Source organism: Jaculus jaculus, chromosome 14 (assembly GCF_020740685.1).
Source record: "Jaculus jaculus isolate mJacJac1 chromosome 14, mJacJac1.mat.Y.cur, whole genome shotgun sequence".
NCBI lineage: Eukaryota > Metazoa > Chordata > Mammalia > Rodentia > Dipodidae > Jaculus > Jaculus jaculus.
The window spans coordinates 2012066-2126339 of NC_059115.1; the positions used below are offsets into that span (position 1 = coordinate 2012066).

Consider the following 114274-nt stretch of genomic DNA (forward strand, 5'->3'; position numbering starts at 1 on the left):
TTTCTGTGTATTTATTTTGTATCCTGCTGCATGGCTGTAGGTTTTTATCAGCTCTAACAGTTTGCTGGTAGCGTCTTTAGGGTCCTTTATATGTAGAATCATGTCATCTGCAAATGATGATAACTTGATATCTTCCTTTCCAATTTGTATCCCTTTTATGTATGTCTCTTGCCTTATTGCTATGGCTAAGACTTCCAGTACTATATTAAATAAAAGTGGGGATAGTGGACATCCTTGTCTTGTTCCTGATTTTAGTGGAAAAGCTTCCAGTTTTTCCCCATTTAGTAATATGTTGGCTGTAGGCTTGTCATAAATAGCCTTTATTATATTAAGATATGTTCCTTCTATTCCAAGTCTCTGTAGGACTTTTATCATGAAGGAATGTTGGATTTTGTCAAATGCTTTTTCTGCATCTAATGAGATGATCATGTGAGTTTTGTCCCTCAGTCCATTTATATAATGTATTACATTTTTCGATTTGTGAATGTTGAACCATCCCTGAATCTCTGGGATAAAGCCTATTGGTCAGGGTGAATGATATTTCTGCTATATTCTTGTATTCTGTTTGCCAATGTTTTGTTGAGAATTTTTGCATCTATGTTCATGACGGAGATTGGTCTGCAATTTTCTTTTTTTGTTCTATCTTTTGCTGGTTTTGGTATCAGGGTGATGCTGGCTTCATAGAAGGAGTTTGGTAGCATTCCTTCGTTTTCTATTTTATGGAAAACCTTAAGAAGCAATGGTGTTAGTTCTTCTCTGAAGGTCTGGTAAAATTCAGCAGTGAATCCATCTGGGCCTGGGCTTTTTTTAGTTGGGAGAGTTTTTATAACTGCCTGGATCTCCATACTTGTTATAGGTCTATTTAAGTGACTAATCTCAACTTGATTTAATTTAGGCAGGTCATATAAATCAAGGAAGTCATCCATTTCTTTCAGATTTTCATACTGCATGGAGTATATGCTTTTATAGTATGTCCCTATGATTTTTTGAATTTTCTGGCATCTGTTATGATGTTACCTTTTCAATCTATAATTTTATTAATTTGTGTCTCTTTTCTCTTTCTTTTGGTCAGATTTGCTAAGGGTTTATCCATCTTGTTTATCCTTTCAAAGAACCAACTCTTTGCTTCCTTGATTGTTTGGATCGTTTTTTGGTTTCTATTTCATTAATTTCTGCCCTAATCTTTATTATTTCTTCCCTCTACTGATTTTCAGTTTGCCTTGTTCTTCGTTTTCCAAAGCTTTAAGATGAAGCATTAGGTCATTTACTTGCAAACTTTCTAATTTCTTAATATATTTATATTAATATTTATAGCACTTAAAGCTATAAATTTATCTCTTAGTACTGCCTTCATTGTGTCCCAGAGATTTTGGTATGTTGTGTTCCCATTATTGTTTGACTCTATAAATTTTTTGATTTCCTTCTTGATTTCTTCATTGACCCATTCATCATCTAGTAGTGTGTTGTTTAATTTCCATGATTTTGAGTATGCTCTATAGCCTTTCTTGCTATTGATTTGTAGTTTGATTCCATTGTGGTCAGATAGAATGCAAGGAATTATTTCAGCTTTCCTGTATTTGTTAAGATTTGCTTTGTGTCCTAATATATGGTCTATTTTAGAGAATGTGCCATGTGCTGCTGAAAAGAATGTGTATTCTGCAGCATTTGGATAAAAGTCATGAGGTCATGGATATCCAGGCCATTTTATGTCTGGAGGGAGCACATTGTAAGGAGTCCTACCCTTCCTTTGGCTCTTACATTCTTTCTGCCACCTCTTTTGCATTAGACCCTGAGCCTTGGAAGGTGTGATTGAGATGGTACTCAGTACTGCAGTCACTTCTTTCCAGCATCATGATACCTTCTGGGTCATCCCAAAGTCACTGCCATTTGAAAAGAGAAGATTCTCTACCCAAAGGGAGAGTAGCATTAATATAAGGGTGTGAATATTAACAGAAGTGCTTACTGGGCAGTTTGATAAGCATAGTCTATACATTTATCCAGACATCAGCAGATGTTACGCCCCTAGGGCTCATGACAACCCCTGCTTTAAGTTTTCAGTATGAGGGATGTATTCCCTCCCATGGAGTAGGCCTCCAGTCCAATTGGAGGGCAGTTGGTTTCCACCATGACTGAGGTGCCACTATTGCACCCATTGGCTCATTTGGCCTAGCTGGCCAAATGTAAGGCTTGCAGTGTCCACTGTTGAGTATCTTCACTGGTGGTATCTCTTTCTCCCATTGAACTTCATATACAATGGCTTCTTCCAGCTTTCTGTCAGCTGGTCTCCATGGAGGAGGTTATCAGCTCAGTTCCAGCAGGATTTCTCAGTGGCCTTGCAGCCCAAGTATGTGGAGTCTTCAGCAATAGGGTCTTATCATCTACTCCTGGTGAGAAACCAACAGCCTTGGCAATGGCCTATAGTGTTTTGGGAGCATCAAGGACCTCCCTGGCCAACAAGTCACTGGAAGGTATCCCATCCCTGGCACTGAAATGAGGCACATTTTTAGTGCTCCAAACAGGTGAGGAAGTTGAGCAGGAGGATCTAGGAAAGAAGATACTCATAATGTCCCTTGGGTGAGTTGCCTGCTATGTAGCAAATCATGGTCCTACAGCTGTAGCTAAATGCGCAGAAAGCCCACTGTTATTTGTGAAGAATTACTTGTTCAGACCTAGCCATTCATTGTGTTTCTCTCGAACTACAATGGGTATCTCTTTAAAACTAAGCAAAATGTAATCCTGAGACTAGATCATGTAAATTTCATTTAAAAAATAATTAGCCAGGGCTAGAGAAACAGCTTACAGGTTAAGGTGCTTAATGTGAAGTAAGAACTCATGTTTGACTCTCCAGGTCCCAAGTAAGCCACACGCACAAGGTGATGCAAGATTCCAGGTGTGCACAAGATGGCGCACCTCTGGAATTTGATAACAGTGGCTGGAGGCCGAGGTGTGCCAATTCTTTCACTCTTGCTTTGTCGCAAAAAAAAAAAAAAATTAAATAGAAAAAGATAAATAAATGATAATGAGCCAGGTTGTGGCGGTGCCCACCCTGAAACCTCAGCAATTGGGAGGCAGGGGCAGGAGGATCGTCTGAGCTCAGGGCCAGTTTGAGACTACAGCGTGAATTCCAGGTCAGCCTGGATAAGAGCGAAACCCGACCTCGAAAATCCAGAAACACGAGGAGAAAAAGAAGCAAGCAGCCCTGGACCGCGCCTCGCCACCTGCCCGCGCCCACGGCCCCTGGTTCGAGTCCCCGGGCCCCCCGCGCTGACGTCACCACATCCGGGCAGCTGCTGCTCGCGGGCTCAGCGGGAGGAGCCTAGAGGCTCCAGCACCGGAAGCGGGTTTCCGGACTTCCGGCCTCGCCACGTGGTCGTGGCGCTTCTAGGCCGGCCCAGCCCGGGCTTCTTCCCCGCCGCCCCGGCACAGGACTACGCGCAGACGGGCAAAGCCGAGGCCCCGGGCTCCAGCGGGACCTTCTCCTGCTCCCAAGCCGGTGCTGAGCCGCTGGTCCCGACGACGAGAGGAGAACGAGGCTCCGTCAGTCCATCCATCCTCAGGGAGGGCAGTCCTGTCAGCAGGTCCGCTCTGCGCATGTCACGTGACCTCCGCGGCCGTGACCCGCGCGGGGCCGCCTGCCAATCACGTGCCCGCGTGTCTCACCGTGTGTGCCGCGCACGCGCAGGCGCATTTGCGCGCGATTCTCCCAGAGCTGTGCGCCCAAGGCGGCAGAGCTGGGGTCGTCCCCAGAGCCTGACGTCCGCAGGCCTGGGACTCTGTTCGTGGAGATACTGTGTGCGGCTGGACAGATGGCTTCGGGGTGAAGGCGCTTGCCTGTGAAGCATGCTGGACCCGGGTTCGATTCCCCAGGACCCGCTTAGGCCAGAAACACTAAGGTGAGGCAAGAGCAAGGTCGCCCATGGCCACTAGGTGCTGCAAGTGTCTGGAGTTAGATTGCAAAGGCTGAGGCCCTGGCCCGCCAATTCTCTCTCTCTCCTCTAAAATAAAATAAAATAATAAAATAAAATAAAAACTTGTGAGGCAGAGGTAGGAGGATCACTGTGAGTTTGAGGCTATCCTGAGACTATATAAATGTGTTCTAGGTCAACCTGGTCTAATGTGAGACCCTACCTCAAAAACAAGGAAAAAAAAAACCTCATCTTGAGATTATGTAGTAAATACCAAGCCAGCCTGGAATCAGCCTGGACTAGAGTGAAACCCTACTTTGAAAACCCCCAAAAAATAAATAAATGAAACCCTACCTCAGAAAACCAAAAACATAAATAAATAAGTAGGGCTTTCTTCTGGGCACAGTGGTGCATACCTTTAATCCCCGCCAGTAAATGGGAGGCTGAAGTAGCATTCCAGGTCAGCCTGATACTACAGGTTAGCCTGGGCTATAGTGAGACCCTGCTTTGAAAAACCAAGATGAAAAAAGAAAAAAAAAAAGACTTAAAAGACTCAGACCCAAATGGGCATGGTGATGCACATCTTTAATCCCAGCATTTGGGAAGCACAGGTAGAAGGATTGCTGTGAGTTCGAGGCCACACTGAGACTCCATAGAGAATACCACGAAAAAACAAAAAAAAAAAAAAAAAAAGGCTTAGGCCCAGTAACCACATAGCGCCAGATGAGCAAAGTTCACACGTGTCTGGAGTCTCATGTGCAGTGGCTGGAGGCCCTGGCGTTCCAATTCTCTTTGTCTCTTTTATTTCTCTATATGTATTTATTTCTCATTCACTCAAATATATAAAATATTTTTACAAAAGAAGAGGAGGACAAATTCGCCTGGAAATAAAACACTAGAAATCTGTGAAGGGTGTGGTGGAAAAATGATGTTTGAACTATATGGCATCTTGGACGCAGAGAATTTTACATTCTGGGAGTCTACTGCTAAAGTTTTAAAAAGGAAATGTTCCGCGGTGCGTGGTGTCGCACACCTTGAATTCCAGCACTTGGGAGGCTGAGTAGGAGGATGGCTGTGAAATCGAGGCCACCCTGAGACTCCATAGTGAATTCCAGATCAGCCTGGGCAAGAGTGAGACCATACCTCAATAGAAATAAAAATAAAATAAAGTGTTCCGGACTGGAGACATGGCTTAGCAGTTAAGGCGCATGCCTAGAGAGCCAGACAGACAGGTTCAATTCCCGAAGGCCACATAAGCCAGATGCACAAGGGGATGCAGGCAATCAAAGCTCATTTAGAACAGCTGGAGCTGGTGCACCCAATCTCTCTCATAAAAAAGAAATAAAATATAAAGTTCCAAAGTTTAATGGGGGCCTCTCCTTTGTTCTCTCATTCTCTTCTTCTCTGTCTGCAAGATACAGAAGAAAGCACTAAGGGTCTTTGCTTCTTCCTCTCCTCCTGCTCTTCTCTGTCTGTGGTACTGAAGGAGCGGTGAGGGCCTCTGCTTCTTCCTCTCTTTCTGCTCTTCTCTGTCTGTGGTACTGAAGGAGCAGTGAGGGCCTCTGCTTCTTCCTCTCCTCCTGCTCTTCTCTGTCTGTGGTACTGAAGGAGCAGTGAGGACCTCTGCCTCTTCCTCTCCTTCTGCTCTTCTCTGTCTGTGGTACTGAAGGAGCAGTGAGGACCTCTGCCTCTTCCTCTCCTTCTGCTCTTCTCTGTCTGTGGTACTGAAGGAGCAGTGAGGACCTCTGCCTCTTCCTCTCCTTCTGCTCTTCTCTGTCTGTGGTACTGAAGGAGCAGTGAGGACCTCTGCCTCTTCCTCTCCTTCTGCTCTTCTCTGCCTGTGGTACTGAAGGAGCAGTGAGGACCTCTGCCTCTTCCTCTCCTTCTGCTCTTCTCTGTCTGTGGTACTGAAGGAGCAGTGAGGGCCTCTGCTTCTTCCTCTCCTCCTGCTCTTCTCTGTCTGTGGTACTGAAGGAGCAGTGAGGACCTCTGCTTCTTCCTCTCCTCCTGCTCTTCTCTGTCTGTGGTACTGAAGGAGCAGTGAGGACCTCTGCCTCTTCCCCTCCTTCTGCTCTTCTTTGTCTGTGGTACTGAAGGAGCAGTGAGGACCTCTGCTTCTTCCCCTCCTCCTGCTCTTCTCTGTCTGTGGTACTGAAGGAGCAGTGAGGACCTCTGCCTCTTCCTCTCCTTCTGCTCTTCTCTGTCTGTGGTACTGAAGGAGCAGTGAGGACCTCTGCTTCTTCCCCTCCTTCTGCTCTTCTCTGTCTGTGGTACTGAAGGAGCAGTGAGGGCCTCTGCTTCTTCCCCTCCTTCTGCTCTTCTCTGTCTGTGGTACTGAAGGAGCAGTGAGGACCTCTGCTTCTTCCTCTCCTCCTGCTCTTCTCTGTCTGTGGTACTGAAGGAGCAGTGAGGACCTCTGCCTCTTCCCCTCCTTCTGCTCTTCTTTGTCTGTGGTACTGAAGGAGCAGTGAGGACCTCTGCTTCTTCCCCTCCTCCTGCTCTTCTCTGTCTGTGGTACTGAAGGAGCAGTGAGGACCTCTGCCTCTTCCTCTCCTTCTGCTCTTCTCTGTCTGTGGTACTGAAGGAGCAGTGAGGACCTCTGCTTCTTCCCCTCCTTCTGCTCTTCTCTGTCTGTGGTACTGAAGGAGCAGTGAGGACCTCTGCTTCTTCCTCTCCTTCTGCTCTTCTCTGTCTGTGGTACTGAAGCTATAGCACTCCTAGGCATATATCCAAAGGACTCATCTCATTTCCTTACAAGTACATGCTCAACCATGTTTATTGCTGCTCAATTTATAATAGCTGGGAAATGGAACCAGCCTAGATGTCCCTCAACAGATGAGTGGATAATGAAGATGTGGTACATTTATACAATGGAGTTCTACTCAGCGGTAAAGAAAAATGAAGTTATGAAATTTGCAGAAAAATGGATGGACCTGGAAAGTATTATACTAAGTCAGGTAACCCAGGCCCAGAAAGCCAAGCGCCACATGTTCTCTCTCATATGTGGATCCTAGCTACAGATGACTGGGCTTCTGTGTGAGAATGAAAATACTTAGTAGCAGAGGCCAGTAAGTTGAAAAGGAGACATAAAGGGTGGAGAAAGGAAGGGAGGAGGATACTTAATAGGTTGATATTGTATATATGTAATTACAATGATTGTAATGGGGAGGTAATATGATGGAGAATGGAATTTCAAATGGGAAAGTGTAGGGGTGGGGAGGGAGGGAATTACCAGGGGATATATTTTATAATCATGGAAAATGTTAATAAAAATTTTTTAAAAAATAAAAAATAAATCCCATGGTAATTCCCTCTCTCCCCACCCCCACCCCCCACTTTCCCCTTTGAAATTCCATTCTCCATCATATTAACTCCCCATCACAATCATTGTACTTACATATATACAATATCAACCTATTAAGTACCCTCCTCCCTTCCTTCTTTAAAAAAAAATTATTTATTTATTTGCAAGCAGAGAGAGAGAGAATGGGCGTTCCAGGGCCTCCCACCACTGCAAACGAACTCCAGATGCATGCATCTATTTCATGCATCTGGCTTTACTTGGGTCCTGGGGAATCCAACCCAGGTTGTTACATTCGATAGGGTTTGCAGGCAAACACCTTAACCACTGAACCATCTCTCTAGCCCTGGACTTCTTTTTAAAATGTTGCTATTCAAGCCGGGCGTGGTGGCTCATGCCTTTAATCCCAGCACTCTGGAGGTAGAGGTAGGAGGATCGCCGTGAGTTTAAGGCCACCCTGAGACTACATAGTGAATTCCAGGTCAGCCTGGGCTAGAGTAAGACGCTACCTCGAAAAAACAAAAAAATAAATAAAATTAAGTAAATAAATAAATAAAATGTCACTATTCTTCAGTTACACCAAGAGCTGGAGCTCCTCCTCGGGAAGCAGTTTCAAAATCTCTCGGTCTGTCTCACTCCTCAAAGAGTTTGCAGAAGGCCTGGCCATTTCTAGAGAAAGGACAGGGGCAGGACCATAGGCTCAGCGAGCTGGTGTCCAATAAGACACAAGGTTTTTGCATAGCGCCCCAGTACCCCGGGCTCCCTCCCTCCTCTCCCTGGCCTGAGTTGTCCCGGGATGCCCTAACCTACTGTGATACAAGGCCCCAAGGAAGTGGCAGCGCAAGCTCCTGCCCAGTGCCTGAATGACCATGTAGTGCCCATAAAAGTCCTTTGCGTAGGCGTGTCCCCAGCCTGACATTCCTCAAGGTCTGGCCAGGCCAGGGAGCCATGGAACTTGCTTGAATGTCCTCCTGGGTAACCCATTGGCACTCAACTCTGCCGTTTTATATTATTTTATTTTATTTTTAATTTTTATTTATTTAGTTTTTCGAGGTAGGGTATCACTGTAGCCCAGACTGACCTGGAATTCATTATGTAGTCTCAGGGTGACCAGGAACTCACGGCGATCCTCCTATCTCTGCCTCCAGAGTGCTGGGATTAAAGGCATGTGCATATTTTTTTAAATTTATGTATGTATTTTATTTATTTTCAAAGGGAAAGAGAGAGAGAGAGAAGAAATAGGCACATCAGGGCACTCCAGATGCATGTGCCACCTTGGGGAGTAGAACCCCTGTGATTAGGCTTTACAGGCAGGAACCTTCACTGCTGAGCCCTCTCTAGCCTGACTCTGCCATTTTCTAGTTATGTGACCACAGATGAGTCAGGTCATCTTTCTGAGTCTCCCTGCCCTCGTCTATAAAGGGAAGAAGTTCTTGAGATTAAATAAAATATTCAATGGGAAATGTTTAAAATAGTTTTTAAAAAATAAAATATTTTTATTTATTTGATAGAGAAAGAGGGGGAGAGAGAGAGAGAGAACGGGCATGCCAGGGCCTCCAGCTACTGCAGACGAACTCCAGACGTGTGCATCCCCTTGTGTGTCTGGCTAACATGGGTATTGGGGAATCAAACCTGGGTCCTTTGGCTTTGCAGGCAAACGCCTTAACCGCTAAGCCATCAGGAAGTGCTTAAAATTAGATCATTGAATGCTTATTTTTTTGTTTGTTTGTTTGTTTGTGTTTTTTGAAGTAAGGTCTTCCTCTAGCCCAGGCTGACCTGGAATTCACTGTGTAGTTTCAGGGTGGTCTCAACCTCATGGCAATCCTCCTACTTCTACCTCCCAAGTGCTGGAATTAAAGGTGTGCACCACTTGTCTGGCTGGTTGAATGATTTTTTTTCTAATTTTTATTTGTTTACTTGAGGAAAAGAGGCATGGAGAGAGAGAGAGAAAAGACAGGCACGTCAGGGCCTCCAGATGCATGTGCCACCTTGTCCTGGGGAATAGAACTTGGGTCCTTAGGCTTCCCAAGCAAGTGCCTGAACTACTAAGCCATCTCCCCAGCATTGTGCATTTAATTAGGCCCACTGGGGTCAAGTTGTCCCAGGAACAGTGAGTGAGTGTGCCTGAAGGTAGGAAGGACCATGGTTGTGATTAGGGGATCTTTTTTAAAAAATATTTCATTTTTATTTATTTTTTAGAGAAAGAGGAGAGAGAGAATGGGTATGTCAGGGCCTCTAGATACTTGTAACAACTCCAGATGCATGCACCACCATGTGCAACTGGCTTACATGGGTTCTGGGGAATTGAGCCTGGGTCCTTAGGCTTCCCAGGCAATCCGCTAAGCCATCTCTCCAGCTCTAAGAAATCTTTTCAACCATATCTTGCCATGGTCTTCCATTTGGTTTCTTTATTTTTTTTCCCCTAGGTAGGGTCTCACTCTAGCCTAGGTTGACCTGGAATTCAGTACGTAGTCTCAGGGTGGCCTTGAACTCACAGTAATCCTCCTACCTCTGCCTCCCAAGTGCTGGGATGAAAAGCATGCACCACCACTCCTGGCTCTTTTTTGATCTGTATAAATATAAATAAATAAGTAAATTATATATATATTTACATAATGCATATATAATTTATTTATTGGTAAGAGAAAGAAGCAGATGAAGAGACATAATGGGTACTCCAGGGCCTCTGGCACGAGCCGCACTGCCCATCTGACTTTGTGTGGGTACTAGGAAATCGAAGCCTGTGGGCGGAGGGGGCATCATGCTTTGCAAGCCAGTGCCTTGAATAAACTGAGCCATGTCTCTAGTCTTCCATCTAGTCCGTGGGCATGTTAGGGCCAGTCTTAATGCGGGCCCTGGGCACTAGCTTTTTCTTCTTTCTCCAAAGTTTTTCTTCCATGTCTTTGCCCGCCTCATGACCTTCCCTCAGATCTATGCTCAAATGTTCCCACAGATGGTTCCCTGACCATCCTTCCTTCCACCCCATCTCCTGTACCCTATCACGATGTAGCAAGTCCCAGACCGAAAATGAACACCACCCAAATGAAAATTAAAAAGGTGGGGGGAGGGCTGGAGAGATGGCTTAGTGGTTAATGCACTTGCCTGCAAAGCCAAAGGGCCCAGGTTCTATTCCCCAGGACCCACATTAGCCAGATGCACAACACACATCTGGAGTTTGTTTGCAGTGGCTGGAGGCCCTGGCATGCCTATTCTTTCTCTCTCTCTCTCTCTCTCTCTCTCTCTCTCTCTCTCTCTCTCGGCCTCTTTCCCTTTCAAGTAAATAAAAATAAAATAAAATATATATTTAAAAAAATTTAAAAGCCGGGCGTGGTGGCGCACGCCTTTAATCCCAGCACTCGGGAGGCAGAGGTAGGAAGATTGCCTTGAGTTCGAGGCCACCCTGAGACTCCACAGTAAATTCCAGGTCAGCCTGGGCTACACTGAGACCCTACCTCGAAAAAAAAAAAAAAAATTGGCTCCCGCTGGGGAAAGAGGTGGGAGGGAGCTCCGGTTCCTATAAGGTGCAGCTCTGTCGGGCCTGGCTGTCTGGCTCTTGTGCTCCTATGGGGTCTTCTGCAAGGGGCTCACCCACACGCTGCTCATCTTCTGCGACCTGGCTTGGAGGCTGCACATCAACTTACCCTCCCTGTACATCGTGGCTTCCAGGATGCTCAATGTGCGCCTGTAGGTTTGTATTTAAATCCACTGAAAGTCATTCCTTGACTGGCAGGCATCACCCCCAGCTCATGGCATGGGGGGCCAGAAGAGGGACCCTGGGCACCTGCCTGGCAAACATGAAGTGCTCTGGAGGAGGTGACCTGGACAAACTCTTTTTTTATATAAATTATTATTTATTTTTAGTTTTTTGGTTTTTTGAGGCAGGGTCTGTAGCTCAGGCTGACCTGAAATTCACTATGTAGTCTCAGGGTGGCCTTGAACTCACAGCGATCCTCCTACCCCTGCCTAACAAGTGCTAGAATTAAAGGCGTGGCCACCACGCCTGCCTTAATTTTGTTTATTTATTTATTTATTTGAAAGCAACAGACACAGAGAAAGAGGCAGGTAGAGACAGAGAGAGAATGGGCACCCCAGGGCCTCCAGCCACTGCAAACGAACAGATGCATGCACCCCTTTGTGCATCTGGCTAACATGGGTCCTGGGGAATCGAGCCTCGAACCGGGGTCCTTAGGCTTCACAGGCAAGCACTTAACTGCTAAGCCATCTCTCCAGCCCTGGCTATTCTTTTTCTATCTGCCTCTCTCTCTCTTTCTCTCTCTGAAATAAACAAAATACAAAATACACACACACACCAAAAAAAAAAAAAAAAAAAAACAGTAGGAGGGGTGGAGGAACAACTGTAAAAGAATAAAAGTAAAATTTTTTTTTTAAAGATGGCTTTTATGTCTTGATTGTCTGTCCCTAGAATCAAGAACAGGGCCTGGCGTGGTGGCTCACGCCTTTAATCCCAGCACTGGGGAGGCAGAGGTAGGAGGATCGCCTTGAGTTCAAGGCCAGTCTGGAAGTATAGAGTGAATTCGAGGTCAGTTTTGGGCTTGAGTGAGTTTGAGGCCAGCCTGGCACCACAGGGTGAGTTCCAGGTCAGACAAACAGCAGTGCTTCACACGTAGCATGCAGACATTCACCAAACCTGCAGTGAAGGAATACCTGAGACCTTGAAGCGCGGCAGCTTTCTGTGCTCCAAAGAAAAATGGTGGGGAGAAGCCACTCTCTCCCTCCCTCCCTCTGCTTGCAAGTAAATAAATGAAACAAGCACCAAGTGGGTCTGGGTGTATGGCACAGTGGTAGAGGGCTTTCCTGGCTTGTATGAGGTTCAGGACCCTATCACCACAAAGAAGAATTAGTGAGTCCGATAAACACAGGAAGTGTTGTGGACTGGTTCTTACGTTTTGTTTTTCTGTAGGTAGGTCTTGCCGTAGCCCAAGCTGATCTAGAGCTCACTCTGTTGCTTCAGGGTAGCCTCGACCCTCCTATCTCAGCCTCCCAGATGCTCCAAAGTGGGGGTCAAAGGCGTGTGCCACCATGCTAGGCTTAACTTTTTAAAAATATATATCTTTTATTTATTGTTTGTTTGTTTGTTTTGTTTGCCGAGGTAGGGTCTCACTCTGGCCCAGGCTGACCTGGAATTCACTATGGAGTCTCAGGGTGGCCTCAAAGTCACTTCACTCCTCCTATCTCTGCCTCCTGAGTGCTGGGATTAAAGGCATGTGCCACCATGCCCAGCTTAATATTTATTTGTTTATTTATTTGAGAGAGGGAGAAGGGGGATCACTGTGAGTTCGAGGCAACTATATAGTGAATTCCAGGCCAGCCTGGGCTAAAGAGAAATCCTACTCCAAAAAATTTAAAAAATAAAAATAAACCGGGCATGGTGGCACACGCCTTTAATCCCAGCACTGGGGAGGCAGAGGTAGGAGGATCATACGATTTCGAGGCCACCCTGAGACCACAGAGTGAATTCCAGGTCAGCCTGGGCTAGAGTGAAACCTTACCTCAAAAAACCAAAATAAATAAATAAATAAAAGCCTGGCACTGAGGAGGCAGAGGCAGGAGGACCACCATGAGTTTCAGCCAATGGTAATTTGGGAGATGGAGCCTTGCTGGGGTGGAACTGGAAGTTTCTTAGTGTCTTGCCTGTCAGAGTTAGTTCACCTCACTCTTCTGCTGCTACTGTCCACCTGATTTTGTCAAAGAGGCGATGCCCAGCTTCTGTCTACCATCTTTTCCCTGCCATCATGGGGCTTCCCTTGAGATTATAAACCAAAATTAATCCTTTCTTCCTATAAAATGCTTGGCAAGTGCTTTGCGCCAGCACTGAGGTGACTACAATGCTTTCTCAAAAATGGGGGAGGCTGGAGGGATTGCTCAGTGGTTAAGGCACTTGCCTTCAAAGCCTAAGGACCCAGGTTCAACTCCCCAGTACCCACGTAAGCCACATGTGCAAGGTGGCTCATGCATCTGGAGTTTGTTTACAGTGGCTAGAGAACCTGGTGCACCCATTCTCTCTCTCTCTTTCAAATAAATAAATAAATATTTTTGAAAGTTAAAAATTGGGGCTGGAGAGATGGCTTAGTGGTTAAGGCACATGCCTACAAAGCCTAAGGAGCCCAGTTCAATTCTCCAGGTCCCACATAAGCCAGATGCACAAGGTGGCACTTGTGTCTGGAGTTTGTTTGCAGTGGCTGAAGGCCCTGGCATGCCCATTTTCTCTCTGTTTCTGTCAATAAATCAATCAATCTTTTTTTTTAAAGAAAAATAACTGGGTACTGGGTGTGGTGGTGCACACCTTTAATCCCAGCATTCAGGGAGGCAAAGTTAGGAGGATCGCCATGAGTTCAAGGCCAGCCTGAGACTACATAGTGAATTCCAGGTCAGCCTGAGATAGAGCAAGATCCTACCTTAAAAAAAAAAATATTATTGGGCTGGAGAAATGGCTTAGCGGTTAATCACTTGCCTGTGAAGCCTAAGGACCCCGGTTCGAGGCTTGGTTCCCCAGGTCCCACATTAGCCAGATGCACAAGGGGGTGCACGCATCTGGAGTTCGTTTGCAGAGGCTGGAAGCCCTGGCGCGCCCATTCTCTCTCTCTCCCTCTATCTGTCTTTCTCTCTGTGTCTGTCGCTCTCAAATAAATAAATAAAAAATGAACAAAAAAAATTTTAAAAAATTGTCAAAATCATGCTTAGCTACACTGCAAGTTTGAGACCAGCCTGAACTACATAAGGAGGGAAGGAAGGAAGGGAAGAAGGAAGGAAAAGGGGTGGAGAGATGGCTTAGCAGTTAAGGCACTGGCCTGCAAATCCTAAGAACCTAGGTTCAATTCCCCAGGACCCATGTAAGCCAGATGCACAAAGTGGCGCATGTGTCTGGAGTTCATTTGCATTGGCTAGAGGCACTTGCGTGCCCATCCTCTATCTGCCTCTTTCTCTCTCCCTTAAGTAAATAAATAAATAACATTAAAAACAAAACAAAACAAAAACCCAGGAAAGTAGAATAATCCCTGTGCCCGTCAATGAGAGATTTGGCCAGAAATGGTCTGGGTGAGCACGTGGCCCGGCAGCAGAGTGATTTCCTGGCTGCATAGAGAATTCCAAGTCAGCCTGGGCTAGAGTGAGACCCTACCTGGAAAAACAACAACAACAAAAAAAAAAAAAAAAAAAGTAAAGAAGATCTGTAGACAGGATACGGCCAACAAATATTATTTTATTTATTTTTTTGACATGGAGAGAGAATGGGCATGCCAGGGCCTCCAGCCACTACAAACTTCAGATGCGCTCACCCCCTTGTGTATCTGGCTTTAAGTGGGTACTGGGGAAATCAAAGCCTGGGTCCTTTGGCTTTGCAAGCAAGCGATTTAACCATTAAGCCATCTCTCTGGCCCTGCAGATCACTTGTTGGGGAAAAAAACTGACCAAAAGCAGCATACAGAAGACAGGTTTTATGGTGGCACACAGTCTCGAGGTAAAGTTCCATCGTGTCATGGCAGAGCAGAGGCGGCCCTCACATCTGGCCACACTAGCTGGGAGGAAGCAGCGGGAGAGTGAGCTGGTCCTGCCCAGTGAAGGTTTGGGTTATAGCACCCCAAGACCTGCCCCGAGTGACACAGCTCCTCCTGCAAGAGTCCATGCCTTTAATCCCAGCACTCGGGAGGCAGAGGTAGGAGGATCGCCAGGAGTTCGAGGCCACCCTGGGACTACATAGTGAATTCCAGGTCAGCCTGGGCTAGCGTGAGACCCTACCTGGGGAAAAAAAAAAAAATCCACTTCAAATTGCCACCACTTGGGAACTGACTATGAGGGTTACTCATAAACACAGGAGGATATGGGGACATTTCACATTCAAACCACCACAGAGGGCTGAAGAGATGGTTCAGTGGCTAAAGGCACTTGCTTGCAAAGTCTAACAGTCCCAGGTTCAATTTCTCAGTTTGCATCTCGAGTTCATTTACAGTGGCAGGAAGCCCTGGTGTGTACACACACACAGACACACACACTTCTCTCTCATTTCTCTCTCTGCCAAATAAATAAATACATAATAAAAAATGAAAGTTGGACGTGGTGGTGCATGCCTTTAATCCCAGCACTAGGGAGGCGGGGGTAGGAGGGTCACTGTGAGTTTGAGGCCACCCTAAAACTACATAGTGAACTCCAGGTCCACCAGGTCTAGAGCAAGACCTTACTTATAAAAACAAACAAACAAACAAAAAAAAGAAACAAAGCCAGGCATGGTGTTGCATACCTTTAATCCCAGCACTCAGGAGGCAGAAGTAGGAGGATCACCTTGAGTTTGACGCCTGCCTGAGATTACAAAGGGACTTCCAGGTCACCCCGGGCTAGAGCGAGAGTCTACCTGGGGGGGGGGGGGGCAGCAAAAACAAAAACAATACAGGGGGCTGGAGAAATGGCTCAGCAGTTAAGCCACTTGCCCGCAAAGCCTAAAGGCCAGGGCTTAATTCCTCAGTACCTATGTAAAGCCAGCTGTACGAAGTGGGGCACGTGTCTGGAGTTCCTTTGCAGTGGCTGGAGGCCCTGGCGCACCCATTCTCTCTGTCTGTCTCACTTCTATCTCTCTCTGCTAGCAAATAAATAAATAAAGACACAGACGATGGAATACTGTTGTTATTGGAGACCTGCCATAGAAACTTGGCACCTGGGCTGTCGGTCTGGACTGCTTCTCTGGTGGCAAAGGGCAAAGTGCAAAGTGACTTAGGTCCACCAGAATGGAATTTTCCCCTCCCCTTGGGGCGAGGGTGGGGATGGAACCCAGTGCCTACTGCATACTAAGTAAGTGCTCTACCACTAAGCCTCAATTTCTTTTTTTTACATTGTGTGTGTGTGTGTGTGTGCACTCCTGCGTGCGCACACGTGCAGGGTGGGGGTGCACACGTCATGGGTCGTGAGAGGAGGTCGGAGAGCTACTGTGAGACGGCTGGGATCCACCTTCTTTGAAATGAGAGTATCTTGCCTCTCCAAACAGACTGCCAACAAATGCTGGATTAGCTCCCAAGAACTTCTGGTTCTCCTGACTGCCTCCCCACAGGTGCGCTGGATCACAGATACCTGCTCCTCTTTGTACCTGGTTTCACATGAATACTGGCAATTGCGCCTCGGGCCATCAGGTTTGCAAGCAAGCACCTTTGATCACCGAGCCATCCTCAGCCCAAGAACGTAACTTCTCTCTTTCTTGGGTTTTTTAAATTTTTTTATTTTTTTTGAGGTAGGGTCTTGCTCTAGCCCGGGCCGACCTGGAATTCACTGTGTAGTCTCAGGCTGGCCTCGAACTTTTGGCAATCCTCCTACCTCTGCTTCCCAAGCATGGACCACCATATTCAGCTCCCAAGAACGCAATTTTGGATGGTTCATCCACTGAGACAACCGTTTCTGAGCCCTGAGTCTCTTTCTTCCTCCCTTCTTCCCTCCCCCCCCTTTTTCTATCGTTTTAATTTTTTCAAAGCAGGAACTCTTTCTGTAGCCCCAGGCTGTCCTAAACTCACAGTGATCCTCCTACCCCTGTTTCCTGAATGTTGGCACTAAAGGTGTGCCCCACTATGCCTGGTAAGGCCTCTCTCTAGCCCAGGTTGATAGAACTCACTATGTAGTCTCAGGCTGGCTTCCAAGTCACAGTGAAGCCTCCAGAGTGCTGGGATTAAAGGCGTTTGCCAGCACACCTGGCTTTCTTTCTCTTTCTCTTTCTTTCTCTCTCTCTCTTTTTCAAGGTAGGGTCTCACTCTATCCCAGGCTGACCTGGAATTCACTCTGTAGTCTCAGGCTGGCCTCGAACTCACAGCGATCCTCCTACCTCTGCCTACCGAGTACTAGGATTAAAGGTGTGCACCACCATGCTTGGCCCCCTCCCTCCCCCCTCTTTTTAAAAAAAATCTTATTTTATTTTTTCTCAATTTAAAAAAAAAACATTTTCCATGACTATAAAACATATCCCATGGTAATACCCTCCCTCCCCCCACTTTGCCCTTTGAAATTCCATTCTCCACCATATCCCCTCCCCATCTCAATAAGTCTTTTATTTTGATGTCCTGATCTTTCCCTCCTGTTGGTCTTGTGTAGGTAGTGTCAGGCACTGTGAGGTCATGAATATCCAGGCCGTTTTATGTCTGGAGGGAGCACATTGTAAGCGCCCCCTCCTTTTTTTAAGTTTAACTAAATTTTATTTTATTTTGTTCTTTTCGAAGTAGGGTCTCACTCTAGCCCCGGCTGATCTGGAAGTCAGTAACACCAAGGAGTCTCAGGGCGGCCTGTAGCTCACACGGCGATCCTCCCACCTCTGCAGGCGTGGGCGACCATCTCCCCCAGGTTCCCCAGCTCTGCGCCCCTGCGGCCCCTTTAAGACAGGCCCCGCCCCGCCGCGCCGCGGCCCCGCCCCCGTGCCGGCCCCGCCCTCCCCCGGGGTCAGCCCGGGCGCGCGCCGAGCCTGCGCTCAGTGCCTGGCGGGCGGCGGGCGATGGCGAGAGCGGCGCTGGGCCTGTGCAGGCGGCAGCTGAGCGGGGGCTGCGGCCCGGGAGCCCCGGTCCTCCTGCGGCAGGTGCGGACGCGGCGGGGCGGGAAGCCGATCGCTGGGCGGCGGCCCGGGGCGGAACTAACATCTGGGAAGAGGGCGGGCGGAGGGGGTGGTCCTTGGAGCCTGGATGCTGCTGAACTGCCGCCTCTCCGGGGTGGGGGTCTCCTCTGCATCATTTGTTTATTTGGGCTTTTTTTTTTTTTTGGTACTTTTCGAGGTCTCGAGGGTCTCACTCTACCCCAGGCTGACCTGAGGTTCACTATGGAGTCTCAGGCTGGCTTCGAACTCACGGCGATGCTCCTACCTCTGCCTCCCGAGTGCTGGGATTAAACGCCGCCGGGCTCCCTGCATCCTTCGGATGGGGAGCGATCTGGAAGGACCTCGGGCTTGGGGCCAAATTACTAGAGAAATGTGCAGGAACTTCGCGGATTTTAGGGATGTTGCAAAGTTGGAATTTCTTGGGTTTGTGTGTGTGTGTGTGTGTGTGTGTGTGTGTGTGTGTGTGTGTAGGAAGGTGGGGATCCTGATTCCTAACTGTAAAGCTGGGGGGGGGGGGGCGGCGGGGAAAGGCCAGGGTGTCTGCTTTAGGGTCTTAGGAAGAGGATGGAGTGGAGGGGGCTAGGCGTCCCGGACTCTCACCTGCGCTCCACCCGCCCCTCGCAGTTGTTTGAGCCCAACAGCTGCACATACACGTACCTGTTGGGTGACAGAGAGTCTCGAGAGGCCGTTCTGATCGACCCGGTTCTGGAGACAGCACCTCGGGATGCCCAGCTGGTTAAAGAGCTTGGGCTGCGGCTGCTGTATGCCGGTTAGTCTGGGGGCCAACTTTGGGTGAGAGAGAGGCGGGGCCCCTAGGAGAAAGTGGGGATCTTGGGACCATAGATGTCCTAGGAGTCTGAGGGAGGAGGACTGGGCCTGGACCCCTGGGTCTGAGGGAGGAGGGCTGGGCCTGGACCCCCGGGTCTGAGGGAGGAGGGCTGGGCCTGGACCCCCGGGTCTGAGGGAGGAGGGCTGGGTCTGGACCCCTGGGTCTGAGGGAGGAGGGCTGGGCCTGGACCCCCGGGTCTGATGGAGGAGGGCTGGTTCTGGACCCCCGGGTCTGAGGGAGGAGGGCTGGTTCTGAACCCCTGGGTCTGAGGGAGGAGGGCTGGGCCTGGACCCCCGGGTCTGAGGGAGGAGGGCTGGGACTGGACCCCCGGGTCTGAGGGAGGAGGGCTGGTTCTGGACCCCCCGGGTCTGAGGGGGGAGGGCTGGGACTGGACCCCCGGGTCTGATGGAGGAGGGCTGGTTCTGGACCCCCGGGTCTGAGGGAGGAGGGCTGGTTCTGGACCCCTGGGTCTGAGGGAGGAGGGCTGGGCCTGGACCTCCGGGTCTGAGGGAGGAGGGCTGGTTCTGGACCCCCAGGTCTGAGGGAGGAGGGCTGGTTCTGGACCCCCGGGTCTGAGGGAGGAGGGCTGGGTCTGGACCCCCGGGTCTGAGGGAGGAGGGCTGGGACTGGAGCCCCGGGTCTGAGGGAGGAGGGCTGGGACTGGACCCCCGGGTCTGAGGGAGGAGGGCTGGGCCTGGAGCCCCGGGTCTGAGGGAGGAGGGCTGGGACTGGACCCCCGGGTCTGAGGGAGGAGGGCTGGGTCTGGACCCCCGGGTCTGAGGGAGGAGGGCTGGGCCTGGAGCCCCGGGTCTGAGGGAGGAGGGCTGGGCCTGGAGCCCCGGGTCTGCGGGAGGAGGGCGGGGCCTGGATCCCCGGGTCTGAGGGAGGAGGGCGGGGCCTGGAGCCCCGGGTCTGAGGGAGGAGGGCGGGGCCTGGAGCCCCGGGTCTGAGGGAGGAGGGCTGGGCCTGGAGCCCCGGGTCTGAGGGAGGAGGGCTGGGCCTGGACCCCCGGGTCTGAGGGAGGAGGGCTGGGCCTGGACCCCCGGGTCTGAGGGAGGAGGGCTGGGAGTGGCGAATGCTTAGCTCTCTGCCCTCTTCCAGTGAACACGCACTGCCACGCCGACCACATCACGGGCTCCGGGGCGCTCCGCTCCCTATTCCCTGGCTGCAAGTCTGTCATTTCCCGCCTAAGTGAGGCCCAAGCAGATTGGCACATTGAGGATGGTGACTCTATCCGCTTCGGACGCTTTGTGAGTTGGACATTGGGTCCTGAAGAAGAGGGTGGTGGTGGTTTGAACTCCTTGGACTGAGGTGGGGGGGGGGGCGGCACTGCAGTTCCTTGATGGGACAGGGGTCAGGGGACTTGAGCTGTGAACTCAGGCTTCTGGAAGGACGGCCATAAACTCAGGTGGGGCACTGGGGCAGAAGCCTCTAGGCAGGTGTGTCATTGGCCAAGCCCCCTAAGTCAACAGTTTATAGTTTCCTAAGGCCTTGGCACAGCTGCTTGGGCCTGGCATCTCCATAAAAGTTGATTGGGGATTAGCATTCCAAGGCCTGGGCTCAGGGAGGCACCCAGTCCTGTCTCCTGCCAGAGAAGCACTTAAAAAAAAAAAAAAAAAACTTTAGTATTATTTATTTGAGCGAGAGGTGGAGAGACAATGGAGATGCCAAGGCCTCCAGCCACTGCAAACGCACTGGCACTCCAGACGCATGTGCCCACTTGCGCATCTGGGATCCTTTGGCTTTGCAGGCAAAATCCTTAACCGCTAAGCCATCTATCTCTCCAGCCCCGGAGAAGCACTCTCTACCAAAGGAGTCTCTTGTTGCCCAGGACCAGTATTGGGTTGATCCCAGTGAGATACTGGGTTTGATATTTAAGGTAGCATTCACTGGTAGGATGGTGGTATCCATGCAGGGTCATCGCCTGTGAGTGGATGCCTCCTTAAACGTTAGCCCCAGCCCTGCTTTCTCAGGCAGCAAAGATCTGAAGGTCCTTCCTCTTGAGTCTTTGCCACTGGCTGAATCAGCTGATTTGCAACCCTGGCCAGTATGGGGGTGGGGCTGAGGGCTGTACCTAGAGGGAGGAAACAGGTGATCAGAATTGCCAAAGATGTAGCTTGGCTGACATTCGGGAACAGAACGGAACAGAACGCGTGCTGACAGGGTGAGGTCCTGGCCTCTACGTTCAGGGTTTTGCTGAATGAGGACAGTTTACTTATTTTTTGGTTTTTCAGGTGGAGTCTCACTGTGGCCCAGGCTGACTTGGAATTCACTCTGTGGTGTCAGACTCACCTCAAACTCACAGTGATCCTCCTACCTCTCCCTCCCGAGTGCTGGGACTAAAGGTGTGCACCATCATGTTTGTTTTGATAAGGATATTTACCAGAAATGAGCAATGCGTGTGTTGGGTTGAGAGGGTTTATCTGGAACCATTACATCCTCAATTCAAGGCTTTTGTTTGAGAGCAGGTTAAACAAAAAATGCCGTTTACACTTACGTGTGCAAGTTGCAGGTGCCAACAAGTTTCTTGGGTTTGAGAGTAGCCTTAGCAGGATTAGAAATGACTGGGGTTTGCCACGCATGGTGGCACACACCTTTAATCCCAGCACTCAGGAGGCAGAGGTAGGAGGATCGCTGTGAGTTTGAGGCCACCCTGAGACTACAGAGTGAATTCCAGGTCAGCCTGGGCTAGAGTGAGACCTCACCACCCCCCAAATAAGTTAAAAGATCTGTAGACTGGATATGGCCATAGTTTATATATGAGCGTCAGGAGAGTATCAAGTTTAAGACCATCCTGGGCTACTAATACAGAAAACAAATACCAGGCCAACCTGGGCTACAGAGTGAGACCCTGTCTCCAAAAATCAAACTGGGCCGGGCGTGGTGGTGCACGTCTTTCATCCCAGCACTCGGGAGGTAGAGGTAGGAGGATCGCTGTGAGTTCGAGGCCACCCTGAGACTACATAGTGAATTCCAGGTCAGCCTGAGCTAGAGTGAGACCCTACCTCAAAAAAACAAAAACATAAGATAAAATTTGAAAAGGCTTGGAGATACTGCATATGTAAGTACAGTTTTTGAGATGGGAGGGGATATGATGGAGAATGGAATTTCAAAGGGGAAAGTAGGGGGGTATTACCATGGGATATTTTTTATAATCATGGAAAATGTTAATAAAAATCGAGTAAAAATGTAGCTGGGCGTGGTGGTGCATGCCTTTAATTCCAGCACTTGGGAAGCAGAGGTAGGAGGATTGCTGTGAGTTCGAGGCCACCCTGAGAATACAGAGTGAATTCCAGGTCAGCGTGGGCTAGAGTGAGACCCTACCTTGAAAAACCAAAAAATAAAAATAAAAAAAATTGAGTAAAAAAAATAAAAAAATAAAGGTCATCATTGTTAATGAGGTAATTTATCAATGTCAAATTCTAAATATGAATGTACTTAATAAAAAAATAAATCACACAAAATGAAAACTGATAAGAACTAAAAAGAAAAATAAATAAGTCCCTAACTATACATAAATTTTTTTTTTAAAAAGGCCTGGAGAGATGGCTCAGTGGTTAAGGCACTTGACTGCAAACCAAGCAACCCTGGTTCAGTTCCCCACATAAAGCTACATGCTCAAACTGGTGCGCGTGCATCTGGAGTTCTTTTGCAGCAGCTTGAGGCCCTGGTGCACCCATTCTCTCTGTCTCTTTCTTTCCCTTCTATCTCTCTCTGCTTGCAAATAAATAAATAAAATATTTAAAGGTAGTAATAATAGAAAGCCAAGCAAGACTGAAAATGAAGAGGACTTAGAATTCCACAAGGTGTTTGCACGTCTGTGTCTGGCTTTTGTCCTTCCACTTCATGTTTGCGCTGGTAATTCTTTCCTTGTCACTGTTACATAGTTGGATTAACAAACTTTTTCTGCCATAGGCCAGACAGGAAACATTTTCAGCTTTCTGGGAGGCATGGGGTTCTAGCAACTCGGCTGTCCCTGTCCACTGTGAAGCAGCCTTTGGTGCAGACACAGCTGCTAAAATGTGCTCCGATATAACTTGACTTCTGGCTTCGGAAATTTGAATTTCATATGGCTGCCGCCTTTACTTTCTGTATGTTTTTTGTTTGTTTTTGTGGGTTTTTTTTTTTTTCGAGGTAGGGTTTCTCTCTAACCCAGGCTGACCTGGAATTCACTATGTCGTCTCAGAGTGGCCTCAGCTCACGGCGATCCTCCTACCTCTGCCTCTGGAGTGCTGGGATTAAAGGTGTGCGCCACCACACCTGGCAAACCCCAATCATTTCTAATCCTGCTAAGGCTACTCTCAAACCCAAGAAACTTGGTTGCATCTCCTACTTTTTTTTTTTTTTTTGAAAGCTTATTTATTGATGTGTGTGTGTGTGTACACATGTGCCACATCAGGCTCTCTTACCTCTACAAACAAATGCCAATCTAGCTTTAGGTGGGTGACTGGGGAGGCTTTGTAAACAAGTGCTTTTAATCACTGAAGCATATCCCCAGCCTCAGAAGTGGATTCTTTTTTCTTTTATTAACAATTTCCATGGTTGTAAACAATATCCCATGGTAATACCCTCCCTCTGCCCACTTTCTCCTTTGAAACTCCACTCTCCATCATATCCCCTCCCTCTCTCAATCAGTCTGTCTTTTATTTTGATGTCATGATCTTTTTCTCCTATTATGATGACCTTATGTAGGTAGTGTCAGGTGCTGTGAGGTCATGGATATCCAGGCCATTTTGTGTCTTGGGGGAGCATGTTGTAAGGAGTCCTACCCTTCCTTTGGCTCTTATATTCTTTCTGCCACCTCTTCTGCAATAGACCCTGAGCCCTGGAAGGTGTGATAGAGATCCCGCAGTACCGAGAACTCCTGTCACTTCTTTCCAGCACCATGATGTCTTCTGAGTCATCCCAAGGTCACTGCCGTCTGAAAAGAGAAGGTTCTCTACTCAAAGTGAGAGTAGCATTAATATAAGGGTATGAACATGAAGAGAAGTGCTTGCTGGTTAGTTTGATAAGCATAGTATATACATTTAGCCAGACAGCAGCAGACGTTACACCTCTAGGGCTCATGACTACCCCTGTTTTAAGTTTTCAGTACCAGGGATGTATTCCCTCCCATGGAGTGGGCCTCTAGTCCAATTAGAAGGCAGTTGGTTTCCACCATGACAGACGTGCAACTCTTTGCACCCGTTGGCTCCTTTAGCCTAGCTGGCAAAATTTAAGACTTGCAGTGTCCACTGTTGAATATCTTCACTGGTGATTTCTCTCTCTCCCATTGAACTGCATGCACAATGGCTTCTTCCAGCTTTTTGTCAGCTGGTCTACATGGAGGAGGTTATCAGCTCAGTTCCAGCAGGATTTCTCAGTGGCCTTGCAGCCCAAGTATATGGAGTCTTCAGCAATAGGGTCTTGCCATCTATTCCTGGTGGGGAAACCAAGGGCCTCGGCAATGGCCTATAATGTTTTGGGGGCATCAGGGACCTCACTGGAAGGTATACCATCCCTGACACTGAAAATTTTCTAGCAACAATCTACAGTTTCTGACTGTTCCATTGTCCAGAAAAGTAGGTTTCCATATGACTTATTTATATCCTCTTAGATTTTGATTAGCCCTCTCTCCACCTTTCCTTTACTCAATCTCTTCCTCTGACCTCACTTGGGCCTTTTCACCCCCATTAATCTATTCTTCTACTTACATATATACAATACCATCCTATTAAATACCCCCTCCCTTCCTTTCTCTTCCCTTTATATCTTCTCTAGCTTACTGGCCTTTGCTACTGAGTTTTCTTCCTACTCACACAGAAGTCCGATCATCTGTAGCTAGGATCCAGATAGGGGAGAGAACATGTGACGCTTAGCCTTCTGGGCCTTGGTTGCCTCACTTAGTATAATCCTTTCCAGATCCATGCATTTTCCTGCAAATTTCACAACTTCATTTTTCTTTCTGTTGAGTAGAACTCCATTGTGCAAATGTGCCATATCTTCATTATCCACTCATCAGTTGAGGGACATCTAGGCTGGTTCCATATCCCAGCTATTGTGAATTGAGCGGCAATAAACATAGTTGCTCAAGATTCAAGTTGGGATCTGAACAATGGCTTCTGCTTCCTGGGTCTTATTCAAGCCATCATTGTTTGCAAATTGTTTATACAGTGAATCTCTTCTTATTTATTCATTTGACAGAGAAAGAGGAAGAGACAGAGAGAGAGAGAGAGAGAGAGAGAGAGAATGGGTGCACCAGGGCCTCCAGCCACTGCAGACAAACTCCAGATGCATGTGCCCCCCTTGTGTATCTGGCTAATGTGGGTCCTGGGGAATTGAACCTGGGCCCTTTGGCTTTGGAGGCAAACACCTTAACTGCTAAGCCATGCTTCCAGTCCGTGAATCTCTTCTTGAGCCTTCCCATGAGAAGACTTGCGATCATTCAGGTTACATTGTCAAGATGTTTCAAGGCAGCATAGTTTGTTATGGAAGGGGAAGACATAGCAGGCCAGCTTGACACCTTGCATCCAGTCAGGGTTATTTTTGTTTGTTTGAAGCAAAGTGTTACCCTAGCCCAGGTTGACCTGGAACTCACTCTATAGCCCAGGCTGGCTTCAAACTCATGGTGATCCTCCTACTTCAGTCTCCTGAGTGCTGGGTTTAAAAGTATGGACCACCATGTCTGGCCTCAGAGTCTTATTTTTGCAGAAAGGGTCTCTCTACTGAACCTTGTGCTCACCCATTCAGCTAGACTAGATAGCCTGCAAGCTCCAGGGGTCCTCCTGACTCTGTCTCCTAGCCCTGGGGTCACAGGAGGCATGCTGCTATGCCCAGCTTTTATGTGGGTACTGAGGAACTGAGCTCAGATTCTCATGTTTGCGGGAGCACTTTACCCACTGAATCATCTCCTGAGTCCCAAGTTATTTTATTTATTTTTAGGGGATCAAACCCAGTGCCTGGTGCATGCCAGGAAACCATATCCCCAGCCCCCTTCCTTATTTTTGGATTTATCACCATGTTAAAAATGCCATCATGCAGCCTGGCATGGTGGTGCATGCCTTAAATCCCGGCACTTGGGAGGCCATGATAGGAGGATTGCTATGAGTTTGAGGCCACCTTGAGACTACAGAGTGAATTCCAGGTCAGCCTGGGATAGAGTGAGACCCTACCTTGTAAAACAATAACAACAACAAAAAAATGTAAGCATGGGGCTAGAGAGATTTCTTAGTGGATAAGGAGCTTGCCTGCAAAGCCCAAGGACCCAGGTTCTATTCCCAGGACCCACGTAAGCCAGATGCACAAGGTGGCGTAGCATCTGGAGTTTGTTTGCAGCGGCTGCAGGCTCTGGCACTCCCATTGTCTCTCTCTGCTTGCAAATAAATAAAAATGTACTTTTTAGGAAATCAGCATGAAGCCAGGTGTTCTGGCACGTGCTTCTAATTACAACACTCTGGAGGCAGAGGTGGGAGGATCGTTGAGTTCGAGGCCACCCTGAAACAACATAGTGAATTCCAGGTCAGCCTGGGCTAGACAGAGACCCCCATCTCGAAAAAACAAAGTCATCTGGCTGTCCCCGTTAACCATAACAATTAGTTTTGTTTATCCTGCACAAAATAAGGGAAGCGGGTTTAGCTTTGGGAGGTAGCATTCAGCTGCAATGGGAAATGAGTTTTGGGGTTTGATGCTTGGAGGTCACCTGTGGGGACCCCAGTAGAGGGCGCCAACACGACTTGCGGATAGCGGAAGGAGGACTCGGTGGGGTGGGACGGAGAGCTTGCTCGCCACCAGGGGGCAGTGCAGGCCGCGGGGACGCAGTGTTGGCCTTGACCGAGCCTTTCTGGGGTAAGCGAAGGGACAGTTTGGGGAGGTTTAGCTTTTGCAGGAAGTAAGCCAGAGCCCAGCTGTGGAGATAATGTCTTCCATGTGTTGCATCATGGGAAAAGACAATGACGCTGCAGAAGAGTGCAGGGCAGGCTGGGCCCAGCTGTTGGCAAGGCCCGGCTGGAATATTCTGCAGCTGAGCAAATTCATCATCAGTCAACAAGTTTTTTAACACTGGAGGCTTGCACAATGTTAGCACGCCCCGCTTCCGCTCTCCCTACAACTTTTTTTTTTTTGGTGGGGGGGGTTTCGAGGTAGGGTTTCACTCTAGCCCAGGCTGACCTGGAATTCACTATGGAATCTCAGGGTGGCCTTGAACTCACAGCGATCCTCCTACGTCTGCCTCCCGAGTGCTGGGATTAAAGGCGTGTGCCACCACGCCCGGCTTTCCTACAATTTATTTTTTTATTTATTAATGTTTTTTTTTCAATTAAAAAATAATTTTTTAATTGATTTGAGAGAGAGAGAGAGCGCACAGCAGCACCTCCAGCCACTACAAATGAACTCCAGACGCAGACGCATGTGCCCTCTTGTGTATTTGGCTTATGTGGGTCTGGATAATAGAACCTGGATCCTTTGGCTTTGCAGGCAAACGCCTTAACCACTAAGCCCCGTATTTTTATCTTTATTTTTTTGAAGTAGGGACTTGCTGTAGCCCAGGCTGACCTGAAACTCACTCTGTAGTCTCAGGCTGGCCCTGAACTCACAGTGATCCTTTTACCTGTGCCCCCACGGTGATGGGATTAAAGGCACGTATCACTACGTCCAGCAAGCACCTCTTTTGTGAGCCTTGGAGGACATGATAGGGATGTCTCAGTGATGAACGCGCTACGGTCACTTCCTCTCAGCACTTTGATGAGTGTTGAGTCACCCCACTGGTCATCGCCATGTGAAAAGAGAAGCTTCTGTAGCCAAAAGTGAGAGTACGTTTAATACATGAGCACAGGGCTGGGGAAATGGCTCAGCAGTTAAGGCGTTTGCCTGTGAAGTCTTAAGGATTCTGCCATGTAAGCCAGCTGCACAAGGGGGCGCCTGCGTCTGGAGTTTGTTTGCAGTGGCTGTAGGCCTTGGCATGCCCATTCTCTCTCTCTCTCTCTCTGTGTGCCTCTTCTGTCTCTCTCTCTCAGATTACATATATATACATATATATACATATATGCATAAACATAAGTATTTTTTTTTTTAATTTCTATTTATTTATTTATTTATTTGAGAGTGACAGACACAGAGAGAAAGACAGATAGAGGGAGAGAGAGAGAATGGGCACGCCAGGGCTTCCAGCCTCTGCAAACGAACTCCAGACGCGTGCGCCCCCTTGTGCATCTGGCTAACGTGGGACCTGGTGAACCGAGCCTCGAACCGGGGTCCTTAGGCTTCACAGGCAAGCGCTTAACCACTAAGCCATCTCTCCAGCCCAAACATAAGTATTTAGAGGGCATTTTGATGGGCATAATATATTCATTTAGTCGGGCGTGTGGTGCACGCCTTTAATCCCAGCAGTCGAGAGACGGAGATAGAGGTAGGAGGATCGCTGAGATTTCCAGGCCACCCTGAGACTACACAGTGTATTGCAGGTCAGCCTGGGCTGGAGTGAGACCCTACCTCAAAAACAAACAAAAAAATTACACACATACACTCATTTAGCCAAACAACAGTGGTCGCTTCTCTGCAGGATTATGACCTTCCCCAAAGGAAACCTCAGCGTTATGAAGCATATTTATTGGCCATCCTATGGAAAAAGTTATGGGGCGGATTTGCCATTGCATGTGTGCCGCTTCCGTTCTTCCACCCCACCCCATTATGCAGTCCCTTCCACTCCCCTGTGTTCCACTCCCCACCCCTTCCCCCCAGGAGGGGTCTGACTCTAGCCCAGGCTGACCTAGAATTCACTATGTACTCTCAGGGTGGCCTCGAACTCACGGCAATCCTCCTACCTCTGCCTCCCGAGTGCTGGGCCCGCTCTTTGTTGTTGTTGTTGTTTTCCAAGGTAGGATCTCACTCTAGTCCTGGCTGACCTGGAATCCACTCTAGTCCCAGAGTGGCCTCGAACTCATGGCAATCCTCCTACCTCTGCCTCCCGAGGCATGCGCCACTGCACCTGGCTGATTATTCTTTGAGACAGGATGTTGCTCTGTGGCCCAGGCTGGTTTTTCGAACTTGAGTTCTCTGTGCCTCGAACTCTGGGCGATGGGGATTTCAGGGTGTTCACCATCACATCTGACCTTCACATGAACTTTAATCCAGGCTGCGGCTCCATTCCTTTGTCCAGATGTGGCCCTGGGGTAGGTCTTGCTTCTGGAGCCTGGTGCCTTGATGACTGTTGGTGACTGCGTCTGTTCGTCCCATCCCTTCCAGGCCTTGGAGACCCGGGCCAGTCCTGGCCACACCCCAGGCTGTGTCACCTTTGTCTTGAGTGACCACAGCATGGCCTTCACTGGAGATGCCTTGCTGATTCGAGGATGTGGCCGCACAGACTTCCAGAAAGGTGACCAGCATCTTTTTAAAAAAAATTATATTTATTTATTATTTATTTGAGACAGGGAAAGAGGCAGAGTGAGAGAGAGAGAGAGAGAGAAATGGGCGCGCCAGGGCTTCTGGCCACTGCAAATGAACTCCAGATGCATGCGCCACCTTGTGCATCTGGCTTGCATGGGTCCTGGGGAATCAAACCCGGGATCCTTTGGCTCTGCAGGCAAGTGTCTTAACCGCTAAGTTATGGCTAGAAGTCCTGGTGTGCCCAATTCTGTCTCTTTATCTCCCTCTTTCCCTCTCTTTCTCAAATAAGTAAATAAAAACTAAAAAAATACATATAGGGCTAGAGGGATGATTCAGCAGTTAAGGCATTTGCCTGCGAAGCTTAGGAATCCCAGTTCGATTCCCCAGGACCCACATAAGCCTGATGCACAAGGTCTGGGGGTGTTGCAGTCTGGTTCACATTGCTGGTAGAAATCACCCAGCCAAGAGCAGCTTCTGGGAAAAAGATTTATTTTGGCTTACAGGCTCTAGGGGAAGCTCCACAATGGCAGGGGAAAGCGATGGCACGAACAGAGAGGGTGGACATCACCCCCTGGCCAACATAAGGTGGACAGTAGCAACAGGAGAGTGTGCCAAACACTGGCATGGGGAGACTGGCTATAACACCCTTAAGCCCCTCACCCCAACAATGCACTCCCTCCAGGAGGCCTTAATTCCCAAATCTCCATCAGCTGGGAACCTAGCATTCAGAACACCTAAGTTTATGGGGGACACCTGAATCAAACCACCACAGGGCGCATGCATCCGGAGTTCGTTTACAGTAGCTGGAGACCCTGGCGTGTCCATTCTGTCTCTCTCTCAAATAGATAAATAAAAACAAGATACTTAATATATAATATATAGAGGCATTTAAAAACAAAAAGGCAGGGCTGGAAAGATGGTTAGCCTTTGCAGGCAAGCACCTTAATGGCTGAGCAATCTCCCCAGCAATCTTGTGCTCATGTCTTTACTTTCTTACCTTCTAGTCTGAACCTTCCTTGCTCAGAGGTCGGGCCTGGACCCCTGGGTTGAGGGAGGAGGGCTGGATCTGGACCCCTGGGTCTGAGGAAGGGGGCCTGGGTCTGCTTCCATGGGGTGGGGGTGGGGGCATGACCCTTTGGTGCTTTATGGTCTCAGCCCAGCCTTACATAACCACAACCCTCAATTCATATGTGATGTTCTACTCCCCGAGAATGCTGCTCCCTTGTGGCTCTACTTACACAAACAGGTCTTAGCAGATGAGGGACAGAGTTTAGCTACAAATGACTCTACCCTCCTCCCATCCTTTTTTTTTTTTGATTTTGGTTTTTCAAGGTAGGGTCTCAGGTTGGCCTCAAACTCACAGTGATCCTCCTACCTCTGTCTCCCGAGTGCTGAGATTAAAGACATGCGCCGCAATGCCTGGGCCATCTTTTAAAATATATATATATTTACTTATTTATTTGCAAACGGCGGGGGGCAGTCAATCAGACAGAGAATGGGCGTGTCAGAGCCTCTTGCCACTGCAGACGAACTCCAGATACACATGCCAGTTTGTGCATCTGGCTTTTTGCGTGAACCAGGGAATCGAACCCGGGTTGTTAGACTTCACAGGCAAGTGCCTTCACCGCTGGGCCATCTCTCCAAGCCCTCCGGTCCTTTTTTTTCCCCCCAGGGTAGGAGCTGGGGGGTGGCGTCTCGTTTTGACTCACTGACCTGAGCTCTGTCCTCTCCCAGGTTGTGCCAAAACCCTGTACCACTCTGTCCACGAGAAGATCTTCACGCTTCCGGGCAACTGTCTGGTGTACCCGGCTCATGATTATCGCGGTGAGGGCTTGCTGGAGGAGGCGTGGGGTTCGGGCTCAAGTGGCTTTGCCATTCTCACGGGCTGTGGTGCATCCCAGTCCTAGAAATTCCTGTGGGCAAAGAGGATGTGCCTGGGCGTGCTGTGTGTGAATAGAGAAACCACCCATGTGCAGTTCTGCAGGGCAGAGGGTTTTTCTGAGACTTCCCTATACAGCTCAAGGAACTGTGGAAACTAAATATTTTCTATGAGGGAAGGGAAAGCATTGCAGGAAGTGGCTGGGAATGTTCCCATGGCCTCCTGGGAAATGTAGTTCACAGCTGCCCAATGACCTGGACACAGGTAACTTTCTTTCTCTTTCCCTCCTTGGCCAACAGGGCTCACCGTGTCCACTGTAGAGGAGGAGCGGACTCTGAACCCTCGGCTCACCCTCAGCTGTGAGGAGTTTATCAAAGTCATGGACAACTTGAACTTGCCTAAACCTAAGCAGATAGGTGTGGATCCCTGGGGTCTGAGGGAGGAGGGCTGGGCCTGGAGCCCTGGGTCTGAAGGAGGAGGATGGGGTCTGGACATCTTGATCTGAGGGAGGAGGGCTGGGTCTGGACCTCTGGGTCTGAGGGAGGAGGAGCGTACTAGAACACCTGGTCTGAAGAGGATGCACTCAGAACCCAAACTGTTGTTTCCCAAAGGCTCTTTATTTCTGGGCCTCAGTGGTGTGAGGGTCTGCCTGAACCCTTAAAGTCATCTGTGGTTTCTTCTTCTCAGACATTGCCGTTCCTGCGAACATGCGCTGTGGGGTGCAGGCCCCACCTTCCTGACCCTTGTCAGTCAGATGCGTGAGTCCATTCTTGAGAAAGCACTAGGTGGGTTGAGGACAGAGGTCACCACAGCTCCTCTCCTCTCCCACCCTTACTCCCTTCCCTGTCCCTGAAACTTCATAAATAAAACTTTGTTTTTGTCATGAATCTCATTTTTGCTTGTTTTCTTGGTGGGGGGGAGGGGGCGTGGACCACTGCCAGGGTTCAGTTCTGTTCCCTCGAAAAGCCAGGGGTAGAATGGGGTTGTAGTTTAGTTGGTAGAGAGCTTGCCTAGTATGTATGATCCGACCCCCCAACACCACATAAACACACCTGGCGGTGCATGTCTGTAATCCCAACACTCCCGTGGTGGAAGCAGTGGATTCAGAAGTTCAAGGTCATCCTCAGCCACATAGAGTTTGAAGTCAGCCCGGGCCACATGAGGCCCTATTTCAAAAAATTAGGGGCTAGGGCTGGAGAGATGGCTTAGCGGTTAAGCGCTCGCCTGTGAAGCCTAAGGACCCCGGTTCGAGGCTCGGTTGCCCAGGTCCCATGTTAGCCAGATGCACAAGCACAAGGGGGCACGCGCGTCTAGAGTTCGTTTGCAGAGCCTGGAAGCCCTGGCGCGCCCATTCTCTCTCTCCCTCTATCTAGCTTTCTCTCTGTCTCTGTCGCTCTCAAATAAATAAACAAAATATTAAAGAAAAAATTAGGGGCTAGAGAGATAGCTCAGGTGGTTAAAGAGCTTTCCTGCAAAGCCTGAATACCAGGGTTGGATTCCCAAGTACCCACATAAAGCCAGATGTACTAAGTGGCCCATGTATCTGGTGTTCGTTAGTGGCACTAAGAAGCCCTGGCATGCCCATACTCATTCTCTCTGTGTCTGCCTCTTTCTTTCTCTCTCTCAAAAAACTAATTAAAATTAAAAAAAAAAAATCAGGGCTGGAGAGATGGATTAGAGTTTTAGGCACTTGCCTGCAAAGCCTAAGGACCCAGGTTTGATTCCCCGATCCCATGTAAGCCAGTTGTAGAAGATGGCACACGCTTCCGGAGTTCGTTTGCAGCGGCCGGTGGCCCTGGTGCTCCCATTCTCTTTTCCTTTGCCTCTTTCTCTCAAATAAATTTAAAAAATAAATTTTTTTTTTTTTTTAATTCAGGCCAGGAGTGGTGGCTGAAGCTTTTAACCCCAACACACTCAGGAGGCTGAGGTAAGAAGACCTCTGAATTCAGTGCCAGCCTGGGCTATGGAGTGAATTCTGGGTTACTCTGGACTAAAATGAGACCCTTGCCTCAAAATAATAAAATAAAATAAAATAAAATATAAAAAAAATAATAAAATAAAAAAATAAAATAAAATAAAACCAACCAACAATAGTAACTACAAAATCCAGGAGCATTGCGTTGTTGAAGGCCACAGGGCCCGGGGGAGGGGGGGTTAAGAAGATAGAGAGTAGACACTGGGACTGGTTTGTCTTGAGCCCCGATTTTGTTTGAGCCCCACCTCTTAGGGGCCCCAGGGGAGGGGACTTCCCCTCTCCAGTCCTCAGTTTCCTGAGCTGTTAAAACAGAAATAACAACAGGGTGTCCTGGTGTACTGACAGGTGCAATAAGCATGACTGCCTGGCACCGTGCCAAGATGGCCCACTCCCTGTCCCTGTCCCCATTATGGTCACTATCATCTGGAATGATCTTCTGGGTACTTCCTGGCTCAGCGTTGACAGTTTGCCTGATAGTTATGACCATGGAGGGGGGGTTCCCCCCCCCACACACACAGGTAGGGTCTCACTCTAGCCCAGGCTGACCTGGAATTCACTATGGAATCTTTAAGGGTGGCCTCGAACTCACGGCGCTCCACCTACCTCTGCTTCTGGAGTGCTGGGATTAAAGGCGTGCGCCCCGTGGAGTTTTGAGAGACCAAAGCTAGAATTAACATTTACAATGTCACTAGATCCTGGGGTACACTTGTCTCCTCCAGCCTCAGTTTCCCCACACGGACGACATGGGAGATAGTGACTCCTTTTTCCACAGTAAGGTGTGCCAAATGCTTAGCACACCTCTGCACATCTACTCATCACAACCCGGTCATTTCCTGTTTCGATGCCCAGAGAGGACGGGGTCTGCCTGTGACCTTTAGCTTCCGTCTTCCACCTTATAATAAAGTGGGGTGAGTTGGGTGGGTCTCTTGACTCAGGTCAGGGCACCCCCACCCCTTGTCCATCTCCCTAAACCGGTCAGGGCCCTTTGAAAGTGTTCATTAGAGGGGAGAGGGCCCCATCTTCATTCCTATCTGCTTTGAGGATTCTTAAGATCAGGGCCTTTGGGGAAGCTGTTGGTAAGAGAGGTGGTGGCCCGGATGGCAGGCCCTCCTTGGGGACAGGAATAGAGGGGGTGGGCTGGGAGGGGGGCAGCGCTGGAGGATGAATGCAAGGTGGCCACAGCGCGGGGTGTTCTCCCAGGGTGGGGCCAGAGGACCCAGGCTGGCCAGATGCTGAGGCCAAGGGCGGGGCAACTTGCTGGCTTCCCAGCCTGCCAGGAGAGCGGTTGGACCAGTTGTTCCCCATCCCCTTCCTCCACTTCCGGGCTGCTGGGCAGGGGAGGGGAGAAGAGGGGGAACGGGGCGGCCTCTCCCTCCTCCCTCTTCGCCAGCCACCTGTCTCCTGGCACAAGCAGCGGTGCCCAGAGAGCTGAGCGGAGGCCGGAGCCCGAGCTGGTGAGGAGGAGGGAGACGACCTCGGGGCGGGCAGGTGGATGCGGGGCCCCGGCATGGGCTGGAGCTGGGATTTCGGGAAGCTCCTCTCTGGGAGGAACCTCGAGGGGCTCAGGGTCCAGGACTGTCCAAAGAGAGGGGCGTTGACTGGGAGCCCCGAGTCCTGGGTGCCTTCTCGGTGAGACGCTGTGGATGCCGCCGCTGCCCTGCTCGGAGGACACCTGGACCACACTGAGGGTCTCCGGGGAGGAGAAGATGGGGTGGCCCGCGGGGGTAGCTGGGGAAACTCCGGGAATTGCGGGAGGGAGGATAAGTTGGGGTACGGGGTGTATGTGGGGGGAACTCAGTATGAGACGAGCCAATAGGAAGGGTGTGAGGAACCCCGCTCCCTCATACACACACACTCAAGATTCCGGACCCGCCTCCAGGGGCGTGTCGCCCTAGGAGCCCTCAAACCTGGCCCCCCAACTTCAGGCCACGCCCCCCATGCGCGGCGCCACCCTCTGAACTCTTGGCCCGGCCTCCTGGGAGGAGGGGGGCACATTAGAGCCGGAGGGAGGGGCCCAGGCCACGCCCACTCCCGCGCACGCAGGGACACGCCCAGCTCGGGCCACGCCCCTAAGGCACCGCCGGGCCACGCCCCCAGCACGGCGCCAGGCCACGCCCCCAGCAGGCTCCCAGGCCGCGCCCCCGCGCAGCTCCCGGCCACGCCCCCAGCAGGCTCCAGGCCACGCCCCTCCGCGCGCAGCTCCCGGCCACGCCCCTCACGCACGGCTCCCGGCCACGCCCACCCCCGCCGCAGGGCTCCGCAGCAGCCATGGGGACGCCGAGCAGCCCCGCGGAGGGCGGTGGGTCGCCCGCGGTCCCGGCCTGCGACGCCGCCGACGCCGGGCCTGCAGGGACCGCGCAGCCCCGCGGCCACCCGGACGAGGCGCCCGAGTCCCCGGAGCCGAGGGAGCCCCGGAGCCCCGCGGAGCCCCCGAGCCGCCCCGGAGCGGAGCAGCCGCGGGAGGAAGAGGAGGAAGTGGGAGAGGGCAGCAGCACCGAGAGCTGCCGCGACGAGGTGAGGCGCAGCCGCCCGAGCCCCGGACACCCGGACGGACCGACGGACGGACCCGAGCTGGAGACGGGACACAGCCAGGGAGAGACACCCAGAAGCGGGGGACTGTTGAGGGACACAGTTGGACGGACTTGCAGCCAGAGAGACGCAAGAGACCCCCAGAGACCCGGACAGACCCCGACAGAGACAGAGAGATCCGGACAGATGCATAGAAACCAGAGAGACAGACCTGTGCAGAGAGAGAGAGAGAGACGAGACCCCCCAAATAGAGGCAGAAAGCCGGGAAGAGGGAGGGAGGTGCTTCGAGGGTAAAGAGCTTCAGTGATGGACGCCCACACAAAGTCAGGAGATCGAGGCTGAGGGGCCCGGGAAGAAAAGAGACTGGGGCTCGCAGAAAGTCAGAGGATGGGGACCTAGATAAAGAGGGTTAGCTTTGTACCCCCTTCCCGGGCCTGCGAGCCTTTGGGGTCTGGTGGTCACCTGACTTTCCTTCCCCCCCTCTTCCATCTGGACCTTAAGTTAGGGTGCAAGTCAGAACATGGCTTAGTGGTTGAATTAGGCAGCCACCCTGGGAGAGAAAGGGATGGGGACCAGACGTGTTCAGGGACTGCAGAGTGTGATGCCTCGCACCCCCCCCCCCACACACACACACCCTCTCTCTCCAACTTCAGCCCGAGGCTACACCTCCTGTACAGATCCAGGCCTCTGCCTCCTCCTCCTCCTCCTCCTCTTCCTCGTCCTCTTCCTCCTCCTCGGCCAGCCCCCCTTCTGGGGAAGGGATTCGAGGGGCGGCCAGGCGGCTGCACGGACAGAAGCTGGAGGCGCTGACTCGGGTGGCCCTGATGGAGCAGCGCGTGAAAGAACTACAGCGTCAGAAGAAGGAACTGAGGATCGAGGTGAGGGTGAGGGCCTCCTGCAAGGCTACACGCTCAGGCCTCGCTGTGTCCCTGGAGGGTCTGGTCCAAGGTTGCTGCAGCTCTGTCCCTTCTCCCAAGTCCAGATCCCAGGCTAGGGCCTCCCTATGTAGGAGTTCAGGTCCAGGGGCCCCTCCCTTCTCTCCCTCCTTCCCTCCCTCCCTCTTTCTCTTTTTCTCTTCCCTAGCCCTAGCCTCTGGTCCCCAGCCCATTGCTTTCCCCGCACAGATGGAGGTGGAGGTGGCCCTGCTGCGGGGTGAGCTGGCAGGGGAACGAGTGGCCGCTCGGCGGGAGGAGGGCCAGCTGAGGGAGCTGCTGGCCCAGCAGGTGGACGCCCAGCAGAGCAGCCGGGACCTTCAGGAGCAGGTTGGTTTCACCCCAGGGCTTCCTACTTTTCTTCCTCGCTGAACCCATGTTCCGGGCGACAACCCCTGGAGTTGGAACTGTTGGTTTTCTTTTTAAAAAATATTTATTTGGGGCTGGAGGGATGGCTTAGTGGTCAAGGCATTTGCCTGCAAAGCCAAAGGACCTAGGTTCGATTCCCCAGGACCCACGTTAGCCAGATGCACAAGGTGGCGCATGCGTCTGGATTTGTTTGCAGTGGCTGGAGGCCCTGTTGCTCCCATTCCCTCTCCCACTCTCTCTCTGTCAGATAAATAAAAATAAAATGTTAATATATATATATTTATTGTATTTATTTATTTATGAGAGAGAGAATGTGCATCTGGCTTATGTGGGTCCTGGGGAACCGAACTTTAACCACTAAACCATCTCTCCAGCCTATTGATTTTTCCCCTCGTTCCTCATATGGGACAACTGGGACCCTTTTTCTTGCTTTCCTTTCGTCCTGGCCAGGAGTTGAATACCCACTTCAGGGGGCGGGGTAGGGATGGTGGTTCTTCTTTGCTACCCCTCTCCCTTTTTGCTCTTTAAATATCAAGCTAGGAGGGCTGGGAAGATGGCACAGTAGTTAAAGGTACCTTTTATGTAGGTTATTTATTTATTTTTTATTTTTATTTTTATTTTTTTTGAGGTGTGCTTTTACTCTAGCCCAAGCTGACCTGGAATTTAATACATAGTTTCAGGGTGGTGATCCTCCTACCTCTGCCTCCCAAGTGCTGGGATTGAAGGCATGAGCCACCATGCCTGGCTGATTTTTTTTTTTTAATTTATTTATTTGTAAGGAAAGGAGACAGAGACAGACACAGAGAAGGAATAAGAGCATCAGAGCCTCTTGCCACTGCAAACTCCAGATGCATGCACCACCTTGCATGTCTGGCTTTAAGTCAGTACTGGGGAATCAAACCTGCTGTTAGGCTTTGCAGGCAAGTTCCTTTAACCCCTGGGCCATCTCTGCAGCCTGGCCATTTGTTTTTGAAACTGTTTATTTGGCCTGTACAAGACGTTGGGACATTGGGGAATCCTGACCTAGAGAAGTAAACACCTTGGTCGAGGATCTGGGTGGTCTGACCCTTGCTGTCTGTCCCGTGAGTCTGCCTGAGCTCAGGCGGCTGCTCACGGCCTGGCGGATCTTGTAGGAGCAGAGGCGCCTGAGCCAAGAAAGGGACCGTGTAGAGAGTCTTCGGCAGAGACTGAAAGAGGCCCAGGGACAGCTTGACCTGCAGCCAGAGGACCAGCGAGAGCGGCTTTTGCAGGGGGTTCAGGAGGTGAGACCCTTGGAACATCTTCAGAGCCTGGATTCCAGACCCATTTTCTACTTGGACCTGCAAGACCATGGCTCCATCTGCTCCTCACTCATAGCCAGAGGTCTAGACCCCAGCCCCCCTCCCTCAGACCCAGAAGTCTAGACCCAGCCCCCTTCCCTCAGATCCAGGGGTCCAGACCCAGCCCTCCTCCCTCAGACCCAGGGGTCCAGACCCAGCCCTCCTCCCTCAGACCCAGGGGTCCAGGCCCAGCCCTCCTCCCTTAGACCCAGGGCTCCAGACCCAGCCCTCCTCGCTCAGACCCAGGGGTCCAGACCCAGCCCTCCTCCCTCAGACCCAGAAGTCCAGACCCAGCCCTCCTCCCTCAGACCCAGGGGTCCAGACCCAGCCCCCCTCCCTCAGACCCAGGGGTCCAAACCCAGCCCCCCTCCCTCAGACCCAGGGGTCCAGACCCAGCCCTCCTTCCTCAGACCCTGGGGTCTAGACCCAGCCCTCCTCCCTCAGACCCAGGGGTCCAGGCCCAGCCCTCCTCCCTCAGACCCAGAGATCCAGACCCAGCCCTCCTCCCTCAGACCCAGGGGTCCGGGCCCAACCTTCCTTATCAGACCCAGGGGTCCAGACCCAGCCCTCCTTCCTCAGACCCTGGGGTCCAGACCCAGCCCTCCTCCCTCAGACCCAGGGGTCCAGGCCCAGCCCTCCTCCCTCAGACCCAGGAACATTGGCACTAGGTCACTACTGTCCTGTGCCCTAGAGGCCTGTAGCCTCGTTTTCTCCCTCCCCTCAGATCCGGGAGCAGCTGGATGCGGCCCAGCGAGCCTACGAAGACCTAGAGTTCCAGCAGCTGGAGCGGGAGAGCTGGCAGGAGGAGGAGGAGGAGCGGGGCAGCCCCGGGGCCCGGACTCCACACCCCAAGGTCCAGGAACTGCAGGCCAGCGTGGCTCAACATAAGGTGAGCGGGTCAAACCATCCCTGCCTCCCTCGGCAGCATTCTTCCCTGCCTCTCCTGTTCTGTGACACTTTTTCCTTTATTTATTTGCTTTTGTTTATTTTGGTTTCTCGAGGTAGGGTCTCACGCTGTCCCAGGCTGACCTGTAGCTCACTGTGTAGTCTCAGGTTGGTCTCGAACTCACAGCGATCCTCCCACTTCTGCCTCCCACCACGCCTGGCTTATCTGTGACACTTCATGAACACATCCTGTGTGCCAGACATGATCATTGACACGCCTGAGGCTTCACCCCTGAGTCCCCATAGCGGGGCCTTTTTTTTTTTTTCTTTTCTCCATAATGTGACAGAGGAAACTGAAGGTCAAAGTATTTACATAACCTTCCCCAAGGTGACTCAGTTTGTAAAGGAAAGACACTGAATTTGAATCTATCTACTCCATCCATCTGCCCATTACTTCTTCCTGTGACTTCCATGTTCAAAAAAAGCCGGAGTCTCTTCCTGATATCAGAGCTTGCTGCTTTTCACAACGCCTGGGACATTCCCTGTTTCTCTGCTCCCCTATTTGGAACTGGGGGAGGGTGGGCTGGGCCCCAGGCAGCTGAGTGACCCGGAGCGTGGGTCCCTACAGCGCAGGATCCAAGTCTTGGAGGAGCAGCTCAAGTCTCTGGGAGAGCAGATGGCCTCGGAGAGCCGGGGGCTGAGCCGCAAGAGGGAGGAGGCCCTTCAGGCCCTGACGCAGGTGTGTCTCGCTGCCCGCGTCCTGACCCACCGCCTCACCTCCCCTGGAGCCTTTGCGCCCGCGCCTCGGGTCTTCCCTGACCTGATGAGAGAGTGATGTGTTCTAGGAGCGGAGCCGGCTGCTGGAACTCAACTGCCTTCAGGGAACTCCTGGTGGGGACTTCTCCGAGCCCAGTCAAGCGCTCACAAAGGTAAGGAAGCCCTGGTACCCATCGGAACTTCTCTGTCAGACTCAGCTTCTGGGTCCTAGACCCTTTTTTTCTCCGTGGCCCAGGTGGGTGAGCTCTGACCTCTCCTCCCTCGGACACTGGGGTGGCTCTCAGCCCTCCTCCTTACCCCCCAGGTCCAGGTGCTGGCCTTCCACCTCAGACCAGCAGTTTCCCTGTAGACTTGGCTCTTTTGGGGAGACTGCACACACTAAGAACCACATTCTGGGGACTGGAGAGATGGCACAGCGGTTAAGGCACTGGGCCTGCAAAGCCTAACGAGCCGGGTTCGGTTCCCCAGAACCCACGTAAAGCCTTATGCACAAAATGGTACATGCATCTGGAGTTCATTTGCAGCAGCTAGAGGCCCTGGCATGGCCGCTCTTCCCTCCTCCCTCCCTCCTTCCCTCTCCCCCGTCTCTCTCTCTCTCTGCTTGCAAATAAATAAAAATAAAAGAAGTAAGCCGGACATGGTGGCGCACGCCTTTAATCCCACCACTTGGGAAGCAAAGGCTGTAGGATCGCTGTGAATTTGAGGCCACCCTGAGACTACCCAGGTCAACCTGAGCTAGAGTGAGACCTTACCTCGGAAAAAAAAACAAAATAAAATAAAATGAGTAAGAGAACCACACTCTGTCTCTCTGGGGCCAAGCTTTTGTTTTTCCATCTGAGAAAGGAGCTGGTGCTGGGAGCCGGGGTCAGGGCGCCGGGAGCAGGCAGCACCCTGGTCCCTGGGTCTCTCCTCAGCCTCCACTCTCTGTTCCAGCTCCTGTTCACCCAGAAGACCGACCGCCAGCTGTTGGTGCTGCAGGACCCCGGCGCACTTGCCTCCACGTCCGCCTCTTCCTGCCTCTTCTCTGTCCACAGCTCCCTCCAGGTGCCTCCCGCTCCCCGTTCCTCCCTGGTCTGGTCTGGTCAGTGGGCAGCGAGGGGCTGGGAGCAGAGGTCCCAGCCCAGAACTTATGTTGGAATTCTCGGGCAGGGGATGGTTGGGGATCAGGCAAGTTAAAGGTATGTGGATGACTCAAGTTTTATTATTTTTTTTTTCCCTTTCATTTGCCAAACACCCACGTCTGCCATGGTTAAATGGAAGCACGTAAACCAAGCATGCAATTTAAAAGTGACCAAACAGGCTGCATTGATGAATAGGTTTCCTCTCTGTACTTCTGTTACCTAGACCTCTTCCCCAGAGGTCTGATATATACTTGCTTCTTTTATTAAAAATATTTTATTTGAGCTGGAGGGATGGTTTAGCAGTTAAGGCACTTCTCTGCAAAGCCAACGGACCCAGGTTCAATTCCCCAGGAACCACGTAAGCCAGATGCACAAGGTGGTGCATGTGTTTAGAGTTCGTTTGCAGTGGTTGGAGGCCCTGGTGCACCCATTCTTTCTCTCTTTCTCAAATAAGTATTAATAAGAATAAAAATAATTTGGGCTGGAGAGATGGCTTAGCGGTTAAGCGCTTGCCTGTGAAGCCTACGGACCCCGGTTCGAGGATCAATTCCCCAGGACCCATGTTAGCCAGATGCACAAGGGGGCACATGCATCTAGAATTCATCTACAGTGGCTGGAAGCCCTGGCACGCCCATTCTCTCCCTCCCTCCCTCCCTCTTTCTGTCTGTCGCTCTCAAATTAATAAATTAAAATAAACCAAAAAGATTTTTAAAAAGAATAAAAATAATCTGTTAAAAAATATTTATTTGCAAGCAGATAAATGGTGGGTGGGTGGGAATGAGTACACCAAGGCCTCTAGCTGCTGCAAACAAACTCCAAATGCATGAGCCACTTTGTGCATCTGCCTTTACGCAGGTACTGAGGACTGGAACCCGGGATGGTTTAGTTTTGCAGGCAGGTGCCTTAACTGCTAAGCCACCTCTCCACCCCCTCTACTTGTTTCTTAATTCTTCAGATTTCCTTAAAACTGGAGGTCCTAGGGCCCTGTGCTTCCTAGGGCCTTGGCAGAACACTTGTCTAGGATCCACAGTGAGGGGCTGGGGGCGTGGCTCAGAGGTAGAGCACTTGTCTAGGATCCACAGTGAGGGGCTGGGGGCGGGGCTCAGAGGTAGAGCACTTGTCTAAAACCCACAGTGAGGGGCTGGGGGTGTGGCTCAGAGGTAGAGCACTTGTCTAGGATCCACAGTGAGGTGCTGGGGGCGTGGCTCAGAGGTAGAGCACTTGTCTAGAGTCCACAGTGAGGGGCTGGGGGCGTGGCTCAGAGGTAGAGCACTTGTCTAGGATCCACAGTGAGGGGCTGGGGGCGTGGCTCAGAGGTAGAGCACTTGTCTAGAACCCACAGTGAGGGGCTGGGGGCGTGGCTCAGAGGTAGAGCACTTGTCTAGAGTCCACAGTGAGGGCTGGGGGTTTGACTCAGCACTTGAGGGCTTGCCTAGTGGGCAGAAGTTTGTATGTTTGTTGTATTAGCTGTTTTCTCATTGCTTTAGCAAAGACCCTGTCAAAAGCTGTTTCAGAAAGGAGGTTAATATGGCACACATCTGTGCATACTATCCATCGTGTAGGATCACATCACCAGGAGGGTGAGGCAGTTGGTGATGTCACATCTGCAGTCAGAAAGCAGAGGGACAAATGCTGGTGCTCAGGCAAACGAGCTCCAGACGCGTGCGCCCCCTTGTGCATCTGGCTAACGTGGGTCCTGGGGAATGGAGCCTTGAACTGGGGTCCTTAGGCTTCACAGGCAAGCGCTTAACCGCTAAGCCATCTCTCCAGCCCTTCTTTCTCTTTTTTGAGAGAGTGGTCCAAACAGGCAGAGAGAGAGAGAGAATTGGCACTCCAGGGCCTCAGCCACTGCAGTTGAACTCCAGACGCTCGCGCCACCTAGTGGGCATGTGGGACCTTGCGTTTGCTTCACCTTTGTGTGTCTGGCTAATGTGGGTTCTGGAGAGTCAAACATGGGAACTTAGGCTTCACAGGCAAGCACCTTAACTGCTAAGCCATCTCTCCAGCTTGGATTCTTTTCTGTTCTGTGAAGGATGCCATTGGAATGTTGATGGGGTTATGTTGAATCTTTAGATTACTTTGGTCATGCAGCCATTTTCACAGTATTAATGTTGACAGTCCAGGGACATGGAAGGTCTCTTCATCATCTAATATCTCCAGTTTCTTTCCTTTTTCCTCTGGCATTGTTCAGTGCTATTTTTGTTTTTTCCGAGGTATAGTTTTACTCTAGCTCAGACTGACCTGGAATTCACTATGTAGTCTCAGGGTGGCCTTGAACTCACGGTGATCCTCCTACCTGTGCCTCCCCAGTGCTGGGATTAAAGGCATGCGCCACCACGCCCGGCTGTTCAGTGCTATTGGTGAATCCAGCATCATAGGCAAGTAAATAAAACCGAAAGCTTGCCTTCTGTCACAAAGGGTAGCATGAGTTCTACCCTGATAGGAATGTGGGCTGAGGGACGGTGCTGGAGGCATGCAAGGAACCCCAGCAGGCGGGGACTGGGAGCAGCCTTGGAGGCAGGACAGAGAGAACTCCTTGGGGCAGAACATACTCAGGCATCCATCTGGCCACAAGCGGGCCAGTGTGGACCAACTTCAGCCTTCCCCACAGGCAGTGCTCCACCTCGTTTTCTTCCTTGGAGCCCCCAAGCTGGACAGTGGGTCCCAGACTGGCCTCAGACTCTTAGCAGTACTCCTACGTCTGCCTCCTAAGTTCTGGGATTAAAGGTGTGCGCCACCATGCCCGGCTTGATACCCTGCAACTTTACTGAAGGTGTTCATCAGAGAGGAGAGCTTTCCGGCAGTTTAAAAAGTTTTGGTAATTGGCGAGGGGGCTTAGCGGTTAAGGTGCTTGCCTGAAGCCTAAGGACCCATTTTCAGTTCCCCAGGACCCACACAAGCCAGATGCACAAGGTGGCACATGCATCTGGATGGAGTTCATTTGCAGTGGCCAGAGGCGCTGGTGTGCCCATTCTCTCTCTGCCTCTCTCTCTCTCAAATAAATAAAAATAAAATGACTTCTAAAATTTATTGTATTCAATATATTTTATGCTTACCAATATTTATAACATATTTTTTTAGCTCTTAAGGTAGGAAGAGTCTGTTGTAAGTTTCTCTCTGTTTGTTTGTTTTTTTGTTTTGTTTTTTTTTTTGCTGTTATTAAATTTTTTTTTTATTTGAGAGTGAAAGAGAGAGAGAGAGAGAATGGGCACGCCAAGGCTTCCAGCCACTGCAAACAAACTCCAGACTGGTGCGCCCCCTTGTGCATCTGGCTAACGTGGGTCCTGGGCAGTCGAGCCTAGAACCGGGGTCCTTAGGCTTCACAGGCAAGCGCTTAACCGCTAAGCCATCTCTCCAGCCCCCCCCCTTTTTTTTTTCAAAGGTACTGTCTCCCTGAGGTCAGGCAGACCTGGCATTCACTGTGTAGTCTCAGGGTGGCCTTGAAAGACATGTGCCATCACACCCAGCCTCTTTTTTTTTTTTTTTTTTTTTCCAATTTAGGTAGGGTCTTACTACCCTACTGGGATAGCCCAGACTGTTCTCAGACTCAGGATACTCCTGCCTCGGCTCTGAGTGCTGGGATTATAGGAGCGACAGCTTTGGCAAGGTCAGTTCTAAATTGTTTTTTTGCCACCTTGAACCTGATGAAACTGCTATTATTTGGAGGCGTGAAACAGGCAAACATTCGCAGTGTCCCATGGTTCAGTCTGCTGCAGAATTGCACACTTTGCAAGCCAAGCGCCTTTAACCCCCGAGCTATCTTCCCAGCCCCCTGGAAATAACGTTTTGTCCACCTGCAGATTGATCCTAGTGTATTATTGTAGTTAAAGGTTAGCAGATGAACTTGTCAGTAAGAGGTTTCTAGCTAGTTTCTGTGGCAACCTGGGAAGCTTTTTTTTTTTTTTTTTTTTTGGTTGTTCTAAGTAGGATTTCACTCTAGTCCAGGCTGACCTGGAATTCATTATGTAGTCTCAGGGTAGCCTGGAACTCGCAGTGATTCTCCTACCTCTGCCTCCCGAGTACTGGGATTAAAGATGTTCACCACCATGCCTGGCTTCATATTTTTATACTTTGAGAGAGAGAGAGAGAGTGGGCACGCCAGGACCTTCAGGTGCTGTGAACAAACTCCAGATGCGTGCGCCCCCCTGTGGTGCATATGTGACATTGCACACTTGGGTCATTGTACGTCTGACTATGTGAGACCTAGAGATTCAAACATGAGTTTTTAGGCTTTTCAGGCAAGTGCCTTAACCGCTAAGCCATCTCTACACCCCTATTTTTTTTAAGACAGGGTCTCCAGTAGCTCAAACTGGACTCAAACTCCCTCTGTAGCGAAGGCTGACCTTGAACTTCTGATCTTGCCTCTACCTCCTGAGTACTGGAGTTACAGGGTACTCAAAATGCTTGGTTTACATGTGTAAGGATAGAATTCAGGGCTTTGTGCATACTGGGCAGGCACTCTACCCGTGAGGCCACATCCTCAGCTTGACAGGATATTTTTATTTATTTATTTTTCTTTTTTTTTCAAGGCAGCCTCTTACTCTAACCCAGACTGAGCTGGAACTCACTCTGGAGCCCCAGGCCCACCTGGAAGTCACAGTGATCCTTCTACCTCTGCCTGGGATTATAAAAGCATGTGCCACCAAGCAAGGCTGACAGAATGTTTTTAATATTTTATTTATTTATTTTAACTTTTTAAAGTTTATTTATTTATTTGAGAGAATCAGAGAGAGAGAGAATGGGCACGCCAGGGCCTCCAGCCACTGCAAACGAACTCCAGATGCACGTGCCACCTTGTGCATCTGGCTTACGTGGGCCCTTGGGAATTGAACCTGGGTCCTTTGGCTTTGCAGGCAAATGCCTTAACTGCTAAGCCATCCCTCCAGCCTTTTTTTTTTTTTTTTTTGAGGTAATCCCAACAGACTGGCCTTTTCTTTTTTTGCAAGAGAGTGGGAGTGAGAGAGAATGAAACAGAATTGGTACACCATGGCCTCCAGCTTGCATTGTAACTCCAGACACATACACCACCTAGTGTGCATGTGCAGCCTTGCACACTTGCGTCAACTTGTGCACCTGGCTTACATGGGTCCTGGAGAGTCAAACATGGGTCCTCATGCTTTGCAGGCAAGTGCCTTGTCTGCTAAACCATCTCTCCAACCCTGTTTATTTTGATAGAGAGAGAATGGGCATGCCAGGGCCTCTAACCATTGCAGATGAACTCCAGGCACATCTGCCACCTTGTGCATCTGGCCTGGGTACTGGGGAATTGAACCTGGGTCCTTAAGCTTCACAGGCAAGCGTCTTAATTGCTAAGGCTGACTCCAGCATGACAGTAGGATTTTTTTAAAAATTGCTTTATTTATTAGAGAATGGGTGCGCCAGGTCGGCTAGCCAGTGCAAACAAACTCCAGGTGCATGTGCCACTTTGTGCATCTGGCTTAGGTGGGTTCTGGGGAGTCGAGCCTGGGTTCTTAGGCGTCACAGGCAAGCATCTTAACTGCTAAGCCATCTCTGCCGCCCGGCAGTAGGATTTTTGATGTGTGGCAATTAGCCCGTGAAGTTACCACTGAAGTCTGACTTTGGGTTGTTTATTTATTTATTTGAAAGCAACAGACAGAGAAAGAGGCAGAGAGGAAGAGAGAATGGGCACCAGGGCTTCCAGCCACTGCAAACAAACTCCAGACGCGTGCGCCCCCTTGTGCATCTGGCTAACGTGGGACCTGGGGAACCGAGCCTCGAACCGGGGTCCTTAGGCTTCACAGGCAAGCGCTTAACCGCTAAGCCATCTCTCCAGCCCGAGAGCCACGGTAGCCAAGGAGCAGACTGCAAGGGAAGGTGCAGGACGACATGCTTTTCCAGGGCGTGTGCCAGGTGACCTTCTTCTACCAGATAGGCACCATCCTGTTTCCAGCACCTCCCAGGACTGCCATCACATTGCAACTCCAGGAGTGGGTTGATCTGATGACAGAACCGTCACCATCCAGTCACGTCCCCAGAGCCCATCATCTCCTGGCAACAGAGACCTTACTTAACCCAGGAACCTCTTGGGAGACATTTCACATTCAAACGGTAAAGCAGGCTCCGTGTGTGTTTTCAGGGGTCCATTGGCCTCCAGAGGACGGGAAGCCTGCCGCGGCGGAGGGGGGAGAGGGCGAGCCAGCGGGGAGGCCCCCGACCTCTGTCCCTGCACTGTCCAGGTAAGCCCCTCCTATTCCTGCCTCTCGAGTCCTGTGCTGGAGGACAGAGAGGCGGGCTGGGGAGTCTGGGGAGACGTGAGGGGGCTGGGCTGGGGGCACATCCAGTTTCTTCGCCCTGTCCCTCCTTCCACAGAACCCCGGGAGGCCTCGGCTCTGGCACAAGCAGTGGGGACGCCTGGGAGACACCCTCTGTATCAGCTGCTTAACTGTGGCCCCGTGAATAGGTGAGTCAGGGGGACACGGGGGAGGGAAAGGGGGAAGAGGAGACCAAGCCGTGGTGACCACCCCACCTCTGCTTTCTCCGCCAAGATGCGGGGCACATCACCCAGACATTGCCCACATGGAGAGGCTCCTGCAGCAGGCTATGGCAGAGAGAGAGAGGCTGCTCAAGGCCCGGGTGAGACCCCGAGCCCTGCTTCATCCACGTGGGAGGTCCTGTACCTGCCCGTCCTCCCTCTCACAGCGGGGGATACAGGCCTCATTCCTCCTCCCTCAGACCCAGGGGTGCAGACCCAGCCCTCCTCCCTCAGACCATGGGGTCCAGACCCAGCCCTCCTCCCTCAGACCCAAGGGTGCAAGCCCAGCCCTCCTCCCTCAGACCCAGGGGTCCAGACCCCTTTCCCTCTGTCTTACTAGTTGGGATATTTACTGATTCCTCCTCATGGATCCATAGGAAGGGACGAGAAGGAGCCCAGACAGTTCCTCAGGTCCTGCAGTTCCTGCCATCATGGTCAGTTCCCCCCCTACCCCACCCCAGGCTCAGGTCCCCTCCTGACCTTTCACCCTTGTCCTTTCCTGTATCTCACCCCTTCCCGTCTTCCATTGCAACAGAAAGGCTCTTGCTCGGCACACTGAAGGAAAAGTGAAAGGCGCCCAGTTTCTGCCGCATTTATTTACTTGCACATGTATGTGGGCCTAACAGCGGGGCTCTTGTCACCACAGTGGATTGATTGCCTGTCCAGCTTTACGTGGGTGGCTTGGGAGTCGAACCCTGGCCGGCAGGATCTGTAAGCAAGCACCTTGCCCTGCCGAGCCATCGCCCCGGCCCCCCGCTGCAGGCCTCCACTTCCGCGTTCTTTGTTTCAGTCTGTTCGGTTTTGGGGTTTGGTCCTGCGGGTTGGACCTCGATCTCGTGTGGGTCGAGCACAGGCTCTGCCACTGAGCCGCGTCCACTCCTCTCCCCACTGCGCCGCACGCCGCAGCAGTCTCCGGAGTTACTGCAGAGTGGGAGCGAGTACGTGCAGCCCTTATGAACCCCTTAAGTCATCACATCATGGAAGGACCCAGGCCGGGCGTGGGGGCGCACCCCTTTAATCCCAGCACTCGGGAGGCAGAGATGGGAGGGTTGCCGTGAGTTCAAGGCCACCCTGAGACTACGTAGTGAATTCCAGGTCAGCCTGGGCTAGAGCGAGACCCTACCTCGAAAAAACCAAGAAAAAAAGAAAAGGAATATTTAGGCATATGCAAAGGTAGAGAAGAATCAGTCAACACACCCATGTACCAAACCCTCAGGTCCCACACTTGTCACTGTGGAGTCACGTTTTACCAATCCCATCTGTATTTGCCCCCCTGAACTTTATGTTTTTCAAGAGCCTTTAAAAAATATTTATTTATTTATAGAGCCGGGTGTGGTGGCGCACGCCTTTAATCCCAGCACTCGGGAGGCAGAGGTAGGAGGATCGCCTTGAGTTCAAGGCCACCCTGAGACTACAGAGTTAATTCCAGGTCAGCCTGGACCAGAGTGAGACCCTACCTCGAAAAACCCCCCCAAAAAAAAAGAAAGAAAATTTATTTATTTATTTATTTGCAAGAGACAAACAGGCAGATAGAGAATGCACACACCAGGTGCTAGAGAAATGGCTTAGCAGTTAAGCGCTTGCCAGTGAAGCCTAAGGACCCCCGTTCGAGGCTCGATTCTCCAGGACCCACATTAGCCTGATGCACAAGGGGGCGCATACGTGTCTGGAGTTCATTCGCAGTGGCTGGAGGCCCTGGCATGCCCATTCTCTCTATCTGCCTCTTTCTCTCTCTCTGTCGCTTTCAAATAAATAAACAGCAACAAAAATAAAAAAAAAAAAAGAATGCACGCACCAGGGCCTCCAGCCACTGCAAATGAACTCTAGCTGCATGCGCTCGCTTGTGCATCTGACTTCACATCAGTCTTTAGGGATTGAGCCTGGGTCCCTTAGGCTTCGAAGGCAAGTGCCTTAACTACTAAGCCATCTCTCCAGCACCCCCCTTTTGCGGGGGGGGGGAGTAGGGTCTTGCTTTAGCCCAGACTGACTTGTAATTCACTATGTAGTCTCGGGTGGCCTTGAACTTGCAGTGATCCTCTTACCTCTGTCCTCCCGAGTGCTGGGATTAAAAGTGTTCGCCACCATGTCTGGCTGGAATTGTTTTTTTAAAGGTAGTATCTCAGGGCTGGAGAGAGAGTTCTGGTTTAAGGCACTTGCTTGCAAACCCTAGCGACCTGATTTCAATGCCTCAGTACCCATGTAAAGCCAGACACACAAAGTGGCATGTGCATCTGGAGTTCGTTTGCAGTGGCTGGAGGCCCTAGCATGCCCATTCATATTCTGCCCTCCCCCCTTTCTTTCTGTCTCTCCTTTTGCTTGTAAATAAATAAGTTTAAAAAAAAAAAACTATTGGGCTGGAGGGATTGCTTAGCAGTTAAGGCATTTGCCTGCAAAGCCAAAGGATCCAGGTTCAATTCCCCAGGACCTACGTAAGCCAGATGCACAAGGGGGGTGCATGCATCTGGAGTTTGTTTGCAGTGGCTGGAGGCCTTGGCGTGCCCATTCTCTCTCTCTCTCTCTCTGCCTCTTTCTCCATCAAATAAATAAATAAATAAAAATAAAATATTAAACTGTTGGCAGGGGAACATAAAAAGTGGTGGAAAATTCTGGGCTGTTGAGCATAAGCTCGGCCTCATTAAAAATGCACCACTCCTTCTTCTCATCATTTATTAAGCAGTGTCTGTTGCATGCATGTCCCCTTCACCCCCTCCCAGGAGTAAGTACAGCCCTGGGGTTCATGCTTAGATGGACTGAGCCCGAGCCAGGGCCAGCCCTGGGAGGCGGGTGCCACTGTGCCCTGCTTCAGTTCAGGGACCGGGGCTCCATGAGGAGCAGGGGCTCCCTGGACGTGACCCTGCTTGGACGGCTGGGGGGTTGAGAATCCTAAACCCCTCTGGCCAAGCATTGTGACCTTGGTGAGCCATAACCTTTCCTCACCTGTCACACGGGAACTTAGAAAAATCTTCTCCCTCTCCCCTCCCCATCTCCATATATACATATATACATATATATAGATTTATTTTTTTTTTAATTATTTATTTATTTGAGAGTGACAGACACAGAGAGAAAGACAGATAGAGGGAGAGAGAGAGATTGGGCACGCCAGGGCTTCCAGCCTCTGCAAACGAACTCCAGACGCGTGCGCCCCCTTGTGCATCTGGCTAACGTGGGACCTGGGGAACCGAGCCTCGAACCGGGGTCCTTAGGCTTCACAGGCAAGCGCTTAACCGCTAAGCCATCTCTCCAGCCCAAGATTTATTGATTTATTTATTTATGAGAGAGAGGAAGAGGCAGATAGTCGAGCTGCACCAGGGCCTCAGCCACTGCAAACAAGCTCAGGTGCCTGCGCCCCCTTGTACAAGCATGTGGCATTAGTGAGGAGGACTTAGAGCTTCCAGTTCTCCTGCTTCGGCCTCCCACGTGCGGGATTTCAGGTGTTCACAGCCCCTCCTGGCTCGGGTTCCTTGCCCGTAGCATCTGCAGCCCAGGCTAGCCCAGAAGTTGCAGCAATCCTCCTGTCTCAGATTCAGATACTGGGATTGTATGTGGGGGCTTCATGGCGGCCACCAGCTGTGGTCAGCAGCATCTTTAAAATAAAAATGCCATTTTTTTTTTTTTAATTTTGTTTTGTTCTAGTTTTTCAAGGTAGGGTCTTGCTCTGGCAACACATACTTTTTAAATTTATTTATTTGCAAGCAGAGGAAGCACACCAGGGCCTCCAGCTGCTGCACACAAACTCCAGATGTATTGCCACTTTATGCATTTGGCTTTTACCTGGGTACCGGGGTATCAAACCTGGGTTCTTAGACTTTGCAGGCAAGTGCCTTACCCATGTGAAGTCCCATCTCTCCAGCCCCCAAAACATCCTTTTTTTTTTTTTTGTTTTTCGAGGTAGGGTTGGTCTCACTCTAGCTCAGGCTGACCTGGAATTCACTCTGTAGTCTCAGGGTGGCCTTGAACTTATGGTGATCCACGTACCTCTGCCTCCCCATTAAAGGCAGATGCCACCACGCCCAGCTTAGTACTTTAAAAAAAAAAAAATTGAGGGCTGGAGAGATGGCTTAGCGGTTAAGCGCTGCCTGTGAAGCCTAAGGACCCCGGTTCGAGGCTCGGTTCCCCAGGTCCCACGTTAGCCAGATGCACAAGGGGGCGCACGCATCTGGAGTTCGTTTGCAGAGGCTGGAAGCCCTGGCGCGCCCATTCTCTCTCTCTCCCTCTATCTGTCTTTCTCTCTGTGTCTGTCGCTCTCAAAAAAAAATTAAAAAAAAAATTGATAACCTCCATTCATACACACAGTACATCCTGATCGTAACTCTCTCCCACCACCTTCCTTTGTCCCCCTTCCACTGAACCCTTTCTTTCCAACGGCCCCTCTTCTAGTTTGGGGTCATCACTTTCCTTCTTTGCTCTCCTATTACTCAGGTCTTGAGAGGGCAGCATCAGTCGCTGTGAGGCCACTTTGTATCTGGACCACAGCATCACAAGTCCTTCTCCCGTCCTCTGGCTCTTCAGTTCTTTCCACCACGTCTTCCACAGTGGTCCCACAGCTTTGGAGGGTGTGACAGAGATGTCTCATTTAGTGCTGAACATTCCACTGTCACTTCTCAGAACTGATTATTATTATTATTATTATTATTATTATTATTATTAGTTTGGTTTTTCAAGGTAGGGTCTCACTCTAGCTCAGGCTGACCTGGAATTTACTATGTAATCTCAGGGTGGCCTCGAACTCACAGTGATCCTCCTACCTCCGCCTCCTGAGTGCTGTGATTAAAGGCGTGCGCCACCACGCCCGGCTTTATTATTATTTTAGAGAGAGAGAATTAGTGCATCGGAGCCTCAGCCACTGCGGTTGAACTCCAGAAGCTTGGGTTACCGAGTGGTCATGTGCGACCTTGCGCTTGCCTAACCTTTGTGTGTCTGGCTTGCGTGGGGTCAAACCCAGGTCCTTAGGCTTCACAGGCAAGCGTCTTAACCGCTAAGCCATCTCTCTGGCCCCAGAACTTTTTTAAAAAAGATTTTTGTTTTACTTATTTATTAGCAAGCAGGGGGGAGAGAGAGAATGAGAGAATGGACATGCCAGGGCCTTGTGCTACTGCAGACGAACTCCAGACACATGCCTCACTTGTGCATCTGGCTTTACGTGGGTCCTGGGGAATGGAACTCAGGCTGTGAGGCTTTGCAAGCAAGTGCTTTTAACTGCTGAGCCATCCATCCAGCCCAGAACTTTCTTAAATATTTATTATTTAAGAAAGAGGCAGAGAGAGAACGAGAATTAATAGGCATGCCACGGGCTCTTGCTACTGCAAACGAAACTCCAGACACGTGCTAATTTGTGCATCTGGCTTTACCTGGGTCCTGGGGAATCGAACCTGGGCTGTCAAGCTTTGCAAGCAAATGCTTTTAGCCACGGAACACTCTCTCTGTGTCCAGCCCCACTTCTGAGCACTTTGATAAGTTGAGTCTGAGAGGTGGAGCTTCTCCAAACGAAAGTGAGGGTCTGAGCATGTGCATGCATGAGTACCTGGAGCTGCCCTTGCTCCCTCCGCAGGCGCCGCCCCCGCCCCCGCCCCGCCCTCCGGGACCCCGGGTCCTGGACCTCCCGCAGCACCTGGAGCGCTGGGGCCACAGTCCGGAAAGCTGTCCGCACCTGCGGGTGTCCGGGGGCTGCTGTCGGGGGCCCCTGGTGAAGATGGGCGGCCGCATCAAGACCTGGAGGAAACGGTGGTTCTGCTTTGACCGCCAGGCGCGGCGCCTGTCCTACTACGCTGGTAAGGCCGTCCCCAGACCGGGGAGGGTCCAGGGGCTCCCGACCCCCTCCGCCCTCAGAGCACCGGATGCCAGGCCTCCATATCTTCCCGCCACAGGAGTCCCGGGCTGGGCCCCCACCGCCTGCCCTACACCCAGAATCCTGGGTTCCCTCTTCCCCATGACTCCTTCCTCCTCAGCCCACCCAGTATCCAAACCCTGGTTCTCTTCAGCACATAGAGAATAGTTTATTTACTTATTTTTAATGACTTTTAAAAAATTTTATTATTTATTTGAGAGAGAGGGGGGAAGGTAGAAAATGGACATGCCAGGGCCTCCAACTGCTGCAAACGAATTCTAGATGCATGCGCCCCCTTGTGCATTTGGCTTAACCTGGGTCCTAGGGAATCTGTCCTGGGTCCTTTGGCTTTGCACACAAGTGCCTTAACCTCTAAGCCATCTCTCTAGCCCATGAATAGTTTACTTTAATTCTGGCTTCACACCCATTTTATTTTATTTTCCTTTAAGGTATGGTCTTAAGTCTAGCTCAGGCTGATGGCATCCTGTAGTCCCAGGCTGGCCTCAGACTCACAGTGCTCCTCCTACCTCTGCCTCCCAGGAACTGGGTTTAAAGTGTGTACCACCATGCCTGGCAGACAGAGGGAGAATGAGCGCACCAGGGCCTGTAGCCACTACAAACAAACTCCAGATGCATGTTCCACTTTCTGCATCTAGTTTTACATGGGTATTGGGGAATTGAACCTAGGTTGTCAGATTTTATAGGCAAGTGCTGAGCAATCTCTTCAGCCTTCCTTTTCTCTGGGGGGGGGGGCCTGGGGGTTCAAGATATTGTCTTACTCTAGCTCAGGCTGACCTTGAATTCACTAAATAGTCTCAGGTTGGCCTCGAACTCATGGTGATCCTCCTACATTTCCGTCCTGAGTGTTGGGATGAAAGGCGTGTGCCACCACGCCCGGCAGATTGTATTTTTTTGAGGCGGGTTCTCACTCCTGCCCAAGCTGACCTGGAATTTACTCTGTAGTCTCAGGCTGACCTCAAACACACAGTGATTCTCCTTCCTCTATCTCCCAAGTGCTGGGGTTAAAGGTGTGCACCACCAAGCCCGGCTCCCATTTTCTTTTATTTTTTCTGTTTTTAAAAAAAATATTTTTATTTATTCATTTGAGAGAGAGGGAGAGACAGAGAGGAAGAGGTAGATAGAAAGGAGGAGAGAATGAGCATGCCAGAGCCTCCTGCCATTGCAAGCAAACTCCAGACGCATGTACCACCTTGTGCATCCGGCTTATGTGGGTCCTGGGGAATCGAACCTGGGTGCTTTAGGCTTTGCAGACAAGTGCCTTAACCACTAAGCCATTTCTGCAGCCCCAAACATCAAGTTCTGTAGCTCCAAGTCCAACAGCTCTGACCAGTGTCAAGTCCCTTCAGCTGGGCCATTCACAGCCCAGGAAAACGTCATGTGCCGGCAGCTCTTCTCAGCTGCCATCCCTCAGTGCTGGCCTCTGCCCCTGGGTCTCCACTGCAGCCCACGGTCCATCCTCATGGCTCCATCGAGCCTCCACATAGTGAATCCAACAAGTCCGCCTCACACTGCCCGTGGCTGTCTCCAAAGAAACAAAACTACGCTGTAAATTCAGTGACCCTCTCTTTCCTGCGTTTGTTATACTTGATAGTGCCAGGTAGGCTATCAGCTTGTTAATCCAGGGGTGAATAAAGCCAGCTTTGAAGAGCAGGACACTCCTTAAGCATTCAGCCCCTTTACTTTCTTTTGCTTTTTTTTCCCCCTAATTTTTCAAGGTCCCATTTTCTGGTAGGGTTTTACTCTGGCCCAGGCTTACCTGGAAATCACTATGTAGTCTCAGGATGGCCTTGAACTCATGGTGATCCTCCTACCTCTACCTCCCGAGAGCTGGGATTAAAGGCATGCACCACCACGCCCAGCCAAGGTCCCATTTGCTTAAGAAGCTAGGAGCCTGAATCTATGCCGTGTGTACTTTCAGCTGCCCTGGAGCCCAAGATAGTCCCTTACTTTCCAAGTTCTCCTTTAGTTTCTCCCCTTCTTAGGGACCAGGGACTGCAGTCCCTGCATTCAGACTGTTTCCTGTCTAGCATAGACATCTGTCACAACATCCCTTCACCCCACCCAAACCAGATTCAGGTCCTGGGCCCCGTGACTCCGGCTTTCACACGCCTGTGTCCCTCACTGGTTCTGTTCCTCCCTCTCCTCCCTCCACCAGACAAGGAAGAGACCAAGCTCAAAGGCGTCATCTACTTCCAGGCCATCGAAGAAGTCTACTATGATCACTTACGCTGTGCCTTCAAGGTGATGCCCTGCTCGGTGGGAAGACTCTGTCTCAAAACAAGTCAAGCAACATCATCATCAAAAGACCAAAGGGAGGGCTGGAGAGATGGCTTAGTGGTTAAGGCGCTGGCCTACAAAGCCTAAGGACCCAGGTTCAACTCCCCGGAACCCGCCGGATGCACAAAGTGACACAGGACGCGCAGGCGTTACACGTGCACAGGGCGGCACACGCGTCTGGAGTTGGCGTGCAGTGGCCGAGGCCCTGGCGTGCCCATTCTCTCTCCTCTCCCTCTAGTAAAAAAGAAAGGCCAAAGGTCTGGGCGGTAGCTCGGTGGCAGAGTGCTTGCCTAACATGCCTGAGGTCCAGTTTCAGTCCTCAACACCGGGTAACTAGGAGTGGGGCCGCGTGCTTATTTCTCAGCGCTCGGAGCTAGAGGCAGATAGGGCAAGAGTTGAAGGTCATCTTGAGCTACATATTAAGTTCAAGGCCAGTGCCGCCTGTCCTGATGAAGCTCTGCAGGCGTCCTCCTTGTTTAATTTATTTGCGGGGGTGAGGGGGAGGAGTGGGCACTCCACGGCCTCCAGCCACTGCCGACCAACTCCAGACACATGCATGCCACCTTGTGCATCTGGCTTTACGTGGTTTCTGGGGAGTTGGACCTGGCTCCTCAGGCTTCACAGGCAAGTGCCTTAACCACTGAGCCATCCTTCCAGCCCATCTGTCCAATCTCTTAAATCACCCTGGGGAGAGCCACCCACCACGGACAGGGTCAGGATACTCCGGTGTCCCGCACACAACAGCAACTGGTGGTGATGGAGGCAGCGATCCGGAGTTCAGCCTGTGGCCCGGCGCAGTGGTGCCTGCCCATGAACCCAACACTCAGAAGACTGAGGGAGAGTGATCTCAGCTTGGGGGCCAACCTGGGCCACACAGCGAGACGCCTAAGTCAGTGCAGTGCCAGAAAATTCCATGTTGGCAGCTGACAGAGTACTTGGGATCTTCTGTGGAAAAGCCAGCTACGGCTGTTCAGAGCTCACCTTGGCCTCCAGTCCGTGTCACGTCAGGGAAGTTACTTCCCTGCCCTTAGTTTTTCTCATCTGCAGAAGGGCACGCTTCAGCCCATCCTCCCGGGGTTAAAAACATAATTGGGAGCCAGACGTGGTGGCATTACCCTTTAATCCCAGTACTCGGGAGGCAGAGGTAGGTGGATTGCTGTGAGCTCGAGGCCAGCCTGAGACTACATAGTTTATTCCAGGTCAGCCTGGGCTAGAGCGAGACCCTACCTCAAAAAATAATAATAATAATAATAATAATTGGGGCTGGGTATACTGGTACATGCCTTTAATCCCAGCATTCAGTAGGCAGAGATAGGAAATCCACTGTAAATTGGAGGCCAGCCTGGAACTACAGAGTGAGTTCCAGGTCAGCCTGGTGTAAAGTGAGACCCTACCTCGAAAAATCCAAAAGCGAAAGAAATCATAATGGATGTAAGTAAGGGATTTAATATATTTTATGTGGGTCCTGGGGAACTGAACCTGGATTCTCTGGCTTTGCAGGCGAGTGCCTTAACTGCTAAGCCATCTTTTCAGCCCTATATTTTTACTTATTTGAGAGAATGGACACATCAGGGCCTTTTGCCTCTGCGGACAAACTCCAGATTCATATACTACTTTGTGCATCTGGCTTTACGTGGGTACTGAGGAATTGAACCTGGGTCAGCAGGCTTTGTAAGCAAGCGCCTTTAACTGCTCAGCCGTCTTCCCAGCTGAAGGGATTGACACAACTTGAAGTTGGCCAGTAGATGCTCAATCAGTGGATCCTAGTTAGACGTTGAGCGTCTCACTGCTCTGGAGGCTGAGGGGAAACGATTGCAGTAGGTGCTCAATCAGTGGATCCTAGTTAGACGTTGATCAGTCTCACTGCTCTGGAGGCTGAGGGGAAACGATTGCAGTAGGTGCTCAATCAGTGGATCCTAGTTAGACGTTGATCAGTCTCACTGCTCTGGAGGCTGAGGGGAAACGATTGCAGTAGGTGCTCAATCAGTGGATCCTAGTTAGACGTTGATCAGTCTCACCGCTCTGGAGGCTGAGGGAAACGATTGCAGTAGGTGCTCAATCAGTGGATTCTAGTTAGACGTTGATCAGTCTCACCGCTCTGGAGGCTGAGGGGAAACGATTGCAGTAGGTGCTCAATCAGTGGATTCTAGTTAGACGTTGATCAGTCTCACTGCTCTGGAGGCTGAGGGGAAACGATTGCAGTAGGTGCTCAATCAGTGGATCCTAGTTAGACGTTGATCAGTCTCACTGCTCTGGAGGCTGAGGGGAAACGATTGCAGTAGGTGCTCAATCAGTGGATCCTAGTTAGACGTTGATCAGTCTCACTGCTCTGGAGGCTGAGGGGAAACGATTGCAGTAGGTGCTCAATCAGTGGATCCTAGTTAGACGTTGATCAGTCTCACCGCTCTGGAGGCTGAGGGAAACGATTGCAGTAGGTGCTCAATCAGTGGATTCTAGTTAGACGTTGATCAGTCTCACCGCTCTGGAGGCTGAGGGGAAACGATTGCAGTAGGTGCTCAATCAGTGGATTCTAGTTAGACGTTGATCAGTCTCACTGCTCTGGAGGCTGAGGGGAAACGATTGCAGTAGGTGCTCAATCAGTGGATCCTAGTTAGACGTTGAGCGTCTCACTGCTCTGGAGGCTGAGGGAAACGATTGCAGTAGGTGCTCAATCAGTGGATTCTAGTTAGACGTTGATCAGTCTCACCGCTCTGGAGGCTGAGGGAAACGATTGCAGTAGGTGCTCAATCAGTGGATCCTAGTTAGACGTTGATCAGTCTCACCGCTCTGGAGGCTGAGGGAAACGATTGCAGTAGGTGCTCAATCAGTGGATCCTAGTTAGACGTTGATCAGTCTCACTGCTCTGGAGGCTGAGGGAAACGATTGCAGTAGGTGCTCAATCAGTGGATTCTAGTTAGACGTTGATCAGTCTCACCGCTCTGGAGGCTGAGGGGAAACGATTGCAGTAGGTGCTCAATCAGTGGATCCTAGTTAGACGTTGATCAGTCTCACTGCTCTGGAGGCTGAGGGAAACGATTGCAGTAGGTGCTCAATCAGTGGATTCTAGTTAGACGTTGATCAGTCTCACTGCTCTGGAGGCTGAGGGAAACGATTGCAGTAGGTGCTCAATCAGTGGATCCTAGTTAGACGTTGATCAGTCTCACCGCTCTGGAGGCTGAGGGAAACGATTGCAGTAGATGCTCAATCAGTGGATCCTAGTTAGACGTTGATCAGTCTCACCGCTCTGGAGGCTGAGGGAAACGATTGCAGTAGGTGCTCAATCAGTGGATTCTAGTTAGACGTTGATCAGTCTCACTGCTCTGGAGGCTGAGGGAAACGATTGCAGTAGGTGCTCAATCAGTGGATCCTAGTTAGACGTTGATCAGTCTCACCGCTCTGGAGGCTGAGGGAAACGATTGCAGTAGGTGCTCAATCAGTGGATTCTAGTTAGACGTTGATCAGTCTCACTGCTCTGGAGGCTGAGGGAAACGATTGCAGTAGGTGCTCAATCAGTGGATCCTAGTTAGATGTTGATCAGTCTCACCGCTCTGGAGGCTGAGGGAAACGATTGCAGTAGGTGCTCAATCAGTGGATCCTAGTTAGACGTTGAGCGTCTCACCGCTCTGGAGGCTGAGGGGAAACGATTGCAGTAGGTGCTCAATCAGTGGATCCTAGTTAGACGTTGAGCGTCTCACCGCTCTGGAGGCTGAGGGAAACGATTGCAGTAGGTGCTCAATCAGTGGATCCTAGTTAGACGTTGATCATCTCACTGCTCTGGAGGCTGAGGGGAAACGATTGCAGTAGGTACTCAATCAGTGGATTCTAGTTAGACGTTGATCAGTCTCACCGCTCTGGAGGCTGAGGGAAACGATTGCAGTAGGTGCTCAATCAGTGGATCCTAGTTAGACGTTGATCAGTCTCACTGCTCTGGAGGCTGAGGGGAAACGATTGCAGTAGGTGCTCAATCAGTGGATCCTAGTTAGACGTTGATCAGTCTCACCGCTCTGGAGGCTGAGGGAAACGATTGCAGTAGGTGCTCAATCAGTGGATTCTAGTTAGACGTTGATCAGTCTCACCGCTCTGGAGGCTGAGGGGAAACGATTGCAGTAGGTGCTCAATCAGTGGATTCTAGTTAGACGTTGATCAGTCTCACTGCTCTGGAGGCTGAGGGGAAACGATTGCAGTAGGTGCTCAATCAGTGGATCCTAGTTAGACGTTGAGCGTCTCACTGCTCTGGAGGCTGAGGGAAACGATTGCAGTAGGTGCTCAATCAGTGGATTCTAGTTAGACGTTGATCAGTCTCACCGCTCTGGAGGCTGAGGGAAACGATTGCAGTAGGTGCTCAATCAGTGGATCCTAGTTAGACGTTGATCAGTCTCACCGCTCTGGAGGCTGAGGGAAACGATTGCAGTAGGTGCTCAATCAGTGGATCCTAGTTAGACGTTGATCAGTCTCACTGCTCTGGAGGCTGAGGGAAACGATTGCAGTAGGTGCTCAATCAGTGGATTCTAGTTAGACGTTGATCAGTCTCACCGCTCTGGAGGCTGAGGGGAAACGATTGCAGTAGGTGCTCAATCAGTGGATCCTAGTTAGACGTTGATCAGTCTCACTGCTCTGGAGGCTGAGGGAAACGATTGCAGTAGGTGCTCAATCAGTGGATTCTAGTTAGACGTTGATCAGTCTCACTGCTCTGGAGGCTGAGGGAAACGATTGCAGTAGGTGCTCAATCAGTGGATCCTAGTTAGACGTTGATCAGTCTCACCGCTCTGGAGGCTGAGGGAAACGATTGCAGTAGATGCTCAATCAGTGGATCCTAGTTAGACGTTGATCAGTCTCACCGCTCTGGAGGCTGAGGGAAACGATTGCAGTAGGTGCTCAATCAGTGGATTCTAGCTAGACGTTGATCAGTCTCACTGCTCTGGAGGCTGAGGGAAACGATTGCAGTAGGTGCTCAATCAGTGGATCCTAGTTAGACGTTGATCAGTCTCACCGCTCTGGAGGCTGAGGGAAACGATTGCAGTAGGTGCTCAATCAGTGGATTCTAGTTAGACGTTGATCAGTCTCACTGCTCTGGAGGCTGAGGGAAACGATTGCAGTAGGTGCTCAATCAGTGGATCCTAGTTAGATGTTGATCAGTCTCACCGCTCTGGAGGCTGAGGGAAACGATTGCAGTAGGTGCTCAATCAGTGGATCCTAGTTAGACGTTGAGCGTCTCACCGCTCTGGAGGTGAGGGGAAACGATTGCAGTAGGTGCTCAATCAGTGGATCCTAGTTAGACGTTGAGCGTCTCACCGCTCTGGAGGCTGAGGGAAACGATTGCAGTAGGTGCTCAATCAGTGGATCCTAGTTAGACGTTGATCATCTCACTGCTCTGGAGGCTGAGGGGAAACGATTGCAGTAGGTACTCAATCAGTGGATTCTAGTTAGACGTTGATCAGTCTCACCGCTCTGGAGGCTGAGGGAAACGATTGCAGTAGGTGCTCAATCAGTGGATTCTAGTTAGACGTTGATCAGTCTCACTGCTCTGGAGGCTGAGGGAAACGATTGCAGTAGGTACTCAATCAGTGGATTCTAGTTAGACGTTGATCATCTCACTGCTCTGGAGGCTGAGGGGAAACGATTGCAGTAGGTACTCAATCAGTGGATTCTAGTTAGACGTTGATCAGTCTCACCGCTCTGGAGGCTGAGGGAAACGATTGCAGTAGGTGCTCAATCAGTGGATCCTAGTTAGACGTTGAGCAGTCTCCCCGCTCTGGAGGCTGAGGGGAAATGATTGCAGGTTTTAGGGGCTTTTCACATTCTTTTTCTTACCAAATGAATAATAGCACACTGTATATGGGCTATTTTATGTTCACTCATTTAATCTTTAAAAAAAATTTTTTTTTTATTTATTTGAGAGAGAGATATACAGAGATAGGCAGGTAGAGAGAGAGAGAATGGTCTTGACGGAACTCCAGCCACTGCAAACGAACTCCAGCCACATGCACCCCTTGGTGCATTTGGCTTACATGGGTCCTTGGCTTTGCAGGCAAGCACCTTAACTGCTAAGGCATCTCTCCAGCCCTCATTTAATCCTCCTTTTTTTGAGGAAGGGTCTCATGGTATCCCAGGCTGACTCGGGATTCACTGTGTAGTCTCAGGGTGGCCTTGAACTCACAGCAATCCTCCTACCTCTGCCTCCCGAGAGCCGGGATTAAAGGTGAGTGCCACCACGCCTGGCCTTCATTTCATCCTTTTGACCCAAGGAGGCAAAGACCACCATTCAGGAAAACACAGAAACTGAAATTCAGTCCTAAATAACTTCCCAAGTGGGGATTGAAACCCAGGCTTGTCCGTGTTTCTGACCACCCTCTTTCTTGCCTTTTCCAGAGCCCCAGCCCCCGCCTGACCTTCTGCGTCAAAACCTATGAGCGCCTTTTCTACATGGTGGCCCCAAGCCCCGAAGCCATGCGCATCTGGATGGACGTCATAGTGACCGCTGCTGATGAGAACCATGCCCCCTGAGTGTCCATCGTCTTCTGGAGAGTGGGGGCGTCCAGTGTCCCTGAGCCCCCTAATTCACTGGCTGGTCCTCCAGGGCTCTGCCCACTTGAAAGTCTGAACCCTCCTCTGCTGGATCTGAGCAGCTGCTGCTCAGCTGGTCTGAGCTGTGTAAACGTGGGCTGCTGGTGGCTCCAGCTTTGCCTGGCCTTGGGGCCCAGCCCCCGGAGGAAGAGGAGGAGAAGGAATGCTGGGGAGGAAGGAACTATTTATTGGTGCTCCTGTGATAGTGAATTAAAGCGTGGTGGAAAACCAGGACTCATGCTGTGGTTTCCACCCCCAGACCTGCTGGAGCCCCTCTGCCCCTTGGCAGGGCCTCCAAGTTGTGGAAACCTTGGAGTCGAGCTATTTTTTCTCTGTTTGCAATGGAGACTTTCAATCCCTCAGGTCATGGTTAGAAGGGGTGACGGGACGTGTGAACTTAGCATTTTGCAATGTTGTTTTTCTAGGCTCCTCTGCTTCCACGCCTGGTCCTGGTCCGGCTCGGGCTTCCTCCCCGGGGCCTTCCCTGCCCTGCTCTTCCTTCCCCAGCTCCGCACTGCCTTGCCGGCGGCTCTGCCATCCTGTCCAGTGGTGGGTCTGTGTCGTTCGTCTCTGGGGCTCAAGGACCGTCTTTGGCACACAGTGAAGGGCTTAGGTGTGGAGTGTCGTGAGGGTTGACAAAGCCAGCGAGAAAGTGATGAAGTGACGCCGAGGCTGATGGTCGCGAACAGGACCAACTCCGAGCTCTCTCTCGGGCTGACTTCCCTCCCTCCCCCCCCCCACATCTCCTCTAGGAGGCGCCCCTCCCATAAGAAGCTCTCCCTGGTCCCCAGGCTGGGTCACATCCCCATGAGAGGACAGTTTCATCCACAGGCAAACTTGCTATCTGCTCGGAAGAACCCTGCTCTTGGGTTTAATTCATTTTTTTCTATTTAACGTTTATTATTATTATTAACAAGATGGTTCATATGGATACGTCATGTGTTGGTACCCTCTTTTCCCTCGTCCCTGCCCCATCCCCCCATTCCGTTGGGAATGCCCCTCAGTGGGGTTGCAGGTATTCCCCATGGGGTTGTAGTTTATGGCTGTGGGAACAGTAGTCAGTTATTTTTTGGAGGGGGGAGGGAATGCCTCTGGGCATGATGTCTCAACTCTTTCCGCCCCCTCTTCCGCAAAATTCCCTGAACCCTGGTGGGTGAGTTTGAAGTCTACTTCAATGAGGAGCCCTTAGGAGCCTCTGGATCTCTGCTTTTTTTTTGTTTCTTTTGATTTTTTTTTTCAGGTAGGTTCTCCCTCTGGCTCTGGCTAGCTTGGAAATTACTATGTAGTCTCAGGCTAGCCTCAAACTCATAGTGATTCTCCTAACTATGCTTCTCTTACTTTTTTTTTTTTTTTTTGGTGGCCGGGGGGAGTACTTAATTAATTTTAACTTTTGTTTTTTTGAGTTTTTGAGGTAAGAGTCTCACCCTAGCCCAGGCTGACCTGGAATTCACTATGTAGTCTCAGGCTGGCCTTGGACTCATGGCGATCCTCCTACCTCTGCCTCCTGAGTGCTGGGATTAAACTGCACCAAGCTCTTAATTTATTTTTGAGTTTGTTTTGTAAAGAGAAATGTATGGGAGCCGGGAGTGGTGGTCCACGAAGAGGCAGAGATAGGAGGATGGCTGTGAGTTCAAGGCCACCCTGAGACTACATCGTGAATCCGGGTCAGCCTGGTCCAGAGTGAGACACTACCTCGAAAAAACCAAAAAAGAAAAAGGAAGAAATGTGTGGGGTCGGTGGTGTGTGAGGGAGGACGGGAGCCTCAGGTCTCAGCCGCTCCCACATTCTGCTGCCTCCCTTGTCCCTGGCATAGTTCTGTCTCCCTTCCTGTCCTTGCCTCCTGACCACTGCCACTCTCACCCCTGGCAGGGACTTGGGTGCGGACATGGGACGGTCAGGCACCGTGGCACCTTTGGGTACAGCACGGTGATGGGAAGAGACCCTAGCAACAAGGTCGCCCTGCCATCTCCAGGGGCAATGGACACTAAACGTGCTGAGGGCTTCAGACAAACGGGGGCAGAAGAAAGAAAAAAGTGCGCATGTGTTGGTGACTTGAACAATATTCTCTCTCCAGGCTTCACATGGCCGTTTCACATTTCGTTTTGCACCAGACTCCCCCAAATTATGCAGCTGACCCTGCCCAGCCACTCCTTCCCAGATAGGTCCCCAGGGGATGGGGATCTGAGGTTCAGAACCTACTTTGTCCCAGGGGACTTGAGTCCTCTCTCTCTCTCTCTCTCTCTCTCCCCACCCTCCATTAAGCCCTGGGTTTGACTGAGGCCTGCATATATGACCTCCATCATTAGGATGGCAGCCTCTCCTGCAACCCATGTTTATCTCAGAACCATTTTCAGGAACTAAGTCTGCAGAAGAGAGCTGGAAGAGCCACAGTGGAGGGGAACGTTTGAACCTTAACACTAGAGGACTTTGTGCGTGGCTCAGAGGTAGAGCACTTGTCTAGATCCACAGTGAGGGGCTGGGGGCGTGGCTCAGAGGTAGAGCACTTGTCTAGATCCACAGTGAGGGGCTGGGGGCGTGGCTCAGAGGTAGAGCATTTGTCTAGGATCCACAGTCAGGGGCTGGGGGCGTGGCTCAGAGGTAGAGCACTTGTCTAGGGTCCACAGTGAGGGGCTGGGGGCGTGGCTCAGAGGTAGAGCACTTGTCTAGAGTCCACAGTGAGGGGCTGGGGGCGTGGCTCAGAGGTAGAGCACTTGTCTAGGGTCCACAGTGAGGGGCTGGGGGCGTGGCTCAGAGGTAGAGCACTTGTCTAGATCCACAGTGAGGGGCTGGGGGCGTGGCTCAGAGGTAGAGCACTTGTCTAGATCCACAGTGAGGGGCTGGGGGCGTGGCTCAGAGGTAGAGCACTTGTCTAGAATCCAGTGAGGCTCTGGGGACTTGGTCAGCAGAAGAGAGCTTGCTTAGCAGGAGGCCCTGGGATCCATCCCCAGCATGGAAAGAATTTAAGACTTTGTCAATAAACAAATACTCCAATGAATAAACAAGAAATAAGTACACAAGCCAACAAGCCAAACAGCTCCCTGTGGGCTCCGGTCTTGGGCCAGGTGCGGGTCAGCAGCTGCAGGCAGGCCTGAGCAGGAGAAGACTCCCCGCCCTGATCCTGCTCCCTCCCCAGACGCTCGCTCTTCCAGTCTGGCCAGTTAGGGATCCTCCCTGAAACTCTCCCACGCTTCTGGGGCCTGCAGGGCCTCTTGAGCATAAGACACAATACTAGTATTACTGAGCCTACCACTAAAGGTGTACGTGGCACGGGGCTTTTTAAAAAATTAATTTACTTATTTGAAAGAAAGGCAGAGAGAGAGAGAGAGAGGGCCTCCAGCCACTGCAAACGAACTCCAGACACATGCACCCCCTTGTGCATCTGGCTTACTTGTGTCCTGGGGAATCGAGCCAGGATCCTTTGGCTTTGCAGGCAAATGCCGTAACAGCTAAGCCCCCTTGTGTGGCTTTTCAAGGTCGGGGCTTGCTATAACCCAGACTGACCTGGAATTTACTATATAGTCTCAGGCTGGCCTTGAACTCAAGGCAGTCCTCCTATCTCTGCTTCCAGAATGCTGGGATTTAAGGGATGCACCACCATGCCCAGCTTATTTTACTTTTTTGGGAAAAAATAAAATAAAATGGGGCTGGAGATACTGCTTAGCAGTTAAGGTGCTTGCCTGCAAAGCCTAAGGACCTGGGTTTGATTTCTAGTACCCACGTAGGCCAGATGCACAAGGTGGTGCATGGGTCTGGAGTTTGTTTGCAGTGACTGGAGGCCCTGGCACACACATATTTTCTCTTTCTCTTTCTCCTTCCCTCCCCTCTCTCTTGCAATTAAATAAATTAAAAAAAAAAAAACTTTCAGGGCTGGAGAGATGGCTTAGTGGTTAAGGCGCATGCCTACAAAGCCAGAAGACCCAGGTTTGACTCCACAGGATCCACATAAGCCAGCAGCGCAAGGTGGTGCATGCGTTCCTTTGCAGTGGCTGGAGGCTCTGGAGTGCCCATTCTCTCTCTCTCCTTGACTATTTCTGTGTGTCTCTCTCAAATAAATAACAATAAAATATTAAAAAGTACTTTCCAGAAACTGGACACCTTGGAGCCTCCGAGAGGCAAGGGCACTCATCCTGGGTCATACAGCAAAACAGAAGTGGGGCTGGGATTCGGAGCTGGTGGAACCAAAAAGGCAGATGCCAGTTTTGAATGACCTCACAAGAAGTCTCACTTTCTCTGCCCAAGGATGACAGTGACTCCGCCTAGGTGACAGAGGCACTTGTCATTGCTGGGAGCCAGGCTACCAGACAGGGTCTGGAAACATATTTTTCTTTATCATCATCTTCCCCCCCCCCCCAAGGTAGAGTCTCACACTAGCCCAGGCTGACCTGGAATTCACTATGTAAGTCTCAGGCTGGCCTCGAACTCACCGCAATCCTCCTACCTCTGCCTCCCCAGTGCTGGGTGGGATTAAAGGCATGTGCCACCACGCCCTGCTGGAACAGATATTTTTCTGAACACAGCCATTTTTTTCCTGCCCTCAGACAGCAGTCTGGCCACGTGGAGCTAAACTAGACCGTTTCCCTTGGCCTGTGACCTTTCCTCAGACAAAGATCTCTTCGGCCCTTTAAACAGTTTGTTTATGAAGGGCCCAGCACGTTTCTCTCTCTTCTCTCTCTCCCCCATGTACTCAACATGTAGTTCAGGCTGACCTCAAACTCATAACCACCTTGCCTCAGCCTCCTAAGTGCTAGGGTTACAGGTTTGAGCCACCATGCCCGGGTGAGAAGTAAGGGCTTTTGTTGCACATGCTTCTGGGATTCCTTTATAGTGTCAAGAGGTCCTGGCACGCCCATTTCCTCTAATTCATATTTTCTCTCTCCTTGCAAATAAAAAGACTTAAAACAAAAGCCAAAAAAAAAAAAAAAAAAAAAAACGGGCATTGTGGCGCACGCCTTTAATCCCAGCACTCGGGAGGCAGAGGTAGGAGGATCTCTGTGAATTCGAGGCCACCCGGAGACTACATAGTGAATTCCAGGTCAGCCTAAGCTAGAGACCCTACCTCGGAAAACAAAACAAAACAAAACAAACAAACAACAACAAAAAAAGCCAATCGTAGGCTGGAGGGATGGCTTAGCTGTTAAGGCGTTTGCCTGCAAAGCCAAAGGACCCAGGTTTGACTCCCCAGGCCCCATGTTAGCCTGATGCGCAAGGCGGTGCACGTGTCTGGAGTTCGTTTGCAGTGGCTGGAGGGCCTGGTGTGCCTATTCTCTTTCTCTCTCCCTCTTCCTCTATCAAATAAATAAATAAGCCAATCACAAGAGCTGGAAATGTAGCTCAGTGGGAGAGTGCTTGCCTAGCAAGCATGAAGTCCTGGATTCAGTCCTTAGCATTATATAAACTGGGTGTGGTCACTCATGCCTGTAATCCCAGCAACAGGAGGTGGAGACAGGAGGACCAGAATTCATCCTTGGCTACAGAACAGGTCAGCTTGGGCAATGTTAGACCATGTCTCCAAGAAGTAAGTGTGTGTGTTTTGGGGGGGGAGGAGGGGCTGGGGAGATAGCTCAGCAGTTAAAGGCACTTGCTTTCAAAGCCTGCTGACCTGGTTTTAGTTCTTCAGACACACACGTAAAGCAATACACCAAAAAGTGGTACTTGAGCCGGGGAGTGGTGGCACACGCCTTTAATCCCAGCCCTCGGGAGGCAGAGGTAGAAGGATCACAATGAGTTCAAGGCCACCCTGAGACTCCATAGTGAATTTCAGGTCATCCTGGGCCACAGTGAGATCCTACCTCAAAAAAAAGAAAAGAAAAGAAAAAGTGGTACTTGGCATTTGTTTAGAGGCAAGAAGCCCTGGTGCACCCACACTCACAAACACACATCATATGCATTTGCAATTTTTTTTTGCTTATTTCTATTTATTTATTTGAGAGTGACAGAGAAAGAGAGAGAGAATGGGCACACCAGGTCCTCTAGTTACTGCAAATGAGCTCCAGATGCATGCACCCCCTTGTGTATCTGGCTTACGTGGGTTCTGGGGAGTCAAGCCTCAAACCAGGGTCCTTAGGCTTCACAAGCAAGCGCTTAAACGCTAAGCCATCTCTCCAGCCCTGCAAATAAATTTTTAAATGAATATTTTTTTTAAAAATTAAAAATGGGAACTGGAGAGATGGCTCAGCAGTTAAAGGTGCTTGCTTGTACAGCCTGATGGCCCGGGGTTCGATCCCCCAGTACCCAAGTCTGATGGTTAAGTTCTGTTATCAACTCGATATGCTTAGGAGTCCACAGACATTCCTCTTGAGTGGGTCTCTGAGGTTGCTTCCAGGAAGGGTTAACTGACGGAGGAAGTCCTTCCCCCAGAGTGAGCCCTTGCCCCAGTGTGGGACAGCCCCTCTCAGGGAGCGGGAAGGGGTGCTTGATCTAAGGAACTTCTGGGTGAAAAGAATCCCTTTTACCTGCTGGTGCCGGTGCTGCTGGCTGCCTTCCAGTGTGGACTGAAGACCAGGGGCCTCTCCAGGTCACCTCCAAGCCTTCAGTGCTGGATGGGGACTGCTGAGGCATCTACCCTTGTGGACCGGGCAGCTACCAGGTTCCTTGACTTTCAGGCCTGCAAAGTACTATTGTTGGACTGCCCTAAACTAATCCAATAAATTCGCTTTTTTTTAATAATTTTTTTTAAATTTTTATTTATTTGAGAGCGACAGACACAGAAAGAAAGACAGATAGAGGGAGAGAGAGAGAATGGGCGCGCCAGGGCTTCCAGCCTCTGCAAACGAACTCCAGACGCGTGCGCCCCCCTGTGCATCTGGCTAACGTGGGACCTGGGGAACTGAGCCTCGAACCGGGGTCCTTAGGCTTCACAGGCAAGCGCTTAACCGCTACGCCATCTCTCCGGCCCAAACTCTCTTTTTAATACAGTTCTTTCTATTGGTTCTGTTCCTCGGGAGAACCCTGACCAAAACGCTGTGTAAACCCAGATGCACAAGGTGGCACATACGCTACAATTCCTTTGCCAATGGCTAGAGGCCCTGATCTGACCATTCTGTCTCTCCCTCTTTCTCTTTTTCCCCTTCTCTCTGCTTGCAAATAAGTAATTAAAAATTTTACAAAGAGGGCTGGAGGGATGGCTTAGCAGTTAAGGCGTTTGCCTGCAAAGCAAAGGACCCAGGACCCACGTTAGCCAGATGCACAAGGGGACACACACATCTGGAGTTTGTTGGCAGTGGGTGGAGGCTCTGGTGTACTAATTCCCTCTCTCTTTCTCCCTCTTTCTCTGTCAAATAAATAAATAAATAAAAATATTTAAAACTTTAAAAAAGGAAAAAAAAAATATGCCTGGGCTGGAGTGAGACCCTGCCTCATAAGGAAAAAAAAAAAAAAAGTAAGCTGGATGTGGTGGCACATGCATTTAATCCCAGCACTCGGGAGGCAGAGGTAGGAGGATTGCCATGAGTTCGAGGCCACCCTGAGACTACACAGTGAATTCCAGGTCAGCCTGGGCTACAGTGAGACTCTACCTGGAAAGAAAAACAAAAATTAAAAGAGGGCGGAGGGGCTGGGGATATAGCTCAGTGGCAGAACATTTGCCTAGCGTGTGCTATCCTCCCTCCACAACACGGGCTCTGACCCGAAAAGTGCCTGTGAAGGCCTCTGTGGACGGTCCCGACTCCAACCTTCCTGTCCCTGTCTGAGAAATGGGCTCCATCTTGCCTCTGCTCAGCAGTCTTGAGGGCCACAGAGGAGTCGCAGGGAGTTCTGGGCAAACAGCTAGTGTTCATTGAGCCAGAAGAGAGCCCTGCTTCCCTTCTGGGCCAGTCCTGGCCAGAACCCTGCAGACCTGGGCTGGCGATGGCTTCTGGCATGGTGGCTACTGGCGCTCTCAGAGGCCTCCTGTGCCTTTCCTTTCCCTTTGTTTTTTTCTATTTATTTTGATTTCTCAAGGTCGCATCTTGCTCTAGCTCAGGCTGACCAGGAATTCGCAATATACTCTCAAGATGGCCTCGCACTCACAGGGATCCTGCTACCTCTACCTCCCAAGTGCTGAGAGTAAAGGAGTGGGTCACCGCGCCCAGCTTATTTCTAAAAATTATTCTTGTGGGACTGGAGGGGTGGCTTAGTGGTTAAGGCATTTTCCTGCAAAGCCAATGGACCCAGGTTCAATTCCCCAGGACCCATGTTAGCCAGATGCACATGTCTGGGGGCACAGGTGTCTGGAGTTTGTTTGCAGTGGGTGGAGGCCCTGGTGCACCCATTCTCTCTCTCTCTCTCCCCTTCTTTATCTGTCAAATAAATAAATAAAAATCAAAAACTTAAAAAATATATATATTTCTGTGGGCCAAGTGTGGTGTCACGCACCTTTAATCCCAGTACTCAGTAGGCAGAGATAGGGTACCCGTGAGTTCGAGGCCACTCTGAGACTACATAGTGAATTCCAGGTCAGCCTGGGCTACAGTGAGACCTAACCTCAAATAACCAAAAAAAAAAAAGTATATATATACATACATGCATACATACATATATATATATATGTGTGTGTGTGTGTGTGTATGGTTTGTTTGTTTACTTATTTGCAGATAGACAGAGAAAGAGAGAATAAGCACCCTAAGGATTTTAGCCTCTGCAAATGAACTCCAGATACATGTGCCACTATGTGCATCTGGCATTGTGTGGGTGCTGGAAAAACGAATCCTGATGCTTGGGCTTCACCTTAACCACTAAGCCTTCTCTCCAGCCCACCATTGGCTGGTTTTGTTTCCATTTATTTTTCGAGTTGACATTGGAACCCAGGGACCCATCCAAACTAGGCAAACTATCTACCACTGAGCCATGACCCCAGCCCCTCACTGTGGACTCTAGACAAGTGCTCTACCTCTAAGCCACGCCCCCAGCCCCTCACTCTGGATCTAGACAGGTGCTCTACCTCTGAGCCACGCCCCCAGCCCCTCACTGTGGACTCTAGACAAGTGCTCTACCTCTGAGCCACGCCCCCAGGCCCTCACTGTGGACTCTAGACAGGAGCTCTTCCTCTGAGCCATGCCCCCAGCCCCTCACTGTGGGTTCTAGACAGGTGCTCTCCCTCTGAGCCACATGCCACATCCTCTGCCATTTACTTGTGTGTGTGTGTGTGTATGTGGGTGTGATATGCCTGCATGTGTATGCATTGTATGCATGTGAAGGCATTTATATGTACACATGTATGTCAAGGCCAGATGCAGTTGAGCATCTTTTTTTTAAATGTTATTTTTTTTTATTAACAACTTCTCTAAGTGTAAACAATGTCCCATGGTAATTCCCTCCCTCCACCCACTTTCCCCTTGAAACTCCACTCCCCATCATATCCCCTCCCCTCTCAATCAGTCTCTCTTTTATTTTGGAGAGCCTTTTGTTTTTGGTTTTGGTTTTGTTGTTTTGAGGTAGGGTCTCACTCTAGCCCAGACTGACCTGGAGTTCACTATGTAGTGTCAGGGTGGCCTCCAGCTCACAGCAATCCTCCTACCTCTGTATCCCAAGAGATGGGATTAAAGGTGTGAGCCACCACGCCACACATGATGAGCATCGTTTTTGTTTTTTTTTTTTGGTTTTTTTTTTTTTGGTTTTTTGAGGTAGGGTCTCACTCTGGTCCAGGCTGACCTGGAATTAACTCTGTAGTCTCAGGGTGGCCTTGAACTCACGGCGATCCTCCTACCTCTGCCTCCCAAGTGCTGGGATTAAAGGCGTGCGCCACCACGCCCAGCGAGCATCGTTTTTTTAAAAAAATATTTTATTCATTTATTTGAGAGACAGAGCAAGGTGTGGTGGCACACACCTTTAATCCTAGCACTTGGGAGGCAGAGGTAGGAGGATCGCCGTGAGCTCGAGGCCACCCTGAGACTACATAGTGAACTCCAGGTCAGCCTGGGCTAGAGTAAGACCCTACCTTGAAAAAATCAAAACAAGAGAGAGAGAGAGAGAGAGAGAGAGAGAGAGAAGGGGGGGTACACAGGCCTCTAGCCCTGCAAACTCCAGACGCATGTGCCACCTTGTACATCTGGCTAACGTGGGTCCTGGGGAAATGAACGTGGGTCCCTTGGCTTTGCAGGCAAGCGCCTTGACCCCTGAACCATCTCTCCAGCCCCTGAGCACCTTTCTGGATCACCCTCTGCTCTAGGCTGGAGACAGAGTTCACCATTTGAATGCAGAACTCTCCACTAGCATACCTTAAGGGATCCCCTCCTTTCCCCCCCCCCCCGCCCCAAGGCTGGGATTTACACCCGTGCTGAGGATATGCATTCAAGTCTTTGCCAACTGAACCATCTCCCCAGCCCCTCCATGGCCAAGCTGCTGCCGTTTCCTTGGCACTGTTTCCCAGCGCCGCTGCACTTGGAGGGCCCCGCCCATTCCCAGACCCCCCTCCTTGCTGGAGTCCCCAGGGTCTTCCCTCTACGGGCTCCTTCTCCAAGCGCACTTGTAAACAAGGGCCCACTTCAGCGGTTACTTGTTTTGAGTTGGAACTGGCCTGGAACTCCCAGCAATCCTCCTGCCTCAGCCTCTTGAGTGATGGAGTGCCTGGCTTGTAAGTAATAGTTTTTGTCATTTAAATATATATATTTATATTTATATTTTGCAGAGCATGGTGGCACATGACTTTGATCCCAGCACTTGGGAGGCAGGGGTAGGAGGATCGCCACGAGTTCAAGGTCACCCTGAGACTACATAGTGAATTCCAGATCAGCCTGGGCTAGCAAGACCCTACCTCAAAACACCAATATATATATACATACATACATACATACATATATATATATGTATGTATGTATGTATATATGTATATGTATATAATTTTATAATTTTATTTATTTGAGAGGGAGGCAGACAGACAGAGAGAGGGGGAAATGAATAAATGAATGGTTATGTCAGGGTCTCCAGCTGCTGCACACAAACTCCAGACACATGTACCACCTTGTACATCTGGCTTACGTGGGTGCTGGGGAATTGAACCTGGGTCCTTTGGCTTTGCAGGCAGAGCCATCTCTCCAGCCCCATTCTTTCTTCACTTTTTAAAATTTTGATTTTTTTTTTTTTTTAGGGGGGTGGAGGTTCAAGGTATGATTTCACTCTAGCCCAGGCTGACCTGGAATTCCCTGTGTCGTCTCAGGGTGGCCTTGAACTCACGGTGATCCTCCTACCTCTGCCTCAGTGGAGTGCTGGGATTAAAGGCGTGCGCCACTACGCCCGGCTCTTTCTCCATTTTTATCTCTTTCCCATTGGATTGGGAGCTCAGGGAAGACGGGTTCTGTTTCTCCATTTAGGACCAGTGTCCCCTGCCTTAGCTGGATATCCAGGCACTCAAGAGGCTGCGGCCCTGACTGCTCGTTGGTGAGTAACCTCTGCCTTTCTTTTGAGCCCAGTACTCTCTCCGCCCCCAAATCCACACAGACTTTCTTGCCAGTACAGTCAGGGATCCTCGACTCCCGCCCTTTCTCTCCTTGGCAGGCACACAGGGCAGGGCCCCCCTCACCAGCTCTCCATAGGGGTGACGCACCTCCAGGTGGGCCCGCCCCACAGCGGACGCTGAGCTGGCCTGGTTGGGCAAGGCCAGGGCTGCCCGAGGGTAAGTTACTCATCCCGGGCCCAGGTAAGAGGGCCCAGGTAGAAGGTGGCACACCCAGCGGGGACGTGGAGGAAGCAGGACGCAGCCATGGAACCTGCCAGGAGAGGCGATGCGCGCACACTAGCCAGGACCACGGCGTGGCTGTTGTTGCTGCTCTTGTTTGGCAAAGGTGAGTGTGATGGTCAGGAAGGAAGCAAGGGGGAGTGGGGGTGGTGTTTGGACGAGGTCTACCCACCGTCTACAGAGAGTCCCTTCGGGAAAGTTCTCCGTCCTTGGCAAAGACAGGCTGTGGAACGCGTCGTCCCGCCCTGGGCAGAGGGGCTGTGGGAGGAATCTTCTGGTTTTGGATAGAAGGGGATCCCTCGGTGAGCGCAGTGGAGTGTGGAGGACAGGTCTCCCACGCTGGGCAGAGGTCAGTGGGAAGGTATTCTCCTATCCTGAGATGGAGGGCTTTGGGGGCAAGGATCCCCTCTCTTGGGTATGTGGGGGACAGGTCTCCCACGCTGGGCAGAGGTCAGTGGGAAGGTATTCTCCTATACTGAGATAGAGGGCTTTGGGGGCAAGGATCCCCTCTCTTGAGTATGTGGGGGACAGGTCTCCCACACTGGGCAGAGGTTAGTGGGAAGGGATCCTCCTATCCTGAGATGGGGGGCTTTGGGGCCAAGGATCCCCTCCCTTGGGTATGTGGGGTACAGATCTCCCACGCTGGGCAGAGGTCAGTGGGAAGGTATTCTCCTATCCTGAGATGGGGGGCTTTGGGGGCAAGGATCCCCTCCCTTGGGTATGTGGGGTACAGATCTCCCACGCTGGGCAGAGGTCAGTGGGAAGGGATCCTCCTATCCTGAGATGGGGGGCTTTGGGGCCAAGGATCCCCTCCCTTGGGTATGTGGGGTACAGATCTCCCACGCTGGGCAGAGGTCAGTGGGAAGGGATCCTCCTATCCTGAGATGGGGGGCTTTGGGGGCAAGAATCCCCTCCCTTGGGTATGTGGGGTACAGATCTCCCACGCTGGGCAGAGGTCAGTGGGAAGGGATCCTCTTATCCTGACATGGGGGGCCTTGGGAGCAAGGATCCCCTCCCTTGGGTGTAGGCAGTGGGGGAAGGTGGGGGACGGAGTCACCCCCCCGCCCAGGTCCAGGGTGCGCAAAGTTAGAGAATCCGGCAGTTTGGATCCCCTGGGAAGAATGAATTCAGGCCCTGCTGAGCTTCTGGGAAATGGCTGTGCAGTGGGATTGTGTCAAGCCGCAGACAGAGGCCTCGGAGGACGTTGTTCTTTCTGGGGTGTGTGTGTGTGTTGGGGGGGGGGATCGCCGAGCTCTAACCACGCCCTCCCCATCCAGGAGCGCAGGCCCTGGAGTGCTACAGCTGCGTGCAGAAGGCAGACGACGGCTGCTCCCCGCACAAGATGAAGCCGGTGAAATGCGGGCCGGGGGTGGAAGTTTGCACCGAGGCCGTAGGGGCGGTGGAGACCAGTGAGTGCACCCCGGGGGTCCCTGCCTACCCCCTCCAACCCAGCCAGCCTGGCCCCGCCTCCTTAGGCTTCTGATTTCAGCCCCAGTTCATGCACACCTTTCAAGGTGGCCTCGCCTCTCCTGTGTGGCCTTTAACACGGGTGGGAGGCTGACGGTGGCCACCTGGGTGGGGAGAGGAAAACCCAGGTCTCATTCACTGTTTCTGTCCATCACGGGGACATCTCTGCCTCTTTGGGTTCCTGTACGAGCCGTCCCCTGGCCAACACAGCTTGCTATTCAACGGGGTGCTTGATCCAACTGATTCTTTTTCTGTTTTGGTTTGGTTTTTCCGGCTAGGGTCTCACTCTAGCCCAGGCTGACCTGGAATTCACTATGTAGACTCAGGCTGGCCTGGAACTCACAGTGATCCTCCTACCTCTGCCTCCTGAGTGCTGGGATTAAAGGGTTGTGCCCACCACACCTGGCTTCATTTTTCTTTTTAATTAAAGAATTTTATTTTTTATTTATATGAGAGAGAGAGAGAGAGAATGGGTGTGCCACTGCAAAGTCCAGATGCATGTGCATCTGGCTTACGTGGATTCTGGGGAGTCAAACTTTGGTCCTTTGGCTTTGTAGGCAAGTGCCTTAACCCCTAAGTCATCTCTCCAGCCCATTTTTGTGTTTTTGGTTTTTCAATGTAGCATTTCACTCGAGCCCAGGCTCTCCTGGAAATCGCTATATAGTCTCAGGGTGGCCTCGAACTCACGGTGATCCTCTTACCTCTGCCTCCCTAAGGTGTGCGCCACCACGCCCGGCCCCAGTCCGTTTTTCTTTCTTTCATTTTTTCCAGGTAGGGTTTTATTCTAGCTGGACCTGGAATTCACTATGTAGTGTCAGGGTGGCCTTGAACTCACAGCGATCCTACTTCTGCCTCCTGAGTGCTGGGATGAAAGGCGTGTGGCACTATGCTAAGCCATTGTTTTTTTCTTTTTTTTTTTTCAAATTTTGAGGCAGGGTCTACCCTGGCTAATTTGCCTAGGCGGCTTGAAGTCACTAATGTAGTACAAACAGGCCTTGATCGTCCTGTCTCAGCTGCCGATAGTGAGCTGTGCCACAGGCCCGGTTTTACTTGTCTGCCGCTGGGTCTCCACAGGTAGCTCAAGGTGGCCTTGAACTCATGACCCTGAAGTGGCTACACATGGGATTGTCAACTTGAGCCAACAAGACTGGCTTCTGGGCTTTAATTTTATTTTTTTTTAATTTTTATTTATTTCTTTGTGAGAGGGAGAGAATGGGCATGTCAGGGCCTCCAGTCACTGCAAAGGAACTCCAGACGCGTGTGCCACCTTGTGCAGCTGGGTTTCGTAGGTCCTGGGGAATTGAATCTGGGTCCTTTGGCTTTGCAGGCGAGCATCTTAACCACTAAGCCATCCCTCCAGCCCCTAAGTAGAAATTTTTTTGGGGGTGGGGAGTGTTTCTCCAAATAGGGTCTCACTCTTGCCTAGGCTGACCTGGAACTCACTCTATAGTCCTAGCTTGGCCTCAGATTCATACCTTTCTGCCTCCCAAATGCTGGGATAAAAGGTTTTCTGTCCCCACCCCCCCCCAACTCTGTGGGTACTTTCTGAGGCTCCACCCCTCTTTGGCCACTGACCCATTGTAGGTTTCTCGCTGCCAGTGTCTGTCAGTCTGTCCACTGTCCACCCGCATCCAGCCACTGTGCTGTTTGTTCCCTCCGACCGGTCCCCTGTCACCCTCGGGGATTGCCCGTCCAAGGCCACGGCCCCCCCGTGACCCCCGGCTCCCTCTTTCTGCGCAGTCCACGGCCAGTTCTCCGTGGCAGTGCGCGGCTGTGGCTCAGGCCTCCCGGGCAAGAATGACCGAGGACTGGACCTTCACGGGCTCCTGGCCTTCATCCAGCTGCAGCAGTGCGCCCAGGACCGCTGCAACGCCAAACTCAACCTCACCTCCAGAGGCCTCACCCCCGCAGGTGCGTGCAGGCAGATGCCCAGGCTGCCAGCTCTGGGCTTGTGCAGGTGGGGGCGGAGCCAGGGGTCAAGCACAGGAGCCGGGCCTGCTATGAGGCAGTTATCCAGCCGCCCCGTCTCGTTTTGAGTTTTCCAGGTAGGGTCTCACTCTGGCTCAGGCTGACCTGGAATTCACTATGCAGTCTCAGGGTGGCCTCGAACTCACGGCGATCCTCCTACCTCTGCCTCCCGAGTGCCGGGATTAAAGGTGTGCATCACCACCCTTGGCTTTTTTTTTAATATATGGGTTTATTTTGATCCCTGCTTTTCTTCATGTTCATTCTTTTATTATTATTATTATTATTAACAGTATATTTTGTATGGATTCCTCATATGTTGGTACCCTTTTTTCCCTCGTCCCGGCCCCCGTTCTGCAGGGGACCCCCCTCATTGGGGTAGAGGTATTCCTCATGGGCTTGTGGGTTATCCATTGTGGGAGCAGCACACAGTTATTTTTTTTTGGGGGGGGTAGGGAGCACCTCTGAGCATGATGTCTCAACCTGTGGCTCTAACAGTTTTCCGACCCCTCTTCTGTAAAATTCCCTGAGCGTTGGGGGTGAGTTTCAAGTCTGCTTCAGTGACGAGCTCTTAGGAGCCTCCGGATGTCTGCTTGGTAGGTGTTGAGGGTCCTCAGGGTCTGTCTCCTTCACCCTGGCGCTGGTTGTCAGGCTCCCCATGGAAGCAGGAGTCTTGCTCAGCTGTGGTTTGGCCAAGTGCGAGGGGTAGTTTATCTCCTCGGGTCTTGCTACCTTTCAGTGCATCCACACTGAAAACTTTTTAAAAAATATATTTTGCTTGGGCTGGAGAGATGGCTTAGCGGTTAAGCGCTTGCCTGTGAAGCCTAAGGCCCCCGGTTCGAGGCTCGGTTCGCCAGGTCCCACGTTAGCCAGATGCACAAGGGGGCGCACGCGTCTGGAGTTCGTTTGCAGAGGCTGGAAGCCCTGGCACGCCCATTCTCTCTCTCTCCCTCTATCTGTCTTTCTCTCTGTGTCTGTCGCTCTCAAAATAATATATATATATATTTTGCCTAAGTCAGGTAACCCAGGCCCAGAAAGCCAAGCGCCACATGTTCTCTCTCATATGTGGATCCTAGCTACAGATGACTGGGCTTCTGCGTGAGAATGAAAATACTTAGTAGCAGAGGCCAGTAAGTTAAAAAGGAGACATAAAGGGAAGAGAAAGGAAGGAGGAGGATACTTAATAGGTTGATATTGTATATCTGTAAGTACAATGATTGAGATGGGGAGGTAATATAATGGAGAATGGAATTTCAAAGGGGAAAGTGTCGGGGGGGGGAGGGAATTACCATGGGATATTTTTTTATAATCATGGAAAATGCTAATAAAAATTAAATATATATATATATATATATTGCCCGGGGGGGGTGTGGTGTGGAATGCTGGGTTAGCAGTTAAAGCGCTTGTCAGTGAAGCCTAAGGACCGACTCCCCAGTTCCCACGTAAGCCAGATGCACGTGGGGGCACATGCATCTGGATTTCTTTTGCAGCGGCTGAAGCCCTGGGGTTACCCATTCTCTCTCTAATAAATAAATAAGTTAATATTTGTAAGATACTGTTTATCTAGTTTGAGAGAAAGATAGAGACAGAGAGAGATTGATTGTGTGTGTGCTAGGGCCTGCAGCCACTTTGAACACAATCCAGATGGATTATTACTTTGTGCACCTGGCTTTACCTGGCTTCTGGGGAATTGAACCCAGGTGTTAGGCGTTGCAAGCAAGCACCTTTAACCATGGAGCGATCTCTCTAGCCGTGTGTGTGTGTGTGTGTGTGTGTGTGTGTGTGTGTGTGTGTAGTTTGTTTGTTTTGAGGTAGGGTTTCACTGTAGTCCAGGCTGACCTGGAATTCACTGTGTAGTCTCAGGGTGGCCTCGAACTCACAGCAGTTCTCCTACCTTTTCCTCCCGAGTGATGCTGGGATTAACGGCTTGCACCACCACACCCTGGCTATATAGTTTTGTTTTTTTTTAATTTTATTTATTTATTTATTTGAGAGCGACAGATACAGAGAGAAAGACAGATAGAGGGAGAGAGAGAGAATGGGCGCGCCAGGGCTTCCAGCCTCTGCAAACGAACTCCAGACGCGTGCGCCCCCTTGTGCATCTGGCTAACGTGGGACCTGGGGAACCGAGCCTCGAACCGGGGTCCTTAGGCTTCACAGGCAAGCGCTTAACCACTAAGCCATCTCTCCAGCCCTTGTTTTGTTTTTTAATAAGGGGGTTGCTGGAGAACTTCCAAAGGGGTGGTGAAGTGGGCTGGAACAGAGAGAAAGTTTAGCAGTGCAACAGCCCCGCTATAGTTTTAATGTTATTTTAGCATAGGCCTTTGGGCTTTTTAATTTTTATTTATTTATTTATTTGAGAGGGAGAAAGAAGCAGAGAGAGAGAGAGAGAATGAGAATGGGCGCGCCAGGGCCTCCAGCCACTGCAAACAAACTCCAGATGCGTGCGGCCCCTTTGTGCCCCCTTGCGCATCTAGCTTAAGTGGGTCCTGGAGAGTCGAACTAGGATCCTCTGGCTTTGCAGGCAAATGCCTGAACCACTGTGCCGTCTCTCCAGCCCCCTTTTGGCCTTTGCATAGTGGACTTTCCCAACACCTGCTCTTTTCTTATACGTAATTACACAGCGCATGCATCATGGGTCTCACTAGCATATTAAGCCACCCGGCTGGGGTTTTAGCGTGGTGAGGAGCCACAGGTTGCTGGGACAGTGGCTCCAGCCAGTTGTGACCAGCCTCCAGCAGGAGGGTTCAGCCTCCACCTTCGCCAGCTTTTCTCCAGAGCTAAGGCCTTCACACCTTACTCTCCGCCCTCCTCTTCCTCCATGCCCGCCCCAAGCAAGAGCTGCGTCCCCAGGAATCTTTTTGGGGGAGCCAAAAGGTGATGATCCATCTTCCGTTAACTACTTCCTGCTGTTGAGGGGCCGTAGTCCCTTCCTAAGGGTAACCCCAGAACTCCCTATTCTACCCATCAGGGGGAGGGAAGCATGCGGGTCCCTTGTAGCAGGAATTGACCAAACTCTGTGCGGCACAAGTTTAGTGTGAAACTGGTATAATCCTAGAAGACAGAAACGTTACAAGGTTAGAAATACAATGCCTAAGCAAGAGGAACATGATTATGTTAATTTACTAGCTCCAGAAGGGCAAGAGCCAGCAATGTCAAGGCCATGTATTATCTATCCCAGGAGATCCATTCCTGTGTAGCTTGCTTCGGGAGGAGAGCTGCTTACCAACCAGGCGCCTTTAACCACTGAGTCATGTTCCCAGCCCTCCCTTTATTCCCATCTTTCCTTCCTTCCCTTCCTCCCTCCCTCCCTCCCTCCCTCCCTCCCTCCCTCCCTCCCTCCCTCCCTCCTTCCTTCCTTCCTTTTTTTCTTTTCTTTTTGAGACAGGATGACTCATTCTGTAGTTCAGGCTGGCTTTGAACTCAGAGTTCTACCTCAGCCTCTACCTGCGATTAAACCCTAACCCCCAACAACGCCCAGCATTACCCCGCCCTTTCTGTAGCCTGGGCTGGCCTTGAACTTGGCGCTCTTCCTGTCTCAGCCTCCCTAGTAGCTGGGATTCTAATCCTGCCTCTTGCTTTTGTTTTTTCTTTTTCTTTTTTGGTTTTCCGAGGTAGGGTCGCACTCCAGCTCAGGCTGACCTGGAATTCATCGTGTAGTCTCTCAGGGTGGCCTTGAACTCACAGTGATCCTCCTACCTCTGCCTTCTGACTGCTGGGATTAAAGGCCTGTGCCACCATGACTGGCAAGCCTGCCTCTGTTTTAAAAACTTATTATTTATTTATTTGTGTGTGTGTGTGAGAGAGAGAGAGACACAGAGATGAAGAGAGAGAGAGAGAGAGAGAGAGAATGGGCACACCGCTGCAAAGGAACTCCAAACGCATGCGCCCCTTGTGCATCTGGCTTAAGTGGGCCTGGGGAATGGAACCTGGGTCCTTTGGGTTTGCAAGCAAGTGCCTTAACCACTAAGCCATCTCTCCAGCCCTCTTTTATTTATTTATTTATTTATTTATTTTATTTTAATTTGAGAGTGACAGACACAGAGAGAAAGACAGATAGAGGGAGAGAGAGAGAATGGGCGCGCCAGGGCTTCCAGCCTCTGCAAACGAACTCCAGACGCGTGCGCCCCCTTGTGCATCTGGCTAACGTGGGACCTGGCGAACCGAGCCTCGAACCGGGGGCCTTAGGCTTCACAGGCAAGCGCTAAACCGCTAAGCCATCTCTCCAGCCCCAGCCCTCTTTTATTAAAAAAAAAAAAAAGTGTGGGGATGGGGAGGGAGGGAATTACCATGGGATATATTTTATAATCATGGAAAATGTTAATAAAAATAAAAAAAAAGTTACTCTCACAAATTTGCGAAAGAGAGGATGGGCGTGAAAGGAACTCTTGCCAATGTGGACGAATTCCCGACACATGCACCACTCAGTGCATCCGGCTTTACGTGGGTCCTGAGGAATTGAACTCCTGGCCCGCCTGCTCTGCAAGCAGTGCCGTTAACCACTGAGGCATCTCCGCAGCCCGGGCCTGGCTCTTGAGCCCATCACGACTTTTCCTTCCTCTGCCCTCCCCTGGCAGGCAATGAGAGCGCCTACGAGCCCAACGGCGCCGAGTGCTATAGCTGCGTGGGACTGAGCCCCGAGAAGTGTCAGGGCACAGCGCCACCGGTGGTGAGCTGCTACAATGCCAGTGACCGCGTCTACAGAGGCTGCTTCGACGGCAATGTCACCTTGACCGCAGGTGAGCAGGGACCTTAGCTCGGAACCTGCAGGAGTGGTGGTGAGCCTGTCTGGAGTCCACCAGAGAGGCTTCCCCCCAGCAGGGTGCTTCACCGAGTGTCCCCAGCATCACGCACACTCAGGACTGTGCCCTGTCCCTTACTTAGTGTGTTTGTCTTGTCCTCCCCAGACCACTAGGGGAAGCGTAGTCCGATGACCGTATAACTTAGATTAAGAAAATTTGTCCTTGAGCCAGGCATGGTGGCGCACGCCTTTGGTTTCAACACTCAGGAGGCAGAGGTAGGAGGATCACCTAAGTTCGAGGCCACCCTGCGACGACAGAGTGAATTCCAGGTTGGCCGGGCCTAGAGTGGGACTCTACCAAGACAAACCAAAAAACAAAAAAGAAAAGAAAGAGAAAAAAATTGTCCTATAGTTCATTTTTTTGGGGGGAGTGGGATTGGTACATTTCCATACCCTGCCTGGGTACTATGAGATATGTCTCAGCAGTACAGCCCTTGTCTAGGATCCACAGTGAGGGTCTGGGGGCGTGGCTCAGAGGTAGAGCCCTTGTCTAGAGTCCACAGTGAGGGGCTGGGGGCGTGGCTCAGAGGTAGAGCACTTGTCTAGAATCCACAGTGAGGGGCTGGGGCCGTGGCTCAGAGGTAGAGCACCTGTCTAGAATCCACAGTGAGGGGCTGGGGGTGTGGCTCAGAGGTAGAGCACTTGTCTAGAACCCACAGTGAGGGGCTGGGGGCGTGGCTCAGAGGTAGAGCACTTGTCTAGAGTCCACAGTGAGGGGCCGGGGGCGTGGCTCAGAGGTAGAGCACTTGTCTAGAGTCCACAGTGAGGGGCCGGGGGCGTGGCTCAGAGGCAGAGCACTTGTCTAGAGTCCACAGTGAGGGGCTGGGGGCGTGGCTCAGAGGCAGAGCACTTGTCTAGAGTCCACAGTGAGGGGCTGGGGGCGTGGCTCAGAGGTAGAGCACTTGTCTAGATCCACAGTGAGGGGCTGGGGGTGTGGCTCAGAGGTAGAGCACTTGTCTAGATCCACAGTGAGGGTCTGGGGGGGTGGCTCAGAGGTAGAGCACTTGTCTAGAGTCCACAGTGAGGGGCTGTGAAGTGGCTCAGAGGTAGAGCACTTGTCTAGAGTCCACAGTGAGGGGCTGGGGGCGTGGCTCAGAGGTAGAGCACTTGTCTAGATCCACAGTGAGGGGCTGGGGGCGTGGCTCAGAGGTAGAGCACTTGTCTAGGGTCCACAGTGAGGGGCTGGGGGCATGGCTCCGAGGTAGAGCACTTGTCTAGGGTCCACAGTGAGGGGCTGGGGGCATGGCTCAGAGGTAGAGCACTTGTCTAGAGTCCACAGTGAGGGGCTGGGGGCGTGGCTCAGAGGTAGAGCACTTGTCTAGATCCACAGTGAGGGGCTGGGATGTGGCTCAGTGGGCTTGTCTAGAATCCAACAGAAGTGAAAGAAGAAATAAGGGACTTCCGCTCGCTCTCCACCTAAGGGAGCTATGGGAGTTGAGGTTCTTGAACCCTTTATGTGAATGGTGTTTCATGGGAGGTGTTAGTTTAGACTTCTAAGTACAATTTGCCAAGGACGTATGAAAGTCACTGGACGTGTGGGAAAGAGGAAATGCTTAGAGGCATGAAAGGGAAGCGTTTTCCTATTTTTGATCATAGAAAGTTATCCTAGTGGAAGCCTTTGTTCCAAGCTACACACTTTTCCTCTTAGAGCATTTTTATGGGAAACACAGCCTGTCATTAGCAAAAGACAGCGGGGACGGCGGTTTCCAGGGGGAGCAGAACCGAGATGTTTGGAGTCCAGGAGGCGAAGCTCTTTTCTCCTGTTGTTGAGATCCCGTACTGCTCTTGTGTTGCTGCTGCGGAGCCCCCCGACCCCTGTCCATGGCTAACCTCTCCACACCTTCTTCCTGCAGCCAACGTGACCGTGTCCTTGCCTGTCCGGGGCTGTGTCCAGGATGAGTCCTGCACCCGGGACGGTGTGACGGGCCCGGGCTTCACCCTCAGCGGCTCCTGTTGTCAAGGGCCCCGCTGCAACTCTGACCTCCGCAACAAAACCTACTTCTCCCCGCGGATCCCACCCCTGGTCCTGCTGCCCCCTCCCACCACCTCAGCCCCCAGCACTCAGGCCCCGACCACCCATGGGACCGCGTCCACCCTACCCCCAACCACCTCCACCTCTACCCCCAAGACTACCCCGGCCCCAACCAGTCACACTTCTCCCCAGGTGGACCACAGGGCCCCCCATGAGGAGACCAGGTGGACGGGAGGTGCCACTGGCCATCAGGACCGCAGTAATGTGGGGCAGTACCCTGGGAAGGGTGGGGCCCCCATCCCTGGTAAGGCAGGCTCTGCGGCTCCCGGAGCTGGCTGGGCAGCAACGCTGCTGGCAGTCGCTGCTGCTGGCACCCTACTGTGAGCTCTTTCTGCAAACGTGCATCGCACTCTGCTTCCCTGGCCCCGGGTACCTACCTAAGCTGAAGTCAGTTATCCATCCCCCGACTGGGCTGGCCCCAGTTTCCCCCGGCTTCCAGCGCACTGGTTTGCAGCTTCTGGAAAGAAACCCACCGCTGCGTGTCCACGCTGCTGGTGTGTCCTCGCTTTTGGGGAGAAAGCAAGTGCACGGTCCTCGTGGCGCCCGGGACACTGAGAGAAGTCTGCTGACCCAGAGTGGGCAGGAGGGACCGTGACGAGCTTCTCGGTCCAAGGCTGGAATCTCGGAGGCAGGTGGATTCCTGCCCGAGGGTTGCCTGGCCCCCCCCTTCTTCTGTGTCCCCTGACTTCTGTAACCGGACCGTGAGCTCCTCCAGAACGGGGTCAGGCACTTACACCCCTTGGTGGCACAGAAAGGCTTCAATAAAGATTTAGTTACTTTGTATAATGATTTCACGTTTCCACCTCATTCAGTTTTCACAGAAACATCTTCTTTTTAACGTCTTCTTTCCTTTTTTTTTTTTTTTGGTCGAAGTATGGTTTCACTCTAGTCCAGTCTGGCCTGGAATTCAACTATGTAGTCTCAGGGTGGCCTCGAACTCACAGCGATCCTCCTACCTCTGCCTCTTAAGTGCTGGGATTAAAAGTGTATGGCTCCTTTCACCATGTCCGGCTTTCTTTTAAAATTATTTATTTATTTGCTTATTTATTTTGAGAGAGAATAGGTGCATTAGGGCCCCTGGCCATTGCAAATGTACTCCAGATGCATGTGCCACCTTGTGCATCTGGCACATACGGGTCCTGGGGAATTGAACCTGAGTCCTTTGGCTTTGCAGGAAAACACCTTAACTGCTAAACCATCTCTCCAGCTCTCTCTCTTTTTTTTTCTTTTGTCAAGGTAGAGACCCTACCTCAAAATAAATAAATAAATAAAAAGAAAGAAAGAAAGAAAAGAAAAGAAAGAAACATCAAAGGAATGAGCGATCTTATATCTCAATTCTGGTTGGGTGGGTTATTTATTTATTTATTTATTTGAGACAGGGTCTCACTCTAACCCAAGCTGACCTAGAATTCACTATGTAGTCTCAGGATGACCTCAAACTCACAGCAATCCTCCTACCTCTACTTCCTGAGTGCTGGGATTAAAGGCGAGCGCCACCATGCCTGGCAGAAAGCTTGTTTTTGGTAGAAGCCTAGCTCCAAATTATTTTAAATATATTTATTTATTGGAGAGAGAGGCAGATAGGGATAGATAGATGATAGATAGATAGAATGGGTGTTCTAGTATCTCCAACCACTGTAAACAAACTCCAGACACATGCACCACCTTGTGCACCTGGCTTATATGGGTACTGGGGAATCAAACCTGGGTCCTTTGGCTTTGCTGGCGAGCGCTTTAACTGCTAAGCTATGTTCCCATCCCCTAGCTCCAAATTATGACCTCTGTGTCATGAAGACTCAGGAAGTTCTTTTCTTTCCTTCTTCGCAAAACCAGTTAGCAAACACAGATGGCCTACAGAATCCCTCTCATCCCTCCCTTTGTTTCAGAATTGCCTCTAGCCCGAGCTATGTCCCCTCTCCTGTGGCAAGCCCCTCACACAAGCCTTCCCTGGCTCTCTGTTAACCTCATCTTCACTTTGGCAGTCACAGGCTGCTAACCAGAAAGTCACACAGGTTCACAGGACATTTCTGTCACTCTGAGCCTGGCTTGGTCCCCTTTGCAGCGCGAGACTCCTGGGATTCTGAGCACATTGAAACTTGCAGTCCTCCTTCATCACCTCACTCCCTGGGGACATTCCCTCACTTCTTATCTGGCGGAAGTTCTGAAGTAGGGATAAGACATTAGAAGTCTCCCTCGGTGGTGGTGTGGCTCAGTGGTGAAGTACTTGCCTAGCATACATGAGGTCCTGGGATCCACCCATCTCTGTCTCTCTGACACACACACACACACACACACACACACACACACACACACACACATGGGGAGAGAGAGAGAAGAAAGACCACCATGTGTCCAGTTGGGGTAAACAGATGCTAAAGAATATATATTTGAGCTAGAGAGATGGCTTAGCGGTTAAGGTGCTTGCCTGCAAAGCCAAAGGACCCAGGTTCAATTCCCTGGGACCTACATAAGCCAGATGCACAGTGTGGCACATGTGTCTGGAGTTCATTTGCAGTGGCTGGAGGCTCTGAAGCCCCCATTCTCTCTCTCTCTCTCTCTCTTTCTCTGCCTCTTTCTCTCTCTCAAATAAATAAATAAAGATAATAAAATATAATTTTAAAAATGAATATAGGGCTGAGCATGGTAGTGTACGCCTTTAGTCCCAGTACTCGGGAGGCAGAGGTGGGAGGATTGCCATGAGTTTGAGGCCATCCTGAGACTACATAGTGAATTCCAGGTCAGCCTGGGCTAGATTGAGACCCTACCTTGAAAAACAAAACAACAACAACAAAAAGAATATATATTTCAGGGCTAGAGAGATGGTTTAGCAATTAAGGTGCTTGCCTGCAAAGCCAAAGGATTCCCCAGGACCAATGTAAGTCAGATGCACAAGGTGGCTCATGGGTCCAGTTGTTTACAGTAGTTAGAGGCCCTGGTATGCCCATTCTCTTTCTGTCTCTATCTGCCTCTCTTCTCCCTCTATCTTATTTTTATTTTTTTAAACATTTTATTTATTTATTTGAGACAGAGAAATGGAGAGAGAGATAGAGAGAGAGAAAAGGGCTGTCCAGGGCCTCCAGCCACTGCAAAGGAACTCCAGATGCATGCACCACCTTGTGCATCTGTCTTCTATGGAACCTGGGGAATTGAACCTGGGTCCTTAGGCTTCACAGGCAAGTGCCTTAACCGCTAGGCCATCTCTCCAGCCCTCTTTCTCTTAAATGAATGAATGAATGAGTAAATAAAATGGGGCTGGAGAAATGACTTTGCAGTTAAGGCACTTGCCTGTGAAGCCAAAGGACCCAGGTTCCATTTCCCAGAAACCATGTAAGCCAGTTGCACAAGGTGGCACATGCATCTGGAGTTCCTTTGCAGGAGCTGGAGGCCCTGGTGCTCCCATTCTCTCTCTCTCTCTCTCTCTCTCTCTCTGCCTCTTTCTCTCAAATAAATAATAAATCTTTGGCTGGGCATGGTGGAACATACCTTTAATCTCAGCACCCAGGAGGCAGAGGTAGGATGATTGCCGTGAGTTCGAGGCCACCCTGAGACTACATAGTGAGTTCCCGGTCAGCCTGGATTAGAGTGAGACCCTACCTCAAAAAAAAAAAAAATAAATAAATTTTTAAAAAAAACAAAAAAATAAAAATAAAAATAAATAATAAATATTTTAAAATCTCTTTAAAAAAAAGAATAGATCTCTCTTAAAAAAAAATAAAGTAGGGGTTGGAGAGATGGCTTAGTGGTTAAGGCATTTGCCTGAGAAGCCAACAGACCCAGGTTCGATTCTCTAGGACCTATGTAAACCAGATGCAAAAGGGCGCATGTCTGGAGCTCATTTGCAGTGGCTGGAGGACATGGCATGCCTATTCTCTACTTGTCTCTCTTCTCTCTATCTCTCTCTCTGCTTGCAAGTAAATAAATTAAATTAAGAAATATTAAAAAGCCGGGCATGGTGGCACATGACTTTAATCTCAGCACTCGTGAGGCAGAGGTAGGAGGATCGCCATGAGTTCGAGGCCACCCTGAGACTCTATAGTGAATTCCAGGTCAGCCTGGGCTAGAGTGAGACCCTACCTCGAAAAACCAAAAAAGAAGAAATATTTAAAAAATATCAAGAAAAGAGTTTCTTTTAAAAAAAAATAAAGGAAGAACAGGGCTAGAGAGATGGCTTAGTGACTAAGGTGCTTGCCTGAAAAGCCGAGCGACCCAGATTCTATTCTTCAGGTCCCACATAAGCCAGATGCATGCGGTGGTGCATGCATCTGGAGTTTGTTTGCAGTGGCTAGAGGCCCTGGCAAACCCATTCTCTCTCTCTCTAATCAATAAATAAAAGTAAATTAAAAAAATACTGTAAAAAGGGCTGGAGAAATGGCTTAGTGGTTAAGCACTTGCCTGTGAAGCCTAAGGACCTTGGATCGATTCCCCAGGACTCATGTAAGCCAGATGCACAAGGTAGCATGGAGTTCGTTTGCAGTGGCTGCTACTGCAAATAAACTCCAGCTGCATGGGCCATGCATATGGCTCCAGATGCATATGGCTTTATGTAGGTATGTAAATAGATAATGGAGATTTATTCATTGATTGATTCTTGTTTTTCTTCTTCTTTCTTTCCCCCTGAGGTAGGGTCTCACTGTAGCCCAGGCTGACCTGGAATTCACTATGCAGTCTCGGGCTGGCCTCGAATCACAGCCATCCTCCTACCTCAGCCTCCCAAGTGCTGGAATTCAAGGTGTGTGCCACCACGCCTAAATATTTTATTTTTTTCTTTATTTATTTGAGAGAGAGAGAGAGAGAAGTAGGCAGGGGGAGAGAGAGAGGGATAGAATGGGCACACCAGGGCCTCCAGCCACTGCTAACGAACTCCAGATGCATGTACCCCCTTGTTCATCTGGCTTATGTGGGACCTGGGAAATCGAACCTGGGTCCTTTGGCTTTGCAGGCAAACACCTTAACCGCTAAGCCATCTCTCCAGCCTGCAGCCCCATTTTTAATACAATCTGCAGAGCTTTTAAATTGTGGTACAGGCCGGTAAATCCAACGTCCACCCGTCTCTAAGTCCAGAAGTGCCTTCATGCCTCAGTTGCTTTGGATATGGGTGTGTGGAATGTGCATGTGTTCATAGGTCTGTGCTGACTTCCAACGTTTTCCTGATCACTTACCACCATATTTATTTGTTTATTATTTATTATTTTTTATTTAAACTTTTTATTTATTTACTTATTTATTTATTTGACAGAGAAAAGGAGAGAGAGAGAGAGAATGGGCGCACCAGGGCCTCCAGGCACTGCAAACGAACTCCAGATGCTTGCACCCTTTTGCGCATCTGGCTACCGTGGGTTCTGGGGAATCAAACCTGGGTCCTTTGGCTTTGCAGGCAAGCACCTTAACCACTAAGCCATCCTTCCAGCCCTTACCAGCGTATTTATTGAGGCCGAGTCTCTCACTCAGCCCAGAGCTCACGCATTTGGCTGGTCCAGTCTCCCCCTCCACAAAAGTGTTGGGGTTACGGGTGAGCACCTCCACACAATATTTACATGGATGCTGGGGGTCTGAACGCAGGCACTCACGCTTGTGTGGCAAGCACTTGCCATCTCCTCAGCCCCTGTCTTACTTGAGAGAGAGAGAGAGGTGTTTGTGTGGCAAGCCTTTTATTTTTATTATTGACAACATCCATAATTATAGGCAATAAACCATGATTATTCCCTTCTCCTCTCACTTTTCCTTTCACAAACCTACCCTCCATCATATCCCCATCCCCTCTCAATCAGTCTCTCTTTTATTTTGATGTCATGATCTTTTCCTCCTCTTATGATGGGTCTTTTATAGGTAGTGTCAGGCACTGTGAGGTCATGGATATCCAGGCCATTTTGTGTCTGGAGGAGCACGTTGTAAGGAGTCCTACCTTTCCTTTGGCTCTTATATTCTTTATTCTTTCTGTCACCTCTTCCGCAATGGACCCTGAGGCTTGGAGGGTGTAGTAGAGATGTCTCAGTGCTGAGCACTCCTCCATCACTTCTTCTCAGCACTATGGTGACTTTTGAGTCATCCCAGAGGTCGCCACCATCTGAAAGGAGAAGTTTCTCTAGCCAAAAGTGAGAGAAGCATTAATACGTGGGTATGAACATAAAGAGAAGTGCTTACTGGGCAGTTTGGTGAGCATAATATATGCATTTATCCAGACACCAGCGGGTGTTAGACCCCTGGGGCTCATGACTTCCTGCAGACACTTTACTGATCAGCCGCCTCAGCCCATGTCAGAGAGAGGTGGGGCGAGTGGGAGGAAGATAGAAGAAGCCAGGATATCATGCTGTTGCAAATGAGCTTCAGTCACATGCACCACCTGGTTTCATGTGGGTACTGGGGAATCGAACCTGAGTCCTTAGGTTTTGCAGGAAAACACCTTAAACACTAAGCCATTTCTCTAGACCCCTAAAGGAGTTTTAATTGCTGAAATTGTGGGTATTTTGAGCTTTTTTTGTGTGTGTTGTTTTGTTTGTTTTCGAGGTAGGGTCTCACTCTAGCCCAGGCTGACCTGGAATTCACTATGAAATCTCAGGGTGGCCTCAAACTCACAGCGACCCTCCTACCTCTGCCTCCCCAGTTCTGGAATTAAAGGCGTGCGCCGCCACACCCTGCTGGAGCTTATTTTTTTTGTTTAATAAGATGAACACGAGCCAAGATTTCAAGCAAACAATGAGCAAGACATTTCACTTCATCTTGGAAGTCTACTACAAACCCATTGAACAGTCTGGAATGTATGGAATCAGAGAATAAGATCAAGAAAAATGGTTGGAGAGCAAAAGTTAGGATTCAGTCACTGATTATTTAACCCTCAGAAGTATCACAGGACCAGGCAAGATTAAAATCCCAAAGTTTATGTGGATAGAATTTGGAAGATTTCAGGCAAAATGCAAACTTTAATTCGGATCGAAATGGAAAAAGTTGGAGGTATGTTTATGTTACCAAAGAATTTTTTTTGTTTATACTCCTGAAAATAAAGATGTGTTCTATAAACTTTTCAAAACAGAGGGAAAAAAGTATAGGAAAGGAAAGACAAAAAAAGTCTCTAGGGTCGAATATTGGCAGGCTGTCTTCGCACTCAGAGTGACCCCCTACCTTTCCCTCTTGAGTGCTGAGGGGTGAGCAAGAGAGAGAGAGAGAGAGAAGGAGAGAGAGAGAGAGAGAGAGAGAGAGAGAGAGAGAAGGAAGGAGAGAGAGAGAGAGAGGAGAAAGGGGGCAGGCAACAAGTAGGTATGGACACGCCGGGTCTTTCTCTTGCCGTTGCAAACGAACTCCTGATGCATGTGCCACTTTGTGCATCTGGCTTTTACGTGGGTGCTGGGGAATTGAACCCGGTTCTAGGCAAGCGGTCTGTGGTTGAGCGTCACACCCCCCGCTCCACTGCCGTCCATTTCTCTATGGCCACCCAGGATGTCCTTGGGAGCCAGTCTGCACTCTAATATAAGGATCACCGTGGGTTGGGCACTTCATTTCCTCATGCCTCAATTTCCCAATCTGTCAAGCTAAGGCATAATGACATCTCTTGGAGGATGTTGGGACGTCAGACTAACAGCAGAAGCCACCCCCGCCTTCCCCTCGCTGTGTGTGACTGTGGCTATGCGACTTAGTCCGTCTTGGTTTTAGCTTCCTTCCCGGCCAGAGGGGAACTGGTACAACTCACCTTGTAAGATTGTTGTGAGGAGAGGAGGCAGGATCTGTGAGGTACAGAGCCCCGGGCCTGATACAAGGCTTATCATAATGATATAATTTTAAAGAGACCGTTTAGTAACTCACCACGCGTGGTGTCAGGTGGTTTGTTTCCTTACTCTTCCATCTGGGGCTTAATTTCCTTCTTTCTTTCTTTCTTTCCTTCCTTCCTTCCTTCCTTCTTTCCCACCTTCTTTCTTTCCTTCCTCCCTCCCTCTCTTCCTTTCTTCCTTCCTTTCTTCTCTTCTTCCTTCTTTCCTCCCCCTCCCTCCCTCCTTCTTCCCTCCCTCCCTTCCTTCCTTCTTTCCCACATTCCCTCCTTCCTTCTTTCCTCCCTCCTTCCCTTCCTTCCTTTCTTCTTTCCTTCCCTCTTCCCTCCCTCCCTCCCTTCCATCCATCCTCCATCTGCCCTCCTTCTTTCTTTCTGGCAAGCCCAACAGACTGGCCTTATTTTTATGTGCACGAGAGAGAAAGACACACACAGAGAGAGAGAGAGAGAGAGAGAGACAGGGAGAGAGAGAGTTGGCACACCAGGGCCTCCAGCCACTGCCATTGAACTCCCCGCGCATGCACCCCTTGTGCGCATGTACGGTCCGTGCACTTGCATCACCTTATGCTTCTGGCTAACCTGGGATCTGGACACGGGTCTTGGGCTTCACAGGCAAGTGTCTTAGCCCCTAAGCCATATCTTGATTTCTTGTCTCATATTGGTAACGTGTAAAACTATATTTGATATATACATATATATTTTAAATATTTTTATTTATTTGCAAGGAGAGAGAGAGAATGTGAGAGAGGAAATGGAAGTGCTAGGGCTTCCAGCCACTGCAAATGAACTCCAGATGCATGTGCCACTTTGTGCATCTGGCTTTATGTGGGTGCTGGGAATCGAACCCAGGCCCTCAGGCTTTACTAGCAAGTGCCTTTAACTGCTGAGCCATTTCTCCATCCTCTTGATATTATAATTTTAAGATTTATTTAATTTATTTTTTTTCTTTTTTTTTATTTATTTATTTAACAGCGACAGACACAGAGAGAAAGACAGATAGAGGGAGAGAGAGAGAATGGGCGTGCCAGGGCTTCCAGCCTCTGCAAACGAACTCCAGACGCGTGCGCCCCCTTGTGCATCTGGCTAACGTGGAACCTGGGGAACCGAGCCTTGAACCAGGATCCTTAGGCTTCACAGGCAAGTGCTTAACTGCTAAGCCATCTCTCCAGCCCTTATTTTATTTATTTATTAAGTTAGAGAGGGGGAGAGAGAGAGTGAGAATGGGTGTGCCAGGGCCTCCAGCCACTGTAAATTAACTCCAGATACATGGGTCACATGCACGGCTTATGTGGGACCTGGAGAATTGAACCTGGGTCCTTAGTCTTCATAGGCAAGTGCTTTAACCACTAAGCCATCTCTCCAGCCCAGTCTTATATTTTGTTTATTTTTATTTATTTGAGAGTGACAGAGAGAGAGAGAGAGGCAGACAGAGAGAATGGGTGCGCCAGGGCCTCCAGCCACTGCAAATAAACTCCAGATGTGTGTGCCTCCTTGTACATCTGGCTAACGTGGGTCCTGGGGAATCAAGCCTCTAACCAGGGTCCTTAGGCTTCACAGGCAAGTGCTTAACCGCTAAGCCATCTCTCCAGCCCCCAGTCTTATATTTTTTAAAAGAGAATTTTATTTACTTATGTGGACATGTATGTGTGTGTATCTATGAGTGTGCCAGGGCCCTTGCCTTTGCAAACAAACTCCAGATGCATGCTCCACTTTTTGCATCTGGCTTTACGTGGGTGATGGGGAATTGAACTAGGGCTGGCAGGCTTTGCAAACAAGGACCTTTAACCACTGAGCCATCTCTCCAGCCCTTGATATTATATCCTCCATAGTGAATTCCAGGTCAGCCTGAGCTAGAGCGAGACCCTACCTCAACAAAAAGAAAACATAGTGGAACAGAAGCATGGTAAAACACATATCCTACCTTTAGGATATAATATCAAGGGCCTGGCCTTGAATTCATGGGGAGATCCTCCTACTTCTGCCTCCTGAGTGCTGGGATTAAAGGTGTGTGCCACAGGGCCAGGCATCTTTCTTCCTTTTCTTTTAAATTTGATGTAGGGTCTCTCTCTAGCCCAGGCGGAACCCAGGCATTAGCCTGGTATGCAGGAAATCCTGCTTTAAATCCTCAGCGCCACAAAAGACCACACTATACGGTAAAACAAAACAAAGCAAAATAAAATAAAATAACTAGCAAGATGGGGGAGTGCGTGACTGTTGCCATAAATTCAGGGTTAGAACGAGACCCTGTCTCCAAAAAAAAAAAAAAAAAAAAAAAACAGAGAGAGAAAACAAACACAACGAGAAGGGTGGATAGCAGGAACACTGAGTCTTCCCGATGTGTTTTTTTTTTTTCTTCCCGAGGTTAGAGCTTTGAAGTTCACGCGTGAGGAATATAGTGTCAACGTCGGGCACAGCTTGCTGGGGACAAGGGGAATGTGACAAGGGACAGAGTGGGTCGAGTTAAACTGGCCTTACTCGTTTCTCTTCTCCCCAGAACGCGTGGCTTTAATGAAGGCCTTATTTAATTACATAAGCAGTGCATGGGTACGTTCTCACTGTAAAATATTAAACAAGCAAAAGAAAGCAAAAAACAAAACAACAGCAACAAAACCAAAGCGCAGAGATGAAGGCCTGTGAGGAATGAGCTGTCCATCAGTTGCAGAGGGGGCAACCGGAGTTCCCTTTAGAGATGGCTTCCCAAATGACCAATACGCATCACTTTGAGTCACAGGTATTTGTCCTGTGGGCAGTGATGGGCTTGTGGCAGGTGGGATGTCTGCCCAAGAAGATTCCTGGTACTAAGTGTTTGTAAGGGCCAAAAACAAGCTGGGTATGGTGGCGCACAGGCAGAGGTAGGAGAATCGTCATGAGTTCGAGGCCACCCTGAGACTGCACATAGCGAATTCCAGGCCAGCCTGAGCTAGAGTGAGATCCTACCTTGGAAAACCAAAACCAACCAAACAACAACAAGAAAATTATCCAGGCTTGGTGGCTCATGTCTTTAACCCCAGCTCTCAGGAGGCAGAACTAGGAGGATCACTGAGAGTTCAAGGCCACCCTGAGACTACATAGTGAATTCCAGGTTAGCTTGAGCTAGAGTGAGATCTTGGGGGGGGGGGGTCGGAGAGCAGAGGACTGGGGAGATGTCTCTGCATGTGAGAATGCTAACCCTGCAAGCCTGAGGCTTTGGGAGAGTCAGATTTCTCCTGAGTTCGATTCCTCAGCACCCACACAAACAGCTGGCTATGGCCGCACGTACCCAAACCACAGTCCTGTGGGAAGCGGAGACCAGGGGCTCTCTGGGGCTTGCTGCTCAGCCAGTCTGACTCAACGTGGCACTTGCCTCAGGGACACAGGGAAGAGCGACAGAGGACAGCCAGTGTTTTCCTTTGACCTCTGCACACGTGCGCACAGGCCACGGGCAGCTGCACACACACGCGCATACCCACACACCACACCACACGTACACCAGTGGGAGCAAAAAAACAGAAGCAGGGCTGGGGAGATGGCTCACTGGTTAAGGCTCTTGACTACGAAACCTAAGGACCCAGGTTCGACTCCCCAGGACCCACATAAGACAGATGCACAAGGGGGCGCACGCATCTGGAGTTCCTTTGCAGTGGCTGGAGGCCCTGGCGCGCCCATTCTCTCTCGCGTGCGTGCGCGCTCTCTCTCTCTTTCTGCCTCTCTCTCTCTTTCAAATAATAAAAAGAAAAAAGAAAAAAAAAGCAAGCCAGGCATCGTCTCACACCTTTAATTGCGGCACTGGAGAGGCAGAGGTAGAAGGAGGCCACCCTGAGACAACATAGTAAATTATGGGTCAGCCTGGACTAGAGAGAGACTCTACCTAAAAAGACAAAACAAACAAACAAAAAACCAAGCAAACAAAACCCCAGGAACATTTTAATGCCTGGCAGCAAACAAAACAAAAAAAACCCTACAAAAAACAAACAAACAAACACAACAGGGCTGGAGATAGCTTAGTGATTAAGGTGCTTGCTGTGAAGCCTAAGGATCCAGGTTTGATCCTCCAGGACTCACTTAAGTCATATGCACAAGGTGGTGCATGTGTCTGGAGTCCATTTGAAATGGCTAGAGGCCCTGGAGCACCCATTCTCTTTCTATCTGCTTTTCTCACTCTAATCAACCAACCAACCAACCAATCAATCAATCAACTAACCAATCAGGAACAAAATAAATATTTATCAGGAGGGGGACTGGTTATTTTAATGATGGTATATTCAAGAAACATGAGCTCAGTGTGGTGGTACATGCTTTTAATCCCAGCTCTTGGGAGGCAGAGGTAGGAGGATCACTGTGGGTTTGAGACCATCCTGAGACTATAGAGTGAATTCCAGGTCAGCCTGGATTAGAGTGAGATCCTATCTTGAAAAACCAAACCAAACAAACAACGCCCCCCCCCCCAACAAAAACAGTAAGAGACTGCAGTTCAAATAAAAATGTGCAGGGGCTGGAGAGATGGCTTAGTGGTTAAGGTACTTGCTTGCAAAGCCTAAGGACCCAGGTTTTATTCTCCAGTTTCCCCACAAGCCAGTTGCACAAAGTAGCGCATGCTTCTGGAGTTCCTTTGCAGTAGCTGGAGGCCCTAGCATGTCCATTCTCTCTCTTTTTCTCTCTTCGTCTCTGTCTCTCTAATAAATAAATTTAAAAAATTAAACAGGGAAACTGGGCGTGGTGGCACACGCCTTTAATCCCAGCACTCAGGTGGCAGAGGTAGGAGGATCGCCATGAGTTCGAGGCCACCCTGAGACTACATAGTGAATTCCAGGTCAGCCTGGGCCAAAGTGAGACCCTACCTCAAAACAACAACAACAACAACAACAAAAATTAAACAGGGGGCTGGGGAAAATTGCTTAGCAGTTAAGGCATTTGCCTGCGAAGCCTAAGGACCCCAGTTCGATTCTCCAGGACCCACATAAGCCAGATGCACAAGGGGGTGAACGCTATTGGAGCTCATTTGCAGTGGCTGGAGGCCGTGGTGCACTCATTTTCTCTTTCTCTGTGCCTCTTCCCCTCTCTCTCTCAAATAAATAAATTTTTTTCTTTTTTAAAAAATAAACAGGGCTGGAGAGATGGCTTAGCAGTTAAGCGCTTGCCTGTGAAGCTTAAGGACCCCGGTTCGAGGCTCGGTTCCCCAGGTCCCACGTTAGCCAGATGCACAAGGGGGCGCACGCGTCTGGAGTTCGTTTGCAGAGGCTGGAAGCCCTGGCGCGCCCATTCTCTCTCTCTCCCTCTATCTGTCTTTCTCTCTGTGTCTTCATAATAATAAATTTTAAAAAATCTTAAAAAAAAAATAAACACACACATACACTCAAGAATGGGCAGAAGAGTGACGAGGGGACACTGGGTCGGGCCCCTGCCGGTGCGCACACGGGGAGCCACGCGCACCACGCCCTCACAGCACATTACGCACGCGCGCGCACACACTCCTGTGAGCACGCACATTAAAATATGCAGAAACGTTTGCTACTGTTATGGAAAGAAGATCTCTGCATAAATGCTTGTATATATCCAGAAGATAGCAAGAAATACCCACAAGGTGTTGCAGTACGCTATTACCCCTGAAAGGGATAGTGATGGGGGAAGACTTCCTCATCCTTTAAAAAATATATTTTTTATTATTTTATTTAATTTTTTTTAAATTTATTTATTTATTTATTTGAGAGCAACAGACACAGAGAGAAAGACAGAGGGAGAGAGAGAGAATGGGCGCGCCAGGGCTTCCAGCCTCTGCAAACGAACTCCAGACGCTTGCGCCCCCTTGTGCATCTGGCTAACGTGGGACCTGGGGAACCGAGCCTCGAACCAGGGTCCTTAGGCTTCACAGGCAAGCGCTTAACCGCTAAGCCATCTCTCCAGCCCTTAAATTTTTTTATTTATTTCAGAGAGAGAGAGAAAGAATGGGCATGCCAGGGCCTCCAGCCACTGCAAACAAACTCCAGATGCATGTGCCACCTTGTGTATCTGGCTTGTGTGAGTCCTGGGGCATCGAACCTAGGTCCTTTGGCTTTGCAGGCAAGTGCCTTAATGTCTAAGCCATCTACCCATTTTTTCTATTTTTTTCCTTTTTGGTTTTTCAAGGTAGGGTCTTGCTCTAGCCAAGGCTGACCTGGAATTCACTATGTAGTCTCAGGGTAGTGTCGAACTCTCGGCAATCATCCTACCTCTGCCTCCCAAGTTCTGATATTAAAGGTGTGCGCCACCATGCCCGGCTCTAATATTGTATTTAGCATTTGAGAGAGAGAGACAGAGAGAGATAGAGAGAGAATAGGTGTGCCAGGGCCTCTAGCTACTGCAAAGGAACTCCAATCACATGTGCCACCTTGTGCATCTATCTGGTTTACATGGGTCCTGGGAAATCAAACCTGGGTCCTTTGGCTTTGCAGGAAAGCACCTTAAGTGCTAAGCCATCTCTCCAGTCCTTCACCTTCCTTTTAAAATATTTATTTATTTATTTATTTGAGGGGTGTACAGACACACACACACACATACACACACACACACAGAATATGGACACATCAGGGTGTCTTTGCCGCTGAAAATGAACTCCAGACACCTGTGCCACTTTGTGCATATGGCTTTATATAGGCACTGGGGAATTGAACTTAGGCCATCAGGCTGTTCAGGCAAGCACTTTCAAATGCTGATTTTATTTGTCCATCCCTACCTTCTTTTTTTTTTAAAAAAAAATATTTTATTTACTTAGAGAGAGAGAGAATGGGCACACCAGGACCTTTAGTCACTGCAAACAAATTCCATACACATGGGCCACCTTGTGCATCCGACTTCACATGGCTACTGGGGAATAGAACCTGGGTGTCCTTTGGCTTTGCAGGCAAGCGCCTTAACCACTAAGTCATCTCCCAGCCCTGTCCCCACCTTCTCTTAGAGATCAAATTCTCTTTCATTTTGCCCTGCTCCTTTCCAGCATCAGCCTTCTCCTGGCTCCACCTCCCACTGACCTTGGTGCACTGGGATTACAGGTGCCCAGCTTGGCCTGGGTGTTTGAGGAGAATGGAACTCAGTTCAGGAGGCTTTGCAAGCAAGCACTGTAAACTGCTGAGCCATCCCCCAAGCCCCACCAATGGGTTGTTGATCTGCTGGGATACTGAGAAGTGTTGGAAATTTAGGAGGTGGAACCTAGTTGAAGGCAGAGGGCCCATGAGAGTTACATCTTGCCCCTATCGCACTCTCACTCCATCACCTCCCCTTTCTTCTCTGTCTCCTCTTCCATGCCCTCCATCTCTTCTTTTACCTCCATCTCCTCCTCCCCTTCCTCCTCCGTTTCTTTCCCCATCCCCTTCTCCATGTCTTCTTCCGCCATCTTCTCTTTTTCCTTCTTCTCCTCCCCACTCTATCCCCAGATGCAAGAAAGGCAAGTGCCATCTCCCCAGCTCCTTCTTCTCTGTCTCTTCCTCCTCCATCTCCTCCTCCGCCTCCTCTTCCATCTTCTACTCCATGTCCTTCTCCTCCTCTATCTCTTCCTCCATCTCCTCCTCCATCCTTTCCTCCATCTCATCCACCACCTCCTCCATCGCTTCCTCCATCTTCTACTCCACTTCCTCCTCCTCCACTTCCTCCATCTCCTCCTCTATCTTCTACTCCATTTCCTCAGCCATCCCCTCCACCATCTCCTCCTCCATCCTTTCCTCCATCTCCTCCTTCATCCTCTCCACCATCTCCTCCTCCACCTCCTGCTCCATTTCCTCCACCATCTCCTCCTCTATCTCTTCCTCCATCTCTTCCTCCATCACCTCCACCATCTCCTCCTTCACCTCCATCATCTCCTCCATCTTCTCCTCTATCCCCTCTCCCATCTCCTCCTCCATCCCCTCCTCACCCTCTGCTCTAGCTCTCTGCCTACTTTTCTTCCATGAGGTGAGCTGCTTTGCTCCACCATGTTTGGGCTCCGGCCACCATGCTGCTCCACCTTACTGTGGTCCCAGGAGCAATGGATCCAAGTGGTCATGGACTGAAACCTCAGAAACTATGAGCCCACATGAACTTTTCCTTCTTTTAGGCATTCCCAGGTGTTTTGTCACCACAAAGGGAAGTTAACTACCATAGAGATCACCCATGTTCCCCATGCATGGAATCTGATTGCCTGGGTACAAAATTCTTGTTCCTCCAGCAGTTTGGAATCTTCGGCAAATATATATATATTTTTTAAGTCCTCCAGCTTCCTCACTATAAAATGGAAATAATACAGGTTCCTGCTTCACAGGGCCATTGCAGCCTATTAACTATGCCCAGAGCTGTACAAATTCTCTGGAGAGAATTCTGTGTGATTCCTGAATGTTTCTCAGTCTGCTCATGTCTTTCTAGGACTGGGCCGGCTACCTCTCCTCTTCCTTGTTCCCTGTTGTTCTGCACTCACGTTCTGAGGTGGCCATTGCAACTGTTCACCGATAGGCTGGCCTCCTCTTCTTCTGGGTCTAGGTGAGGACCAACATTTCCCACACCTTAAGGAAATGCATGACTCTGTGACTGACTGTGTGTGGCCAAGGAACGCAAGCAGAAGCCAGTCAAATATTGCTTCTAGGTGGGGTATTTGAGAGCTTGGGCTGCAAAGATGGCTCAGTGATTATGAGCACTTCCTGAGTTGGCATGAGGGCCCGAGAGACTGCATGTGTTCGATCCCTAGCACCCACATAAAAAGCTGGGTGTGGCCATGCACATCCGTAACCTCAGTGCTGTAGAGGAGCTCATAGAGGGGAAAAAGGTAGCTCTGGCATCAATAAAAGACCCTTGCTCACGCCTTTAGTCCCAACACTTGGAAGGCAGAGACGATCACTGTGAGTTTGAGGCCAGCCTGGGTCTAGAGTGAGTTCCTGTTTAGCCTGGGCTAGAGTGAGACCTTATCTCAACAGTAGGGGGCTGAAGAGATGGCTTAGCGGTTAATCTTTGCCTGTGAAACCAAACGACCCAGGTTCGAAGCTCCAGGACTCACATAAGCCAGATGCATGTGTCTGGAGTTTGTTCGCAGTGGCTGGCGGCCCTGGCGCGCCCATTCTCTCTCTCTCTGCTTGCAAATAAATAAAATTTAAAAATCTTAAAAAAAACAAAAACCAATAACAACAGTAGGGATGAAGTGATAGCTTAGTGGTTAAGGCACTTGCCTGCAAAGTCTAAGGACCCAGGTTTGATTCCCCAGTACCAATGTAAGTCAGATGCACAAGGGGGTACACACATCTGGAGTTCATTTGCAGTGGTTGGACGCCCTGGCATACCCACTCTCTCCCTCTCTCTCCAATAAATAAATAAAATATTTTAAAAAAAACAACAGAAAAAAATAAGACCCTGCCTCAAATAAGGATGGGCAGAAGAGTGACGGAACAGAACACCTGATGTTCTGCCTCCCATCACTGCCGGTGAACAAACTGGGTGCTGAACGGGCACATTCATGAGCATACATTCCCACGCAGCATCACATGCCTGCAACTGTGAAACTTCATGTTCTGTGTTCGTTTTTTAAAAAACAGAGGGGGCTGGAGAGATGGCTTAGTAGTTAAGTGCTTGCCTATGAAGGCTAAGGAGTCCAGTTCGAGGCTCGATTCCCCAGGACCCATGTTAGCCAGGTGCACAAGGGAGTGCATGCATCTGGAGTTCTTTTTAAGTGGCTAGAGGCCCTGGCATGCCCATTCTCTATCTATCTATCTGCCTCTTTCACTCTCTGTCTCTCTCTGTCACTCTCAAATAAAAACAAATAAAAATGAACCTAGGGCTGGAGAGATGGCTTAGCGGTTAAGCGCTTGCCTGTGAAGCCTAAGGACCCCGGTTCGAGGCTCGGTTCCCCAGGTCCCACGTTAGCCAGATGCACAAGGGGGCGCACGCGTCCGGAGTTCGTTTGCAGAGGCTGGAAACCCTGGCGCGCCCACTCTCTCTCTCTCCCTCTGTCTGTCTTTCTCTCTGTGTCTGTCGCTCTCAAATAAATAAATAAATAAAAATTTTAAAAAAATGAACCTAAAAAAAAAACAAACTTTATTTTATATCAAACCAGGGTCCTTTGTCTTTGCAGGCAAGCACCTTAGCCACTAAGCCATCTCTCCAGCCCATGTTCTGTGTTCCTGTTGGCATGACCATCAACCTTCCGATGGTGGATATATATAGAAGATATGTTGTGTGAACTTTTCCCAGGCCAGACCTTAAACAAAGTCTGCCTTGCATGGCCCTGGCCCCACCCCCTGCCCAGAGATAGGCACTAATGATGGACCAAAGTACCATCCCGCCGAAGTCCAAGTTGGTGAACCGATGAGTTGGAAGAGTAACAGACCTGGGAGAGGGGTTACTTACAAAAGCATAGGTGACCCCAAAGCAGCTACATCCTTGGGAAGTCCCACCCCCAGCCTGGACGGCGACCTCCCCACAGGCACACAGACGGGAGACACGCCCGGCCCCATTAGGTTACCATTCCATAGACTGCATAGTCCAGCACTTCCTTGTCCCACAAGCCTATGCGCAGCTGGGGCAGAATTGCATACAGGTGTCAGGGAGGCACGGGAGACTATGGTTAAGACTTAGGTGACCCTCCCATTCTTACCAGGGAATGTGAACAGGCCGCATTGTGAAGATCTTTTGCAAGTAGTCACAGACGTTCTGATGTAAACAGCAATGGGTGTTACCTTGGGAGGACTGTGTTCTATAACACAGAAAAGAGGGTTTGGCACTCGGGAGGCAGAGGTAGGAGGATCACCGAGAGTTCAAGGCCACCCTGAGACTCCATGGCGAATTCCAGGTCAGCCTGAGCCAGAGTGAGACCCTACCTCGAAAAAGAAAAAAAAAAAAAAAAAAAAAAAAAGAAAAGAGGGTTTGGGAGACTGGAAAGCTGGCTTAGCAGTTAAGGCGCTTGCCTGCAAAGCCAAAGGACCCAGGTTTGACTCCCCAAGACCCACGTGAGCCAGATGCACAAGGGGGCGCATGCGTCTGGAGTTCGTTTGCAGTGGCTGGAGGCCCTGGCGTGCCCATTCTCTCTCTCTCCCCCTGCCTATTTCTGTATCTCTGTCTCTCTCTCTCTGATATAAATAAATAAAAATAGAAGAGAGGGCTTGGGGGGCTAGAGAGGTGGCTTAGCAGTTAAGGCACCTGCCTGCAAACCCAAAGGACCAAGGTTTGACTCCCCAGATCCCATGTAAGCCATATGCACAAAGTGCCACATGCATCTGCATTTTGTTTACAGTGGCTGGAAGCTCTGACACGTCTATTGTCTCTCTATCTCTTTCTCTCTCTCAAATAAATAAATAAAACTAAAAAATGAGGGTTTGGGCTGGGAGTGCAGCTCAATGGTAGAGCACTTGTCTAGGATCCACAGTGAGGGGCTTGGGGCATGGCTCAGAGGTAGAGCACTTGTCTAGATCCACAGTGAGGGGCTGGGGGCGTGGCTCAGAGGTAGAGCACTTGTCTAGATCCACAGTGAGGGGCTGGGGGCGTGGCTCAGAGGTAGAGCACTTGTCTAGATCCACAGTGAGGGGCTGGGGGCGTGGCTCAGAGGTAGAGCACTTGTCTAGAGTCCACAGTGAGGGGCTGGGGGTGTGGCTCAGAGGTAGAGCACTTGTCTAGAGTCCACAGTGAGGGGCTGGGGGTGTGGCTCAGAGGTAGAGCACTTGTCTGGAATCCACAGTGAGGGGCTGGGGGCGTGGCTCAGAGGTAGAGCACTTGTCTAGAGTCCACAGTGAGGGGCTGGGGGCGTGGCTCAGAGGTAGAGCACTTGTCCAGCACGTGTGTGATATGTGGCTCTGGATTCCGTATCCAAGGTCTGAAGAAAGAAGAAAGCAGCTGTGTACTAGATCCTCCTGGGGCCTACGACCTGCTCAGTGTAGGCTTACTCGGGTTTCAGTATTAGGCTTGAATTCCCTCCCATGGAGCAGGCTTCAAATCCCATCTGAGAGCGGTTGGTTTCCCCCATCACAGACACACCACCATTGAACCACTTGGTACATTTGGCCCTGCTGGCCAGCTGCCAATTACATGGGGTAAACCTTGGCTATTTTAAGATACCAAATGCCAGAGCTGCTTGTTACAGCAGTGTAGCATGAACCTATACTGACCGACACATCTTCCCATTCCCTTCAACCGACTCATAAAAATCATAGAATCACATAGAAATGGGTCAAGTCCTCTACTGGCCTGTAATTCTTTGTGATTCTCTCTGTCCTAGAGAGAGGCTCATGAGGCCACTCAGAACCAGTTCTTTCCTCACCTTGCTGAATGCTCCACGCATGTCTTTAGCCTCACCCTGTGGTGGTTTGAATATAAAACGCCCCCCCCCCCACCCCAAGAGCCTCATGTCTTTTGAATGCTTCGTCCCTAGCTGGGGGCAATTCGGGAAGGTTGTGGAGCATTTTGGGAAGTGAGGCCTCACCCCTGAAGGTGTGTTTGAGTCTAGCTCACTGGGTGTTCACAGCTGGCTCACCGAGAGCACTTCCCTCCCACTGCCGTGACACCATGTGGCACCTCAGCTGCCTACTCTGCCATGCTTGAAGCTTCCCCTCAAAGCTGGAAGCTAGAGCCAGGCGTTGCGGCACACGCCTTTAGTCCCAGCACCCGGGAGGCAGAGGCGGGGCGGGGCGCCGTGAGTTCGAGGCCACCCTGCGACTACATAGTGAATTCCAAGTCAGCCTGGGCTAGAGTGAGACCCTACTTGGCAAAAACCAAACAAACAACCCCCAAAACTTCTGGAAGCTGAAATTAACCCATTCCTTTGGTGAGCGGCCTGTGTGTGGGGTCTCATCCCAATAACCAGAAGGTAAGTGCTGCACGCCCCCAGCCTTTATTTACTTTTAATTTACTTATTTTTGGTTTTTCGAGGTAGGGTCTCACTCTGGCCCGGGGTTGACCTGGAATTCACTGTGTCGTCTCAGGGTGGCCTCGAACTCACGGCGACCCTCCCGCCTCTGCCTCCAGAGTGCTGGGATTAAAGGCGTGCGCCACCAGGCCTGGCTTTTTAAAACTTTTTTGTTGTGGTGGTTTATGAGACATAAATGCTTATCGGGACATTTATTTCTCCATCTCCCTCTCTGAGGGGGGGGGTATCCCCATATTTCCACCAAAAATCAGGGCCCATCTCATGAGACCGTCCATGTGGACCTTTGAAAAGCTCCCATCTTTCCAGGCCGGCACTGACTGCTTCTACTCTCTCAAACAGCCTGCTGGTTCCACCCTCCCCTCTGTTTGAACCGCCCAGACCCCTGAGGGTGGCATGTATTGTCTGTCCCAGATGCTTTGGGGCCCCCACGCAAATGTAACAGCCCCACGTAGTGACAAAAGCCTAGGCAAAGTGAGAACAGCTTTAAGAGTTGCACAATTAACAAGCAGCCCACCCAAGACTGGAAGCCCGTGGAGTCTTAACCATGAATAGTCATTACTGCCCCGCTGGGAGTTTAACTGGGGGGGGGGGTGTTTCAGCCAAGAGGTCGGGGCTGCGGCTCCGCGGCGCCCTCTGGTGGCGAGGAGCGGCGTGGTCAGCTGAGACACGCGCTCCTGCAGACGCCCTGCAAATGGCTGGAGGTTGGCTTTGAGGCCGGGCCTTCAAGGGAAAGGTAGCAGGTGCAAAGGCCAGAGAGACCCGGGGCCGGGCGCGGGCTGTGCGTGCGGAGCTAGGTAGACGTGATAGGCAAAAGAGGTCAGGGCCCGTTTGCTAAAGAACTTTACCTTTGGGACTTTGTCCCGTAACCCAGCTTGGAGCATGTGACCTAGCAAGTTTCAAAGATAAAACCCCCGAGGCTCCAATTTCAAGTTGCTGTGAACTTAAAAAAAAAAAAAAAAAAAAAAATATATATATATATATATATATACACACACACACACACACACACACACACACACACACACACACACTTCATTTCTAGGCCGGGCGCGGTGGCCTTTAATCCCAGCACTCAGGAGGCAGAGGTAGGAGGATTGCTGTGAGTTCAAGGCCACCCTGAGACTACATAGTGCATTCCCGATCAGCCTGGGCCAGAGTGAGGCCCTACCTCAAAAAACAAAACAAGCCAGCCGTGGTGGCGCACGCCTTTAATCCCAGCACCTGGGAGGCAGAGGTAGGAGGATTACTGTGAGTTCAAATCCAGCCTGGGACTACAGAGTGAGTTCCAGGTCAGCCTGGGTTGTTGTTTTATTTTCCCTTACTTCAGGAAAAAAAAAACTTTGTGCGTGTGTGTGTGTGTGGGGGGGGGTGCTGGGCCTCAAATCCAGAGCTTTACACATGCTGGACAAGTATGGTACCAGTGAGTCATGTGTTCAGTCTTTAGTGTTTTGAGGTCGGGTCTCCCTACTGAAGGACTGCTGCCTCAGACCTACTGGGCACTGGGATTATAGCATGCACTGCCACACTTGGGTGATTGGTTATTTTCTTAATATTTCCTTTCAAAAATATATTTTTATTTATTTATTTTAGAGAGAGAAAGAAGCAGAGAGAGAGAAAGAGAGAGAAAATGGATGGGCACGCCAGGGCCTCCAGCCACTGCTGAAAACGAACTGCAGATGCGTGCGCCCCCTTGTGCTCTGGCTTACGCGGGTCCTGGAGAGTCAAACCAGAATCCTCTGGCTTTTCAGGCAAATGCCTTAACTGCTAAGCCATCTCTCCAGCCCCTATATTTCTTTTTCTTTTATTTAATTTGAGAGAGAGAGAGAGAGAATAAGGCAGAGGAAGAGAGAGAGAGAGAGAGAAAGGATGGGCATGCCAAGGCCTCCAGCCACTGCAGACCAACTCCAGATGCATGCACCCCCTTGTGCGTCTGGCATACATGGGGAATTGAACCTGGGTCCTTTGGCTTTGCAGGCAAGTGCCTTAACCATTAAGCCATCTTTCCAGACTTGATTGGTTATTATTTATTTATTTATTTATTTATTTCAAGGTCTTGCTCTAGCCCAGGGTGACCTGGAATTCACTATGGAGTCTCAGCCACCATGCCTGGCTCCTGTGATAGGTTTGAAACAGGATCTCCTTGGTGGGGAGGTCTTCTCTGTCAGTGGTAAATTGCTCCAACACTCAGTACAATGGATCTAGCTCAGCAGTTTGTAGGTGGGTAATTCCGGCTGATTTGGTCAGCTGTTTCTTCTGAGGCCTGGGGATCAATCTAGGGGCATCTTCAGCCAGCTGGTCTTGGTTGGTTTTTGACATGACTCTTCCAGTCAGCCGCCTGGGCCTGTTCTCGGGAGGCGCAATTAGAGCTGTGAGATCTCTCTCAGTGGAGGCTCAGATGTGAAACAGGTATGCTGTACCCTCCTGCCTCATTCTGTGGGTGAAGGCAGGCCACACAGTCAAGGCCAGAGTCACGTAACACAAAATGACATTGTCAAGGTCATGGGCATTGGGAGGGTACAGAGCCACAGCCAATAGGGTAACCGTGCCATGACTTCTCTCAGTTCAAATCCTTGGGCTCTGCCACCAGGCTGGAGAGTCAGGCCATTTGGAAGGGGACCCCAGATGACTCTTGCATGTTTTACTTATTTATTTGCAAACAGGGAGAGAGAGAGAGAGAGACAGACAGACAGAATGGGGTGTGCCAAGGCCTCCAGGCACTGTAAGCAAACTCCAGATGCGTGCACCATCTTATGCATCTGGTGCTATGAGGGCACTGGGAAATTAAATTCAGGTCTTTGTGCTTTGCAGGCAAGTGCCTTAATCACGAAGCCATTTCTCCAGCCCCTTGCATGTTTATTCTTAAAAAAAAAATTAAAAAAAAAAATCACCTTTTTTTTTGTTTTAGGCCAGGCATGGTAGGGCACACCTTTAATGCCAGCATTCAGAAGGCAGAGGTGGGAGGATCAGCGTGAGACTACACAGTGAATTCCAGGTCAGCCTGGGTTAGAGCGAGACTCTACCTCAGAAAACAAAACAAGGCCTGGAGAGATGGCTTAGCGGCTAAGGCATTTGTCTGAGAAGCCTAAGGACCCATGTTTGACTCTTCAGGTCCCATGTAAGTCAGACTTACAAGGTATTGCAAGCACACAAGGTCACACGTGCGCACAAGGTGGCACAGGCGTCTGGAGATCAATTGCAGTGGCTGGAAGCCTTGGCACGCAAATTCTCTCTCATAAAAAGTTAAAGCAGGCTGGGTGTGGTGGCACACACCTTTAATCCCAGCACTCAGGAGGCAGAGGTAGGAGGATCACCGTGGGTTCAAGGCCACCCTGAGACTACATAGTGAATTCCAGGTCAACCTGGGCAAAAGTGAGACCCCACCTCAAAAACAAAACAAACAAACATTTAAAAAAAGGCTAGAGTGAAATCCTACATCAAAAACAACAACCAAAAAACTTTTTTTTTCATTTTTTTCTCATAACCCCCCCCTTTTTTTTTTCCCATGGTAGGGTCTCGCTCTAGCCCAGGCTGACCTGGAATTCACTCTGTAGTCCCAGGCTGGCCTCGAATTTACAGCGATCCTCCTACCTCTGCCTCCCAAGTGCTGGGATTAAAGGTGAGCGCCACCGCACCCGGCTTTACTCATAACTCTTGGGTATTTTCCAAGCTTCGAAGGCCGGGATTCTGTCCTGGGTCTGGACATGTGATGTGCAGAAGCCACGGGAACTCCCTGGCGGCTCTGAGAAGCCAGAAGTACGATTTTCACAAGCGCGGGGGATCCCGAGGCCTGCACAAGCCGGTTCTCCAGGAAAACTGGATGCTTGTAAAAACAAACCAGACCGGAAGGTTCCAGAACTTCCCCGAGCAGGATGAGCCGGCTGGGTGGTCTGTCACCAGCAGATTAGAGACAGCTGTCTTTGCACGGGGACACAAGGCAGGGTCTGACACGCTGCCAGCGTCTCCCGGCTACACAGGGTGTAGAATGGAAGGGACTGGGCTAACCCACAGCTGTCCCGCTTACGGTGACTTTGGGGGTAGGTTTTCCCCGGCTCCTGGTCTCCTGGTGGTGACCTTCCTGCTTTCAGACTCACGGGCTTTGTTTGAGTGGCTCAGTCTGTCAATCTGTCATGTACTAGACCTCTGCAGTGACTCTGGGAAATCCAAAATGTGGGGTAGGTGTCCAAGTTGTCGCTCAATACCGTTGTGTTTCTCCCTGTGGGAGGCCAAGCTTGCAATGTTTATCACCCCCCAGATATATTTGCATGGGACCCCAGAACTCCGGAGGCTAAGGCAGGAGCACTGAAAAAGTACAAGGTCAGGTGGGGCTACAGGGTGAACTCAAGACCAATTTGAGCAACTTAGTGAAAACTTTTCTCAAAATCAATAGTGAAAAAAAGGGCTGGGGATGTAGTTCAGAGGTAGAGCACTTGTCTAGGATCCACAGTGAGGGGCTGGGGGTGTGGCTCAGAGGTAGAGCTCTAGAGTCCACAGTGAGGGGCTGGGGGCGTGGCTCAGAGGTAGAGCACTTGTCTAGATCCACAGTGAGGGGCTGGGGGCGTGGCTCAGAGGTAGAGCACTTGTCTAGAGTCCACAGTGAGGGGCTGGGGGCATGGCTCAGAGGTAGAGCACTTGTCTAGAGTCCACAGTGAGGGGCTGGGGGCGTGGCTCAGAGGTAGAGCACTTGTCTAGAGTCCACAGTGAGGGGCTGGGGGCGTGGCTCAGAGGTAGAGCACTTGTCTAGGATCCACAGTGAGGGGCTGGGGGCGTGGCTCAGAGGTAGAGCACTTGTCTAGATCCACAGTGAGGGGCTGGGGGCGTGGCTCAGAGGTAGAGCACTTGTCTAGAGTCCACAGTGAGGGGCTGGGGACGTGGCTCAGAGGTAGAGCACTTGTCTAGGATCCACAGTGAGGGGCTGGGGGCGTGGCTCAGAGGTAGAGCACTTGTCTAGATCCACAGTGAGGGGCTGGGGCGTGGCTCAGAGGTAGAGCACTTGTCTAGATCCACAGTGAGGGGCTGGGGGCGTGGCTCAGAGGTAGAGCACTTGTCTAGATCCACAGTGAGGGGCTGGGGGTGTGGCTCAGAGGTAGAGCACTTGTCTAGAGTCCACAGTGAGGGGCTGGGGGCGTGGCTCAGAGGTAGAGCACTTGTCTAGAGTCCACAGTGAGGGGCTGGGGGCGTGGCTCAGAGGTAGAGCACTTGTCTAGGATCCACAGTGAGGGGCTGGGGGCGTGGCTCAGAGGTAGAGCACTTGTCTAGATCCACAGTGAGGGGCTGGGGCGTGGCTCAGAGGTAGAGCACTTGTCTAGATCCACAGTGAGGGGCTGGGGGCGTGGCTCAGAGGTAGAGCACTTGTCTAGATCCACAGTGAGGGGCTGGGGGTGTGGCTCAGAGGTAGAGCACTTGTCTAGATCCACAGTGAGGGGCTGGGGGCGTGGCTCAGAGGTAGAGCACTTGTCTAGATCCACAGTGAGGGGCTGGGGGCGTGGCTCAGAGGTAGAGCACTTGTCTAGGATCCACAGTGAGGGGCTGGGGGTGTGGCTCAGAGGTAGAGCACTTGTCTAGAGTCCACAGTGAGGGGCTGGGGGCGTGGCTCAGAGGTAGAGCACTTGTCTAGAGTCCACAGTGAGGGGCTGGGGGCGTGGCTCAGAGGTAGAGCACTTGTCTAGGATCCACAGTGAGGGGCTGGGGGCGTGGCTCAGAGGTAGAGCACTTGTCTAGATCCACATTGAGGGGCTGGGGCGTGGCTCAGAGGTAGAGCACTTGTCTAGATCCACAGTGAGGGGCTGGGGGCGTGGCTCAGAGGTAGAGCACTTGTCTAGATCCACAGTGAGGGGCTGGGGGTGTGGCTCAGAGGTAGAGCACTTGTCTAGATCCACAGTGAGGGGCTGGGGGCGTGGCTCAGAGGTAGAGCACTTGTCTAGATACACAGTGAGGGGCTGGGGGTGTGGCTCAGAGGTAGATCACTTGTCTAGAGTCCACAGTGAGGGGCTGGGGGCATGGCTCAGAGGTAGAGCACTTCTCTAGAACCCACAGTGAGGGGCTGGGGTCGTGACTCAGAGGTAGAGCACTTGTCTAGATCCACAGTGAGGGGCTGGGGGCGTGGCTCAGAGGTAGAGCACTTGTCTAGATCCACAGTGAGGGGCTGGGGGCGTGGCTCAGAGGTAGAGCACTTGTCTAGAACCCACAGTGAGGGGCTGGGGGCGTGGCTCAGAGGTAGAGCACTTGTCTAGAACCCACAGTGAGGGGCTGGGGCGTGGCTCAGAGGTAGAGCACTTGTCTAGATCCACAGTGAGGGGCTGGGGGCGTGGCTCAGAGGTAGAGCACTTGTCTAGATCCACAGTGAGGGGCGGGGGGCGTGGCTCAGAGGTAGAGCACTTGTCTAGATCCACAGTGAGGGGCTGGGGGCGTGGCTCAGAGGTAGAGCACTTGTCTAGAACCCACAGTGAGGGGCTGGGGGCGTGGCTCAGAGGTAGAGCACTTGTCTAGATCCACAGTGAGGGGCTGGGGGCGTGGCTCAGAGGTAGAGCACTTGTCTAGATCCACAGTGAGGGGCTGGGGGCGTGGCTCAGAGGTAGAGCACTTGTCTAGATCCACAGTGAGGGGCTGGGGGCGTGGCTCAGAGGTAGAGCACTTGTCTAGATCCACAGTGAGGGGCTGGGGGCGTGGCTCAGAGGTAGAGCACTTGTCTAGATCCACAGTGAGGGGCTGGGGGCGTGGCTCAGAGGTAGAGCACTTGTCTAGATACACAGTGAGGGGCTGGGGGTGTGGCTCAGAGGTAGATCACTTGTCTAGAGTCCACAGTGAGGGGCTGGGGGCATGGCTCAGAGGTAGAGCACTTCTCTAGAACCCACAGTGAGGGGCTGGGGTCGTGACTCCGCGGTAGAGCACTTGTCTAGATCCACAGTGAGGGGCTGGGGGCGTGGCTCAGAGGTAGAGCACTTGTCTAGAACCCACAGTGTGGGGCTGGGGCGTGGCTCAGAGGTAGAGCACTTGTCTAGATCCACAGTGAGGGGCTGGGGGCGTGGCTCAGAGGTAGAGCACTTGTCTAGATCCACAGTGAGGGGCTGGGGGCGTGGCTCAGAGGTAGAGCACTTGTCTAGATCCACAGTGAGGGGCTGGGGGCGTGGCTCAGAGGTAGAGCACTTGTCTAGAACCCACAGTGAGGGGCTGGGGGCGTGGCTCAGAGGTAGAGCACTTGTCTAGATCCACAGTGAGGGGCTGGGGGCGTGGCTCAGAGGTAGAGCACTTGTCTAGATCCACCGTGAGGGGCTGGGGGCGTGGCTCAGAGGTAGAGCACTTGTCTAGATCCACAGTGAGGGGCTGGGGGCGTGGCTCAGAGGTAGAGCACTTGTCTAGAACCCACAGTGAGGGGCTGGGGGCGTGGCTCAGAGGTAGAGCACTTGTCTAGATCCACAGTGAGGGGCTGGGGGCGTGGCTCAGAGGTAGAGCACTTGTCTAGATCCACAGTGAGGGGCTGGGGGCGTGGCTCAGAGGTAGAGCACTTGTCTAGATCCACAGTGAGGGGCTGGGGGCGTGGCTCAGAGGTAGAGCACTTGTCTAGATCCACAGTGAGGGGCTGGGGGCGTGGCTCAGAGGTAGAGCACTTGTCTAGATCCACAGTGAGGGGCTGGGGGCGTGGCTCAGAGGTAGAGCACTTGTCTAGATACACAGTGAGGGGCTGGGGGTGTGGCTCAGAGGTAGATCACTTGTCTAGAGTCCACAGTGAGGGGCTGGGGGCATGGCTCAGAGGTAGAGCACTTCTCTAGAACCCACAGTGAGGGGCTGGGGTCGTGACTCCGCGGTAGAGCACTTGTCTAGATCCACAGTGAGGGGCTGGGGGCGTGGCTCAGAGGTAGAGCACTTGTCTAGAACCCACAGTGAGGGGCTGGGGCGTGGCTCAGAGGTAGAGCACTTGTCTAGATCCACAGTGAGGGGCTGGGGGCGTGGCTCAGAGGTAGAGCACTTGTCTAGATCCACAGTGAGGGGCTGGGGGCGTGGCTCAGAGGTAGAGCACTTGTCTAGATCCACAGTGAGGGGCTGGGGGCGTGGCTCAGAGGTAGAGCACTTGTCTAGAACCCACAGTGAGGGGCTGGGGGCGTGGCTCAGAGGTAGAGCACTTGTCTAGATCCACAGTGAGGGGCTGGGGGCGTGGCTCAGAGGTAGAGCACTTGTCTAGATCCACAGTGAGGGGCTGGGGGCGTGGCTCAGAGGTAGAGCACTTGTCTAGATCCACAGTGAGGGGCTGGGGGCGTGGCTCAGAGGTAGAGCACTTGTCTAGATCCACAGTGAGGGGCTAGGGGCGTGGCTCAGAGGTAGAGCACTTGTCTAGATACACAGTGAGGGGCTGGGGGTGTGGCTCAGAGGTAGATCACTTGTCTAGAGTCCACAGTGAGGGGCTGGGGGCATGGCTCAGAGGTAGAGCACTTCTCTAGAACCCACAGTGAGGGGCTGGGGTCGTGACTCCGAGGTAGAGCACTTGTCTAGATCCACAGTGAGGGGCTGGGGGCGTGGCTCAGAGGTAGAGCACTTGTCTAGAACCCACAGTGAGGGGCTGGGGCGTGGCTCAGAGGTAGAGCACTTGTCTAGATCCACAGTGAGGGGCTGGGGGCGTGGCTCAGAGGTAGAGCACTTGTCTAGATCCACAGTGAGGGGCTGGGGGCGTGGCTCAGAGGTAGAGCACTTGTCTAGATCCACAGTGAGGGGCTGGGGGCGTGGCTCAGAGGTAGAGCACTTGTCCAGAGTCCACAGTGAGGGGCTGAGGTGTGGCTCAGTGGTAGAGCACTTGTCTAGAGTCCACAGTGAGGGGCTGGGGTTGACTCAGTGGTAGAGCTATAACACCACAATATCTGCATAATAGGAGGGACGAAATGATGGCATCAAAATTAAATAGAAGGGCTGGAAAGAAGGCTCAGTTGTTAAGGTATTTGCCTGCAAAGCCCTTAGACCTGGGTTCAATTCCGCAGCACTCACATAAAGCCACATGCACAATGTGTGCGTGGCCACACGTGTCTGTAATCCCAGTCTTGTGGTGAATAGAAACCGGAGGCTGGCTGGGACTTGAGAAAACAGCAAATTCTGGAATCAGTGGCCTCCAAGCACTCAGGGCGCACCCGTATCTGCATACACATGTTGTATGGCAAATGTCCTCTGCATTGAAAGGTGTAAACAACTATTTCCAGCTTCACTGAAAATAGGTGGGTCAACTTACAAGCGGTGTTGTGGGGAGGGTCATCAGACCCCCATGTGAGATTTAGGTATCCCCTGTACCAGCTGTATACAGTAATGCACAAGACCTCATGACCTGAGGTGGGTGGTGGGAAACAGAGTATATAGAGAGGAAAAGATCAAGGAACAATGAGCCCCACTGAGGTAGTATCTCTGAGTGTTCATGCTCAGTGAGTAAGCCTTCACCCCCAGGCTGAGAGAGGAGCACCCACGGGGGTAATCCGGTATAGTGAGCCCCTCTGTAGTGTTGCTTTGGGGTCTCATCCTCGGTAAGTAAGCCCTCACCCCAGGCTGAGGGAGGAGCATGGTGAGTCCCGCTGAAGTCCTCCTCTGTGGTCTCACACTGCTGGACAGGGACAAGGAGCATCTAGAAGCGGCCACAGGGAAGTTGTCATCCGGGGGGCAGTGAGACTCCTCCGTGGTGCGGCTGCTCTGGGCCCCGATGCTCTGTACGAAGCCCTCATCCTGAGGCCCGGGAATCTCCATCAGAGTGGCTGCTTTGGGGGGCCCCACATTCCTGTAAGTAACCCCTTATGTTCTGTATGTGACCCCCCCCCCAATAAATTCATTGGCTTACCAAACTGGTGTTGGTGTATTTGTACTTTGGTCTACCATCTGAGCCC

The 114274-nt window shown here is 50.8% G+C and overlaps 3 protein-coding genes and 1 long non-coding RNA gene across 5 annotated transcripts; 3 read left to right on the forward strand and 1 right to left on the reverse strand.

Annotated features, from left to right (window-relative positions):
• The first annotated feature begins 17675 nt into the window (after positions 1 to 17675).
• On the forward strand, positions 17676 to 31730 carry Ethe1 (ETHE1 persulfide dioxygenase). The gene is made up of 7 exons (XM_045133981.1): positions 17676 to 17761; positions 18401 to 18545; positions 19707 to 19855; positions 28824 to 28953; positions 30699 to 30788; positions 31143 to 31259; positions 31531 to 31730. The coding sequence occupies exons 1-7, from the start codon at positions 17681 to 17683 to the stop codon at positions 31581 to 31583; spliced, it is 765 nt and encodes a 254-aa protein (XP_044989916.1). The 5' UTR covers positions 17676 to 17680; the 3' UTR covers positions 31584 to 31730.
• LOC123454748 lies at positions 20324 to 30999 on the reverse strand. Its single transcript, XR_006633464.1, has 3 exons — positions 30678 to 30999; positions 28691 to 28964; positions 20324 to 20679 (listed from the first exon to the last, which is right to left on the reverse strand). It is a non-coding gene; the product is annotated as an uncharacterized LOC123454748 (long non-coding RNA).
• A 2731-nt stretch (positions 31731 to 34461) lies between the features above and the next one.
• Phldb3 (pleckstrin homology like domain family B member 3) lies at positions 34462 to 62166 on the forward strand. The gene is made up of 16 exons (XM_045134179.1): positions 34462 to 34542; positions 34916 to 35332; positions 36001 to 36225; positions 36472 to 36609; positions 37782 to 37910; positions 38692 to 38856; positions 39481 to 39591; positions 39698 to 39781; positions 40563 to 40673; positions 46848 to 46947; positions 47081 to 47171; positions 47257 to 47344; positions 47621 to 47677; positions 52795 to 53014; positions 55247 to 55332; positions 61738 to 62166. Exons 1-16 carry the CDS (start codon positions 34462 to 34464, stop codon positions 61870 to 61872), a joined length of 2238 nt encoding a protein of 745 aa, XP_044990114.1. The 3' UTR covers positions 61873 to 62166.
• Positions 62167 to 73227: 11061 nt separating this feature from the next.
• Lypd3 (LY6/PLAUR domain containing 3) lies at positions 73228 to 84628 on the forward strand. Of its 2 annotated transcripts, XM_045134333.1 has the most exons (6): positions 73228 to 73284; positions 73544 to 73688; positions 74860 to 74991; positions 76790 to 76960; positions 81592 to 81753; positions 83669 to 84628. In XM_045134333.1, the coding sequence occupies exons 2-6, from the start codon at positions 73607 to 73609 to the stop codon at positions 84169 to 84171; spliced, it is 1050 nt and encodes a 349-aa protein (XP_044990268.1). In that variant the 5' UTR covers positions 73228 to 73284; positions 73544 to 73606; the 3' UTR covers positions 84172 to 84628. The 2 variants fall into 2 exon arrangements, with proteins under 2 accessions (XP_044990268.1, XP_044990267.1); XM_045134332.1 differs by lacking the exon at positions 73228 to 73284 and having other exon boundaries at positions 73513 to 73688.
• The last annotated feature ends 29646 nt before the right edge of the window (positions 84629 to 114274 follow it).

Bases quoted from the DNA above. Each gene is read 5' to 3' on its own strand.
- Lypd3 (XM_045134333.1), top strand. From the start codon at position 73,607: ATGGAACCTGCCAGGAGAGGCGATGCGCGCACACTAGCCAGGACCACG. The intron at 74,992-76,789 runs GTGAGTGCACCC...CTTTCTGCGCAG, and splicing joins CGTAGGGGCGGTGGAGACCA to TCCACGGCCAGTTCTCCGTG. The intron at 76,961-81,591 runs GTGCGTGCAGGC...CTCCCCTGGCAG, and splicing joins CAGAGGCCTCACCCCCGCAG to GCAATGAGAGCGCCTACGAG.
- Ethe1 (XM_045133981.1), top strand. From the start codon at position 17,681: ATGGCGAGAGCGGCGCTGGGCCTGTGCAGGCGGCAGCTGAGCGGGGGC. The intron at 19,856-28,823 runs GTGAGTTGGACA...CATCCCTTCCAG, and splicing joins CTATCCGCTTCGGACGCTTT to GCCTTGGAGACCCGGGCCAG. The intron at 28,954-30,698 runs GTGACCAGCATC...GTCCTCTCCCAG, and splicing joins CCGCACAGACTTCCAGAAAG to GTTGTGCCAAAACCCTGTAC.
- Phldb3 (XM_045134179.1), top strand. From the start codon at position 34,462: ATGCCGCCGCTGCCCTGCTCGGAGGACACCTGGACCACACTGAGGGTC. The intron at 35,333-36,000 runs GTGAGGCGCAGC...CTCCAACTTCAG, and splicing joins CCGAGAGCTGCCGCGACGAG to CCCGAGGCTACACCTCCTGT. The intron at 55,333-61,737 runs GTGATGCCCTGC...TGCCTTTTCCAG, and splicing joins ACTTACGCTGTGCCTTCAAG to AGCCCCAGCCCCCGCCTGAC.